Genomic DNA, 104,070 nt, shown 5'->3' with positions numbered 1-104,070 from the left:
GTGATTAAATGCTAAGTGATTTGGATAAAGGACTGAATCAAGGACCCAAGCCAGAATCTGATGACCTCAGAAAATCCAGCGATGTTATTCTTGTTCTATTTTCTCTGTTCACTTCTTTATGAAATTCCTTGGTCATTCTGAAAGAGGCTGTGTATCACATCCCAAAAGTATTTTTCTTATAAAGCAATTTTCCCTAATAAGAGAAAGAGAGAGCAACCAGGTAATTTAGTTTTAAATTGAGATTACAGATTCAGAGTTGTTGTTGTTTTTTTAAATCAAAGACTAAAGGACTAAATTATGCCTTTTCGTAACTGCAGTGAATTGGAAGTTATCCCAGTTCACTCTGAGGTTTCATTTCATTAGCACCTGGACACAGCTTCATTTGTAACACCCTGTTCCGCTTTCAATGGAATATAAACAACTTTTCCTGAATTGCACATATTTAAGCACAAAGGAAGATCATTCTTTCCTTCTCTCTTGTGTGGAATTACTTTTTCCTAGAAACCATAAGTTCAGGAACATAACAGTGGTTCGTTTTTCTCCAAGAATTCAGTCTTGAATGTATTCCTCACCTGAGAAAGCTATTCCCTAATTTTATCTACTGACTTTTTTTTTTCTTTATTGACAAAGCTCTCCATCAAACCTAGTCCAAGCTTCTGGATAAACACTCAGTGAATTGGAATACAAACGTGAAGTGAGCCCTAAAAAACTCAGCCATTGAGACAGTCTTCTTAAAATGCTGGGCCTCAACAGCACATCCGGGCAGAGCTCTGCCAGGGAAAGCAAGTCCTGCTGCCAAGAAAAGCAAGGAGAGACCACAAATTGCTACCAAGCCACTCCAAAATGTTCTTTCCAACAGCCCTATCTTTCCAACAGCCCTGACAAGATAAACTTCCCCAAGCCCTAGGGATCCAAAGTATTTCACTTGAAATTTTCACAGGATACTAAAGAAGGAGAAAAAATAAGGCAGGAGTAAAGATATGTGTCTTACTTCTTTGGCTCATCCATTGGCTGTCAGCTTTCTTCTTTTAACTCATCTGATATCATTTAAGAACAACATGCAGTTGTGTCAATGCAATGAGACTCAAGGTCTTTATTCATGTCCAGGTTAGGACAATACAAAAGCCCAAATTCAGGTCAGGCACGGTGGCTCACGCCTGTAATCCTAGCACTTTGGGAGGCCAAGGCAGGCAGATTGCCTGAGCTCAGGAGTTCAAGACCAGCCTAGCCAACACAGTGAAAACCCGTCTCTACTAAAATACAAAAAAAAAAAAAAAAATAGCTGGGGCCGGGAGCAGTGGCTCATGCCTATAATCCCAGCACTTTAGGAGGCTAAGGTGGGTAGATCACCTAAGGTCGGTAGTTCGCGACCAACCTGACCATGGAGAAATCCCATCTCTAACCCCGTGTTTCATCTTATGTATTTTCCAAACTCGCTCCTTATAGTATCTTCCTTTCTTCCTGTCCATCATGCCAATGACTTGATTGAAGTTCTAACTACCTGTGAATGAAAAGTTAACAGTCCCACTTGAATTGCCCCTTCCTCTTAATTCCTTTTGGAGTTTACATAAGAAAATACAGAGTGAGTTGACTACTCAGTCACTCATGAAAAGTCCATTTAGTGTATAAACCTGATCACTCCCAAGGAAAGTAAGTCTTGTTTAAATCATATAGATTTTACTTAAAGTTTGTGTACCATATGATTAAATTTATGTGATACGTAAAATTTAAATAAAATCTGTATGAGTAGGGAAAATGCTTATATACATACAGAGATGCTCCTCAGCTTACTATGGGGTTCCATCCCAATAAACTCATCATAATTTGAAAACATCATAAGTCAATAATGCACTTAACATACTTAACCTACTTAACATCATAGCTTAGCCTCGCCTTCCTTAAATGTGCTCAGAGCACTTACATTAGCCTACAGTTGGACAAAATCATCTAACAGCCTATTTCATAACAAACTATTAAATAGGTATCTCATGTACTTTATTGAACACAGTACTGAAAGTGAAAAACAATGGTTGTATTGGCACTTGAAGTACGATTGTGCTAAATGCATATTGTTTTCCTACTATCATAAAGTCAAAAAGTCTTAAGTCAAGCCATTGTAAGCCAGGGAGCATCTGTATATGTATATGTGTGTTGCATCTGTATATGTATATGTGTGTATGTGCGTGTATATATATGCATGTATATATGAATATATGTATATATACATATAGTATATATACACATATATATTATATATGTATATTTTATATATATATAGTCAATGCCTTCCAACCAAAGACCACTGGAAACATACCTGTAATTGAACAAGTGGGATTTTTTGCTCCTTGCAATGAGGTAGGATGCACATCATGGCCAACTATGGGATGTCTCATCAAGAGTGTGTTAGAAAGGAGTTACAGGATTTGAGTTTCTATTAAGTGATCTTAGGTTTCAAAGTGGGGCTTTGTTCTGGATTGGATGGGAGTAATTCTATAATTGGCCATGTAATAAATCTTATCTAAAAGGAAAAAAGACTATAAAGAGGCTACCACTGTAATTGATGAAGCAGCAGCAGTCACTCATACTAATTAGCAGAGGGGGATATTTAGCACCTTTGTAGTTTGCATAGTCACCTGGCTTTTGTCTGTTATTACAGAAGTTATGAAGTGGTCTTGTTTGGGTCTTGATCCATCAAAGTTGCAGAATAATTCTGACGATGTTGGCATTCTGTGAAAGTATTTATCTTCAACAAGAGAGCATCACAGTCTCATTGGGAGTGCCAGATCAACTCCTGGGCACCAAAGCCCAGCTGGTATAATGTCAGATGTCAGGGGCTACATGGATACATAAAAAACACAAAGCAATCATCACAAAAGAAATCAGAACCAAAGTACTCTGGATGAAGCAGGAGCCTTCTCTGGTGCTCCCTGAAGGTGTCCTCAGTCGACAGCCACTTTTTCAGCATTAGTATTCCATAACTTGTGACTGCTTTGTTCCGTGTCAACTTAGGGAAACTGAAACTAGGTTGCAGAATTCCCTTCCCTGTATGGTTCCAGGTTAGTGAGCACAAGAGAAATTGACATGAGATTTGGAAAGGAGAGTGAAGCAATGCCTACTTTCATGCTTTGGGAGTTGTTTAAGCACATAAGACTCTGTGGCAGCTCACACACAATGTCACTATCTGTCAGCTCACCTTGTTGGGGTGAGAAAGCACCCAGGCCCACAGCTCTTCCAATGCCTGCTGAAAATCCTCCTCTGGCTTCCCTGAGTCCTGGACTGGGTGAGTGTGCAGCTATGAGCAAAGGGCACCTGCTTCTACTACAAGTCACTCACATCATGGAGACTGGAGGCAGCAAGAGACAAACACAGGTTTCCATTTGTCCTTGCTTTGCTGACTTCACATCCAGCTTTCCTTCCTGACCACTGGTGTGGTTGATTTTAGATCCAACACCAGAAACAAAGGCAACAGTCTTGCACAGACTTCTCCATCAGTGGTCACAATTTTGTGTGGTTATCATAATCTCTTATTCTATAGGACTGTTAAAAGTTCTGATTCTCTGAAAAGCCCCTGACTTATATATGCTCAAGATTTCTAGCTTTGGAGTTCTATGCTAGGAGGCAAGGGCTATGTTACAAAAAGAGATGGACAACATTCTGATAGCAGCCAGATATGGCCAAGGGACAAGCTTGGATCTGATCCTCTTTGCCTGCCTCAAAGTCTTAGGTGAGTGTGATCGAGTGTTCATAGCCCACAAGAGCAGTGCTAGGGTAGGAAGATCTAGGGGTGGTGGCAAATGGCCATGGAGCTATTAACCAAGCAGCCTGGGATGTCATTACCAAAATTTCAGGCCAGATTCAGCTTCTGAGGGGGCCAGAGTCATAGCTAAGGTGATGTACATGTGAACCAAATCTGAGTAGTAAGACAAGAAGAGAAAATAACACAAGTAGTAAAGAGAGCATTAAAAAGAAGTAGAGAACATGATATTCCAGGTGGAGGGTCAGGACACAGTCAGGAGACGGAGGGTGTAGGCACGTATGTGTGGAGCACCTACCGAGGCAGTTGTGGAGCTGTGCCTAGCTGAAGAGCGCTGACCCTACCGGGTATAGCATGTATTATGTTCATTGTTTTACACAACATCTCACTTAATTGTCACAGCTACCACAATAAAATCTCAAGATTTTATTATGCCAACTTACCTGATAAGGAAACTGAGGTAGAGAGGCTAAGTACTTGCCCAAGATCACTTTAGAAAAGAAGTTAAAAGACAGGAATTTGTATTCAGATCTATCTCTTTGATCCAAGTTCCATTACACCTTTTAAGATCCAAGCTTTCTAGGCTTAAAGAAAAACCTTTGAGTGACCTGATAAATATTTATAGAATCAAATCCTCCAGCCTCCGTCAAGGCTTCGGTTGATGACAACCTCGGGTTAAGCTGCTCACCAATTCCTGACCCACTGACACTGTGAGAGAATAAACACTTACCATTTAAGCCACTAAGTGTTGGGTAATTTGTACTCAATCATTGATAACTAACACATCCCTCTTTGATTAAGCCAGGAGGATGGGCACAGAGGGTTGAATGAAAGGAGGAGGATGTGACTTACGGAAAGCCCCAGGAAAGGCTGACAAAAAGAGAAGTAGAAGAAATTTTCTTGTGGCTCAAGACCCAGACATGGGGGGAGACAGGTTGGGAAACAAATAAAATCCTCACCTCCTGTCTTGGGCTAAAGTCCTTGAGCTTTCTGAGATAGATTAAGGGAACAGGGGAGTTCCTGTTTGGGTCTACAGAAGGCAAATGTCTCCCAGAAAGCTCTGTAACAAGCCTGGGCTCTCATATGTCATGTGGTATGGAAAAGACCAAGAAGTTCCCCCAATCCCCCAAAGGAGGAAGAGGAGGTTGCAGAGAGTCTGGCTGGGCAGTTGCCAGAGGTCATCACTGTGGCCATGAGGCTGAGTGACCCAGACAAGGGTCAAACAGGAGTCAGTCTGCAAGAAGGAGGGCTGGGCCCCATGAAATAGAGAACATAGCACAAGTTACACTAATTACAGACTCTAGCATTAAATGTCAGCAACAAAAAGACTCACCACACACACCCAAGAACCAGCAGGAACTTGGGGGTCCCCACTCTTATCCCAATGCTTGAAGGAAGGTAAGCCTCCAAAGCACCAGCCTAGTGAAAACTGGTGAGGAGAGCAGGGGAGAAAGGATAAAAAAGTAAGTCACCCCAAAAAGAGGGTCACTGCCAAAATTACTTAAGGTGTCTGACTAGACTGAATTCATGTTCTTTCCTTCACTATCCGGTGGGAGGTGAGAGTGAGGCTTGAGAGAAAAATCACATAAGTTACAGACAACAGTGAAGCTACAGTTTCTTGGCATATCTAAACTTAGTGTGAGTTAATATGTGACTCCAATTCATATGCTATAAAAGCATTCCATGAAGATTTATGGAGGTTCAAAGCAGGACTTTGTGCTGGATCTAGAAGACAAGAAGCAGAGGCAATCCTAAAAATCATCGAATCTCTGGTGTTTCTGTTTGTGCCTTATCGTAGGGTACCCATGTCCCTCCTCCCCTGGCCCATGACCCACTGAGCTCTAAGAGTTGGTATTAAAAAGATGATATTGACTTTGTCAAACACACTATTTGGGAATGATAGCCCTTGGCACTATTTTAAAGGGCTGTCACCAAGTCATCAGCCCTGATACATGTCGCTCTGAGAAACAGCATGCAGAAATAAGAGCATAGCACATTTGTTTTGTAGTTCAGAAGCCAACCCTTGTTTTATTAAAATGTGTACAAGAGATGGGGAAGGAAAAGGACCAGAGTGTACTGCGGCCATGTACACAAAGGCATGCACCACATCCCAGTTCTGCTGCCCTGGGCTGTCCCACGGGCAGCTCTCTAGAACTTGAGAGCCTCAAAAGGGGTCTCATGAAGCCCAGATCTTCCCTGGTCAAGCTGATGGCATTCGTGACACTGAAAGGTGGGGAAGGCCACCAGGCCAGTGGAGTGGAGAGGTTTTGTATATGGTCTTCTTTGAAGAAACTTACTTCTTGCAAGCCCTGGCATCTTCCAATTGACTGTCCTAGTAGTGGAGGCGGCATCAGCCTACCAGCAATGGAGGTCTACTCACCCTTCACTGAGTTTTGTCCCTGAAGTCAGAAACCCTGGCACAGCCAAGTTCACAGACAAAATCACACTTCAGGCCCACACTGCTTCACGCAATGACACATGTATAGATGGATATGCAGAAACACTTCTCAAGGAGTGCATGAGCCTGGTTCATTTCATGTTTCTTTCAATCCAGTCTTTAAAAGGCAGCACCTTGGTGAAGGCAGTGGAGAGCCGGTGGCTGCATGTTTTATCATAGCTCCAGCTGACCAGTCCCATCAGATGCCAGCGTGGCTCAGGAGATGCTCGTCCCGGGAAGGACACAGCTGCGATGCCTCCTGTCTCTGCAGTGCAGATATCAGAAGGGGCAGTGGGGTCCTGGCTGGCACAGAACATGTTATCAGTGACACTCACTGGGATGCCATGGTCCTCATGCTGCTCCTCACACAACAGTGAGTCCACCACACTGACCACCCCAGAGCGCAGTGTGTCGTTCTTGAAGCCAGGGCTCCTCACATCTGCCAGGACATTCCAGCCAGCCACAGTGATGTGGGACTCCTGGAAGGAAGTGCTGAGATCCCGACTGGCAGCGAGGCAGACAGGCTGGACTCGGGTGCTGATACGGGCCTTGTCTAGGAGCTTCAGGATGGCGATGTCAGCATCAAGCAGGATGGGGTCATAGTTGGGATGCAGAATGATAGCAGAAATCTACAAATGCAAGGAATGGGCAGCAATGGTGAGGAGCCGCTCCACAGTGCACAAGAACAGGCAAGGCTTGGGGCTAAATTTTTGGGAGAAAATGTCTAAAAGGCAGCTACAATTATTTGGAGATACTTTACTCAAGAAATCATGGAAAACAACTGCTCTACTTTCAGGATTGCAAACCAAAGTGCTATCTACAGCCTGGAAAGTGGGATTAAGTAAGTGAAGTGGACAGTTGAGGCTGCACAGCCATCTAAGATGGGCAGCGGCCACATCACTGCAGTCAGCCACTCCATGCTGAAATGGGACCAGCATTCTAGTTTTGCCAGAAAATGAATTCCAAATCTTTATTTGAAATATCTTGATGTTAAACAATGCTTGCAAATAAATAAATGATTAAAAATATGTGTCAGTACCATCAAGGCACAAACCCTCACAAGCTAAGTTTTCAACCTCTGGTCCACTGTAAACATTTCATTTACATTCAAGTCAGCAAATAGAGCTATGCTCAGAATATTCCACAAGACTTTCCCACAAAGTCTTCCCTGATTTTCCCAGTCCTTGCTGGTCATGCCTTTTGATGGGAGCCTGTAGGAGCACACATCTTGTAAAATTTTTATGTATATGTTCTATTACCTCAATCTCCTTTGAGTATATTGCCTTGGGGCTTCTCTTGTGTCACACTGATTATGATAAATTTGTCTGTCTCTCCCACTCAACTGTGGACTTTTCAGAGAAAATAAAACGTGTTCTATTCTTTTCTGTGTCTACTTACAGTGGAAGGCCCATTGTGGGGGCTCAACAATAGATGGAGAGGTGGGTGGATAGATGGAGAGATGGATGGATGGATGGATAGATGGAGGGATGGATAGATGGATGGATGGATGGATGGATGGACAGATGGATGGATGGATAGATAGATGGAGGGAGGGAGGGATGGATGGATGGATGGATGGACAGATGGATGGATGAACAGATAGATGGATAGACAGATGGGTAGGTGAATAAAAGAGAGGGAGGAAGGAAGGGAAAGACAGACATATATTATAAATTTGTTAGGAGTGTATCTAGGTTAAAACATCTCTGTCTACCTAGGACAGTGCCCAAGTGTAATAGGTGATTAACCTTTTTTTATTCAAAAAATATTTATTGATAATCCACTTTGAGCCAGGCACTGTGCCACGCTGTGAGGGTACAATGACAAATCGCAACATTCATGGAGCTAACAGTTTCAGGCAGAGCCAGCCATTAAACAAATAATTTCACTAAGTTTTAATTTGTTACAATTTATGACATATGCTACCAGGAGAAGTACATTTTGCTCTTAGGTGATTAACTTTTGATGACCACAGTGATAGATGACTTTGCCTCTATCTTGTTTATAAAATAATCAAGGTGGAAAAAAGACTCCAGTCTTTCTAGATGCCCCCGTCTAGTATCTCAATATGAAATATTGAACACTGCTATATGCCAGGCTCCAGGCTGGCTGCTGACATGCTAAGGGGACAGGGCTTGGCATAATCACTACTCTCCCATGCTTGGAGTTTTTTAAGCCAGAGCCCCAGCTTCCAAGTACAAGCCCTCTCTTACCCGTAGGCTCTGGATGGTCTTCTCATCCCGGTCATCATCCCGGTAGAATTTCCCCAAAACAACTTTCAGGTCTGCTGTCTTGATCATGGTGACCTTCCCCAGGTCAGTAACACAGTGGGCAGCCACCACCACGGTGCGCTCATTCACCAGGGCACCACTGCAGACCAGGAACCATGCTCCCTTGTGAAGGCTGCCATCAGGCACCCCACTGGTCCTCCTATAGATGGCCGCCTGCCATGGCCAGCGCAACCCTTGGGTCTTCGGAGCAGTGACATTCTCAATTTTCCCACAGACTATGGAGAAAGTACCGGATTAGTAAGATAAACTCAGACTTTGCCATCCAAAGGAGAATGTATCACTCAACCAGAGAGCACAGATCTGGAAAGGTGAACCCTATGGGCGTGATGACCACTAAGCCAAGTAACCTGGTTTTCTTCTCCCCTTAAATATGAATCAACCCACCTTGACATGGCTAACTATAAATCTAGGGTTAAAATTGGAGGCTTTGCAGTCAAATGAAACCTGAGTTCTGATCCCAGGCACTTACTATCAATAGAACTTTGGGCAAGAGCCTCTGTCTTCTTGCCTGTAAAATGGATAGAACATTAATAATGGTCTCACAGAGCTCTTGAGGAGATTAAATGAGATGGTACATGTAAACAAACTCAAAATATCCTGACTATCCTCATAGTCATAACCACAACGAACTAAACCATACTGTTCTCCTTTCACAAAGAGGGTGGGGAAGGCAGCTTAGTAAATGCAGGCCCCTAATCCAGACACTTCCACATATTATCTCAGTATTCATCATTATAACCTTATGATGTAATTAATACCTCATTACATTTTTTATTTTTTGAAGCAGAGGCTCACTCTATCACCCAGGCTAGAGTGCAGTGGCATGATCTTGGCTCACTGCAACCTCTGCCTCCCAGGTTCAAATGATTCTCCTGCCTCAGCCTCCCAAGTAGCTGGAATTATAGGCATGTGCCACCACACCCAACTAATTTTTTTTTTTTTTTTTTTTTTTTTTTTTGTATTTTCAGTAGAGACAGGGTTTCACCATGTTGACCCGGCTGGTCTCGAGCTCCTGACCTCAAATGATCTGCCCACCTTGGCCTCCCAAAGTGCTGAGATTATAGGCATGAGCCACCGGTGCCTGGCCTAATACCTTATTGCTTAATAACAAGTACCCAATTAGTATCATTGGGTGATGAGTATAAAAATTGGGGCTTAAACAGGGTAGCCAAGATTATGTAACTTGAGGCCCTCTGGCACCTTTAACCCCTTTCCCCACTTGGTGACTTAATGACCCTTTTCTCTAAGTAAATATGACAGAATCACCCAAGAACGTATGCCCCTAAGATTTAATGAGTCAATTTCTCCTGGGTAGTAAGGTTAAGCCAAAGGAAAAAAAGCTCTAACTATGGAATTTCAGATATCACCAAACTAGAGAAAGCACTGGAGATGCTTTCCCAAATGGTAGGGTTAATGGTTTTTCTCAGGCAGCCACGAAAGATGGAGCATGCTCAAGCCCAAGAATGAGCCTTGACTCACTAGGGATGCAGGATGGTGCCCGCCCACTCCACTTCCCAGTCCTCAGACATGTCCTCCGGCTGCTGCCCAGGCGGCGGTAGAAGGGTGAGATGCACTCATACTGGAGCTGGGTGTGCAGATGTTGGTATCCCGTGGGCAGATCTCCAAAGGGAAGGGCTGGCTTCTTGGTAGGGGCGCTCTGCAGTTTCTGCTTGCTGAAGGCCGCTGAGTATAGTTGGTGTAATGGTGTCTCCCTGGGTCAGGAAACATGGGCCCAGAGAAAGGGCAGGGCGAGAGAAAGTCATTGTGGCCTCTTTAGCATTCATGCCATGTCCCATGTAGATATTTGGTTACAGAAACAGAAAAAATCTCTCTCTCTCTCTCTCTCTGTCTGTCTTTTGAGGCAGGGTCTCCCTCTGTCCCTCACTCCAAGATGGAGTGCAGTGATGCGGTCTTGGCTCATTGCAACCTCTACCTCCCGAGTTCAAGCAGTTCTTGTGTCTCAGCCTCTTGAATAGCTGGGATTACAGACATGCAACACCACACCCAGTTAATTTTTGTATTTTTTGTAGAGATGGGTTTTCATCATGTTGTCCAGGCAGATCTTGAATTCCCGGGTTCAATTCCTGGATTCAAGCAATCCACCTGCCTTGGCCTCCCAAAGTGCTGGGATTACAGGTGTGAGCTACCCTGCCCAGCCAAAAATGTCTTTCTCATTCTGTGTCTCTCTGTTTCTCTCTTTCTCTCTCTCTTGCACACACACACACACACACACACACTTCGACTCTCCCACTGAGGAAATTATCTTGTACACTTCAATCTTCATTTTATGTCTCTATGTCTATTCCTGGCATGATTCCAACTGCTTAAGATTTTAACCAAAGAGAATAATATCTGGCATAATAGCTGCTATCCAAAGGTACATTATACATGCACACACACAGAAATTAATTGCAACATTAAACAGAAAAAGGAGTTAATTTGAATGAGATAAATCTAGACTTTTTTTTCTCCAAACATTATCATAATGGGGCGATATTAGGAATTGACTTGAACTAAACTGTGTTGATACAGTAGCTTGATTTAGCAATTAGCAGGTGTAATTAGTACACCTCAGAGAATAGAACTTTCTCTCAGGGCATATTGATTGGGAGAAATATGAAGCATTGTGTATAAATGGGAAAAGGGGATATTAAATGAGCCCTGAAGTTGGAGCCATCAGAGACAACTCAGGGATTCTTGGGGAAGATGTGCACACATTCTGCAGGTTGTGTTCATTTTATATTGGCACCTAATGACTGTCACCTGAAAAGCTGAAATTCCTTTAGGAATCTATGTTTTCATCCCTGTTTAATGAATGGGCAAAGGAAGCGCAGAGAGGCAAGTGGAAGTACTCAGAGGCACGCAGTAAAGAAACTTGGTACCCAAGGCAGTGCTTAGCAGTCACAATTTCCACCCTGGTGTCCCCACCACACCAATATGATATCATCATAAGAAATCTATTTAATATACAGTGCTTGGCTCAGAGCAAATATTCCAAGCCTCTTGATTTCATTCAACAAATCTTTAGCTCATGTTTATAACGAGGTCTGTAGCTCAGGGAGCTCCTGAACTTGCAAACAAGCTCCTCCCTTGGCCATGGAAGGTATACACTGTTGTTGGGGGCTTCTGGATGAGGAGGTAGCTGCTGGAGATAGGGATACCCTCCACTTCAGCAGCCTGTCTTCCCAACAGATACTTAAAACCAAGTTTCAGCCTTGCTTTTTCCTTTACTTGAGAAACCTGGCACCTTGCCACCTAACCTCCCATTAATATTGCTTTAAAAATAGGAAGCCCAGTAGTCTTTTTGAATAGTGCAGGGGCCTGTCTACAGCATGTGTCTTTGGGAAGAACAGGTTGATCCCACTTAGTGGAGAGTCCAGCCCAGGAAAATCACACAGATCAGGAAAGAGGGCAGAATTTGAATTTCACTGCCACCGTTTCCAAGGAAATGCCTTGCCCCTGAAAGGAAAAAGACAAAAATGGAAGGAGACAGCCTGAGGAGGGGTGAGAGACTGATGGATATTCTGACTTATGAATATTTCAGGGAACTTGGCTGTGGTCAATTTCAGTCACCGGAATTCGCTGTTACTATTTCTAACAATAGGTGAGAAATCACTTTCCGATGAATTATTTGTGCAAGGTGCTTTGCTACAGCCTTTACATAAGACTCAAAGTATAGTGCATAAGGGAGCAGGCCATGAAGCCAGATACTGAATTTACATCCTGGCTTTGCCACTTCTAGCAATGTGACATTGGACAAGTTACTTAACTTCTCTGAGCTTCAGTTTACCCCTCTGTAATATAAATAATAAAATCTGTAATAAAATGGTGATAACAAAAATACTGACCTCAGAGGTTATAGTGAGGATTAAATGAACTAATGCAAGAAAATACTCAGAAGAGCAACTGACACAGAGCAAATATGCAATAAATGTTAGCTATTAGTGTTGCATATAATCCTTAAAACAATCCCCAGAGGCAGATTGCTATGATTATCCCTGCTTTTCAAAAGAAAAAACTAAGGCTCAGCAGGTTTAGGAACTTGCTGAAGAATACCCAGCACTAAAGACAGAGGCAGACTCAGGTCTTGAACCTTTGTTTGTCAATTCAATTCATTCATTCATGAATGCCTACTATGTGGCAGATACTGTTGTAGGCACTAGAACTTTCAGCATGAACAAAACAGATAATGTTCCTGTACATGTAACTTTCACATTTTGGGGAGGGTGAGGGAGACAGAAATTGGACAAATAAACCCTTAAAAAATATGTGAGACAACAGGTGGAGAGAGATGCTAAGATAAAAACAGAAACAGAGTAAAGGCTAGCGTATTCTGGCTAAAGGGGTCCACTAGACAGTCAGGGTGAAGATAGGATTGCTATCTTTAAAAGGATATTTAGGGAAGATCTCTCTCTGTTAGGCAAAAACTGAGCAGAGAACTGAAGGGAGAGAGGCATTAAACCTCACTGAGATCTTGTGGAAGCAGGTTCCAGACAGAAGGAGCCACAGTGTAAAGTTTCCAAAGCACGACCGTGCTTGAAGTGATAGAGGAAAATCAAGGAGGCCCGTGTAGCTGAGTGGGGAGAGTGAGAAGGAGAATGTAGAAGAGATGAGTAGAAAGGGGCTACTCCCTCCCCACCAGGTGGACCCCACCTTTGTCTTCCCAGGAGAAAGGCTGAGCATACCAGAGGGCTCACATCCTTCTGTGTGGCTGGTCATTTGTCTCCAGTTCCTGGGCTCCCCCAGCCTGCCTCATCTCACTGGTTACCTCCAAGCATAACTTCCTAAATTATAGCTGGCTGTGTTTAACAGAAATGTCATCTTCCTAGAAGCTGCCCTAACAAGTACATAGTAATTTCAGGAAGACTCAAGGATTCAAGTCCATTTTCTCAAAGATCATCTGAAAGTCTTGCTTTCCACCAGTCATCTACTTTCCCACGATCCAGTGAAATTTGTACATCTTCCAACAGTTGCTACCTCTTGGCTAAAGGCAGCTGGCTAATAAGCCTCCATCTAACAAGCCCTATTCTTTCATGACCAGTTAGCACTAAATGTCCCTAAGAAACCTCAAACCATCTTTGGCCAAACACAACTGTGGAAGGGGAATGGAAGTGGAAATACTCATTAGCCTTTAGGGCAGAGTGCAGGTGTTTCGACCTCACCTTGACTGAACCTGCATTGGAAGAACTCTCCTTCTCACCAGGTCTGAAATCTTTGGTTCTCGGCAGGCTAGAAATAAAAAAGACAATGCTGCACGATCCTTTTCCATATTCACTGTTCACATTATTCAGTTCAGATTCATACTTGACTCCCACTTCTGGACACCAGGTGCCCATTCCCCAGGCTCTCAGAGGCAAGACATGTCAGCCAAGCTTGAACATCTCACTTTACAAAAGAGCTTGCTGCCTTTAATCTTGATTGACAGCACCCTCTGAAGAATCTAAGAAGACCAGATGCCTCTGAAAGGCTGCCCCACCTGAGTGATTTGGGACAATGGCATCATAGAGTAGGATCATCTGTTCATGTGAATGTAATTAGCAAACTTGATCAAAATGGAATAAAATTCAGTGAAGGTTCTAAAACGTAGCCCACATGGGGAATTAGAAGGTTCTCTTTTGACACCAGACAGCAGTGTCAACCATAGATAAGTCTTGGAAAACTGATTCCTTCGTGTTCTTTCTCTGCCGTTAAGGCCCCTAACAATCACTTGAGGGCAATTCAAAGCCCAGTTTAATTTTGTTGAAGTCTCTCTTTCTTCACGAGTGAAAAGGAATCCTTCCCATCTCACTTTCCCAATCAGGCAGCCAACATTCATCTAATTAGCAACTTAGAGAACTTTGGTTGTATTAATTTGTAAGAGAAGAGTGGACAAAAATCTCCAAGGACATATGTGACACCGTTCCCATACTTAATGAAATAAAAATCAGAATTTGTGCTGGTGGGGATGAAGGTCGCTTCTGGCTAAAGTCTAAAGTGATTTATTCCTTTCACAAACCATTCCCTTTCATTCCTTTTCCCATGATTCAGGTTGTTGACAAACACCCAGAAGGCAAAGTGGAGGATTAAGACAATTATCTGGATAATCTAGGACAAGGACATGTTTTCTTCCCAGTAAACAGCCAGATCATTGTGGCCTGCCCCCAAATAGAGAGGCTGTTAACCTGAAGCAACTAGTGAATCAATTCAGTGAGAAACTATACGTCCCCACTGCCAATAGAGAAGGTTCAAACGTCTCTATTCAGTATTCCACTTTTCTGTCCAACCTACGTATTTAAGTTTACCCCTTGATTCCCAGATTGCCTCACTTTGAGTTTACCATGATGACTTCACTTCTGCCTACACCTCTTTTCTTTTCCTCTGTCTTCCATCTGGAATACCATCCCAACTCCTCTTCACATGTACAAATCCTCCCCAGCTTTCCAGACTGGCTCCAGTCCTACTGGATTCATGCAATTGTCCCTATTTCAGGATCATTGATCTCTCCTTTTGCTGAACTTACACCACTCATCTCTTCCTATAACTATCCCTTGACTGTACAAGGGTTTACTCCCTGTCTTTGTTTTTAAACATCTTAACATCTTCAGTCCTCCCCCTCCATAGGCTGGTAGGGATGATGCATCTATTTTGTTCTTTTATTTCTTGCATCAACTTAATACTGCATAGAAAGTAGATAAGTGGAGCTATGTAAATGCTTATACATTGCCTCAATTCTATACTTGGATTTTCATATATTAAACTCAGCCCTGTCATCTTTCCTAAATTGCTCTGATAACTACATTCCTCTTCTTGATCACCTCTCGAGGTGTTGTAATTAGGGAAAGCAGGTCCTCTTGAGGAAGAAAAAAAAAAAAAAAAAGAAGGAAATGTTTTTAGGATGGTTTCCAACCTCAGAGTTACATATGGTTTCAGAAGGGACTTAAGAGAGAAAGGCATTTTTCCAGGGGCTTAAAAACATGCAAAGGAGCTACCAAAAGGTCTAGCAACTTCATCAATGTCTGTAGGCTTCAGAAACAATTGTAAGTTACCTTTTATGCAGATGGGCTGTTTCCCTGACCACTCTCCATTCTGCTGGCAAGTTCTTTTCTCATTGCCACTAAGAACATAGGAGTTGTTACAAAAGAAGGACACAACGGTGCCAATTTTAGCATGGCGTCCATTGATAAGCCCAGGGCCCCCTGTTATTTTCTTGTACCCATTGACTGGGCCCCCAGGGTCTGAGCAGTTTCTTTCTTCAAGGACTAAAAGAAAGTAAAAGAAAAGGAGAATTGTTAAAAGTCTGAGTTATTCCATTTTAGAATAGAATCTTTCATGTTTCATTGAACTAAAAATACAATGATATAGGACTTGGTGCTCAAAAGTATTACTAAAAGAAATCGCATAATAGAAAATTCATATATTAGACATGTATTTCCCTTGTTTTCATAATTTATTCTTAAATTGAAAATATCTAATTCTATATAGAAATAAATTTGATGCCAAATCTGGCTCTTATATCATCTTGTCCATTTCTTTCTCAAACTGTAGGAGCTAGGCAGCCCTGAGTAAAATAAATATCTCACCTAAATTTCATTATCGGTATACAAGGATTATTGATTTTCAGTGTTGTTGTATTATCTCCCTCATTCTTTAAAGCTTGGGCAATTAAAAACTATTCCATCTCCTATTTGTATTGTACCCAGAAAGTAGAGCTGCTTAGAAATAAGAGTAGATACGTGAAGTTAATTTAGATTTCATATTTAATCTCTAGGAAAATAAGTGTGTTGAAAGTTATAGTTAAAAATACTAGAGGACAATATAATTGTAGAGATACAATAAATTTCCCTTGATCTCCAAATACAACTTTCCATGTAAGTATTGATACTCATTACAGAGCTATTTCTATTCTTTGACTCCTGTTGAATGGCTATTTAAAGTAGAAATGGCATCAGCAGCTATTCTGAGCACTAAACAGGATTTTTTAGATACATTCTGGAAATATTCTATCAGATAGGTAACATATTTCTCTCAAATAGATTATGACACTGTACTGAACATGACTTGCCTATGGAAACTGAGCTCCCAGAGAATTCAAACTTTGACTACTTGATTTGAGTACCACTTTACCAGCCTCACTACTTTCTTTTCCCTTTTCTTTTCTTTCCTTTCCATTCTTTTTTTAAAAATTTTATTTATTTATTTATTTATTTATTTATTTATTTATTTATTTATTTATTTTTTGAGACATGGTCTCACTCTGTCACCCAGGCTGGAGTGCAGTGGCACAATCTCGGCTCACTGCAACCTCCATCCCCTGGGCTCCAGTGATCCTCCCACCTCAGGCTCCTGAGTAGCTGGGACCATAGGCACACACCAGCTGATTTTTGTATTTTTAGTAGAGATGGGGTTTCACCATGTTGCCCAGGTTGGTCTTGAACTCCTAAGCTCAAGCTGTCCTTCCACCTTGGCCTCCCAAAGTGCTGGGATCACAGGTGTAAGCCACCACAACTGATCTTAGTTTCTTTTTTTAATAAATAATTTCAACTTTTATTTTAGATTCAGGGGGTACATGTGCAGAATTATTACCTGAGTATATTGCATTATGCTGAGCTTTGGGGTACAACTGATCCTGTCACACAGGCATTGATCATGATATCCAGTAGTTTTCAACCCTTGCCACCTTTTCTGTCTCCTTTTCTAGTAGACTCTCTGGTTTCCTTAAAATCATTTATTCTAAGACACAGACAGGCTCATCCCTGTAAAACAGTCTCTGTGCAATGCAATTATGCTTTTGTTTCTTTCCTTCTTTTTTTTTAATTTTATTTTCAGTTTCAGATACATGTGCAGGATGTTCAGGTGTCTTACCTAGGTAAACGAGTGCCATGGTGGTTTGCTGCACCTATCAATCCATCACCTAGGTATTAAGCCCCCCCATGTATTAGCTATTTATCCTGATGGTCTTCCTCCCCTCCTCCCCTAACCCCCCAACAGACACCAGTGTGTGTTATTCCCCTCCATGTGTCTACGTGTTCTTATCATTCAGCTCCCACTTACGAGTAAGAACATTCAGTGTTTGGTTTTCTGTTCCTGCATTAATTTGCTGAGGATAATGGCTTCTAGCTTCATCCAAGTCCCTGCAATGGATATGATCTTGTTCCTTTTTATGGCTGCATAGTATTCCATGGTGTATCATGTACCACATTTTCTTTATCCAGTCTATCATTGATGGGCATTTGGGTTGATTCCATGTCTTTGCTGTTGTGAGTAGTGATGCAATGAACATACACGTGCATGTATCTTTATAATAGAATGATTTATATTCCTTTGGGTACATACCCAGTAATGGGATTGCTGGGTCAAATGGTATTTCTGGTTCTAGGTCTTTGAGGAATCACCAAATTAGTTCAATCACCTTAAACTAATTTGCATTCCATGAGCAGTGTAAAAGTGTTCCTATTTCTCCACAGCCTTGGCAGTATCTGTTGTTTCTTGACTTTTAAATACTCGCCATTCTGACTGCTGTGAGATGGTATCTCATTGTGGTTTTTATTTACATTTCTCTAATGATCAGTAATGTTGAGCTTTTTTCAAATGTTTGTTGGCTGCATACATGTCTTTAAAGTCATAAGGAACCACAAAAGAACCCATATAGCCAAGATAATCCTAAGCAAAAAGAACAAAGCTGGAGGCATCATGCTAACTGACTTCAAATTATACTATAAGGTTACAGTAACCAAAACAGCATGGTACTGGTACAAAACCAGTACCTTTGAGAACTGTCTGTTCATGTCCTTGGCCCCCTTTTTAATGGGATTGTTTCTTTTTTCTTGTAAAGTGTTTAATTTCCTTGTAGACTCTGGATATTGGATCTTTGTCAGTTGGATAGGTTGCAAAAATTTCATCCCATTCTGTAGGTTGTGTGTTCACTCTGATGATAGTTTATTTTGCTGTGCAGAAGCTCTGTAGTTTAATTAGATTCAATTTGTCAATTTTTGGTTTTGTTTCAATTGCTTTTGACGTTTTTGTCATGAAATCTTTGTCTGTGCCTATGTTGTATGGTATTGCCTAGATTTTCTTCTAGGGTTTTTATAGCTTTGGATCTTACATTTAAGTCATTATTCCATCTTGAGTTAATTTTGTATAAAGTGTAAGGAAGGGGTCCAGGTTCAATTTTCTGCATATGCCTAGCCAGTTCTCCCAGTACCATTTATTAAACAGGGAATCATTTCCTCATTGCTTGTTTTTGTCAGGTTTGTTGAAGATCAGATGGTTGTAGATGTATGGTCTTATTTCTGAGGTCTCTGTTCTATTCCATTGGTCTATGTGTCTGCTTTTATACCAGTACCATGCTGTTTTGTTTACTGTAGCCTTGTGTGGTTTGAAGTAGGTTAGTGTGATGCCTCCAGTTTCATTCTTTTTGCTTAGGATTATCTTGACTATATGGGCTGTTTTTTGTTTCCTTATGAATTTTAAAATAGTTTTTTCTAATTCTGTGAAGAATGTCAATGGTAGTTTGATGGGAATCGCATTGAATCTATAAATTACTTTGGGCAGTATGGCCATTTTCACAATATTGATTTTTCCTATCCATGAGCATGGAATGTTTTCCCATTTGTTTGTGTCCTATCTGATTTCCTTGAGCAGTGGTTTCTAGTTCTCCTTGAAAAGATCCTTCACTTCCCTTGTTAGCTGAATTCCTAGATATTTTATTCTCTTTGTGGCAATTGTGAATGGGAGTTCATTCATGATTTGACTCTCTGCCTGTCTGCTGTTGGTGTACAGGAATGCTTATGATTTTTGTACATTGATTTTGTGTCCTGAGACTTTGCTGAAGTTGCTTATCAGCTTAAGAAGCTTTTCGGCTGAGATGATGGGGTTTTCTAGATATAGGATCATGCCATCCACAAACAAAGAAAATCTGACTTCCTCTTTTTCTGTTTGAATACACTTTATTTCTTTCTCTTGCCTGATTGCCCTGGCCCGAACTTCCAGTACTACATTGAATAGGAGTGATGAGAGAGGGCATCCTTGTCTTGAGCCAGTTTTCAATGGGAATGCTTCCAGCTTTTGCTGATTCAGTATGATATTGGCTTTGGGTTTGTCATAAATGGCTCTTATTTTGAGGTATGTTCCTTCAATGCCTAGTTTATTGAGAGTTTTTAACATGAAGGGATGTTGAATTTTATCAAGGGCATTTTCTGTGTCTATTTAGATAATCATGTGTTTTCCATCTTTAGTTCTGTTTATGTGATGAATTATGTTTATTGATTTGCACATGTTGAACCAGCCTTGCATCGTGGGGATAAAGCCAACTTGATCATGGTGGATAAGCTTTTTGATGTGCTGCTGGATTTGGTTTGCCAGTATTTTATAGAGGATTTTTGCATTGATGTTTATCAGGGATATTGGCCTGAAGTTTTGTTTTTCTTTTTGTTGCATCTCTGATAGGTTTTGTTTTCAGGATGATGCTGGCCTCATAAAATAAGTTAGGGAGAAGTCCCTCCTTTTTCCATTGTTTTGAATAGTTTCAGAAGAAATGGGACCAGATCCTCTCTGTACCTCTGGTGAAATTCGACTGTAAATCCGTCTGGTCCCGGGCTTCTTTTGGTTGATAGGCTATTAATTACTGCCTCAATTTCAGAACTAGTTATTGGTCTATTCAGGGATTCAAATTCTTCCTGGTTCAGTCCTGGGAGGGTGTATGTGTCCAGGAATTTATCCATTTATCATAGATTTTTTGGTTTCTTTGCACAGAGGTGTTTATAGCATTCTCTGATAATTGTTTGCCTTTCTGTGGGGTTAGTAGTGATATCCCCTTTATTATTTTATATTGTGTCTATTTTATTCTTTAATTAGTCTCTCCTTTCTTCTTTATTAATCTAGCTAGCTATCTATTTTATAAATTTTTTTCAAAAAACCAGCTCCTGGATTTGTTGATTTTTGGAAGGTTTTTTTGTGTCTCGATCTCCTTCAGCTCTGCTCTGATCTTGGTTATTTCTTGTCTTCTGCTAGCTTTGGAGTTTGTTTTTCTTAGTTCTCTAGTTCTTTTAGTTGTGATGCTAGGATATCAATTTGAGATCCTTGTAGTTTTTTGATGTGGGCATTTAGTGCTATAAATTTTCCTTGTAACATTGCTTTAGCTGCATCCCAGTGATTCTGGTATGTTGTCTCTTTGCTCTCATTGGTTTCAAAGAACTTCTTGATTTCTGCCTTAATTTCATTATTTACCCAGGAGTCTTTGAGGAGCAGGTTGTTCAGTTTCCGTATAATTGTATGGTTGAGTGAGTTTCTTAATCTTGAGTTCTAATTTAATTGTGCTGCAGTCTGAGAGACTGTTATGATTTCAGTTCTTTGTATTGGCTGAGAAGTGTTTTACTTTCAATTATGTGATCAATTTCAGAGTAAGTGCTATGTGGCGCCAAGAAGAATATTTATACTTTTGTTTTTAGGGGAAGAGTTCTGCAGATATCTATCAGGTCCACTTGGTCCAGAGCTGAGTTCAACTCCTGAATATCTTTGTTAATTTTCTGTCTTGACAATCTAATATTGACAATGAGGGGTTAAAGTCTCCCACTGTTTTTGTATGGGAGTCTAAGTCTCTTTTTCGGTCTCTAAGAACTTGTTTTATGAATCTGGGTGCTCCTGTATTGGGTGCATATATATTTAGGATAGTTAGCTCTTCTTGTTTAATTGAATCCTTTACAATTATATAATGCCCTGCTTTATCATTTTTGATATTGTTGGTTTAAAGTCTGTTTTGTCAGAAACTAGGATTGCAGCTCCTGCTTTTTTCTGCTTTCTATTTGCTTGGTAAATTTTTCTCCATCCCTTTATTGTGAGCCTATGTGTGTCTTTGCACGTGAGATGGGGCTCTTGAACACAGCACACCAATCGGTCTTCACTCTTTATCCAGCTTGCCATTCTGTGTCTTTTAATTGGGGCATTTAGCCTATTTACATTTAAGGTTAATATCGTTATGTGTAAATTTGATCCTGTCATCATGATGCTCACTGGTTATTTTGCAGACTTGTTTATGTAGTTCTTTCATAGTGTCATTGGTCTGTGTACTTCAGTGTGTTTTTGTAGTGGCTGGTAACAGTTTTTCCTTTCACTATTCAGTGATTCCTTCAGGAACTCTTGCAAGGCAGGTCTTGTGGTGCCAAATTCCCTCAGCATTTGCTTGTCTGAAAGATATTTTATTTCTTTTTCACTTATGAAGCTTAGTTTGGCCGGATATGAAATTCTGGGTTGGAAATTCTTTTCTTTAAGAATGTTAAATATTGGCCCCCTATCTCTTCTGGCTTGTAGGTTTCTCCTGAGATATCCAATGTTAGTCTGATGGCATTCCCTTTGTAGGTGACCTTGCCTTTCTCTCTGGCTGCCCTTAACATTTTTCCTTCATTTCAACCTTGGAAAGTCTGATGATTATGTGTCTTGGAGTTGACCTTCTCATGGAATATCTTGCTGGGGTTCTCTGGATTTCCTAAATTTGAATGTTAGCCTGTCTTTCTAGGTTGGGGAAGTTCTCCTAGATGACATCCTGAAGTATGTTTTCTAGCATGGTTCCATTCTCCCTATCTCTTTCAGCTACCCCAGTCAGTTGCAGGTTTGGTCCTTTTACATAATCCCATAGTTCTCAGAGGTTTGGTTCATTCCTTTTCTTTTCTTTTTTTTTTTTTTTTTTTTTAATCTAATCTCGTCTGCATGTCTTATTTCAGCAGGATAGTTTTCATGTTCTGAGATTCCCTCCTCCATTTTGTCTATTCAGCTACTGATACTTCTGGTTGCATTGTGAAGTTTTTGTGTTGTGTTTTTCAGCTCCATCAGGTCATTTATGTTCCTCTCTAAACTGATTATTCTGGTTAACAGCTCCTGTAGTGTTTTATCACGATTCTTACCTTCTTTGCATTAGGTTAGAACATACTCCTTTAGCTCAGCAAAGTTCATTATTACCCACCTTTTGAAGCCTACTTCTGTCAATTCATCCATCTCAGCCTCAGTACAATTCTGTGCCCTTGCTGGAGAGGTGTTGCAATCATTTGGAAGAGAAGAGACACTCTGGCTTTTTGAATTTTCAGCACTTTTATGTTGATTTTTTTTTTTTTTCATCTTCATGAGTTTATCTACCTTCAATCTTTGAGGCTGCTGACCTTTGGATGAGATTTTTATGAGGTCTTTTTTTGTCAATGTTGTTATTGCTTTCTGTTTTTCTTTTAACAGCCAGTCCCCTCTTCTGCAGGGCTGCTGCAGTTTGCTGGAGGTCCACTCCAGACTCTATTCACCTGGGTCCCTCCCACACCTGGAGAGATCACCAGTGGAGGCTACAGCAAAGCAAAGATGACTGCCTGCTCCTTCCTCCAGGAGCTCCGTTGCACAGGAGCACCAACCTGATGCTGGCTGGAACTCTCCTGTATGAGGTGTCTGGTAACCCCTGTTGGGAGGTTCCACCCAGTAAGGAGGCACGGGATCAGGGACCTGCTTAATGAAGCAATCTGGCTGCCCCTTAGCAGAGCAGGTGCACTGCACTGGGGGGAATTCCACTTGTCTGGACTACCAGCCACCTCAGAGCCAGCAAGCAGGAAAGACTAAGTCTGTTGAACAGGAGATCATGACTGCCTCCCCACAGGGGCTCTGTCCCAGGAAGATTGGGATTCTGTCCATAAATCCCTGGCTGGAGTTGCTGGAATTCCTGCAGGGAGGTGCCACCCAGTGAGGAGGGATGGATCCAGGTCCCACCTAAAGAAGGAGTCTGGCCAAAATCTGCCACAGTCACTGTACTGCACTGTGAGGAATTCTTCTCCACCCAAACCATCCAACCTTTCTGGACCAGTGGGGAAAAATGGCCAACTGAAACCGCAGTGATAGCTGCCTCCCCTCCCCCTGGGAACTTGGTCATCTTAGGCAGTCTCCAGCTTGCTGCCACTGGCCGCAACCCAAGCAGCCTCCGAGAGACTGCACAGCTCTGTGCTTGAGACCAAAGGCCCTGTTGGCACAGGCTCACAAGGGGATCTCCTGATCATGGGTTGCACAGATCCATGGCAAAATTGTGGTTTCCCTGGCAGGGTAGCACATCACTCACTGCCCCCTTTGGCTGGGGTGGGAGTTTGCTTTACTCCATGCAGCTCCTGGCTGGGCCATCACTCCACCCTGCTTTTCCTTGCTCTCCACGGGTCATGACAACCACCTAGTCAGTCTCAATAAAGGATCTGGATACCTCAGCTGAAAGTGCAGGATTCATTTGCTGTTTTCATTTTTCTCAGTGGGAGCCACAGACCAGAGCTGCTTCCAATCGGCCATCTTGGCCCCCACAATTATGCATTTGATATGCTTTCTTCCCTGTAACTGTTACAACTGCCTTCCAAGCAACTCAGTTGCTTGCCTCCAGGCAAAAAAAATTCTCCATTCAGATAACACCTCTAAAATATTTGAGAATTAAAAATAAATAACTTTCCTATGTGCAACTTGGCAAGGCTGCAACAATTAGCCAAATCACTGGTTTGTCCACTCTAAGACCATCCATAGACTATGTGGAAGCTGATCTCAATGACACTCTGTATGCCTTTGGACTATGTAATATCAGCATTTTTTCTGGCAAATGAATCCAAAACTCCCATTTTATAAAAGTGTAAAATTATAAAAAAGGGACCCCACTGAGTAAACTATTTAAAAATACTGTGATGGTATAAAAAGGGTAATGGGTTTCTTGAGCTCAAGTGAACTCAGAAAACTCCAGTGCTTATATTTTCAGAAATGCCTCCATGATGTGGGAGGAAAAGGCAGATAAAGCAGTCCATGTTGCTTCACTGATGGTGGCAGCTTCTAATAGCACAGACTCATTCATTCTGAAAATTGAGCTTAATAAGCACCCATTGGGGCCCACAGACTGAAATTGTCTCAAAAGCATAATATGTTATGCCTGAAGGTTTTATAAAATGGAATTCGTTGCAGACATAAAAATCGGGAGATTTCATTTAAAAATCTATATTATTCATTTCTAACATAATTCAGATCTGAAACTCTGGGTCTGTATTCCCATGTAGCAATAATCAACTGGAGTTGAAAAGTATCTTTGCTTAGAAGGGAGCCCTATTCTTCACAGCCCCCAAGGGCTGCCTAGTTCTAGCAGGCATGGGAATATGTAGCCAATTAGCCTATTAAAGGGCTATAATTTGTGTAATTTAAGTGGAGCTTCTCATCGATTTTGACCATTGGTAGATAGAGCTCATGGCCAAGAAAGACTGAGTGATATTTAAGACCAGTCTTGGAATACTAAGAGAAAATGAACTATACTCTAGGCACGTGTGCCTCAGCAGAGGATAAGAAATCCTTTCTATTGTTGGCTTTGACAGGTAAGCCTGATTGTTGGGTTTTTCTTCCCTTGGAAGGAAGTGCTTTCATGGTCCACTAGGCTCCCACCCCATTACTTTCCAAATGCAGGGTTCTAACGGCTCATAGCTCTACTATATTTAATGTGGGTTTAACTAGCAGAAACTTTAGAGAGTTTTTGAGCCCTTGAAAGTAAGAGAGATTTAGAACAATTTAGATCCTTTGTTTCTTTCACTAAGCAAACTTTAAAAGAAGACTTAAAGAGAAACTGAATCAGGACATACAAACACCTGTGCCCAAGGCATATAGCTATATTTCCATAATGCTTAGGTGTGTATTCTTTTATAATCTGGCATTTCTGAAATCAAAGCACATGGGATGTGTACTTTTCATGTAGTATTTCTTTCCTCACAAACCCAGAAAAGCTATATTAAATCAACGGTACAACTTTAACTTGACAAGATCTTAGTTGGAGAACTATGAGAACCATTATTTGGTTTTAAGTTATTGCTTACAGAATGTCATAAGGATAGAGCCAAGTGATGCTTCTGAGTTAGGATCCAATAGAAGGTACAATGTACTGAATGTGTGTGTCCCCCCAGTATTCATATATTGAAATCCGAATCCCCAGTATCATGGTATTAGGATGTGGGGCATTTGGGGGTAGATTAGGTCATAAGGGTGGAGACCTCATGAATGAGATTAGTGTCTTTATAAAAAAGAACCCAGAGAGCTCTCCCACCCTCCTTCTGCCACATGAGGATACAGCAAGAAGTCAGTATCTGAAGCAAGCCCTCACCAGACAACGAATCTTCTGACGCCTTGATCTTGGACTTCCCAGCCTCCAGAACTGTGAGAAATAAATGTTTGTTGTTTAAGTCACCCAGTCTATGGTATTCTGTTGTAGCAGCCCAAAATGACTAAGACAGAAGGCAAGACTGAAAATCAAGAGAAATACAGACAATAGAAACACATTTATAAAGAATACAGATAATGTTGTTATCTACCACTACTCAAAAATAACTATGCTGAATATGTTTGAGGAAATAAAATAAGATTAAGCAGAAGACTGGAAACCTTAAAAAAAAAATAAGGGAAAAACATGTAAGAAAAGTGTAAGGGCAGGAATTTAAAGCTCAGTGGATAAGTTTGATAGCAAATCAGATACCACTGAAGAGTATTAGTAAACTAAAAGATGGCTTAAAAACACTCAGAATGAAGCAAAAAAAGACAAAAAGATTTAAAACGTATGGGAAAAAATAAGGGACATAGGTGATAGAGTGAGAAGGTTAAAAAATAAATGTAATTGGCATCCAAGAAAGAGAAGGGAGAGAAAATGGAGTACAAATAATATGCAAAGAAATAAAAGCTAAAACTTTTCCCATATTGATGAAAGACATCAACCTACAGATTCACAAAGTTCAAAGCCAGATAAATATGAAGCAACCAAGGGTTGCGGGGGGGAGAAACTAGAGCATACTTTAAAATAATTACAGTTATTATCTCTGGCTTATAACATTAAAAATAAATTTTGCTTCTTTATAATTTTTTCCAAAGTTCTATAATCAGAAAATGTGACCCTAAAAGTTTGTTATTATTTTTGTTGTTTCTGGGGTTAAGTACATATCAAGCAAAACGGCTTGGATCTTCCCTGCCAAGTGTCTAAATCTAGCATTATTCAGTCTTCCACGCCTATTTTTATGTGTTCCCATAGTCTCACCACCCCATACAAATCTCTTTAATATCTTGCATAATCATAGAGTAATATAATTTTCTATGAAATTATTTAAATAAGTTTATTCACTAGACTCTAATGGAAAAAGAATGGCCGTCAGGATCAGATAGATATGAGTTCAGATAATCATTTGGTTCCCCAGTGTCCAGAGCAAGCGCATAGTAGGTGTTCAATAAATATTTGTTGGAGGGTGGAAGGGATAAAGGGTGAAATATATTCATTCTTCCACTTAATGAACTAGGGTTTGGAAAAATTACATAATCTCCCCAAGCCTTGCTCTTCTCATCTGTAAAACAGGATAACACTTACCTGGCTGGGCTAGTTTTGAGAAGTAACTGAAATAGTACAGTTTCCTTTTCCCTTACTTGCCTTTGTTCACAAAGCCCCCAACTGCCTTTAAATGCCAATTTCCCAAATACATCTTAAAGAAAACCCCACAGAGAAGTATAAAAGCCCATTGTTGGGCCTATTCAAATGTAATGCAATATTCCACTCCATTTTCTGGGATCCTGGTAATGTCTACCCACGATGGGCTTCCATACCTCATTCCAAGGTGTTGATCACACTTCTGGGTGCCAACCACGGTGTCCGTACATTGGTATCTTTTAATCCTGCACAATAAAGCCTTCAAATTTCATCCTATATCAAACAACCACTGGGTACTATTCTCTCTTATCTCTCATTTATTTTCTGTGCTTCCCAAAGCCACACTGTCTCCCATGATGCTTTTGAAGTTAATTCTAAGACTTGCCCTCCCAGTTTAGATATCTACCTGGTGGGTACATAGGCCATCTGCACCTCATCAGAGCTCCTCCCCAGGGTCAGATTTCAAAACAATCTTTTGTTTTTCCTATTCATTCTCTTTTTAGAAACCTTTGTGTCTCCCCATTGAATTGATTTATGATTCTTTCCTATTTGAGTTTTTAATGAGTGTTTCATTTATCTTCAGTGGGATGGGGTTTTTTTGGTGCAAAGCCAAATGAGAATTTAAAATATTTGCATTTCTGGCCTGAAGGAGCATCAAGATCCTGCTTTGCTAAGTGAAATATTCTGTGATTAATAATAAATAGCATATTGCCATGCTACTTTCAGGATTCATCCTGCAGACAGAAACGCACTAGGTTTAGCATGCCCTTACGTGCTATTGCATGAACAAAAAATAGGAATCAAAGGTGCATTTCTCTGGGATATTGTTTCAGATAAATATTTAAAGAAAGACCTTTCTTATTTTTGTTTTCTTTTTTCCTTTGGGCAACTGTATGAGGTGGTTCACTGCCAGGTCAGTTTACAGAAGCATATGTGATGGTTTTGGAATGGCTCTATAGTGAACACTCAAGTCTCCCAGATTCTTTTGCCAGCTCAAGGCACCCATTCCTCAACTTCTACATGAGTGCTTGCAGCTGAGAACTGGCACTTGCAACTTTTAGAGGACTGCCCTTGGGCACGGCCACCACCCTGCACTTGATATGTGTACTTCATATGAGTTGAAAAATACCTAGGAGATTTTTGTCTCCCTATGCCAACCCCAGGGTTGCCTGTAGGCAATGACTGAGGGGTATGGAAGTTTACAAGCCCAAATCATGTTTCTAGAGGTGTAACTGATACTCCACAGAGCCCATGAGATCAGGTTGAGTCTGGGAGTTCAGTTGAAAATGCTCTTGCTTGATTCCATCCCCATTCTTATCTTGTTTCCCCAACTCTGTTACTGGTTGATCCTGGGAGTGCTTCCTTTGATAAATCAGTTGGACCCAAGCACATGACTCAAGGTCTGCTTGGCAGAGAAAACTAACCTGAGACAACTCTGCTGTTTTCTTAGCCCTGGACATCAAAGTCCCTCATGCCTTCCCTCAGTCTGACTCCTGGAGGTGAATATACCACAAAAAGGCAGCTGTCTTAACCCTGGGCATCAGGCCCTGTGTGCAGCACTCCTAGGCAGTGAAAAGATCTTGGGAAGTATGATTAGGCAAGCAAGTAGAGGCCAGGTCCTCATGAGAGGACCTCCAACCTCCACAGAGACACTCACGTCGGGCTCCAGGCCAGCCGCACACAAGCCAAGATGTTTTACCTGAAAGAATTAGGTAGTCTAAGACATTAGGCTTCCCTGACTAAATAGCGTGGACCTAAAATCTGCCATGAGAGGATTCCCTCTGATGATTTGGTGCTGTCTGTGTAAAGCAAGTAACCTTTTTACAAGTCTGGGGCACAGAGGAGGCCCCAAGAATGACAGCAACTGCCTTTTTCAAGAGCCTCAATTACAGGTCTGAGAGACGGATTTTAGTGGATTCAAGGCAAGTAAAGTGACATCCTTTTCTCATCTGATTGTCATACTCAACATAAAAGTAGCTGAGATGACCAGGTCCATAAATTCTATAGGAAGTAGACAGGATGATGGTGATATCAGGGATTAACTATATCAGGACAAGGTGGAGTTATTTTCAGGAAAAGTGGTTCCTCAGTCCACACTCATGACACCGTTTTCTATGTCCTCCAGTGAAATCAATAATATTAAATGTGTGAAAAGGAAGTCCATACTCTTCATTCCTAACCTGGGAACGGATGCCCCCTCCATATCCTCTGATAAACACAAAACTCAGGAGTAGATCCTAGCTGTGGTGAGACAACAGACCTCTTCTTTAATTTATTGTTATCCACCAATGTATGCCTGTCTATAATGAACAAATGAATCTAGAATTTTAATATGATACACCAGCCTTGCATGAATATATGTCTTTTCCTTTTGCTTAAGTCTCCAAGCCATAAATTCAAATTTGGAGCTGAAAGCTACAAAAAGCCCCTAGAAGCCAAATAGTTCAAGCACTGCTTTGCCTTTCAGAAGTCCAGCATGTCACACAGAATGACGAAGTGCTATTAACTATTGATTTGATTCATTTTCTTGGATCTTCACATATTTAATGAGTGCCTCCTCTGTGCCCAGCTGAATAAGCCATTAGAAGATGTTTTTCTGTATGTTTCATTTAGAATTTTTTAATTTAAACCCTGAAATAGAAGTGATGCCAGTTCAAGCTATTCTACTAAGGTGCTTTATACTTTTCAAGGCTCTCTCCAGCTTCACTTAAACACTCACCAAAAAAAAACCAAACAAACAAACAAAAAAAAGATTTGGGGCTTTCCTTCCACTTATTCCCCAGGTCAGATTTTTACCCAGCACAATCTTTTTCAATCAAAAAAGAGAGTTAATAGTTCAACTAGTACTTGAAGGGATGTCACTGCAGGAAATTCAGCTTTACTTCTTTGGGCCAACTCAACTCATTCTGACCAGAAAAGGAGAAAGACAGAGAGAGAGTAAGAATGGGGAGAATAAATATATATAATTTTTTTCACTTGCACCAATTCTTCCTAAGTGACTAGTGCCTTTCTTAATTTTGCTTCTATAATTACATCGGAAGATAAGTTGTGAACCAATGAATACAGTAAAGGTAATCATGGGTCCTTAGATGAATTTGAATGAGATGTAGGGTCTCAGCAAACACTAACCAACCCCAGAAGTTGACTGTAGTCTAGATTGTAGCAAAGATTTCATCAGGTGCAATTAACTGAAGTGGGTTCATACCACTTAGCCTGCCGTGCTGTCTGAAAAGAAATGTCTTAATCTACAGGTAGAGTGCTGAGTTAAATGGAACCAAATTCTAATTTAAATGCTTCTGCTGAGAATAATCACCGGAGATTTGTTGGAATTGGAGCTCCCAGTTTTATCCTATTTGTGTTCTCCTTGTGGTACTAGATAGAACTGTTGATGCAGAGATCACCACTTAACCAGGGCACATTCGTGTAGTTAATGCATTGTGGACAGTTGATCAGGGCACAATTACAAGAGATGAGACAATTAGAAGAGACCCAGAGACACTTCTTTATGATAGGAGCAGCCATTTTCCAATATGCTGCACAGCAAAGTTTGAACAAACCCTTCAGAAGATACCAAATCCTCTGGGAAGTATTGTAGGCTCTCTCCACAAATACTGTAGTCTCCACTCACTCCCATGACCCTACAAAGGACTAGGCTTGCTCTGACACACAGAGAAGAGCTTGTGCATGTGCACACGTGTGTGTACGGAATATCAATTCTTAGATCTAACATTATTTTTTTAAATCAGCAATGCAGATGATTCATATTTTGAGTATCCTTCAGATAATGCAACCCTAAAATATATGTTATTCAGCATTAATCAAAGGCTTATCTAATAGTTTAGAGAAACAACCAGATGGTGATCTACCTGACTGTGGTACTTAATTTTATGTGTCAACTAGACTAGATCATGAAATGCCAGATATCTGGTTAAGCATTGTATCTGGGTGTGTCTGTGAGGGTGTTTCTGGAAGAAATTGGTGTTTGAATTGGTAGAACGAGTAAAAAAGATTGCTGTCTCCCAATGTGGGCAGGCATCAGCCAATCTGCTGAGGGCCAGAATAGAATAAAAAGGTGCAGGAAGGGATAATCTGGGTTATCTCTCTGCCTGAATGCTTGAGTGGGGCATCCATCTCTGCCCTCAGCACTCTTGGTTCTTAGACTTTCAGATGCTTACTGAAGTCTACACTATTGGATCTCCAGCCTTCAAATTACACCACTAGTTTTCCTGGTCTCCAGCTTGTAGACAGCATATCATAGCACTTCTTAGCCTCCATAATTGTGTGAGCCAATACTTTATATGTGTGTGTGCATGTGTGTGTGTGTGTGTGTGTGAATGTGTGTATATATATATACACACACACACATATATACAAATTATATTAGTCCTGTTTCTTTAGAGAACCATGACTAATACAAAGCTGTAGACCTCTATTAAGTTAGCTCCTCAAGGAAACACCTTCATGAGGTGTCTTAGGTTGGGTTCTCCCAGAAGCCGCCTGTGTGACAAGGCTTTGAGTGCAAGTAGTTCATTTAGGTGACAATCTTAGGAAGAACCAACAGTGGATTGAGGGAAATGAGGCGGGGATTATTATAAATGAGAAAGGAGATAAGACCGCATTATCAAGGAGGTTACCACAGGGCATAACTGAGTTGGAATGATGTTTAGAAACTCTGGGAGACAGTGTGGAGCATGTCTCATCATTATCCTACTCACAGAGGAAAGGATATGAGTTATAACCTACCAATTGTCATTAATCATTTGTTGAAGGATGATGAGATGAACATTAACTCTTCATACCTCCCATTTGCCCACCTATAGAAGCCTGTGCACCCTGAGAGCCAGAGGAAGTCTCAGACAGGGCAGAAGGCACATGAAAATGCAAGACAGTTGGGTTGGCATGCACAGAAATGGTGTGCATGATCAAGTCCAGCTACCTTTTTCTTTTCAGGAAAGGGAGAATGATCTACTTTTTAGAAAGATATAATATTTAAAAATTAACATTTCTATAATTTACAAAACTCTAGTGAACAACATTTCCTCAGCACCCATCCTTAGATAAGGGGAAGAAAGGAGTAGATGTTTAGAATAAAGTCAGCAATGGTTCCATCTCCAGATGAATGTGTGTTCACTTTCTTTTAATCTCCATACCATCTAATACTTTATTTTTTATTGTTCTTGTTCAGCTTCTAAATTATTTTATTCTACTTTAATTACTTATACCCTGCTTGCTTTCAGAAAGAGTTTACAGTGATTTACAAAACTATACATAAAAAAATACTTCTTTTTTTTGCAAATGTTATGTTAATGAAATATTTATGATTGCCAGATACCACCTGAGCTAAAAACCAAGCCAGGCAGGGTGCTTATTTTGTTTCTTTAATATGAGCTGAGTTTTGGAGCTATAAGATTATCTGAGAGTTCCAGGAAAGGAAACAGATCCAGAGTCAGCAAAATTGATGACTGTCATCCAACTGGTAGTAAGGGCCAGGGATGGAGAGATGTTTGTCTCAAATCTTAGCATACTCTTGCCATCCGCCCATTGTCACTTGTCACCAAAATCAAGGAAACAACTTGTGACAGAATTTTGGTTCTGTTTAGAAAAGGCATTAACTTTCTCATCAGGGCATTGTTCATCCTGGAAATCTACTTAACACGACTCTATTTAACTGTACTTAACTCTTAGAGACAGCCATCACATGGCCTCTCTTCTCTTCCTCACTTTTTCCTGTTCAGCTTATATTTGAGTTTTGTGACTCTGGACCAAACCAAATATTTTTTACTCCCGGGAAGGTCTTCACCAACCAGGAATAATGACACCAACTGGTGATGTAATCCCCACTGAAAACTCTTTTTATCCCTTTCCAGCCAATGGAATTCTTCCCCCCTGATGTTTTCTAGCCCTCTGGGGGTGTGAATGAGAAATTCTCATTCTCTCTCTATGTGAAATTATGCTTGGATTGCACACACTGTTATTTTTTCATCCGGCAGCAATTTAGAGGCTGAGGCTTACAATTAGCTATTTGATCTTAATCAGTATTGTCCTTGGGCACGGTACACTATGTCTTTCGGATACCACTTTTCCGGTGTTTGGATGGCCTATTTAATTAGACAGCTGAAACTGCCTGTGCCTAAGAGACAGGTCAACTTGGAAAATTTTTTGAAAAGTTCTGGTCATTTCATTTCTTCTTCAAAATCAACCTGACACATTCCCATTTGATAGAGTAGATGGGTAACCTTTGTAGGTGTTAGAAACTTCACTGTCCAAATACAATCTGCTTGGTAACATTAGTTTTCTTGGGGTTTCCCCAAATCTCGGAAGATTTCTGCTTCAGCTCCTTGGGGGTGGATAATAACTCTAAACTACTGGGGGAAATGTTCCCCAGTGGTATTCATAGCCAACTTCTCAAACTATAAGAAATGTTTGCTATGAAAATGGCCCAAGCTAGGCAATTCTGTTCTGTTTAGCCTTGGGGATGAAGAGAATGACCTTGCAGAAGAGTCCTCGGCTGCTAAGCACATTTGAGTCCTAGCAGATCCCACCCAGTTCATGGCATTCTGGATGCATGTAATAACTTTCATCATCACCATCACTATTACCAAAAACCTTGCTAGAAGAAGCTGTAGCTGGAAACTACATGGCATGTAACATTCTTCTAAGGACTAGGAAAGGGCTAAGATTGGAATTGTTTTATAGCTTTGTCAAAAGGAGGGGAAAATATATACTGGATAGCCCTGCCTTATTTCCCCAGTGCCTGGTACCTAGTAGACACTCAAAAATGTCTAGCTGGGTGAATCTGTAAAGTGCAATTGATCAAAGTATCTACTACATGGGAACATTGAGACAAATAAATGGACCACGTCACATAAAGCCCAGAGCCTGGCCTATATTAATGATAGACAGAATAATGACTATTGCTTTAGTACATGGATATCAACAAGAGTACCTTGCAGTTTGCAAAAGGGAAGCTTTCATTTTCTGGCACAGGAAGAGGGACATGTAGTTAATGTCCCACAAGGGGAGGGACAGGTGATAAATGTCCCACAAGGCAGATGCCTTTAAGGAAAAGTGCGGCTCCATAACCATTGCCAACAGGCTGGTGTCTGTCTTGGATCCCATAATGTCAGGGATGCTTGTTTCCAAGAGAAGTTAATTGTGCTGTGCTCTCGCTGTTTGCACCCTTCTCTTTCAACCCTCAGTAGGTAGATAGTCCATCCCAGTTCTAATGAAATAGCTCTTAACACAGAACCCAAATACAATCTGCATCTCACATTAAGTCCTATCTCAGTGACCTCATCTGCCAAAGAAAAGGCCAAAAGGGCCTTGACAAGAATCAGACAGGTGCAAGCAAAGCCTCAGCAAAGAAATGGTGGGTCTGGCCCTTTAAACACTGATGGGTGCTCTGTTCCCAACTCTTGGAGGTAGTCTTGCTGCATTATTTAGATGGCCTCACCTTAGTATTTGGCTCTAGTCTTGGTATTTGGCTAGAATGCTGTCCATGCTGAAATAATTCCTGAGTAATAAAATACACCCCTTATGTCACAATCCCCAAGCCTCTTGCCCTGCATGAGACATAGCAATGTTTTGGTCAAGAGGCCACAAGGCCCATGGAGCCCAGGAGAGTTCATACTATGATGTCACTTGGGCTAGGTAGACCCAAGCTCATCTAACACGGATTGATTTAAATGAAAAGAAAACTTTTCACCAAAATAAAAAAATAAAAAATAAAAATAAAATAAAAAAAATAAAAAAAAAAAACTACACATACACACACCTTGGTAACTATAAAAGGGCAGCTTCTACTATGTTCAGTGACAGCTTTTGTTTTTTGGATCTAAATCGAAATGGGATGGCATCCCTCTGAATATACCAAGGAGGACATTACAGATTCAGAGGATGAATAGAGGAGAGACCCAGGTAATGTGTAAGAAGACAGTGGCCTGCTAGCTAATGGTCTTTCTGGGCTCCTCCAGTCTGCAAAGGCTCTGGGCTATCAAGAGCATATGGGTAATAGCCATGGATTCCTTGGGACTGTTCTCCATAAAATTAGCCCTATGCCCTTCATACCCTCTCAAGACAGATTGCTTCTTTGTTTTTCTCCCTGCCCCTTTAACAAAATACCAAAATGTTCCTCTGAAGTCTTGACTGCTTCTTTCTTTTTCTTCTCCCTGTCCCTTTAACAAAATACTAAAATGTTAACTCTGAAGTCTTGTCTCCAAAATGACCAGCAGGGGACTGACACAGACCACACTAAATGAGTGACTAATAAAACCCCATGAGAAAAAGGGAGGCTGGCCAGATAACATGATGCTTTGAGCAACCTGCTCTGGAGTGTCCGAATCTAGTTTCTCCCCAACATTACTCTGTTTGTCATTTCTAACAGCCCCCTCCCAAGGCTGTCCAGGGTACAAAGTCTCAGCATTCAACATGCCTAATGTGGGTGTCTTTTCCTGGGATCCAGTATTTCTTTACAACAATGACACTGGCAACACCTACTTGTCTTTTTTAAAACCAGATCTTTCTTGCCTGTATGTTGGTGCAGTGGTGGCAATATTTAGTGTTTAGCAATGGCTTCGAGAGGTTTGCAAAGGAAACTCAGAAAGTCTTGGAAGAGTTTTCTTAAATCCTGGGACTTTGATAAAGTTATGTCATAATTGTCTAGATTGTAGAAACTAGTGTTGTTGCCATAATCCCTTATCCAGGGAATCCCTTACTTTCTGCCATACTTTTCAATGGCCGTAATGTGTAATCAGAAACAGTGGGATGGCTCCTATTACTCAACTCAGTGCCTTATGTGGATCATCTCATCCCCTCCCTACAAACACCCTAAGAGGAATTCGGTATTATTTTTCTGGAGATTATAAATGGGGAAACTGAGGCTCATAGGAGCTAAATGACTCGCTCAAGACCACCTGACTAGTTAATTGAAGACTCAGTGTCAAACCAAGGATTTTCTGGCCACAGATTCTAAGGTGATTCTTCACCTTGGGGTGTACCATCTCACGATGGACAAAGATGTACGTCTTCTGTGTATTAAGGATAAGAGAGGTCTTAGAACTGTGAAAAAGGAAGTAAATAATTCCATTTTTAAATGCCTCACCCTCAGAGATTTCAAAATACTTTGCAATAATTCCACCTAGGCTGCAGTATATGTATCTGTCCCTGATGGGAGAGATGATAGTTTACCCACTAGAGGTCTCAGTACATTCTCACTGGTTCGGCTTCATGTTTTCGTGAACATCCCAAAGTTCCTAATTGTTTATTCTGATGAGAAGCGCGGGTCTCCCCTTTGAAGCTAAAGCATAAAGTGTGCCTCTCAGCCTGAGCTCTTTTCTTCCCAGGCCTTGGGACAGGCCAGTGGGAACTTTCTGAGACTCCAAAACCCAAATGAATCCAGATTCACCATTTTTCTTTAATTGGTGGAGGCCGATTTGTTTTGCTCCAAGGCGCGTCAGAGCCCGCAGTGTGAGCATTGTGCCCCAAGAGTTAGCCCGTTTCATCGTCCTTCATTAGGATGCAAGGGGAAGTCCCGGCCCGTCAACTGGGCCGGGGGAACAAAGGCAACATGGAAATTAGAGCAGGACGATGAATCCCTTGCTCTCCACTTTTTCAAAACAAGATTCTGACCATTTACTCGAGGACCCATTTTGTCGTTGTGTTCCATACAAAGAAACAGGAAACTTCAGAGGGAAGAAGGGGCCCCAGTTTCCTACACGGTGGCCCAGGGAGGCTGGAGGTTGCTGACGGTGTTGGCAGGAGGCTAGCTTGGCCTCAAGGCCGAGGAGGGGGCTGTTCCCCTTGTTATGCTTCCGAGGAGGTCACCCAGGCACCAGGGAAGTTTTTCCTCCTTCGGAAGCAATCTAGGGCAGGTGAGGCCTGGGGTAGCGGACCTTGAAGACTGTCCCATCGGGGCTCTCACACCTTCTTGACTGCTGGTAGTAGGCCAAATCTAGCTGATTATTTTGTATTCTTTAACCTGTCCCACAAAAGTCTGAAGGATAAATTTCTCCCCAGACCAATGGAATTCCTTTGAAAATAAATTCATTTCCAGCTTGACAAGGATAGATCCTAGTTTCTGAAATGCAGATCCCAAGTCTTATTTTGAGGACAGGTGTTGATAATGAATGGCTCATCTTCTAAATTGCCAAAACCTTTTAGTGACCAAAGTAGCTCTCAAAATCAAAATATGTGTACCCTTTCAATGAACAGTTCAGCATCTAAGAATTTATCTTACAAAAATATTTCTACGTATGAGCAAAGAAATATATGTAAGGATATTCATTGCAGTGCTCTTCATAATAGCAAAATATTAAAAGCAATATCAAGTCCATCTTAAGGACTTGGATGAATATATAATTATATTAATACATTCAGCCATACAATGAATACTCAGCAATCATTTTTTCAAATCAGTATAACAACATGGACAGATCTCGAAAAAATATCCGTAACATGGGGACTGAAAATCAATTGAAAAATTGTATGAATACTTAATCCACTTGTGTTTAAAACAAGGTTTTTCAACCTTGGCGCTACTGATCTTTGAGCCAGATAACTGTTGTAGGGCCTGTCCTGTGCGTTGTAGGATATTTAGCAGCATCCCTGGCCTCTACCCACTAGATGCCAGCAACACACCACCTCACTTCTACAATTATCACAACCAACACTGTTTCCAGACATTGCCAAATGTCCCCTGTGGGTAGAGACGGAGAGCAAAATCACCCCGGTTGAGAACCACTGGTTTAAAATAATGGCACATAGATCACTTAGGTTTGCATACCATAGGAAAAAAAGTCTAGAAGAATAGCCACCAAGTTTCTTACAATGCTTCCACTGGGAACCAGGATTGGGCAGGAAAAAACAACGTTCTTTTTTTATTCTATACACCTCTGTACTGTTTGATTTTTTTGACATATATTTCTGCAATTAAGTAGAAAATCTACTTCTATTCCACTCCACTCACAGACATACACATACATAAGGAAAATAAAGAGAATAGTTTCTATCGGGAGATTGCACATCAGAATTCTATTTGGAAAAGAGAAACAGATGAGCTCTACCTGGGAAGGGAAGTCCTTTAAGAGGACTCGCTAATGGGACATAATGGTAATCAGAGTTCATCAGTCAAGCATCTGGAGTCTCACCAAAACATACAGCAAGTGTCGTGTCTGAGAGATTGTGAACTAAATGAGAAACATGAAATTATGGCCTCTGGTTTTGAATTTGATGGGGACCAGTGTCTTGCATTCTCTGCTTCAAATCACTCGTCTGCAAAACTGAGCATCTACCTTTCCACAAAGACTTGAAGAGATCATTAAAGCAGCACCTATGAAATGGTTTCCCCTCATCAGATGTGGCACTGCATAAATAAAAGAATTCTCATTAATATTGATTTTGGTCATTAATATTGATTTTAAAGCTTTTTTTTTTTTTTATAAAAGAGCCTAGTCTAATTTGGGCACTTAAGAGTTTGGGGAATCCCGGATGCTTGGGTTTCTTCCTAATTTCAAAATAATTCCTGCCAGAATTTTTTGAATTTGTTGGTATCCTCATGAGGAAAACAAGAAAATAAATCTTTTCGTTCTTTTTTGCTTTTCTAACTGATAGACTGCTCTGGAAAAATTGCTAACTAAGGTTTACTCAGAAATTATAACGTAAACTGCCATAGCCACTTTTTGTGATGTATCCCCCAGTGAGTTAGTTGAAACTCGTGCCAAATTTCCTAGAAGGAAAAATGAACCTGGATCTTATAGAAAACAGACAAACAAAAAACATTTAGTCCCCCCATATCAATGCCAGTAAATGACATATCAGATATCCATCAGTAACACCTTCACCTTGCTATAACTACACGGTACTAAGGGAATTACGGCTTTTGAACAATATTTTGAAAACCAGCAAGGGAGAATTTTCCTGCCCATCTATGCTGATGTTTTAAAGTAATTTGAGACAGTTTGTGAATTAAGTTATGAATCAGGTCATGGTGATATATTTTACATTCTTTTTTCATTATGTTTCTTTTTTTCTTGATAGAATAACAATGCTGAGAAATCTGTTTTGACTCACAAGCTACCAATGAATATTTTAATCATAAGTTTTGGACCAATTTATTTTTCTTTCCTAATTTGACTCAGCTTCTTAAAGGCATTTTGGCTTTATTTGGTGATATTTTACTTCTTTCCAATTCTACTCTTCTTTATCAAAGGATTGTGTAGTTCGTTCATCAAGAAATTAAGCCTTTCCTCTTTTTGTTTCCTCCTCTGAATCCAAAGAGTGAAGCTCAGGATTTGCCATTGTCAAGAAACTAGAATTGCTCTACATACAAATTCTTGAAGCCAAGAGAATGTAACATTTCTCTGGTCTGCCTCGCACACAACATGGCAGGCTCAAATGAGGCAAGAACCACAAAGTAGAACATCATTTTCTACATCTCTAGCATAGTCACACTCAAGTCAGCTGTGCCAAACCAGGGCAAGGATGCTTTTAGTAGAAATCAATGGCACACACAGGGACCCACTATTGAAACCATGGTTTCCATCTGCATTGTTTGCAAGAAAACATTAGTGAAAATTAATTCAAAACATACACAAATTTTAGAGAATACTGCCAGACCAGGCTGTTAGATGACCAACAGAACACCTGTGCATGCTAGTTAGAAGCGACTGTAGTAGACACTGTTGGTGCTCTGCCCTCGGGTCTATTTTCAGTGTTTCTGTGGGCCCTTTTCCCCTCCCCATCCTATGGTATTTTACTTCCAATGGACTGTATCTGTGACTCTCTTTCAGGGAACTACTCAGGAGCTACTGGAACCACTTTGCCCACATGCATAGAAAGCCAAGTGTGTCCACGGTTTATGTCCTCCAGTCCCCCAAGGCAGTCTGTACCCAACGACTGATTGCTGTGGGGATATGAAAGCCCAGATCCCTTGCCTTAAAGCTAGAACATTACGCTAAAGAGTAATGTACATTCCAGATCTCATGACAGGTTAACATTGGGGTTGGTATTTTGCCTGAAATCGCACCCCTACTTGGCCTCCTTCCCTTCCCAGGTCAGCTTCCCACTCCCCTATCAACTTCTCCAGGGAGCCTGTCTTTAACACTTCCCTTGTGTACACATTCTCAACTCATGATCTGCTTTGGGGAAATCTACCTAGGACACTATCTGTCCTCCTTTGCTCTCCCCCAAATTCTTGTTCTTATGCACATCTCATTCCATGCTGATGGCTTCCATCTGTGACACCTGTTTTTGGTCTGGTAGCCAAGGCCTTATATATGACATGTGTTAAAACATGACCATATAGTTTGTCATCCAATTCACGACACTTTGCCCATGAAAGAGTATGCTACTAATAATTTTGCTCAGCAAAATGTATAGACTGAGATTATCCCTGAGAAACTGGAGCTCATGGTCACCCTAAATATCTACCCCCTCATTGCAGGGCTTCAAGATGTGCAATAACTCACATTGGAGTCTGTGAATGATGCCTGGAGTATAAATCTAAAATATAGATCTTAGAATGGACAGGGATACAGACTGAGCCACAGGAAAGTTTGTTGACCTTTTTTCAGTGTTTTCAGTGTTTTTGAGCTCTGAATATTACTGGAGGCCATTGTATCTTTCTCAGAGATATTTGCAGCAAGTGATGATTGGAAATGCCAATGGACAAACCTAAGAAGTTGCAGACAACCTGACTCAGAAGCAGCTCTGCCCTTCTGAGAACCACTCACTGGGAGTGTCCACACTGTGTGCCATCTTGGACAGACCAGCCTAGACATCAAGAAAGAGTAGGCCCTGCAAGCTCTTAAAATCCTTCCATACCAAGCCCCATCTGACACCTTAACTCCCACTTAGGAAGCATACTCACGATTTTCACAGCGCTGCCCAGTATAGCCTGCCAAGCAGGCACACTTGTAAGATCCAGCCTTGTCAAGGACGCACGTGCCGTCATGGAAACAAGGGGATGAGGAGCATGCTGTAAGAGAAAAGGCATCCCTCAGTGCCACTGTGCATTGAGTTGATGTCTTCAGGCCCAGAGTCTTGACCAAAGTCTTTTAATTGCTTATTAAAGTCTTCTTGCAATGTTTTTTATTCCCTTTACTGAATTCATGTTATGATTATTTGAAAATGCCTAAAATAGATACTCATTAAATATCAAATGTTGGTGATATTATTTGATGTTTTTGAGGGCCCCAGAAGTATGCTTAACACTGCTATATTCTGAAGACCACAAGGCAATGCAAACAACAATATTAAACTGATGAAAGCAGAGCCATGCTTGTATCTCTCCCATAGGGATTTCAGTGTACGGAGACATCTTTGGGTAGCTGAAGACCATCTTTTTTCAAATAAAAGCTCAGCATCCTGGCTACAGGGGCAATACAACTGGAAGACAATCTTTATGACATTGTTGAAGGTATATTCAATAATTTCCAAACTTATATTCTGTAATCATTAGTCCCTTGAGATGTTGATATGTTTTACTGAGGGTTCTGAGCTCAAATATGTTAGAGAAATGTTGCTTACTTTCAATGCTAATTAACCAGATTTCCTTACTGCAGAACTTCTCAGTTCAATGCCCTAATATACATTGTGAGTTTCCTAAAATACATTGTGAATTTCAAGCTCATTTGACCTCAAAGCATGCATTTTACAAGGCATCCTGGGGACTATTTTTCTACAGAAAAGATTTTGAGAAACACTCATCTGTGTGTTATCCATCAATCCTACATTCATTTATCCCAATGTAGAAGTAAATTCCTTGGCTCAGTTCAACAAATCTGTATTGAGTACTTGCTCTGTGGAAGGCATGGGAGCAATACAAAGATGAACAGGACATCCTATTTACCAGATTAAAGCTACTTGAAGAAAATATAAAACAACTATGACTTGAAGTATATAGTTAGTGTATTATGAAGAAAGAAGAGGCAATGACATTCAAAAAAGGGTAAAGTTATAGCTTGTTGGAGCAAGAGAAAAGATTTAGGAGAGGAGAAATAATGTAGTAGGGACTGTGAAGGATGGATTTTGATGTGCAGGTTGCAGACAGGTGACTTTAGCCAGAGGAAATATCTTGAGAGCAAGTGAACAAAATGTTTGAAAAATGGGAAGTGGTATTATTTGACAGCATTGATAAAACGCAGGCCAGTATTGCCAAAGTTCTCCAAGGGAGGTTGAGAAGGTCATTTCAGAGGAGAAAGACATTCTCCTGACTGTCCCTCAGTCCCAGAGTCACAGACCAGCCAGTCACTGCTGCCCCTACCTGGTTTGCTGACTGTCCTAAGCCCCCACAGATGCATCTCACTTGGGACCTTGCTCAGCCTATACCTGCAGGGTGTCACCAAGGGATGAGGATTCAGCCATAGGCTGATCACACCACAGCAGCAAAGCCTCAGAACTCCCAGGCCCTGCACAGCTCCACAGGGGGCAGGCACAGAGACTGGAAAGAGCACCTGCCGAGACTTCCTGTAGGCAGCATCCTGAAAGAGTGGTAGACAGGGGAGCAGGGTCTCCTGGCCTTGCTGAACAGACAGGACTGAAGAAACACTGATTATTTAGCCACCCACCTTCTTTCCCGAGACTTTCATGTCATACCCTGTAAATAAGGAAACCTTAATGATCCGAATACTATTACAAGTTCTTTTTTAATTCAGTTTTTTTTTAAATCAAACTTCAAGCATGTGTTTATGTTGTAAAACCTGATGCAATCTGATCTCAGAATGATGAGAGTGGGGTGATGGCTTAGGATTGAGCATTTTGTTCAGTTTGGTCAAATCCTACTTCCTAATGTGATCACAGTAAGAATTACAGTCAGGCTTAGAGTTACTCATCAAGTCAATAACATTTACCATTATAGTCTTTTAATACCTATTTTATAGATGGCAAGCAGAGGGTAAGGGTATGCCTAGGGTTAGGCAGCTGTTTAGTTCTTACTATGTACCAGACTATGTTAAGCTCTCCATTTGTTCTGTCTCTCAGAGCCTCTTTAATGGAGAAGGATCTACTATTACTCCCTTATCACTATCATAATTCCTAATGATCACTATCATTAGGAAACAGAGGCCCAGAGGGGTAGAAGAACTTACCCAAGGTCACACAGCTTGATCTTTCAGAGATCTAAAGCCAATGCTCTCAACCATGAGAGGTCCCCTTGTGTAAGCTCTAGAGCCGAACAGCTTGGGTACAAATCCCTGGTTCTGCCCCTATATCTGTGTGACCTCAGACAAGTCATTCAGCCTCTCTGTGCTTTAGCCACTGCATTTGTATAAGGGAGATAATTCCTAGTTCTGGTTCTGGGTAAGCTTTTCTGAAATATACCTTGCTATTCTTTTTTCTCAGTGTGTAGGCTGTTTCTGAGAACACAGTCTGCTAAGTTTTAATAAGCCTGAGAGGAAGAAAGGAAGGGACATGGAAAGGAGGTATTTGTCTGGAGCAAGCCACAAAATGCCACATTTGTCTCATTGGCCTTTACCTGTGATCTCCTCAAAAATGGCATGGAAGCCATCGAAATTCTTCGAGCCATCAGAATGGAAGAGGACGTGGAGTGAGGATCCCGTGCTCTGGATAGGAGCTGGCCGCTCATTGCCACAGACACGTTTGATGATCTGGCCGTCGCGGTTGTCTCCATCACGAACCTCAACATAGTCATACTGGCACATGTAGTCAAACTCCAGGCTCAACATGACAAACCTGCGGGTGGACAGGGTGACAGAGGGAAGCAGATGGGTCCTGGAAGTCCTGAGACCGCTGGGCACATTCAAGGCCAGATGAGGAACAGGCCTGAGGAACAGATGGCGTCATTGGCCTGCTCTGATAGGAAAATGGTCCTCGGAGGTTGGCGAATTTCTCTTAGTGGAGAAGTATGAATTTGTGCACTGTTTGTACGTATACGCACATGCAAGTGCTTGCCCAGGTAGAGCAAGGTGCCATAATCCATGCAGAGAGTCTTTGCATGTGTTCGTCACTTTTCCAGGGCCCTTTTTCCTCCCAGTCTGCGTGGCTGGTTCCTTCCTATCCTCAGGCCTAAGCTTAAATATTCTCTCCTCAAAGAGGCTTCCCTGACCACTCTTTCCAAAGAAGATCCCTTATTTTTCTCATAATATAGACATAAATTTTAACTTCTTATATTTACCTCCTTGGCTTTTTGTGTGTGGATGTGTGGCCTGTCTTCTCCACTAGCCTGCAAGTTACTTGAAGGCAGGGAGGAACACCTGTCTCGTTCCACGGTTTTCACAGTGTCCAGCACAGTGCCTGGCCTATGGAGATGCTACAGATATTGCCAAATATATGACTGAATGGTTACGTTATTGTAATTTTATAGTTGGAGAATGAAAAAAAGCTCATATTGTTTTGCAAGACTAAATAAAGGGGAAAAAAGAACAACAACAAAAAACCTCTGCACACTCTTCTGTTTGATGGAAGAATCAGAAGGTAATTATCTTCTAGGCGACGATAATTCTCACCCAAAGAGCAGACAAAGTAGCACCAAGTCAGAATTTCAGGGGTTAAGGAAACCTGATACATCCATGCTTATCCAAAAGGGGTCTTGGGTTTGAAAACATTGAGATACACCAGATTGGAAACACAGAAGATGACATTAAGCCCCCAAGTCCAAAAGACAAGAAAAGCAGCAGCCACATCCCAGGGCAAGACAGGCAAAAGCATTTTTCCAGGATTTCCAAGGGAATACCTGAGTATCAAGTTCACAAAATGTATATCTGTATCTTCTTCTCCACACTCTGGAGAAAAAAATAGAAATAGAAAGGCTCATAACTGCTGCCTAAAATGTTGGGAGTAGGGATATTTCTGCCAACTACAGTAAAAACCCAACACACCAGCATTAGGGAACACTGGAATATAGTGACAAAGAGTATATCGATTTTAAATGTTCTAAAAGGTACTAATAACAAAGAAATCCAATAATCGAGTTTCATCAGTGTTTACTTCACAAAAGGGTTGATCACAGTGCTTTTGGGGTGTAGGTCCTGTGAATCGCACTTTGTACAGCCTGCTCTAACATCTAAGAGGACACCTGATTTCTTATCCAGATGCCACCACGCGCTCACTGTGTGTGTTAAGGAATCAGCTTCTTCTCTTGGCCTTGATATCTTTGTCCGCAGAGTAATGGAGAGGCTACTACCTGACAGAAACCACAGTTTTTCCTGAAGCTGAAGAGACATTGCAACTATATTTGCGTTCATGCATTCATTTGTTCTTTTGTTCACTTACTGAACACATATTTCTGGAGGCCAGCTCTGTCCCAGACACTGTCCTAGGTGCTGTCAGCATTGCAGTGCCCCAACTACCAACTAGACACGTGCCAGCCCTCATGGAGATTAATTCTGGGTTAGAAGATAGATAATAAGCAAGGAGACTAAAAAACAAGGTAATTTTAGAGTGCTGAGTGCTGCGAATCAAATTAACCAGGTAAGCGCATGAAAAGTGACTAAGGTCTTAAGTTTCTGACACAATGTGGTCAAAGAAGCCCCCTCTGAGGATGTGCTAGCTGGGCAGAGGTTTAAATGATGCAGTAGAGCCAGCCATGTGAAGGTCATGGGGGCAGAGTGGTCCAGGCAGGGGAATCTGTAAGTGCAAAGGCCCTGGGGCAATGATGAGGTTAGCATGTTCGAGGAACTGGAAGAAAGCCAGGGATGCTGCAAGGTGGTGAATGAAGGGGAGAGTGATAGGATCCGAGGCCAGCGAGGGGAGCCTGCAACCGACCTTGTGTGGTAAGGAAACTAGCTTTTATTCCAAGTCTATAGGAAGCCACTGAAAGGTTTCAACAAGGGGATAATGCAGATTTTAAAGGCTCCCTGCAGCCACTCTGCAGAGAGGAGATGGCAGAGCTGGCAGGAGTGGAAGCCAGGAAGCCAGTTAGGAGGGCATGACAGAATCCCAGTGGGAGATGGGCGTGGCTTGAAGCAGAATGGTGACAGTGGTGACAGAGAGCTGTGGATGGACTATTTTTCAAGTAAGAAAATAGATTTTGTGGTGGTCTGGTGGTAGGTGAAGGAAAAGGGGCATCGGGCACACCTTCTGGGCTTTGGGGCTGAACATTGTGTCTATACTTCCAAGTGTTTCCATCATTATTACTATCCCTGGCCAGGTGCTCCAGACTTAACTTGAGGAAAACAAATCCACACATTTCCATGCCTCCCTAAGGCCCTTTCCTGGGCAGCTAATATGCTTCTCAATCCTCCACAGTTTTGCTATTTTAGAATTTCCTTTTGCATCTTGGATTTTGGAGAAGCTCCTGAGAGGCCCAGAGGGGACCATTGGTCTTGGTTCCTGAGCTGCTGAAATATTAACATGCAGCATTTAACACCTACCTTTGTCATCCCTGCAGACTCAGCCTTGAGCCCACTGGGCAGAACAGTGTGGTTCATCGCTTGTTCCTTGAGCCAGCCTTCCTCTAGGAATTAATGAGACTCATTCCCAACCCCAGGTCCTCAGGGAGTAGAAACACAATCTGACAAGCTCTAGTTTTGAAGAGGAAGATTGAGAAGGGGACCTGTTTTGCTGGATTTTTCTAATTCAGGGTACCATGTTGCCCCTCCTGGAGGACAGAGAGACATTCAAGAAGCCAGGTAGCATGTGGTAACCTCTGTGTCCATTTATCCACCCAGAAAATACTTAGTGAAAGCCTGTGCCCTAGGGGATCAGGGATTTTAAATCCATTCACTGTCACCACAGGGTTAAAATGAGAAGAGCTAAGTGGACAATGACCCTAGCCATTCTAAGGGTGAGTGAGGAAAAGGGGAGGTGTTTTTCAGGAGAGAGAAGATACGCTGGAGTCAGAAAGCAGTTCTTTTGGCATTTATTCGTGCGACAAGTGTTTATCATGCAACTATAGTGTGCCATGAACTGTTCCAGCACGATGATGCAGTCATGAACAGCTCTCACCAAACAGGTCCCTTGTGTAGCATTTATCAATAGTTACAATAAAACAGGGTCTATACTTTGGACTATGGCATAAACAACATTTGCAAGGGCCCTAAAGCTCCATAAAAAGAAATGACTCGTCTTCCACACAGGTGAGAGAATTAGTTTATTTGTTGTGGGATGTTTGCTTTTTTCTGAAAGCTCCAATTAAAGGAGCTGTGACAAGCATCAACCCCAATCTAAAGTATAATTCTTTGAAAGTTAGGCCTGTGCCTTTTATTTCTTTACATCCCTCCCATAGGAACCAGCCCGGTCCTGAGTAAGTAGGAAACACTGTTGAAGATTTGTGGATGGGTAGATTGCTCTCAGTATTTTGCTTTGTTGGTGTTATCCTTGGGTCAAAATCATCTGAGCCCTACACTTCTAAGGCAGTGATGACAAGCATTTAGTTGGCTGTAGTTTCAGCCAGGCCTTATCCCAGAGAATCACAGAGTGGTAAAGAGAAAGGCTCCAACATATATAAAGGCTCCAGAGGATTCCAGTGACCAAGAGCCTTCTATCCCATTGCTGTGTCCTTAAAACCTCAGACTCCTTAGTTCTGACCCCAGCTCCTTACCTTAGTTGGATGATAAACCCAGGTTTAGTATGAATGGTCCATTCGCAGTGAGCATTTAGGGGATAGCTTTCCAACAAAATCTGACCCTTTGGGGCTCGCAGAACCTGGCCGCAACCTAAGAAAAGAAGAAAAGATTGGGACATAAAAATGGAGGTCAATAGGAAAGAGACTGGAGAAGGTCTCAAAGAGACTTTGAGCTCATGTCAGACCCCTGAGAACAGGATGAATAAGGAAAAGGAAGAAGGAAATTAATATTTCTCAAGCAGCTGGCAACGTGCCAGGCAATTTACATAGATTAATTCATTTAATCCACCCAACAGCTTTGGGAAGGGAAGCGGTGTCCTCACAATTTTCCAGCTGGGAAAACAGATAGATCAGAGAGTTAAATAAATAACTTGTCTAGCCACTAAGTGACAGAGCAAAGACTCAAACCTAGCTGTGTTTGAATGTAAAGTTTAAGCCACCCTATCATCCTTCCTCTCGAGGCCTGACAAATACCAGCCTGCTGCCCCTACCTTAAAAGGCTCAGAAAGTAGACCCTCCCCATAGCTCTACTCTCTTCCCTCCACCATCCAGGCAGGAAATCAAGGCACTAATTTATTCTATGAGCAGTCATGTAATAAATGCCTCTTTAAAGCATGACAGTGGAAAGGAGAGATGATTTCCAACCAGTTGGACTGGATTGATGATTTTCTCATTTTTTTCTTGCTCCCAACTCCTTTCGTTCAAATAAACTCCTATCAAGATCACCAATAAAACTAAATGTATCAAAAAGGGGCTCCTGGTTAAAGCAGAAGGAGGGGCCCAAAACCCTCCACCCCAACCCTTACCTAGTCTGCTGAGTTACCTCCAAGGAATCCCTAAGATTTGAAAACCACTGTACTGAATAGTCTTTAAATTAGATCATGTTTTCTAGTGTTAAGATAAGCACAGGTATAGCAGATGCACTGTATTTTTGTAACCAAAAGTTTGGGGAAAATGTCTTGAAGTGGCTCTACGGAAAAATTATTTGGATAATGAAATAAATGATATTCTCTACCTGGGGGTGGCACACTATGATCCTTGGGCCAAATATAGCCCACTGCCTGCTTTTGTAAGTAAAGTTTTATTGGAACACAGTGACACCCATTCATTTATGTATTGCCTATGGCTGTTTTTGGACTATCATGGCAGAGTTAAATAATTATAGCAAGAGACAGTAGGCCCCATAAAATGAAAATACTTACTATCCAGCTCTTTACATAAAAAGTTTACCTTCCCTATTTCTATACAGAAATCCAGATTGCCTTCTTAAACTCTGGATACATAGTTATATTCAATAACTCCCCAAAAGTATAAGATTTCATAACTGAAAATAAAAATATTATCAGTGGATACTGCACCATGGCAAGATCACAGTAGTAACATTTCTAGTGTTAGGAAAAGAGCCCAAACTCCACTTTTGACAAAGCTATGAGGTCTGAGGCTTCTTACTTTTGTGAAAACTACTGCCAGGTCATACAATCTATCTCTTCACTAAGATCTTTATTGCTGCTGCCCTGTGCCAATGATGGGAAGCATCATCCACTAGTTTCCACTTGGGGCTTCTGTCTAGTCCCAGCCTCCATCATCTGTCTCTTTGTAATCTCATCTCCTCCTTGATCTCCTGGTGATACGGTCTGGCTGTGTCCCCACCCAAATCTCACCTTTGTAGTTCCCATAATCCCCACATGTCATAGAAGGGACTTGGTGGGAGGTAACTGAATCATGTGAGTGGTTACTCTCATGTTGTTCCCTAAACTCAGATGCCAGGAAGTTAGAAGACTGTAAATCGTTGTCCTAATGGTAAAGCAGTGGTTAAGAACAGAGACTGCAGAATCTGACTGGCTTAGTTTGAAACTCAGCTTTATTTTCCCTAGCTGTGCAGCCTTGGGCAAGTTACTTCCTCTATCAGAACCTCAGTCAACTTGAATCAAATGTGAATAAAAGTGGTAGCGACTGTATACGGTTTTGTAAGGCTTAAATCAAATTGTGCATGGCAAACTCAGGAAAATGAGTAAATGTTAGCTGTCTGTATTGAGTGGCAGAGCAGAGATTTGACCTTGGATCTGTGTAGCATCAATGCTGAGTCTTTGCTGGTATGTTAAACTGTCTTTGGGGCATTCTGACCCAGTTCTCTCCCACTCCATTTTGAAACGGCAGAATTTTTCCACCCCTGAGAGAGATACATGGAATCTTTGCCCGCTCCCTTTTTATAATGCACGTTCCTTCTTCCTGCACACCTCACACTCCTCATCGCCCCCATCTACCCATCTGCTGCTGGGCTACGGAAGCGATATGTGGGGTGTGAGAGACAACAAAACAGGCCTTCCTGCACAGCCCCCGCCCTCAGGGATGGGCAGCTTCCCAGCCTGCAAGGTGTTAAATCCCAGCTCCCTCAGCAAACCTCCTGCTGGGGATCCCAAATTAGAACCAGCAGCAAATGCTGCCAGCCTGCTCCCAGTTTCTTCTCTCCATATGGAAGCTGGAAGCAGACAGCTGTGCCTCAGGCCCCTCCCCAAATCCAAGGGAAGGCAGCGCTCATCTCCATTTAGGCTTCCTTGGCACATCCATTTGGGCTTTGGCCAGCTCCAGGGTCTCTTGCAGTCTCTAGAGGGCTCAGTTCCCATCCTCAACCAGGTGTCCGATCCCTGGCCATGTGAAATGCTGGACCACCTGTTCCTGTAGGCTCAGGGGCTGTCCTTCAGAAGTAGCCAGGATTCTAAACACATGCAACATCTCCATTCTTCTTAATGAGGTTCCTTTTCACTCTGAAGGGGAGGGCAGAGTTGGCCCCAAGATGGGGAACAACTTCCAAACAACCAGAGACAAAGGGGCCACTTCTTGGAAATGTGCTTGGAAGAAGGAATATTAGGGAAACAGCAAGAGGAGGAGGGAGCTGCACTCCCCCCCCCACATCAAGGAACGCCTTAAATTCCCTCTCCACTCTTGCCTCTACTTGGAGAGCTGGTGAGCCTGGGTCCAGGGGCAGCCTGACTACACCTCTCTGTCCAGGGCAGAACAGTGAACACAGCTGAGTGTCCCTGCCAAGGAAGTATCACTGGCCAACCTAGCAGGTGGTCCTGAGTCTGAAAGACCAGAGCAGGCAAAGAGCCTGGAAGATGTGCTCAGATTCCTTAACAATGTCTTACTGCAGGAGAAGAGGGGTATAGGTGTGTGCGTGTGTGTATGTGTGTTTGTGTGTATGTAGTGATATCTGTCAGTGAAGCTGGACTGTGCCCTGAGCTCTCAAATTCTGGCATCGTCGCCAATCTTCCCCCATGACTACATTCCCAAACAGAAGGGGCAGTTGGATAGACCCTGCTTCTACAGAACTGAAAGGAAATCTTTATTAATTTCTAGACCAGTAAGACAGCTGGAAAAGGCTCTCAACAAAAATGAACACCCTTAGCCTCATTCAAAAGTCTCTTATCTTCAGCATTTGGTGCAGGGAAGGAGATTGCGGGAGAGACACACACACTTCTAAGAAGTGGTTGGGTTTTGTTTTTCTTTACCGTTTCCTCTTAGAAAGAAAAGGAGGACTTAAAAAAAAATTCAGAGAGAGGCATTTGCATTTTCTCTCCTCCTTCAAAGATGACACAGTCTGTGATGCCAGCCAGGGTCCAAATCTTAGTTCGACCACTTTCTAGTTGTGTGACTCTAAAAAAGGCCACTGTATTTTCTGAGCCAAGGTCTCTCATTTGGAAATGAGAATATTTGTACCTACAACAATGTGTTTTTCTCACTCGTCTTGGGGATTAAATGAGATATTGTATGTAAAGCACTTAGCACAGCACCTGGTACATAAAAATGCTCAATAAGTGGCAACAAATACTGTTATTTTTCTAGAGTCTTGTCTGGATCTGAGGCACTGACTGTTTTGGTCCAGGAATCACAGGGGACAGCTCAGGTTCTGACCCACTGCTCCAGGGATCATGAGAGCCTCATCTCATCATTGACTAGAATCCTAAACTCATCAGGCTTAGCATCCCAGACAGTGATAGCAGAGCCAAAGCTTGGATGATGAAGACCCCAAGGGCCTCCCACATCAAGAGACGGTTTCGTGGAGAGGATAAAAGAAGGGGCCCTGGGGCTGGCTTCTGAATTTGCATCTTGGCTCTGCCACTTACAAGCTGTATGACAGCAGAAAAGTTATTTATCCCTCTGTGCCTGAGTGTCCTCGTCTGTCACATTGCTGTGACAAGGGTTGCAATGGGGATTAAATGAGTCAGCACAGGAAGGTACTCCAAACAATGCCTGGTTCATAGTAAGTACTAAGTGTTGGCTTTTATCAGGGGCTCAGGTGTTCATCAGGAACAATGACAGGTCCTCAGCTCAGCCTGTGAGTTGACCTGTAACCCCAATACACCTGACTCTATGATGACTGTTTATTGAGTTGTCTGCCTGCCCCATGACACAGTTCCACAAGAGCAGGGATATCATCTGTCCTGTTTACACCTATACGTCCATCAAGTCAGTGCTCAATTACCATAGCTACTAACTGAATGAATGGTTAGACCAAAAAACCAATTCAAAATTATTCCTGTCCAAACAAACCATTTTTAAAGCCCCTCCCCACCACCCTGTGTCCAATGACCTGTCCATTCAGTTGAGAAAATGATTGTCCAGAAAGAATAGCATTTTCCAGTTGGTTTCTTTTTTATTGTTTGTTCAGTGCTAGGGTTTCCATTTTGTTCTTTTAAATACTTTCCAAATCTCTCCTGAATTTCTTTTTCTTTTTATTGTTATTTTACTTTAAATTTCAGGATACATGTGCAGAATGTGCAGGTTTGTTACATAGGAATACGTGTGCCATGGTGGTTTGCTGCATCTGTCTACCCATCATCTAGGTTTTAAGCCCTGCATGCATTAGATATTTGTCCTGATGTTCTCCCTCCCCTCACTCCCCACCCCCGGACAGGCCCTGGTGTGTGTTGTTTCCTTCCCTGTGTCCATGTATTCTCATCGTTGAGCTCCCACTTATTGTGACAACATGTGGTGTTTGGTTTTCTGTTCGTGTGTTAGTTTGCTGAGGGTGATGCCTTCCAGCTTCATCCAGGTCCCTGCAAAGGACATGATCTCATTCCTTTTTATGGCTACATAGTATTCCATGATGTATTATATATCTCATTTTCTTTATCAAATCTGTCACTGATAGGCATTTGGGTTGGTTTCATATCTTTTCGATTGTACATAGTGCTGCAATAAACATACATGTGCATATGTCTCTATAGTAGAAAGATTCATATTCCTTTGGGTATATACCCAATAAAGGAACTGCTGGGTCAAATGGTATTTCTGGTTCTAGATCCTTGAGGAATCACCATGCTGTCTTCCACAATGGCGGAACTAATTTACATTCCCACCAACAGTTTAAAAGCTTTCCTATTTCTCCACAGCCTCACCAGTATCTATTGTTTCTTGACTTTTTAACAACCGCCATTCTGACTGGCATGAGATAGTATCTCATTGTGTTTCTAATTTGCATTTCTCTAATAATAGTGATGTTAAGCTTTTTTTATATGTTTATTGGCTGCATAAATATCTTCTTGTTTTGTTTATTTGTCTATTTGTTTGTTTGTTTGTTTTGAGAAGAGTCTTGCTCCCTTGCTCAGGCTGGAGTGCAGTGGCATGACCTTGGCTCACTGCAACCTCTACCTCCCGGGTTCAAACGATTTTCCTGCCTCAGCCTCCCAAGTAGATGGGAGTACAGATGCACACCACCACGCCTAGCTAATTTCTGTATTTTTAGTAGAGATGGGGTTTCACCATGTTGGTCAGGCTGGTGACAAACTCCTGATCTCACGTGATCTACCACCTCAGCCTCCCAAAGTGCTGGTATTACAGGCATGAGCCACCTTGCCTGGCCATAAATGTTTTCTTTTGAGAAGTGCCTGTTCATATCTTTTGTCCACTTTTTGATGGGTTTTTTTCTTGTAAATTTGTTTAAGTTCCTTGTAGATTCTGGATATCAGACCTTTGTCAGATGGGTAGATTACAAAAATGTTCTCCCATTCTGTAGGTTGCCTGTTTGTTCTGATGATAGTTTCTTTTGCTGTGCAGACGCTTTTTAGTCTAATTAGGTTCCATTTGTCAATTTTAGCTTATGTTGCAATTGCTTTTGGCATTTTCGTCATAAAGTCTTTGCCCATGCCTATGTCCTGAATGGTGTTGCCTATGTTTTCTTCTAGGGTTTTTATAGTTTTGGGCTTTACATTTAAGCCTTTAATCCATCTTGAGTTAATTTTTAAGGTGTAAGGAAGGGGTCCAGTTTCAGTTTTCTGCATATGGCTGGCCAGTTTTCCCAGAACCATTTATTAAACAGGGAATTCTTTCCTCATTGCTTGTTTTTGTCAGGTCTGTTGAAGATCAGATGATTGTAGATGTGTGGTGTTCTTTCTGAGGTCTCTGTTCTGTTCCATTGGTCTATATGTCTGTTTTGGCACCAGCACCATGCTGTTTTGATTACTGTAGCCTTGTAGTATAGTTTGAAGTCAGGTAGCTTGATGCCTCCAGCTTTATTCTTTTTGCTTAGGATTGTTTTGGCTATACGGGTTCTTTTTTGGTTCTATATGGCATTTAAAGTATTTTTTTTTTCTAAATCTGTAAAAAACATAAATGATAGCTTGACGGGAATAGCATTGGATCTATAAATTACTTTGGGCAGTATGGCCATTTTCACAATATTGATTCTTCCTATCCATGAAGATGGAATGTTTTTCCATGTGTTTGTGTCCTCTCTTATTTCCTTGAGTAGTGGTTTGTAGTTCTCCTTGAAGAGGTCCTTTACATCCCTTGTTATCTGTATTCCTAGGTGTTTTGTTCTCTTTGTAGCAATTGTGAATGGGAGTTCATTCATTATTTGGCTCTCTGCTTGTCTATTGTTGGTGTATAGGAATGTTTGTGATTTTTGCTCATTGATTTTGTGAATTTTTCATGTCTTCATCCATTATATTCATCTTTTCTTGTCAATCTTTTAGTGCATTATTTTAAAGTTATATAAAAGTTTCTTGTTTGAAAATTTCCATTTCATCATCCATGCTCTATTTCTTTTGACTGGGTGTTCTCTTAAATGTAGATCTTATTTTCTTGCTTCTTCACAAAAGGAGATCTATTGTTTCCTTTGATTGGAAATGCCCTTTCCTCTATTACGTTGGCAGGAGAACTGATGAGGGATAAATCAGTTCAACACAATCAAGGGTTAAGCTGATTTGGGGCAGGACTGAAGCTATAACCTCACCAGAAGAGCCTTGAAATTCAAACTCCATAAACTTAAGGAAATCTGTCTTTGATTTTCATCTCCTCCTTCCCCTAGCTTCCTGCACTCCCATGACTACAAGACTGGGAAGCTGTGAGCCCATGAGACTGTGAGACTTTGAGACCACAGGCTTATGAAGCTGTAAGGTGACGACATCCCAAGATCTCCTGCTTCGTAGCCTCGTTCCAGCCTCTGCTTGCACAGCTAAATTCCATTTAAGAAAATACTTGGTGGAGAGGATTATCTTTGCCTTGGTGTCTCCTCTAGATTTAAGTTCAAGCAGTCAGCCCACAGATTCAAAAGTTTTCCTGGCCCTCCTCCTCCTCTGTTAGGCCCCTTCCTGCACTTGCCGTGCCCCCAACCTCAGCAGCTGCCTTCACGTATGAAGCATCCCGAATCTCTTGCTCATCCTGGAAGAACTCATCCCTCTGGAGTTTAAATTCTTTTCGATTTCATATTCACAGACATATTATGGCTTTAAAGAAAATTGTTATTTTCTTTGGTTTAATCTAGTGATTTCTTACTGTTCAAGCAGGAGGGAAGGTCTTTCACATCCTTCTATACCTTCATCAGAAGCTGAGCTATGATTGATGAGTTCTTTAATAACATAAAATCCTCTACAAAGATTTAAACATTAATTCTCTGGGGTCAAAGAGCTTCAGTACATAAAATATAAAATACTATTTGCCATACAATACTTTGTCTAGTGAAGACTACCTCCTTGTGTCCAGTGTGTATTCTTTACCCTTAAAGACTTCTCTTTTATTATCTTTCTTCTCTGGCCCTTTATGGATTTCTTCCCCTGCCCCCTAAAACAACAACTAACAAACAGAGCTCATTTCATGGCTCTGGATTATAAGAACAGCATCCACCAGTTATTGAGCACTTACTATATACCAGACTCTATCCACCATTTATCGAGCACTTACTATATATCAGACTCCATATTAAGGGATTTATAGACAGTTCTTCACTTAAACTTCACAAAAACTCTGAGGGCCACTATGAGAGTCCCAATTTTGTAAATGAGGAAACTGAGATTCACAAAGATTGGGTAACTTTGCCCAAAGCCAGGAAAGGAATACAGATTAAATCCAAGCCCAGGCTGCTAACTGCCACCTAATACCATCCCCAGTTTGAATCAACCTGGGCATTGTTCTTCTTCTGGGAGCATCAAGACACAAAAGGCTGGAGCGAGATGAAGCAGTTTTCAGTGACACCACCCTAGGGGATTCCACAACTCCCCTGGAGGGCAGCCCCAAAAGTCAGTAACACACAGCTTTGTAAGCCTTTTCCCCACTCCCCTTAAGTTTGCTCTTAATCATTCCTGCTTATGGCTCAGGAATCAGCCTGCACAAATCCTCTTCCTCTCTGATAACTCTTGCCCTACAAACATTTTTGGGCATGGCTTATGGCCAGTTCCTCTGTTTCTCTGCCTCTGTCCAAAATATGACTAAGAAGATAAATGTATTAAGGACCTATAATCTCTCCCCATAAATCCTCTCATCTGGGTTGCTTTCGTATCCTCCTCAGATGCCCAGTATCCTTCAAGGACTGAAAGGCTGGGATCACTGCCATGCCAGCTAGAAGTGTGGCATTCTGGGTCACTCTTGGGCCCTCCTGCTGCTCATCTTTTTTGATGGCCAAGGAACTCAGCCTAGGGCCAAGCTAAACCAACACCAGTCTGGTGGTCAGCAGTAGAAGTCAGCAGAGTGGTTCCATTTCAGAACTCAACTTTTGAGTTTAAGAAACCCTAAGAGGAAGCCTTGGTTTCGACTTTGGATATCAGCACCTCTAATAGCCAGCACCCAAATCGCAGTTCCTAAATACAATTTCCCACTATAAGAAACCAGGATGCATGGAGAAATGGCTGGTTTCAAGACCTGGCATAGAAAATCAAGGTGAACTTAAAACATTTGAGGGTGAGGGGTAGAATGCAAGTAAGTGCTCAAGGAGCAATGAGGTGTAGCCAGCTTAAAGGGCCAAATCTGAAACAATCTAAGCATCAAAAGAAAAAATATGATAACACTAAGAAACAGAAAAAAATTAAAATTCATGAGTCTCATAGTGCAGAAAAAGAGAGACAGCCAGATGTTGGAGAATGATAAAAAGTGGCGAATCCTGGAAAGGAGCATGTGGATGTATGCTATTTCAACTCTCTGTAGAACTGAAATTTTTACATTAAAAAGTAGAGAAAGGTAAAAAGAACAGCTCTTTTTTTTAAATGGCATCAAGTGCCACTAGCTCCTAGTCTGGATATTCTGAGATTACCAAACCAATCTTTCCTGGACAGAAAGATGTGAATGAGTTCTCTCCTGGGCTCAATAGCCTCAGGTCGTTTGCCCATCCTCCTGGATAATACAACCTGTCAATGGTTATGCATGAATCAATTGCATAATGAATTTTAAGGTCATCATTAGTTAGGTTAGTAACACAAACATTGTCAAGGACAGTGAGCATATAAAGGTGCTACTGCATCTGTTCAGTGCCAGATGCTCTCTAATTCGCATATAAAACAGCTCTGATACTTCTGGCACTTGTCCGCCACTCCTCCCTCCTTCTAAGGCTCTGTATAGTACTCAGGAAAAACAAAAAAAAATGCCCAGGCTCTTCAGAGACACTCAGAAGGAAGCGCCTTCAGGATAACGTTGTCTGAAAGGATCACTTGGGCGCCATCTAGTGGGAAAATGCTTACACTGCCATGGGGCTCCAGCGCTATGTCCCAGCCATACACAGGCCACCCTTAACATACGCGGGCGGCATAGTGCTCAGCACCAGGCGGGCATTCAACAAAGAGTGGAATGAATTACTTCTTCCTATGAATTCCCTGCATGTATGTTTAGTGCCACTATGAGGTGAGTGTGATAAGAAACTAATAACATCATATTGATGTTTTCTTATGGTCAAGCACCGTTTCCACAGATGGATTGTAAACTCATTGCAGAATCATTGTATTCCCTGGTGCCTAGCCCAGTGCTCCATAAGAAATGCTCCATCAGTGCTCATGGTGGTGGTAACATACACTGTGTGGAATGAGGCTTTCAGAACAAGCAAAATGGAATTGAACAAGCACCACTGAACCAACACAGGATCGGATAGGAATCTGACCATTAGTTTGTTTTTTAAATTGCATAGCATTGACCACACTCCATTTGTTTTTAACTTTAAAAAAAAATCTCCTCTCTAAACCAAAAGCTCTAAGATGTCAGAGACCATGTCCGTCTGGCTTATCATTGTACATCCAGTACCTGGATGCATCCATTCAAGAAATATCTTTTGACTGGATGGGTAGATTAATGAAGGAAGGTGTGAGCTCTCTGTTCTACCTGCCTAGGTGATAGACTAGTTGCTCTGAGCCAGTTCTACTGTCCTTGAGAAAGCCTGGACCCTCACATGGACACGATCACCAGTCCAACCAGTGAGGCTCCATAAAAAGCCTCTCACACCAAGGCGCAACCCAAGACTCGAACAGTAGGTGCTATTTAAAAAGACACATGCTCAGGATTTCTGAATATTAATATTTTCTGTTTCATAACATTTGGGTAACTACTATCTTTGTTTTGTTACCATTTGCTTTATTGACCTCGTGCATGCAAATATTCTTTCCCTCCTGTCCCCTGTACCCTGAACAAACCCCCTTACTCACATGGAGTGACTGGAGTATTGTTTAGAAATATTTATCCACCCTGCTTCCTTGAGGATGGCATAAACTTCCCTACTTCACTCATTGGTAACTTAGCCATGTGACTCCTTTTGGCCAGTGGAATATGGGTGAGTGTGATGTGCACAGAGGCCTTATGTGCACCTGTGTGTTTGGCTTCGCCTCTTGTGCTTCTGCGACCCACCCTGAGAAGGGCATCCTCTTATGGCTGCTTTCCCTTCTGCCTGAGCCCTGCAGCCTGGAACACAACCAACCCAGACCAGCCCAGTTGAAATCAGTGGAACCCCTGCCAACTCACAGACCCAGACCCATAAGAAAGAAAAACAAACATTTGTCCTTTGAGATTGTTAGTTACCCAGAAAAAAAAAAAAAAAAAAAAAAAAAAAAAAAAAAAAACACTTTAACACCACCACCCATGAAAGTTTCAACTTAGAAACTCTCCGACCATAATACCCCTCCCACCTACATGTTCCATTACTTTATTACCACCAAGCCTGCTTTTCCACTTAAGACTTCCTGTCCCTGTTCCCCCTCTACCAGGTTCTTTCTGGTTTCATGTCCTTCTCAATTGGGATCCTTGGTCAGTCACGTCTCAGCTTATTCTTGGATCAACAAAACAACTGGTTTTATTCCCTTCTGCTACTGCACTTCTGGAAAGTATCAGTCAATGTCCTAACTGACTGCATCATCTCCCTAAGAACTCTGGCTTCAACTAGGTCCTCCGTCTTGCTTGCACATGCTTTAAGCTTAACACCAGCTGGTGCCTTTTCTTGTTCCTCAGGTGGCTGCCCCAAACCTTTGGTACTTTCAAGCCCCAGCCTCTCTTCTACTCATTCTCAGCAGAGATTTCACTCCCTACTTCTCAGAGAAAACAGGGAAACTCACCAGCGGGAGGCAGGCTAGGACCGTGGTTAAGAACAAGAATAAGGGGTCTGGAATCATCCTGGGCTTTACCCTAAGTGTATGGCCTCAGGCAAGTTTCTTCACAGCTCTGAGCCTCAGTTTCATTATCTATAAAGTGGGAGTATGTATTTTCATAGGGTATTTTCATAGGGTACAGATAAAACAAGACATGGCACACAAAGTCCTCAGCACACTTCCTACCACATAATTACGAACAAACCAGATATGCTACCTATAAATAATTCTTTCCCTCCTGGCTCAGTCTAGGACAGAAAAGGAAACTCCCTCTCCTTTAACTCTCACTTTTGTTCTTGATCTCACAGGAAGTTCTTCTCCTTCAGCATAACATGGTCTTACCTTCTTCAGTTATTCTTACTCTAATATCTTCAGTCTCTCCTACTGACATGTTACTCACATTAGCTTAAAACCTGTTTCACCCTTTCCCATCTTTTTTTTTTTTTTTTTTTGAGAGACAGAGATGAGGTCTTGCTCTGTTGCTCAGGCTGGAATGCAGTAGTGCAATCATAGCTCACTGCGGTTTCAAAATCCTTGGCTGCAGAAGTGATTCTCCCTCCTCAGTCTCTTGAGTAGCTAGCACTACAGGCATGCACCACCATGCCTGGCTGATATTTTTTTAATATTGTACAGAGACAGAATCTTTTATTGTTGATCAGTCTGGCCTCGAACTCTTATCCTCAAGTAACCTGACTGCCTCATCCTCCCAAAGTGTTGGGATTACAGGTATGAACCACTGCACCTTTCCCATGCAATTAAGATGGCCTTTCCCATCTTAATTGGTATTTTTCCACAGCAGTTTATTTACTTGTATAAACTATCACCTTAATTCTCCCCTTCCTTGCTTGATTAAGCTTATTTAAAAGTTGTCTGTATTCTTTACGTCCATTTTTCACCCTTCAAATCTTGACTTTTTTTTTTTTTTTTTTTTTTTTTTTTGAAACTGTCTCACTCTGCCCAGGCTAGAGTGCAGTGGCATGGCTAATTTTTGTATTGTTTGCAGAGATGGGTTTTCGCCATGTTGCTCAGGCTGGTCTTGAACTTCTGGGCTCAAGTGATCCACCTGCCTTGGCCTCCCAAAGTGCTGGGCTTTCAGGCATGAGCCACTGTGCCCCACCAAATCTTTATATGAAGCTGCTATTGCTCAGGTCACCAATCACATGCTAGCCATCAAATACAAAAACCTCTTTACTGCCTTCATCCTATGTGACCTTTCTGCCTTATTTTGAAACACTGCCCCCAGCTTCCAGAACCCTACTCCTTCCTGGTTCTCCTGCCATCTCTCTATCTTTTCCCATCTCCTTCCTGGTTTTCTCTTCCTTTCTTTTGACATCTGTTGCTATTTCCTCTGCCCATGGTGCTCTGTTCACCTCATACTTCCATCTATAACAGCCATATGCATTTCTCAAGTCTACAAAATTATCTCGAGCTCCAGACACCTATTTCCTACTGTTTGCAGGGTCTCCTATAGGTGTCCAAATTCCAACTTGTCTCAGGTTGAACTCACCTTCTTTCCCCCACCAAACCTCTTCCCTTTTATTATTCATGTAACAGCATCAACTTCTAGAGAGTTGATCAAACTAAGAATTTGAAAGGTAAACTCTTGAGGTTCCTCACCCCTACCTTCAGTGAGTCTTGAGTCCTGTCACTTCTTCCTTTAAGCTCTTCTAATTCTAGTCTCCCTTCTTCATCCCCTGAACCACTGCAACTGCACTCCTAATGGCTACCTTTGGATATGGTCTTCCTCCACTCTATTGGAGTTATGCTACAAGATTTATCTGTCAAATGGTACTCCCCTGATTAAACCATCCATCATCTCAGAACCATGTCTAAGCTCTGAGCCCTGGCACACTATGCCCTTCACAGTCAGAGCTTGCCACCCCAAGACCATCACCTTGCTCTGATCACACCTCATGTCACATGCTTCCTTGAACACACCTTGCATTTTCACACCCTGACCATACTATCCCTCTGCCTGAAATATCTTCCTGTTCTGCCAACATATGAGCAAATGCATAGCTCAACCTTCATCTCCTGGAAAGTCTGAAACTTTCCCTCCCTCTCCCTGTCATCAACTGTTCTCTTAGCTAGTTCTCAGAGCACTTGGTTCATCCCCTACTTCACCACTCTTCCTTGGCTCCCCACTGCACTTGGAATAGCATCTAAATTCCTTACCTAGCTTACCTACATACAAGGCTGTATTAGTCTGTTCCCACACTACTAATAAAGACATACCTGAGACCAGGTAATTTGTAAAGGGAAAAGAGGTTTAATGAACTCACAATTCCACATGCTGGGAAGGCCTCGCAATCACGGCGGAAGGCAAAGGAGAAGCAAAGGCGCATCTTACATGGCAGCAGGCAAGAGAGCTTATGCAGGGGAACTCCTGTTTATAAAACCATCAGGTCTCGTGAAACTTATTCACTACCATGAGAACAGTATGGAGGAAACCACTCCTATGATTCAATTATCTCCACCTGGCTCCACCTTTGACACATGGGGATTATTACAATTCAATGTGAGATTTGGGTGGGGACACAGCCAAACCATATCAAAGGCCATGTGTGATCACACTGGTGCCTACCACTCCAACCCCAACAAATCCCCCTTTCCCTCTCATGTGCACAGAGAAAGAGCAATCTTCCATATGATCCAAAGCAGGGAAGAACCCCAAGTGATCCTATATAATCCAAAGGTCAATGTGAAGTCTAAAGCTGTGCACTACAGCTTTAATTATGACTATCCCAAACTATTATTGAAAGTAGTTTTGTCAGGCATGGTGGCATGTGCCTCTAGTCCCCACTATTTGAGAGGTTGAAACAGGAGGATTGCTTGAGTCCAGGAATTTGAGGCCAGCCTGGGCAATACAGAAGGACCCCATCTCAGAAGAAAGGAAAAGAAACGAAAGGAAGAAGAGTAGTCTTCTTTCTGAATCACCTAACAATTCAGTAATTAAGGAGCATATAGGATAATAGTGATGTATTTATTGCATTAATTGAGCTTTTACTATTGTCAGAGAACTAGGTGCTTCACATACATTATCTCATTTAATCCTCAAATCAACCTTATGAGGTAGGTAGCCTTATTCTCCTTTTTTATAAAAGGACACTGATATTAGCAAGATTAGATGACTTGTCCAAGGTCATACTGGCAGCAATAGACAAAAACATTATTTAAACCCAGGTCTGTTTCATTCGAGAGCTTGTATTCTGCTCATTATGTGATACAGTCTCCATAGAACAGCTGCCAAAGAAGACCAGAGTTAAATATTGTGGCTGACCTACCTGGAACATAATCTGCCAGGTACTGAATTAAATTTACAAGAAACCATCTAAAATGACATCGAAGTTTTAGACCTGCAACCGAGACCAACACTTAAAAAGTATCTGTATTATGGATAACTGAACTCCGCAGTTCACCTGGAAGTGCCAACAAGCCCCTTCTCCTGGTATAGTTGAATTTCTCAGCTGCAGACCATATACTCATCCTTAGCCACAGAGTCTTGAAACTGAGGGTATTTCAGTACAGATTATATCGGTCAAAGATACCAACCACACTCGATCCTCCATCTCTGTAAACTGGAAATATCATTCATAGGAGAAAATTAGACTGTAAGACCATTCTAACTACTTCTGATTCAAGGAGGAGGCATATGGAATAAGTTAGTGAAATAAAAGCAATTTGTACATTGCTTGAGATACAGACTCTCAGAGGGACATTTATCAATCAGGGCACTGTGGAGGGGAATCCTGGACTGAACGAGAGATTAGATTTCCACTCCATTTTCAAAGAATTGTTGAAACTCACAGAACTCTAATAAAAACTAAGTAATTCTCTCACATCAAGCAGATGCCAGAAAGAATCTCTTTCCCTGAACAAAAGGCATGCTAGCAATTTGCTGTGGGTTCCAGGAATTTAATTCAGGATTCAAGAAATTTACCAACAGAAATTCATATGTACAGTGCACTACAGACAACATTTCTGAAGACTTAGTCACTGTTCGCTGACCAAGGCTACCATGCAATTGCTTCTGGAATGCATAGAGCAGAAAGCCTTGGCCTCGCTTAGAAAGAGGAGACTGAAGAGTAGACATAAACCTCCTGTGGCCAAGAATTCAAACAAATGTTCACAATCCACACCTTGCAGATGGAAACCCATCTTTGTTTTTATAGTTTTACCTAGAAAGCCCTCTGGCTGCAGGCTTTCCAAAACTCAGATTCCAAGGAGATAAATCTTGGTCCATTGTAAGCTAAGACTTTAAGACAGTGTGCACTAGAGATAGAGCTAGGTCAAGGTCTACTTACGCATGCAGTCTCCTCCATACCAGCCTGCTCGGCACTCGGCACAGTAGAACCCCTTCACATAGAAGTCATCCAGCGTACCCCCCCATGAGCCATTTCGGCAGCTCTTGCAGTTTTCGAAGATGGTACAACCTGAAACATTCCCAAGAAGAGAAGTGTTAGGCCAAAGCACTTGCGGGCTCTAATCAGCTGCATGGGAGCACAACTGCACCTTCTCAGGGTCCTGTCTCAACTAAGAGTATCTGGGCCTAGAAAGGTGTCAGAGCCCGGAGGAAGAACCTCTCATCTCAAGGAAACTGCTAGAGGTCCCAGAATTCAGACTGGAGAGTTTAGAAGGGGGGGTCTCAACGAGTATCCCAGGTAGTGGCTGGTGTTTTAAAGTAACACGAAACTGCCTGCAGGAAAAGGAAGAATCTATCAATATAGAGTCTTTTGTATAAATGTGTTACATGTTTATTGTGGAAGTTTTAGAAAATTTAGACCAGCAAAAAGAATTAAATAAAAAATATCTAAAACCCCATCACCCAAACTATTGCTAACAGTCTTTCTCTGCCTATATACACATATATTTTTTAAATTAGACTTATGACTTATGGTACATTGTTTTTGTAACTTACTTTTGAATTTCATAATAGATAGTAAATATCTTCCTGTGCTATTAAATACTCTTCTATGTCATATACTTCTGTGATGAAAGTATGCCATTGGAAACAACTCTCCTGTCTAACAACAGGCTCACCCCGGAATGTGTCCGGCTCCCCGCAACCAGCAGGCCACACCAGAGGCGTTTGCGTGATTCTGCAACAAGGACTAGTTTAGAAACGTGGTCTCTTGAGGGAGTCGGAGGTCGTGAGAGAAAGTACAAATGATTCAATCCCACTTAGCAAAACAGAGAACTAAGTTCTGGCTCTGCCATTGTGCAGCTGTGTGTCCTTCGGCAAATTGGTTAAGCTTTCTGTGACTCAGTGTCCTCATTTGTCCAATTGGGTGTTATGATTTGGATCTGTGTCCACACCCAACACTCATGTTGAAATATAATCCCCAATGTTGGAGGTGGGGCCTGGTGGGAGGTGATTGGATCATGGGAGTGTGTGTTTTTCTTCTTTTTTTAGACGGAGTCTCGCTCTGTCACCCATGCTGGAGTGCAGTGGTGCAATCTCAGCTCACTGCAACCTCCACCTCCCAGCTTCAAGTGATTCTCCTGCCTCAGCCCCCCGAGTAGCTGGAACTACAGGTGTGTGCCACCACACCCAGCTAATTTCTGTATTTTTAGTAAAGATGGGGTTTCATCATTTTGGCCAGGATGGTCTCGATCTCTTGACCTCATGATCCGCCCACACTGGCATCCCAAAGTACTGAGATTACAGGCGTGAGCCACCGCACCTGGCCCATGGGAGTGGCTTTCTCATGAATGGTTTAGCACTATCCCCTTGGTACTGTCCTTGCGATAGTGAGCGAGTTCTCTTGAGATCTGGTTGTTTAAAAGTGTGTGGCACCTCCCCCTTCTCTTGTGCTACTTTCACTCATGCTTTACCTTCCTCAATGAGTAAAAGCTCCCTGAGGCCTCCCCAGAAACAGATGCCACCATCCTTTCTGTACAGCCTACAGAACCGTAAGCCAATTAAACTTCTTTTCTTATCAATTATCCAGTCTCAGGTATTTCTTTACAGAAATGTGAGAATGGCCTAACCCTGGGATTAGACATCGTATCTACCTCTTCAGACTGTTTTAATTTTTAATTAAATTATCACAAGTAAAGTGCCTGCACATAGTATCTATAATACAAAATATGAACTCTTATCCCTGCCACTGCATACAGCATGCTCAATTTTTACAGCCTATTATCTGTTTTCCTATAATAGACTTAAGTCAAGGACTGTATCTTGTCCAACATTGTATCCACAGCACCACAGAGTGGCTTGCACATAGTAAGTGTTCAATAAATATTATTTGAGTGAATGAAGGAAGGAAGGAAGAAGGAATGGCTAATCCAAGCTTCTGAATTTCTTAAGATAAACAGCATTTCCTCGAGCTGATAGTATGCTTCTTTGCTTTCAGCTGAAATTAGGTTTTCCTTGGGCTGTAGTGTATGTACGTGTGGTTACTGTAGGAGAGAGACACATAGCTCTCTCTTTCCACACTATCCTGATTTTGCTTCCCTTCTTCCAGTGTCCCCTTCTATCAGAGAAGATGAGTTGCTAATACAGCTGGCCCTCTGTATTCACAGGTTTGACATGCATGGATTCAACCAACCATGGCTAAAAAATACAGTACTCACAGGATGCAGAGCCCTGGAGTTCCACAGGGCCAACTGAGGGACTTGAGCATCTGTGGATGTTGGTGTCTGCAGGGGTTGTGGAAACAGTCCCTCGTGGATATTGAGATATGACTGTATGATTTGTCAAATTCCAGTAGTCATGTGACCCAAAACTGGGTCCCTGCAGGGTCACTGTGCCTTCCAAAGACTATCTTTACTTACATGCCAATTCCCCCTCTTTAACTCCCTATCTCATCACTGCTGAGGAGGCAAATGGACTGAGTCTGCCCCCAGTAGCTGTCTTAGTCTGTTCTCACACTGCTAATAAAGACACACCTGCGACTGGTTAATTTATAAAGGAAAGAGGTTTAATTGACACACAGTTCCACATGGCTGGGGAGGCCTCACAATCATGGTGGAAGGCAAATGAGGAGCAAAGTCATGTCTTACATGGTGGCAGGCAAGAGAGCATGTGCAGGGGAACTGCCACTTATAAAACCATCAGATCTCGTGAAACGTATTCACTATCATGAGAACAGCATGGGAAAGACCTGCCCCCATGATTCAATTACCTCCCACCAGATCCCTTCCACAACCTGTGGGGATTATTACAATTCAAGATGAGATTTGGGTGGGGACACAGAGCCAAATCCTATCAGCAGCCCTGGCCAACTCTCTTTCTTAGCATAGTCACATCAGAGTGCTTAGATATAAGCCACAGACACCAGCCTGGTGATTAAGATGAACAAGGCTATACTAAAAAGACACTAAATACAGAAATAATAAATACCCAGGGTGATGGATACCCTAAATACTCTGACTTGATTGTTACACATTCTATGCAAGTAACAAGATATCACATGTACCCCATAAACGTGTACAAATATTATATATCAATTAAAAAGGAAAAAAAGACATTAGATAGTTCACAAAGTTGCTAGAAGGGCCAGGGGACCAAATGCAGAGCTATACAACCTAGAACTACAGGAAACCACACTGGCCCAGTGAGGACCCTGGTGCTACCAGATGCTACTAGAAGTCACCATTGACATCCCTGCCATTGGTGCCCCTCGACCCTGATCCTGCTGCTCCACTGCCACCAGCAGAGAGAAGATCATTATCTATCATAATGATAGAAATGCAAACTGAAACTATCCACAATCCCACCTATGAGACTGGCAAACATGCAAAATGACACATCGTGTTGCAAGGCTTAGGGAAAACAGTACTCTCACACACTGCTGGAAAAAATGTCAAATGTATGGAGAAAACATGGCAAAGCAAGGCTGGGAAGCGACGTATGTGCCCCCCTTTGACTCAGCAATCCCTCTTCTAGGAATCTACCTCTAAAATACACTGCAAAACTACTAAGTGATGTATGCCTAAAGGTAGTCATTGTAGTACTGTAAACAGCAAAAGGATGGAAACAACCCAAATGTTCATAAACTATGGTAATCCACACATGGTTGCAGTTACATGCAACCATATAAACAAATGAAGAACATGGTTTCATACTAACATAGAGTGACCTCCAGCATATATTGTTAAGAGATAAAAGCAAGGCCAGGCTCCAGGGCTCATCCCTGTAATCCCAGAACTTAGGGAGGCTGAGGCAGGCAGATCGCTTGAGCACAGGAGTTCGAGACAAGTCTGGGCAACATGGGGAAACTCCATCGCTATAAAAAATACAAAAATTACTCAGGCGTGGTGGCACTTGCCTGTAGTCTCAGCTACTCAGGAGGCTGAGGTAGGAGGATTACCTGAGCCTGGGAGGCAGAGGCTGCAGTGAGCCATGATTGAGCTACTACACTCCAGCCTGGGTAACAGAGTGAAACACTGTCTCAAAAAATAGTAAAAGAAAAAATCAAGATGGTTAGCAATGCTTATGATATGCGATCTTTTGTGTAGGAAGAGGAAAAATATATATGTATATATACATCTGCTTGTGTTTTCAAATATGGAAAACACATAAAAACAACAAACCTATTTGTATATCAAATAGGTGACATCACAAAACAGAGAAAGGAACTATATCAATTGATTTTAACATGTAATATTTTGACTGTACATATCAAGTGGGAGATATTGAAAGATCAATAATCACCACAAAGAAGTAACTGCTAGAAGGTCTCATTTCATCCAAAGACACATTCATATCACTGGAACCATTTCCCAAGTGTCCAGCTCAGAAACCAGAGCATCAGACTTGACTCTGTTCTTGCCTTCCCTCTCCTATCCTACCCAATAGATCCCAATGTGTGGTCAGTTCCACTCTCAGATCCCAAATCCCTCTACCTCTCTCCATCCATAGAGCTTGTACCTTTATTGAGGTCCCCATTATTTCTTTCCTGCCTCTAGTCATGCTTGTCCTTTTCCCATACCACAGCTAAAGAGAAAAATCTGCTTTCCCTTCTTTACTAAAAGATTTCCAGTGTTACCAAAATATCTTCAGTATATAGCCTAAACTCTGAAGCACAGTTTGCAAAGCACTTCAGGATCTGGCTCCTGTTCCTCCCTTCAGATTGCTCTCTCTTAATCTTTTCTCATTCATTCATTCCCTCTCCCTCTCCCTCTCCCTCTCCCTCCCTCTCTCCATTTATCCAGGTCTCTCATCACATACACATTTCTCCTGCCAGACTGTTACTTGCATCTCCCAAAACCCCATGCTTCCTCTTGCCACAGGACCTTGGCACATGTTATCCTCTGTGGCTTGACTTCTCCTCCCGAGCCCCCTCACCTCGTTTAGTCTGCTTCTCCCATCAGCATGCTCACCACCTTCTCTAGTAAGTCTTCACTGACTTTCCTCCCACCTGCCCCCATTCCCATCCATGTTGCCATAGTCCCCCATGCTTCTCTATCATAGCATTTACTACACTGTATGGTAGCTGCCTGTTCTCCATATCCCCCCAGGCTATAAGCTCTGGGAATGCCGGAGTGTGTCTTTTGTTTTATCATTGTATTCCTAGTATCTGACTTGGTACATAAAGCTGCTCAGTCAGCTTGTTAAATGAATGAGTGAATGAATTCAAAGTTGTACAAGTTTAACACTGAAAAGAGTACTGACTCCTTTTATTGCTGTGCCTTTAGTTAGAATAGGCTGAATTGTGTCACTTTTCATAATCATGGCACCACAGCCTCCTGACGGCTGCCTGCTAGAATTCAGGCGTTCAGTCTGTTCCTGTTCATTGCCTCCAACAACGTGAAGGCAACCTGAAGTCTCCCATTCCACACTCACCTGGGTGGATCAGGCAGGAGTCACACTCATTCTCCTCATTCCTGCAGCAAGGGATGGTATAACCCACAACTTCCTTCTTTCCGGGGCAGACGCACTCAATCTGATCATATTCACAACACTCCCGACACATGATATTCCACTCGGCTCCAGGACAGGCTTCATTAATGACTGTGTACTCTGAAATGGAAAACCAGCAGGTGAGGCTAGGGCCTGGCAGGGAGTGGTAAGACTCTTAAGTACTCTACTGCTAAGAGGCAACTTTGCCCTATGAATGCATTGCCCTGCCTGAATGAGAAAGAAGATCCACGTGAATTCTTCCCAGGCCAATGTCTCCAAAATAGGGAGACCTACCCCAAGGAATATTTGAAACCACCCATGGGAGCATAGATGAAATTTGTTTTAACTGCTCTTCATTTTTATTTTTATCTTTAAAAAATGAAATCAAGTTTCATCATTATATAATCTAGGTGGATTGACAATAGAACTTAAAGTATATAATTTATAAACCAGCACACATCTCTTAGGTGTCTATGCTCATTTATATTTTTGTTAGAATACATCAGGCCGCTGTTTATGACTACACAGGTTGTGCACTGCACAGATCCATAGGCAGCCATTAAACTGCATGACTACACACTGCAGCCCAGGAATGTGGGCCATCAGAAAATTTGGAGACCAGTCTCCACACCAGGTCATTCAAGTGCAAGGCCGATTGCCCAGTAGAGACTATGTCATGTCTTCCAAACTCGGCCCCTCAATTTTTCAGTGTACTATTTTCATAGTACCTCCAAAGCGAAAACCAACAGAAAAGACAAAAAGTACCTTAATTAGTATGTTTGGGAGAATTTCACTGTTTTACAATGGTGAACTCATTAGCCCAACTTCATTCAGGCGCCAAGTGCAACTGAGTGTTCTTTCCCATAAGAAAAAAAAAAAAAAAATCCCTTTCTGTGCAGGATTTTTTCCTTCTCATTTTCTTTTTTTATATATACCTTCAATAAAAACAAAAACCATCTGGCAAAACCTATAAGAGGAATCAGTCAGAGGCTGCCCGAAAAAAGTCAGGCTAAGAAACAGACCTTCTAGTTTTGATTTCCTCTTCATTTTCCCCACTCTCCATTTCTAAAAATTTTGCACAAAGATGACAATTACAGCTGAAATAAATCAGATATTTGAGGAAGTGAATCTGGACAAGATCCCCACAAACCCTTCCCAAGAAACTCCAGGCAGGGATCACCAGCATGCTTCGCAGGCCCACATAAATGAACTCTAGCATCTGCAGTGGCTTCTAAACCCTTGAATTTCATAGTTTCCTCCCTAAATTAGGAAGTGTGACACAGGGTTGGCCACTCTCAATTTTCCAAGTAGAGCCATTTAAAGAAAGTGTCATCATCTACTCTTAGCCTCAGGTCATAAGAACATGCCAATATCATAGAAGGCAGCCACTTGCACAATGTGGGACAGTTATTTAAATGGAATAAATTTAGTTTTATGAAAATTTGACTTTTTAAATCATTTTTCCACAAACATTAGTGGACCAGAAAAGATCCTCACATTGGTGTTTGGGAATGAATGGCTACATCATCACAGCATAATCACCACTGAGATTTGTTTCCACCACTACTGTCTGAGCCCCTTCAGGGGGACCACCATGACTTACTTAGCTGTGCTTCCCATGTCTCTGATGATTTGCTGACAAAGTGAATGACTTCTAAAATCTGGATAAGAATTTAATGGTTAAAAGCACGAAACAGCAGAAGGAAACACAGGAGTAAATCTCCATCCATGATCTTGGATTTGGCTATGGATTCTTAGATATGACACCAAAAGCAGGAGCAACAAAATAAAAATGAATTTGACTTTATCGAAATTAAAAATGTTTGTGCGGCAAAGGACATTATCAAATAAGTGAAAAGACCACCCATAAAATGGGAGAAAATATCAGAAAATATTTCTGATAAAGGCTTGATATCCAGGACATATTTCTAAAACTCGTACAACTCAACCATAAAAAAGACAAACAACATAGTTTTTTAAATGAGCAAATGACTTGAATAGACATTTCTCCAAAGAAGCTATATAAACGGCCAAAAAGCACATGCAAAGATGTTTAACATCACAAGTCATTTGGGAAATGCAAATCAAAATCACAATGAGCTACCACTTACTAGGGTGGCTATGATCCAAACCAAGGGAAAAAATGGAAAACAAGTGTTGGCAAAGAGGCAGAGAAATTGGAACCCTTGTACATTGCTGATAGAAATGTGAAATGGTGCAGCCCCTGTGGAAAACAGTTTGGCAGTTCCTCTAAAAGCTAAACAGAATTGCCCAGCAATTACACTTCTAGGTATAGATCTAAAAAATTGAAAACAGAGACTCAGAGATGCTTGTATGCCAATGTTCATTCACAATGGCCGAAAGGTGGAAATAACCCAATTTTCCATCAAGAGATGAATGGATAAACGAAATGAAGCATATGGGCCGAACACAGTGGCTCACACCTGTAATCCCAACACTTTGGGAGGCCAAGGCAAGCAGATCACTTGAGGCCAGGAGTTCGAGACCAGCCTAGCCAACATGGTGAAACCTCAACTCAACTGAATATACAAAAAATTAGCCGGGAGCGGTGGTGCACACCTGTAATCCCAGCTACTTAGGAGGCGGAGGCACGAGAATCGCTTGAACCCAGGGGGCAGAGGTTGCAGTGAGCCAAGACGGTGTCACTGGACACCAGCCTGGAGGACAGACCAAGACTTTTGTCTCAAAGTAATAATAATAATCTAAAAAATAAAAAATGAGGTATGTGCATGCAATGGACTATTATTCAGCTGTGAAAAGGAAGGAAGAGCTGCTATGTGCTACAATGTAGATGAACCTTGAAATCATGCCAAGCAAAAGAAGCCAAACACAAAAGGACAAATATTGTCTGACTCTACTTCAATGCAGTATCTACAATAGGCAAATTCATAGAGACAGAAAGTAGACTAAAGGTTACCAGGAGCTAGGGGAAAGCTGAATGGAGAGTTGTTGCCTAATGGTTACAGAGTTTCTGTTTGCGGTGGTGAACTAGATAGAGGTGATCGTTGCACAGTCACAGGAATCTAATTAATGCCACAGAATTACACACTTAAAATGGCTAAAATGGCACATTTTCTTAGCCTTCTCTATCCTTCCATTCCTCCTCTGATTATCTGCACTCTGCTTAACCCCTTAGCTCTCTCTCCCCTCATTGTACATTTATATCTTCCTATAGGTAAAATGTTTTTGTGTGTCCATAAACCCTAAGACCATGTTGACCACTCTGAATTTTCAATAAATGGTGACTGATCAACTATAACATGTCACTCTACTGATGTTTATTACTGCACTACATTATAACATTCAACTTCTTTTCTTCTTTCTCATTGCAAGTAAAATATCTAAAAGTTCTCACTCAATACAGCTTTCTTTTATATATATATAGCTTCTTTTTAACATAGAAAAAAAAATCATATTTTCAAAGGCTGAGAGAATGAAGGGAAGTCATCCAGTTAGAAAGAATAGCACACCCAAAGGCCATGGGATGAAAATAAACACAGGCCATATGCACAGGACAAAAACTAAGCTTGCTTGAAAGAAGCAAAGATTATGAATCCTGCACGAGTTCTTTTTTAGATCACAAGCTCCTACCTGTGCCAAGTTTTCCTAGTGGAATGTGTATTATTAATAATATGCTGTAGTGTGTTAAATCCATGTGGTATAGCCCGTTATTCAAATTATTCAAATTTTGGTATTTGTGATACCAAAAAAGGGCACATTTTATGCTATCTATAGATATTACCACAATGTTTTAATTGTGAAAAGTAGGGGAGGGAGACTGAGAGAAAACAAATCGGTTAGAGGCTCAAACATGGGAGTCGACAGACCTGGGTTTGGAATCTCCCTCTGCTACTTGCCTTGGCAAAGTTACGTTACTCTCTCAGCCTCAGTTTAGTATCCAGTAAAATGAGTACATTTTCTCCAATTTAGGCCTGTTGAAAATACTAGACAAAATAATGCCTATAAACAGCTTAGCACAGCACCCAGTATGTACTAAGCATTCAGAAACTAACAGCTTAAAAAGAAAAAAAGAAAAACAATAGAGAATGCCCATTATTTCTCAAGGAGATTGTTTTTTATACATGTCAGATCAATTTCTTGCTTAAAATGGTCACCTTGCTTCCCACTGCTTTTTGGAATAACCCTCAAATCCTCTGTCACGGCCCACAAGGCCTTTGAGGTCTATGGTCTCCCAACTCCGTCAAGCTTTTACTGGCCACTGTTTCCCACCTTCTCTCCATTTCTCAAAACCACCAAGCTCTGGCCCACCTTGGGACCCCATATTTGGTTCTCCCCAGGCCTCTGTCTCAGGCCTTCACGTTAATGACGTGTGTTCAGAGAGGTCCTCCCTGGCATTCCCCTCTGAAATGCACACCCCTTCCATCCCATCCGTGGTTATTTCTGTCTCAGTATCCTCAGTATCCTGGTCCTTACCACAGTTTAGAATCGTTTGCTGTTCTCATTTACCTGCCGAGTGTCTGCCTCCCTTTCATGCCCATAAGCTAACAGGAGCCACATCAAACTTGTTCACCACTGCCAGGACAGGGCTGGTTGGCACACAGAGGCGCTGAACAAGTATCTGTTGAATGAATTCAGCCTGAACTCAAGAGCTAACCTTTCTTCAGCAGTCAAATATTTCCATCCAGTGGGTTCAGCTTGGAGCCATGAGCCAGGAGAGCTGGCTTTGCCTCTAATTTGTTGATACCAGAGCTGGGTGCCTTTCCTCCCACAGTGAGGTATCTAGACATGAAGGTCCAGGTGGCCTGCCTTGGGTCCATATTTCTGGACTCCAGCCCCCACCCTGTACAGATATATGTTTGTTCCACTCTCTGAACAGTGAATATGCCCATGGGATGTGGCTCATGCCTCACACCCCCTCCCTCTATTCACCCTGCGGCAAGCACTACATTCTTCTAGGTTTTCTAAGAATTTTGTAAATACTAATAACTCAAGGGGGTACACCAACAGGGTAAATAATTTGCAACTTTTATAAGATTCTGTACATCAACACGGAAGGCTATTTAAGGTTTGTTCCACTCCCCGTTTGCCCCTAAGCAGCAGACTCGTCACCTCCGGCCTGTCACATACCAGGGGCCTCCCTTTTACCCAGGAATTAATTCCCTAAAATACCTTCACTGGCATTTCTCTTTACTCCAATGAGCAAGCCCACCTCAGCCCTCTTTACTCCATTACTCTTTATTTCATAGATAAGATCCATTTCTCTTTACTCCAATGAGCAAGCCCACCTCAGCCCTCTTGACTTCATGATTATTTACTTTATAGGTAAGATCCATCTCAGGCTAAGGGAATGACCCCAGGGAATCCTGGCAGAAGGGATTTCACAGATGTGACTAATTTAAGGATTTTGAGATGGGAAGCATATGTTGTAATATCCAGGTGGAACCAATGTAGTCACAAGGACCCCTGTAAGAGGGAGACAGGAGGGTCAGAGTCAGAAAGGAAGTCTGCTGACAGAAATGGAGGTTAGAGTGATGTGCTTTGAAGATGGACTGTAGGACCACAATCCAAAGAGGCAGGCAGCCTCTAGAAGTCTGAAAAGGCAAAGAAACAGATTCTCCTGCAGAACATCTGGAAGGAAAGCAACCCTGCCAACCCTTTGATTTTAGCCTTGTAAGATTCATTTTCGACTTCTGACCTTCACGACTGGAAGGTAATGCATGTGTACTGTTTTAAGGCCCTAAAGTTGTGGTAATTTGTTGCAGTATCTGCAGGGGACTAACATACCGGGACTTCCTGAAAGAAAGGTTAGCCCACAGCAAGTCTTTGAACCACTCTGTTCCTCATTTTCCCCACTGAGCACAATGCCTAGAGCAAGGGTGAATGATGAATTCATTCTTTCATTCTACAAGTATTTATTGAGTGTTGACTACGTCCTAGGCAAGAGATGGGGCGCTGGAATGCAATAAGAAAAAAATGGACACCATCACTAGCCTGATGGTGCTCACAGTTCAATAGAGAAGACATTGGTCAAATGACCCCACACATACATAATCATAAACCATGATAAGGAAAACTTAGAATGCTAGAAGAATGAATGAGTGGTCATGAAGGTGCATTAGCACCAAATCTACAGACCTCATAGGGTTAGCGAGGTTTAAATAAAATTACAGAAAGAAATCCATCTACAGCTCTGCATCACTTAACGACAGGGATATGTTCTGTGAAATGTGTCATTAAGCAATTTCATCGTTGTGTGAACATCAGAGTGTATTTAACACAAATCTAAGTGGTATAGCCTACTACACACCTATACACAGGCTACAAACCTGTATAGCATGTTACTGTACTGAATACTATAGGCAATTGTAACACAATGGTGAGTACTGGTGTATCTAAACATATCTAAACAGAAAAAATATGGTATAAAAGATTTTAAAAAATGGAACAGCTATATAGGGCACTTACCATGAACAGAGCTTACAGGACTAGAAATTGCTCTGGGTGAGTCAGTGAGTGAATGGTGAGTAAATGTCATAGGCCTTCACTGTACACTACTGTAGACTTTATAAACACCATACACTTAGCCTACACTCAATTTATCAAAAATATTTGCTTCAGTAATAAATTAACCTTAGTTTTCTGTAACTTTTTAATTTTATAAACTTTTTTTTTTTTTTTTTTTTTTTGAGACGGAGTCTCGCTCTGTCGCCCAGGCTGGAGTGCAGTGGCACAATCTCAGCTCACTGCAACCTCCGTTTCCCAAACTCAAGCGATCCCCCCACTTCAGCCTCCCAAGTAGCTGGAACTGCAGGCAGGCGCCACCAGGCCCGGCTAATTTTTGTATTATTTTTGTAGAGACAGGGTTTCATCATGTGGCCCAGACTGGTTTTGAACTGCCGGGCTCAAGCAATTCACCTGCTTTGGCCTCCCAAAGTGTTGAGATTACAGGTGTGAGCCACTGCACCCAGCCAATAAACTTTTTAGTGTTCACTTTTTGAGTCTTTTACAACAACTTAAAACATAAACACAAGTACAGTTGTACAAAAATATTTTCTTTATATTTTTATTCTATATGCTTTTTTCCTCTTTTTAATTTTTTTTATTTTATTTATTTATTTATTTTTTTACTTTTTAAACTTATTTGTTGAAAACTAAGACACAAACATACATATTAGCCTAGGCCTACACAGGATCAGGATCACTGCTTCCACATATGAGTAAGAACATGCAATATTTGTGGTTCTGTGCTTGCTTATTTCACCTAACATGATAACCTCCAGTTCTATCCATGTCGCTGCAAATAACAGGATTTCATTCTTTTGCATAAATAAATAATACTCCCTTATATATAGGTACCACATTTTCTTTCAGCAATCATCCACCAATGGGTACTTAGGTTGATTCCATATCTTGTCTATAATGAATAGTGCTGCAATAAACATAAGAGTAGGGATGTCTCTTTGAGATATTGATTTCCTTTCTTCTGGATATATTCCCAGTAGTGGAACTGCTGGATCACATGGTAGTTCTATTTTTAGTTTGCTGAGAAACCTCCATACAGTTTTCCATAATGGCTGCACTAATATACATTCCCACCAACACTGTACCAGGGTCCCTCTTTCTCTGTATCTTCACCAGCATGTTATTGCCTGTCTTTCTGATAAAAGCCATTTTAACTGGGTTGAGGTGGTATCTCACTGTGGTTTTGATTTGATTTATCTGCAGTTTTTCATATGCCTGTTGACCATTTGTATGTCTACTTTTGAGAAAAGTCTATTCAGATCTTTTGCCCATTTTTAAATTTAATTAATTAATTAATTTTTAAGTTCTGGGGTACATGAGCAAGATGTGCAGGTTTGGTACATAGGTAAACATGTGCCATGATGGTTTGCTGCACCTACCAACCCATCACCCAGGTATTAAGCCTGGCATGCATTAGCTCTTTTTCCTAATGCTCTCCCCCAACCCACCTTCCTCTGACAGGCCCCAGTGTGGGTTATTCCCCTCCCTGTGTCCATGTGTTCTCATTTTTCAGCTCCTAATTATAAGTGAGAACATGTGGTGTTTGGTTTTCTGTCCCTGTCTTAGTTTGCGGAGGATAATGGCTTCCGGTTTCATCCATGTCCCTGCAAAGGACATGATCTCATTCCTTGTTATGGCTGCATAGTATTCCGTGGTGTATATGTACCACATTTTCTTTGTCCAGTCTGTCATTGATGGTTTTGCCCATTTTTAAATCAGATTTTTTTTTCTTTTTTGCTATTGAGTTGTTTTAGCACATTGTATCTTCTGCTTATTAATCCCTTGTCAGATGGATAGCTTGCAAATATTTTCTCTCATTCTGTGGTTGTCTCTTCACTTTGTTGATTGTTTCCCTTGCTGTGTGTAAGCCTTCTGGCTCAATGTATTAATAATCCCATTTGTCCATTTTTGCTTTCATTACCATGCTTTTGAGGTTTTACCTGAAAAATCTTTGCCCAGATCAATGTCCTGGAGCATTTCCCCAATGTTTTCTTTTAGTAGCTTCATAGTTTCATATTGGATTTAGTCTTTAATTCATTCTGATTTGATTTTGTATGTAAGAAATAAGGGTCAAGTTTCATTCTTCTGCATATAGATATCCTGTTTTCCTGGCACGATTTATTGAAGAGACTGTTCTTTCCCCCATTGTATGTTCTTGGTACCTTTGTCAAAACTGAGGTGGCTATAAGAAATGTGGATTTGTATCCGGGTTCTCTATTATGTTTCACCAATCTATGTGTCTATTAGTATATAAGTACCACACTGGTTTGGTTACTACAGCTTTGTAGTGTACTTTGAGGTCATGTAGTGTGATATCTCCAGCTTTCTTTTTTTTTTTTCTTTCTCATGATTGCTTTAACTATTCAGAATCATTTGTTATTCCATATCAACTCTAGGATTGCTTTTTTCTATTTCTGTGAAGAATGTAATTGGTATTTTGATTAAGGGTTGCACCAAATCTATAAATTACTTTGAGTAGTATTGTCATTTTAATGGAATTAATTCTCCCAATCCATAAGCATGCAATATCTTTCCATTTTCTGGTGACCTCTTTAATTTCTTTCATCAGTGTTTTATAGTTTTTCTTGTATAGCTCTTTCACTGCTCTGGTTAAATTGACTCCTAGGTATTTTATATTCTTTATAGCTATCGTAAGTAGGTTGCTTTCTTGATTTCTTTCTCAGATTATGTTGCTGTATATAAACACTACTGATTCTTATAGGTTGATTTGTATTTTATGACTTTACTTAATTCATTTATCAGTTCTAACAGTTTTTTGGTACAGTCTTTTGATTTTTTTTTAAACATAAGATTATTTGGTCTGCAAGCAAGGCTAATTTGACATCTTCCTTTCCAAATTGGATGTCCTTGATTTCTTTCTCTTGTCTAATTGCTCTGGCCAAGACTCCCAGTATTATAATGAATAATAAAAGTGGTGGAAGTGGGCGTCCTTGCCTTATTCCCAATCTTAGAGGGAAACCTTTCCAATTTTTCCCCATTAAATACGATATTGGCTGTTGGTTTGTCACATATGGCCTTTATTATTTTGGAGTATGTTCTTTCTATGTCTAATTTTTTCAGGGTTTTCATCATGAAGGGATGTTGAATTTTATCAAACGCTTTTTCAGCATCTATTGAAATGATCATATGGTTTTTGTTCTTGGTTTTTTTGATGCATGTATCATGTCTGTTTATTTGCATATTATTTGAATCATCCTTGCATCCTTGGGGTGAATCACGGTGAATGATCCTTTTAATGTGTTGTTGAATTCAGTTTGCTAGCATTTTGTTGAAGATATTTGCATCTGTGCTCATTAGTGATATTTGCTTCTAGTTATCTTTTTTGCTGTTCTATCCTCATCTGGTTTTGATAATAGGGCAATGCTAGCCTCATAGAATGAATTTGGAAATATTCCTTCTTCAATTTTTTTGGTAGAGTTTAAGGAAAATTGGTATTAATTCTTCTTTAAATGTTTGGTAGAATTCAGCAGTGAAGCCATCAGGTCCTAGGCTTCTCTTTGATGGGAGACTTTTTATTACAGCTTCAACCTTGTTACTCATTACCAGTTTGTTGGGGTTTTCTATTTATTCCTGGTTCAATCTTGGTAGGTCGCAAGTGTCCTGGAATTTATCCATTTCTTCTAGGTTTTCCAATTTGTTGGATTATAGTTGTTCGTAATAGTCTCTAATAATTCTCTGTGTGTCTGTGGTCTTGGTTATGTCTTTTCTCATTTCTAATTTTATTTAATTGGGATTCCTCTTTTTTTAATTTTAGCTAAAGGTCTGTTGATTTTATCTTTTCAAAAAACCAACTTTTTGTTTCATTGAATCTTCTTAATTTTTTGGTCTCAATTTAGTTTATTTCTGCTATAATCTTTATATTTCTTTCCTTCTACTTAATTTCGGATATTTTTGTTGTTCTAGTTCCCTGAGGTGCATTGTTAGGTTTTTTGAAGTCCTTCCACTTTTTTGGTGTAGGTGTTTATTGCTCCAAACTTCCCTCTTACTTTTGCTGTATCCCATAGGTTTTGGTATGTTGTATTTCCATTATCATTTGTTCGAAGAATTTTTTTATTATACTTTATGTTCTAGAGCACATGTGCACAATGTGGAGGTTTGTTACATATGTATACATGTGCCATGTTGCTGTGCTGCACCCATTAACTTGTCATTTACATTAAGTATATCTCCTAATGCTATCCCTCCCCCCTCCCCGCACCCCACAACAGGCCCCAGTGTGTGATGTTCCCCTTCCTGTGTCCAAGTGATCTCATTGTTCAATTCCCACCTATGAGTGAGAACATGCAGTGTTTGGTTTTCTGTTCTTAACAATAGTTTGCTGAGAATGATGGTTTCCAGCTCCATCCATTTCCCTACAAAGGACAGGAACTCATCCTTTTTTATGGCTGCATAGTATTCCATGGTGTATATGTGCCACATTTTCTTCATACAGTCTATCATTGATGGACATTTGGGTTGGTTCCAAGTCTTTACTATTGTGAATAGTGCCACAATAAACATACGTGTGCATGTGTCTTTATAGCAGCATGATTTATAATCCTTTGGGTATATACCCAGTAATGGGATGGCTGGGTCAAATGGTATTTCTAGTTCTAGATCCTTGAGGAATCACCACACTGTCTTCCACAATGGTTGAACTAGTTTACAGTCCCACCAACAGTGTAAAAGTGTTCCTATTTCTCCACATCTTCTCCAACACCTGTTGTTTCCTGACTTTTTAATGATTGCCATTCTAACTGGTGTGAAATGGTATCTCATTGTGCTTTTGATTTGAATTTCTCTGATGGCTAGTGATGATGAGCATTTTTTTCATGTGTCTGTTGGCTGCATAAATGTCTTCTTTTGCGAAGTGTCTGTTCATATCCTTTGCCCACTTTTTGATGGGGGTTGTTTCTTTCTGTAAATTTGTTTGAGTTCTGCTGTTAGTCTGATGGGCTTCCCTTTGTAGGTAACCCGACCTTTCTCTCTGGCTGCCCTTAACATTTTTTCCTTCATTTCAACTTTGGTGAATCTGACAGTTATGTGTCTTGGAGTTGCTCTTCTCGAGGAGTATCTTTGTGGTGTTCTCTGTATTTCCTGAATTTGAATGTTGGCCTGCCTTGCTAGGTTGGGGAAGTTCTCCTGGATAATATCCTGCAGAGTGTTTTCCAACTTGGTTCCACTCTCCCCGTCACTTTCAGGTACACCAATCAGACGTAGATTTGGTCTTTTCACATAATCCCATATTTCTTGGAGGCTTTGTTCATTTCTTTTTACTCTTTTTTCTCTAAACTTCTCTTCTCACTTCATTTCATTCATTTGATCTTCAATCTCTGATAATCTTTCTTCCAGTTGATCAAGTCGGTTACTGAAGCTTGTGAATTTGTCATGTAGTTCTCATGTCATGGTTTTCATCTCTATCAGGTCGTTTATGGACTTCTCTGCATTGGTTATTCTAGTTATCCATTCATCAAATCTCTTTTCAAGGTTTTTTAGTTTCTTTGTGCTGGGTTCATAGTTCTTCCTTAAGCTCTGAGAAGTTTGATGGACTGAAGCCTTCTTCTTTCAACTCGTCAAAGTCATTCTCCATCCAGCTTTGTTCCATTGCTGGCGAGGAGCTGCATTCCTTTGGAGGGGGAGAGGTACTCTGATTTTTTGAATTTTGAGCTTTTCTGCACTGCTTTTTCCCCATCTTTGTGGTTTTATCTACCTTTGGTCTTTGATGATGGTGATATACAGATAGGGTTTTGGTGTGGATGTCCTTTCTGTTTGTTAGTTTTCCTTCTAACAGTCAGGATTCTCAGCTGCAGGTCTGTTGGAGTTTGCTTGAGGTCCACTCCAGTTAGGCTACTCCCAGTTAGGCTCTCTCAGTTAGGCTACTCGGGGGTCAGGGACCCACTTGAGCAGGCAGTCTGTCCGTTCTCAGATCTCAACCTCTGTGCTGGGAAAATCACCACTCTATTCAAAGTTGTCAGATGGGGACATTTACATCTGCAGAGGTTTCTGCTGCTTTTTGTTTAGCTATGCCCTGTCCCCAGAGGTGGAGTCTACAGAAGCAGGCAGGCCTCCTTGAGCTGGGCTCCACCCAGTTCGAGCTTCCCGGAAGCTTCGTTTACCTACTGAAGCCTCAGCAATGGTGGGCGCCACTCCCCCAGCCTCACTGCCACCTTGCAGTTATATCTCTGACTGCTGTGCTAGCAATGAGGGAGACTCTGTGGGCGTGGGACTCTCTGAGCCAGGTGTGGGATATAATCTCCTGGTGTGCCATTTGCTAAGACCCTTGGAAAAGTGCAGTATTAGGGTGGGAGTGACCTGATTTTCCAGGTGTTGCATGTCATGGTTTCCCTTGGCTAGGAAAAGGAATTCCCTTCCCCCTTGTGCTTCCTGGGTGAGGTGATGCCTCACCCTGCTTTGGCTCTTGTTCCTTGGGCTGCACCCACTGTCCTGCACTGACTGTCCGACACACCTCAGTGAGATGAACCTGGTACCTCAGTTGGAAATGCAGAAATCAACCATCTTCTGTGTCACTCACGCTGGGAGCTGGAGGCTGGAGCTGTTCCTATTCTGGTTGAAGAAATTTTTATATTTCTTTCTTAATTTCTTTATTGACCTATTGGTCATTCATGGGCACACTGTTTAATTTCCATGTATTTATGTATTTTCCAAGGTTCCTCTTGTTATTTATTTCTAGTTTTATTCCACTATAGTCAGAAAAGATAACTGACATAATTTTGACTGTTTTGAATTTGTTAAGAGTTGCTTTAATGTCTAAGATATGGTCTGTTCTGGAAACTATTTCATGTTCTGATGAAAATAATGTGCATTCTGTAGCAACTGGGTAAAATCTGCTGGGTAAACGTCAGTTGGGTTCATTTAGTCTACTGTGTAGTTTAACTCCAATGTTTCTTTGTTTTTTGATTGAATGATCTGCTCACTACAGGGAGTGGGGTGTTGAAGTACCCTACTGTTATTGTATTGCAGTCTCTCTCTCCCTTTAGATATATTAATGTTTTCTTTATACACTTGGGTGCTCTACTGTTGGGTGCATACATTGTTGGGTGCATAGATATTTATAATTGTTATATCCTCTTGCTGAATTGATTTCTTCATATTATATAGTGACCTTCTTTGTCTGTTTTCACAGTATTTAACAGGCATGCTATTTCTATCTGATAGAAGAAGTATGCTACTTCTATCTGATAGAAGTATAACTACTCTTGCTCTTTTTTGGTTTCTACTTGCATAGAATTTCTTTTTCCATCCCTTCACATTCATTCTGTATCTGTATAAGTGAGGTGGGTTTCTTGTAGGCAGCATATAATTGAGCTTTGTTTCTTATCCTTTCAGTCATTCTATGTCTTTTAATTTTGGAGAATTCAGCTCATGTAAATTTAGAGTTGTTATTGATAAATAAGGACTTACTATTGCCATTTTGTGGCTTGTTCTCTGTTTGTCATGTAACTCATCTCTTCCTTTGTCCTTTTTTACTGTCTTCCTTTGTGGTTAAGGGTTATTCTTGGGTGGTATGTTTGAATTCATTGCTTTTTATTTTTAGTGTATCTATTATAGTCTTTTTCATTGAGTTACCATGAGGTTTACAAAAATATCTTATAGATATAACAAATTATTTGGCTTGTTCTCTGTTTGTCATGTAACTCATCTCTTCCTTTGTCCTTTTTTACTGTCTTCCTTTGTGGTTAAGGGTTATTCTTGGGTGGTATGTTTGAATTCATTGCTTTTTATTTTTAGTGTATCTATTATAGTCTTTTTCATTGAGTTACCATGAGGTTTACAAAAATATCTTATAGATGTAACAAATTATTTAAACAGATGACAACTTACCTTATATCACTAAAAAAAAACAGGAACAAGGAAAGAAAACAGCCTTTAAAAAATTCTACAATTTAATTCTATCCCTCCCAAATTTTGACTTTTTGTTGTCTCGATTTACATATTTTTACAGTGCCTATTTCTTAACAAGTTGCTGTACTATTATTGTTTTTGACAGATTTGTCTTTTAGGTGTTATACTAGAGTTATGAGTGAATGACTCACCACAATTTTAATATTAGAGTATTCTAGGGTTAACTGTGTATTTAATTTTACCAGTGGGTTTTATACCTTCAAAATTTTTTTTTTTTTTTTTTTTTTTGCAAGTTAGTGTTTTTTTTTTTTCTTCTTTCAGATTAAAGAACTCCCCTTAGCATTTCTTGTAAGATGGGTCTGGTGGTGGTAATTCTCTCAACTTTTGTTTATCTCAGAAAGACTTTATCTCTCTTTCATATTCAAAGGGTAGATTTGCTGGATGCCATATTCTTGGGTGACAGGGTTTGTTTGTTTGTTTTCAGCACTTTGAATATGTTTCCCTCCTCCCCCATGACCTGAGTGGTTTCCATTCAGAAGTCTGTTGTCAGACAAATTGGAGCTCCCTTTATATGTTATTTGCTTCTTTTCTCTTACTGGTTTCAGGGTCCCCTCTTTGTCCTTGACTTTTAAGAGTTTGATTGGCATATGCCTTAGGGTAGTCTTATTTGGGTTAAACCTGTTTGCTGTTCTTTGACCTTCCTGCATGTGGATATTTATATCTTTCTTAAGTTTGGAAAGGTTTTTGTTATTATTTTTTTGGATAAGCTTTCTACTCCTTGCTCTTGCTCAACTCTCTCTTGGATACCAATAATTCTTAGATTTATTCTTTTGAAGTAATTTTCTATATTGTACAAATAATCTTTGTTCCTTTTCTTTCTTTTTTCTCCTCTATTTTCAAATAGCCTGACTTTTTTTTCCTTTTTTTTTTTTTTTTTTTTTTTTAACAGAGTTTTGCTCTTGTTGCCTAGGCTGGAGTGCAATGGTGCAACCTCGGCTCACCGCAACCTTCACCTCCCAGGTTCAAGCGATTCTCCTGCCTCAGCCTTTCCAAGTAGCTGGGATTATAGGCATGCACCACCAAGCCCAGCTAATTTTGTATTTTTATTAGAGATGGAGTTTCTCCATGTGAGTTAGGCTGGTCTTGAACTCCCGACCTCAGGTGATCTGCCCACCTCGGCCTCCCAAAGCACTGGGATTACAGGTGTAAGCCACCATGCCCGGCCTCAAATAGCCCAACTTCAAACTCACTGATTCTTTCCTCTGTACCATTCTGCTGTTGAAAGTTCCAAATAAATTTTTCAGTTCAGCAGATGTATTTCTCAGTTCCAAGATTTCTGTTTGGTTTCTTTGTTATTATTTAATCTCTTTGTGAAATTTTTCTGATAAATTTCTGAATTAATATTCTGTGTTATCTTAGAAATCACTGAGATTCTCTAAAACTGCTATTTTAAATTACTGGTCAGAGCCCACATATTGCCATCTCATTAGGGTCAGTCACTGTTCCTTGTTTTGTCTGTTTAGGGAAGTCATGGTTCCCTGTTTGCTGTTGTTTTTCGTGGATGCACATCTTTGTTTTTGCATTGAAGGATTATTTATTTTAGTCTTCTCTGTATGCCTTATTTTTTATTGGGTATGTTTGCTTAGAGATTCTTTGTAATTTACCTATTGAAATTTTTTTTTTTTCCTTACTGCTGAGTTGCTGCTTCTTTTTGGGCAGTAGATGGTGTCTTAAGCCCAGATTTGCCTTGGCTCTAGTAAACAAACAGAACACTGCCAGTTCCAAATTGGGGAATTCCCAAAAGGAATACCCCAATAGTTTTGAAAGGCTGACTAGGAGTTCATGCCTGGGGAACTTGTAGATGTACCTCTTGCAGCATAGTGCCACTGAATCACCACTCTGATTTGGTGTTTCTTTTGGCTGAGTTGAAGAGCAGAGTTTCCAGGGCTGTGGATGGTAGTCCTTTCTCTGGCTTATCTCTGGCTGTTGCCAGGGATATTTTTCCCTTCAGGTACTTACAATGCTTCCTGTGCACTTTGAGGCAGGAAACGATCTCTTGTCAAAGAACCCAAGGTGGTGGGGAAGCTGGTTATCCACCTCAATATCAGTTTTTCCAGTGTAGAAACCATGAGTCCGAAGAAAATTTTCAACATGCCTCGTGCTGGGAAGACTGTGGAGAGGGACATTATCGATAAAGAAGTTCAATTCTCTTACCATCTGCTCGGAGTTTTTTGCAATTCTCTGTAGCCCTTGAAACTCAGTTATCCTCATATTTGAGTTCTGGGACTTTGCTGCTGAAAATCTCAGTGCTATATACTTATTTTTGGTTTCGTGTCAGGAGAGTGAAGCTAGCTTGCTTCTATGCCACCATTTTGGAAACAGGAACCTCCATTATAATCTTTTTTTTTTTTTTTTAACTTTTATTCAGGTTCAGGGGTACATGCGCAGCTTTTTTATGTAGGTAAACTATGTATCATGTGGGTTTGATGTACAGATTATTTAATCACCCAGGTAATAAGCATAGTACCTAAGGGATATTTTTTTATGCTCATTCTCCTCCCACCCTCCATCTGCAAGTAGGCCCCAGTGTCCTTTGTTTCCTTGTTTGTATCCACATGTACTCAGTGTTTAACTCCCACTTATAAGTGAGAACATGCAGTGTTTGGTTTTCTGTTCTTGTGTTAGTTGACTTAGGATAGTGGCCTCTAGCTCCATCCACGTGGTTGTGAAGGACATTATATAATTTTTTATGGCTGTGTAGTATTCCATAGTGTATATGTACCACATTTTCTTTATCCAGTATACCATTGATGGGCATTTAGGTTGACTCCACGTCTTTGCTATTATGAATAGTGCCCTCTATTATAAACTTACGAGAACACCATCATATATGCAGTCTGTCATTGACCAAAATGTCATTAAATAGCACATGACTATATTTGCAAAAATAAAACCAGTTCCCAGCAATATGGAGGTGATGGTTTGGATGATTTTGTAACTTTGCTCCTTCCCTTCTGGTTTGATAAATCCACTATCCCTCTTTCTCTCCCAGCTTGAGCAGAGACAGAAAAGTACCCCAAAAAATGAATGTGTAAGAAATAGATACATGAAATATATTTTGAGAAATTTTCAAGTTAACCAGCTAAAGACATTTTAAAATGCAATAAATAGACAACATCTTGTTGCTTGCATTTTTTTTCCTCCATTTATCAGAATTACATTTGTGGGAAGGTCACATTGGCCATTTGACTTCAGCTGTACGAATTTCAGGGAATTTCAATGTGGCGCTAAGGGCCAGTTCCCAAACGAGCATTTAGAGCAATATCAACAGCAATAGAAATTATTGCATGTTTTCTTATATGTATGATAAAGCAATTTAACATTATTTTAGCTAAAATGTTTTTAAATTCTTAATACAATTTAATCTTCAAAATGATCTAGTTAAGTTGCTAATAAATTTTATTTTAAATTAAAATTATTTAACCCAACTCCTTCACTTTACCAGTGAAGAAAAGGGTGAAGTAGGGAAGAGTTGGTCTTATTTATTGAAACAAAGAGAAATACCAAATAATCTTTTTTTAGAGAATTAATTCTGGGAGAAAAGACAGGTCCACAGAATTCCAGGGGTAGGGAGGGGGCAGTGAACAAGCCTGCTACTTAGGGGGAAAGAGCTGGCCAACTTGTAGTTTTACCAGCTACTGGAATTGAGCAAACTTTATTTTGCTTTTCACATTTAAACGCAAAGCCTTATGAAAGCTGCAAATAAATTTTACCTTGTCAGTGCTTCCCAATGAATAAGCACAAAGAAAACACAAAGAACTCATAGACTCCACACTGGGATAAACCAAGGCACTGAGAAAGCAAGCATATGCCCATGATCACACAGCAAAATCAAGCTTAGGGAGTTCTGGGTGCTACACGCATTCATTCATCACTAGCTCTTCCATTGGATAAAATACTTTTTTCTTTATGAAACACTTAAGCCTTCATTTTTAGAGCAATTTTAGGTTCACAGCAAAATCGAGAGGAAGGTATAGAAATTCCCCATACTCTTTCTCCCCCAATTGCACAGCCTCCCCATTATCAACATCCCCACTAGAGTTGTGCATTTGTTACAACTGATGAACCTACATGGACTTATCATTATCACTGGAGCCCACAGTTTACATTAGGGTTCACTCTTGGTCTTGTACATTCTATGGGTTTGGACAAATGTATAATGCCACATACTCACCATTAGAGTATCCTACAGAGCAGTTTTACTGCCCTAAGAATTCTCTGTGCTCTGCCTAATCATCCCTGCACAACCCTCCCCGCACCCCCCCCAAAAAAACAGTACACTTTTTATTTCCCCCCAAAAAAAGAGTTCTTTGTGAAAATCTTTGGAAAATGAAGGAAAGTCTAAATAAGCAAATTAAAGGTATTCAAAATAATGTCAACATTTTGATGTCTATCCTTCAAGTCATGTTTTCAATGGGCATATATATCCACATGTAGGTATTAATAAATGTATAAACACAGAGTCTTATTACCTCTCAAAATTGTTTTATTTTATAAGCTGCTTTTTTTTCTTGCATCATGAACATTTTCTCTTGGCATTGAATAATCTTTACAAGAAATTTTAAATTGCTGCATAATTATTCTATGTGTGCAAGTGCTCCCCTGATCCTCTCTCTAAAATCAGGGTAAAAAAATTTAACAGAGTTGCAAAGCATTTTGGCATCGTAAGTCCAAACACTTCTCTCAACTTCCATGGCTATGGGCAGCCATACTGGTATCTCCTATCTAAAGTGGGAAGTCCAGTTATATTAATCCAGCCCTATTTCTTCCAGAATTCACTTTGGCAAATGTAAGACATTTAACCTCTTGGTCCTGTTTTATCAATGAGAATAGCAAGTCAATGAAAACAATGCTGACCAATTGGCACAGGTTCAGCTTTCATATATTTGGTGAACAAATGAATGAATGAGTGAGTGAAAGAAAGCTGTCATCATCATCATCATCATCATCATCATCTTGCACAGCCCCTCACCAGGCTGACAAAATGTGCTTTACAACTATCCAATACTGGTCTGTTTCTACTGCTGACAAATGGAAAAGCATGTAATCCCTCAAACAGCAGGGGCTTAACTGTGCAGAAGGACAGGAGCAGCAAATGTGCCCCTCAGGCATAGTCTGCAAGTGCAATGTCTTCAACATTATATTTTAAGAAAATATGTTGCCATGATGGCTGTTAAGGTCAACCTGAAAAGACTCTGAGGATTCTGTATGAACATAAAGGTCAGGCTGTTCCAGACCGGATAGAAACATCACATGTCAGACTAAAGGTCCTGGCCAAGACCACCCCAGAAGGTGGCAAAGAAAGACACTTTTGTCATGTGCCTGCTCCTCTTCCTTGATGTGAAAACCTACCTTTGAGTCCACCAAAAACCCCACAGCTCTCCCTTCTAACCACATTTAATTAAAATTTCTACTGGGGTTTTATTTTTACCGTCTGCATTCTATAAACCTTCTGAGACCAGAGGGAGAGAAAAGGACATAGGAATCAGAGAGAGATACAGCTAGGCAGCTTGGGCTCCTCACCCATCCCTACTCACTGCCCCCTCATCTTGTGCTGTCTGAATCTCTGGTATTATGTCTAAACAGCACACAACATTCCTAACCACTGGAGGATCTGACCACTGGCTCCATGGGGCTGATGACACCGACAAGGCCAGGCAGGAACCATAAGACTGTGAGTCAGAGGGTTGCTTGCTGGGGCTCTTGGTGATTCTATCCCTCTCCTGAGCTTCTGACAGCCAACCAGTCACCAAGTGACCCTCGGTCCATCCTGGTTGCATCTCAACCTAGGTGACCTCAGTCTTCTCCTTCCTTCTCACAGCTGCTCCTGTTAACAGCATATTGACAGCTGGAGAGTCAAGGCCTTCATCACCCCCTGTTTGGGTACCAGGAGTGATAAAACTTTCAATAGATTTGCTAGAAATCTGATTTTTGATCATGTACCCTGGGGAGAGGTAAAAGAGTGAAAATGAATGTGTTGCTTTCTTTCCTTTCTCACCCTTTATTAAGCACAGTACCTCACACTGAGGCTTTTCATTCATCCTCCTCTACTTCCAGCACCCACTAAGAATATATATGAGCCCTTGACACATACCAGCTCATTACATTCTCATAACCACCCTTTGAAGTAGGTTATTTTCTTCATTTAGTAGATAAGGAAAGAGGGTAAATAAATTGCCCCAGGTAACACAGCTTTCAGGTGAAAAGAAAGATCAGAACTCAGCTTTTTAGGGACAAAGCCTTGCTCTTTTCAACACAATACATTGGTTCTTGAGAGTTCATGCCTCTGACTTTACAGATGAAGAAAGCAGCATTGGTGAGTAGAAACATCTAGGAATGAGGCTGCCCAAATTTGAATCCCAGCTCTACCAGTTCCTAGGTGGCCTTGAGAGAGTCACTAAACTTCCTAGTTTTCTCGTCTGTGAAATGTGGGTAATAATAGTACTTCTTCATGGTTGTGATGAGTATACAAAACCTAATAAAAGGAAAATGGTTAGGCCAGGCAGGGTGGTTCATGCCTGTAACCCAAGCATTTTTGGGAGACTGAAGCTGGAGGATCTCTTGAGCCCAGGAGTTTGACACCAGCCTGGACAGCATAGCGAGACCCTGTCTTTAAAAATATAAAAATTAGCTGGGCATAGTCCCACGTGCCTGTAGTCCCAATTACTCAGGAGGCTGAGGTGAAAGAATTGCATGTGCCTGGGAGGTCAAGGCTGCAATGAGTTGTGATCACACCACTGCACTCCAGCCTGGGTGACAGAGTGAGACCCTGTCTAAAAAAAAAATTAAAAATAAAAAAGGAAAGTGGCTAGCAGGGTGCTCAGTAAGCACTCAGTGTTACTATCATATTTAAGATCAACAATCATACTCTGAGTCATATCAGTAGTCTATTCAGAACAGAACTCTGCTTCCAATGGTGACACCAAAGGAAAGTTTAGGGGAGATATTATTATACTCTGAAATCACTGAAAATGGTTGATGAATAACCTGTTTCAGATAATAATAGCAAACACCTTCACAGCACTTTCTATATACCAGACACAGTTCTAGGTTGTTCATCTATATCATCTCATTTAATCATTACAACAACCCTATAGCATAGGGACAATTAACACTTCTGTCTTATAGATGAGAAAACTGAGGTTCAGAGGGGTTACATACTCACAAGTAGTAAGTAGCAGAGACAGAATTCAAATCCAAGTAGGCTGTTTCCAGAGTCAGACAGCATTAACCATCATGCTGGTCTGGCTCTCGGGTATGTCATTCATCATTCTGAATGGCAACAACAGCAATAAACTTACATGGAGAGCTTGCTCTGAGCCAGACACCATACTGAGTGCTTTCCGTGTGTTTCTCTGTGTTCTTTCATTTAGTCCTAACAATTGCATTACTATCTTGCATTTTATATATAAAGAAATCAAGGCACAGAAAGATTAAGTACCTTAATCAAGGTTACACAGTAAGTGGCGGAGCTGGGACTCAGTCTGTGTGCATCAGAAGCCCATGTTCTCATTTACAACACACTCTCCAGACCACCTGTATTGAAACTACCTGCGATGCTTGTTGAAAAGTCCTATTTCTGGACCACAGACCAGACCTCTTCCCTGAGAATCTCTGGAGGTGGGAGCTAAGTCTCTACCTTTCAAATAGGCATATTCCTTTAAGAATCACAGCCCTATGATGCTGCTTTTACTATTTCCAGGAGAATGTGTTACCAAGAAAGGCACCTTCCCTCCAGTCCATGTAAAGATGGACTTATCTAAAGATGAAGGATAATAACCCTGACTTCTTAGTGGCCTTGAAAGGGATTCTGACCTTCTGGGCTATACTCTGGACCCACATCCATGGAATCTGCCCCTCCTTTATGCTGCTGGACAACCATGGACAAGACAGCTTGCCACAGCATTTCCCCAAAGCTTCAAGAGGATAGAGGCACAGGGATGAGATTGTTGATGTCACTGAAGTTGAAAAAACACAATGAGCATACAGGACTTTTGAAGAAAAAAATGCATATTTATCAGACATTACTCTTATTCTCTGCAGAATAGAAAAAGACACAGATGGCAAGGGAGCGAAGGAGGCGAGATGTAATGTCTCCTCCAGGGGCCCACACATACATGGCCTTTTCAAGCAGTCTGTTCAGGTTTATATCATGGCATTCTGGGCTCCACCCACTTGCTTTTGCCTTTCCTGGTCCCTTTTCTCTAATCCCTCTTCCATTTATCTTGCCCCCTGCTGCTTTACTTTAAAAACAGAAATTCTACATCCATATCCAAAGGGAACAAAACCCAAACTCTAGGAGTTTGGAGGAGCCCCCAGTTGCCATTATCCTCAACAACTGTGGTGCTCGAAAACGTTGAAGGACAGCTGCTTCTGGATTATTTCAAATGTTGGAATACGAGCTGAATAGGTCTTATTTTTATTAGCACTGGTTACCGAAAAAAATAATTGAATAATGCATCTAAAAATACTTGGCAGCCAGGTGTGATGGCTCATGCCTGTAATCCTAGAGCTTTGGGAGGCTGAGGCGGGGAATGGCTTGAGGTCAGGAGTTTGAGACCAGCCTGGGCAACATAGCAAACCCAACCCCCAACACACCCCCGCCCCCAGTTTCTACAAAAAATTTAAAAATTAACTGGGCACAATGGTATACATCTGTGGTCCCAGCTACTTAGGAGGCTGAGGTGGGAGGATCACTTGAGCCCAGGAGGTCAAGGCTGCAGTGAACCATGATTGTGCCACTGCGCTTCAGCCTGGGTGACAGAGCAAGATCCAGTCTCAAAAACAGATAAATAAAACTTGGCAATACAATTCAGCAAATATTATATCAATCAAAGCACTAGAATGACTACATTAAAAACAATGAAATATAAGCTACAGCCTAAAAATCCAATCTCGTTTTCCCAAGACCTAAGAATTTTACAACCTATCCCACCTGTTCCCAGTCTTGCACACTTTAAAATCTTTCTGAGTCAGAGTGCATTAGGACTCCAGCAGGGGTCTTGATCTGCCATGGTTTACCTCTTTGCCAAAAGCTTCCAGAATTACTGTTACTGTCCTCCTATCCAGATTCCCCTATGCAAAGCCAAAGCCAGATTTTCTGTCTACCAAAGGCAGCTGGCCAACAACAGATGTCAAGTGTAGAAAAACGTTGAGCCAGGGTGATGCATTTGTAATGGTATGTCCAATGGGTCCCGAAGTCCTGAGCTGACAGCAGCTTTAGGCAGGCTAGTCCTTATTATAGTTACCTCCCCCAGCTCTGCAAGCTAGAACAAGATCAAAGGAAACTTCTTTTTGCCTGAGGATTCCTGGCTGGCTCTAAACTTGAATTATAACAGGTGGATGGTCATGAGCAATGTCTCATCTGCAGACTTTTAAGGGGGCCTCAGTGTTTGGGGTGGAACATCATTAGCCCAGAACCACCTGTTCTATAAGATATTATCCCTCACGTGCCTACAAGAACCTGCCACCAGCCCTATTTCCAACACAAAGAAATGAAGCCATGGCATATGAAAGGCATTTCTCCTCAGGCTGGAAGGTGGATGCATATTAAAACCAAGGAGAGAGAGCAAGTGTCAACAGATAGATGTATGACAAGTCTTTTGGGATTCTTTTTTTCTCTCTCTCTGACAGTCACAGATGCGTAGAATGGGACTTTGGCCTGAAAAAGGGAGCCTCAAGAGGATCATGTAAGTTTCATCAAACTATAGATGAAAACACCTGGTATCATTCCTTCTCAATTCCTTGTGAAACTTGTGTAAGTGGGAACAGTATGAGAAGGAAGGGGAAAGAGTATGTGACAACTTTAATTTCTCAAGTTTTCCCATTTTGCCAGGCACTACGCTAAGTATGCTAAATGGATTATCTCATTTAATACCTGCGGTCAACCTATGATATAGACACAATTATCCTCAGTCTGCAGATTGGAAGGTGATAGGGTCAGTGAGGGGAAGTAACTTGCTGAATAAAACTAGCCATAAATGACAGAGCCAGGATTCAAACCCTGATCAGTGTTTCAAACCACAATGCTTTATACCCCATGCATGTGCACATACATACATACACACACAGAAACATGCACCTCTTATGCCTACTTTTATTCTTCTGCGTGCATGCACATGTAAACGTATATCCATTCCAAGAAATATGTATCAAAAATGAATTGGATATATATTCAGTGGGGGCTGAGAAGATCATAGCTTCCCAAAATCCACCTAGGTAAGATGCCCTTTAAAGGAGCAGCTGGTTTCATTCCTCATCCATTGTCACTGCAGTCATCCTGTCTGAAACAAGTCCGGGCAGAGAGAGAAGGCACACAATGCTAGGGCCAAGGGAAAAACTGTGTTGCGTGACAACAAGAACAATATTTAGCAAAGGCAGGAATAAAGAAGGTCCCACAAACAACAAACAAGGGGTCAACAAACAGCTCAAACCCATATGCTGTCTCTGTGGGATACAGCCCCAGTGTAAACAGACAGACCACTTTCAGGTTGTGCAAATCAGGGTCACAGTGACTGGGCTCTACCAGAACTGGCAAACACAAGAGTAATTTTGACCACAAATTGGACCACAATTCTTACTTTACATTGTAGTCAAATGTTTGGTAGTCAATGATGATCTGATAAAATATCAATCAGGTAGAAACAGTGACAAAGCAGGGGGCAGCTCAAACAAATAATCGCAAGGGACTGAAGAAGACTCTGGGGGAGGGGACGGGAAAAAAGAGGCGGTGGAGGGGAGTGATTAAACCCTAGATTCAATGTCCCAGGGATTAGAATGATGCTCAAATATTCTCTGTAGACTGATGATAATTGTATCTGACATGATACATCTAGCTGGGAAGTCAAGTCACAGCTCTTCTCACTCCCCCAGACTGCCACATCATCAGGCGTGCTAATAAATGAGATTCACACCTCAGTTTGCCAAGTGATCCCAGACCACTCATATTACTACAAGCACCTGGAGTACAGGAAATGAGTTTTCTCCACAGCCCAAATCGATTAGTGCTGGCGAGAACCTTTCTTATAGGAACATGGATGTGCCATCATCTCCATGGCCCTTTCAATATCTCAGCAAATGTTAAGTGATGAGGACATCAGACTTCCTACCCATACCTCAGCAAAAGTCTGAAGAGAGGCCCATGATTCTTAGACTTTCAAAGCCCCTTCTTACCCTTTCCTCTGTAATGGTGAGATATTCTTCCACATTTTATGCCTTATGGGCAAGAGATCAGAGTTTTCCAAACTATTTCATGAAGTACTAATTCCGCTGGATGGCATAAGGTAAAAAGACAAAAAGAGGCTCTGTGGCCAAACAACTTTGTGAAATGTTTCATTGTAAAAATGAATTACAGCTTTCTTTACTGCAGGACTCTGCAGAGTCTACAATCTTCAAATCCCCCAGACTTATTTCATCATAACATCCTGGATTCTGTTTACTTTTGCTGACTATCTCCCAGGATTAGCATTTCCTGAAACCCACTTTGGGAAATGCCAAGTTGAACCATAAGTTCTCTCAGTAGATTGCAAGTGCCTTCAGAAAAAGGACTTTGTTCTATTCATCTTGATATACCCAACACCTATAACCATGCCTGGCACCTGATAGGGGCTTGATAAGGATTACTGAATAAACACATGAATATGGACATGGGAGCATGTGTGATTCCCAGCGTCAAGGCTATTTGCGACAAAGACTGATGTTAGAATCTTCTCTTGCTGTGACTTTTCAGAGTCTATTGTATAGAAAGAGGAATCCACTGGGTCCATTAGTGAATATTTTTGTTGACTGCAATTTGTATCTCATTTCCATGAGGGCTTGAGATACTTACCCATTGCGTTCTACCAGTGGATTGGCCAGAGAATCAGGCTTGCCCAAAAGGGAGGCTGAACACCATTGAGAAGCAGGCAGTTAACCCCCTGGGAGGCAAAAAGCCAGAACAAAAAGTGTTGTAAAAAGGATTTTTTACCACCAGCCATGTCCTCCCTTCTGCCTTGTATCCAAGTAAGCAAAGGTAGGTTGAAAATTATAGGAGTCGATGATACCAGGTAGAAGCTAAGCCCAGGCACCTTGTCCTAGGACATTTCAGGTGTTCTCCATCATTCTCGTTAACTTCTAAGGAGGGATCCCATGGTGGATGCAAAAGTCTAAAGGGAAGCCCATGTTTCTTAGACTTTCAAATTCCCTTCTTACTCTTTCCTCTTTAATGGTGAGATATTATTCCATGTCTTATGCCTTACAGACGAGAGATCAGAGTTTTCCAAACTGTATTCCATGGAGCACTAATTCTGCTGTATAGTATAAGGAAAAAAGACAAAATGAGGCTCTGTGGTCAAACAACTTGAGGTGATCAGAGAATTAACTGATCACCTCAAGTTGTTTGACCACAGAGCCTCTTTTTGTCTTTTTCCCTTATACCATCCAGTGGAATTATAAAGTAAATAGAAGTGCAACTGGATTTGAAAAACATTGACGCTTTAGTTTCTTGGAATCATCAAACAATTCATTTGATTTCAAGCAAACCAACCCAACATCCCCTCTCCATCCAGTGGTTTTTCATTAAGCCAGCTGGAATTTTTTTCAACCCACCATAAATTCAGTGTGTGAGGACAATTGCTGTGTCTCCCCTGAGCTACAGTTAGCTAAATGTGTTCCTCACTCTGTTCTGGCAGCAACAGCCTGGTTTTCCAATCAAGTCAACTGACCAGACTTCTACTTACAGGGATGCTTGCTGCCAAACCACTAATTCAACCCTCTGAGACAGCCAGAACTTCAGAGAAGGCGATGATAAAGATGCCCAGACTGCAAAAATAAAGGCATTTATCCAACACCAGGGACAGAAGAGTGACAGAAATAGTCTTCATAGCTGCTCAGCCAAGGGGGCCACTTCCTTAAATAACTGATATAAGATCCAGGACATTGGTATCTGGTAGATAGTAGATCCTCATTCAAAGTTGAGATTAATTGGTTAAAACCCATCTTAGGATTAGAGTAAAAGGGATTGAGTCTCCATCCCCTGCAATATTCATCAACTATTTTTGCCAAAAAAGAAGGGAGAAAAGTGCTCCCCCTTATTCATTCCAGGGCTGCTCCTCCCATCCCATGGCTTAAGAGTTACACAGAACACATCCATAAAGGAGCAGACGTACACAATGTCAGGGCCACGCTGGAAATAAATGGTCTCATTCGCAATTCCATTCCTCTGCAAACAGACACATGATTTGGATGATAAAAATTTACCATGGGACAAAGAAACTCTCACCTCTCATATCTACTGAGAGCAAGGTACATGACACCGTGGACAACTATCCCAGAAACTGGTTGGACTTTCGGTCTACCTGGCACCCCTGTTTCCCCTGGCTCCTCTTGGGTTCCATGTGGTGCTACTGGGGCTGCTGATGCCTCTGTTTTTTCCTGCATCCACTCCACCTCCACAGAGGTGAGCACATGACTTGATGCAGGCCAATCTGGGCACTTGGGATGTTCCAGGGATAATCAGACTCCTTTACTAACACCATGACTTTTTATCATTTGGCCAAAATACAGCCAGCAGATCTGCCACCGTTGGACCTACTGCTTACTGTAGTTGTGTTGTGTCGTATTTCAGGGCATGCCTTATGGAGTCAGACTGGATTCAAAAACACGGATATCCAGTTATATGACCCGGGCAGGTACTGAAACCCTTTGCCTAAGCTCCTTTGTATGTGAAGTGGGGCAAACAACAATAGTACTTACCTCCTAGGTTTGTGGTGAGGACTAAGTAAATATATAAAAAGCATATAGGGGAGTGCCTAGTGTTTACCACAAACTCAATAAATCATTTGGATAGCCAAACTTGGGATTCATTTCCTTAGGTATGCTAGGATGGAAGCCTCTTCAAAGGTGTTTCCACCATTGATGATTCTATCATCAAGGGTAAAGATGCCCTGATGTGCAACCCCTACTTACTCCACTCTCAACCCACATGAGCTCTTAGTCTGTCTCACAGACAATTACAACCAAGAAAAAGGGGTAGAGTTGAGTAGGGGTAGCAGTCACACTGATTCAGAGAGGAATATCTCCAGCCAACTCCAATTCTCTGCCTTCCTTGAGTGGTTCTGTTTATAGGTATGAGATCTGGTGTGTCCTGAATTTTTTACTACTTTCTCTTCATTTTAATCTAAAGCTCTCGCCCAGGTGTTGAGATGACTGACAAACAGAATTCCTTAAACATAGACCAGGCTTGGAATCTGATAGAGTTTCTGCCACTGATCTGGTAGCTTTCAGTTTTCCAGCTGGCCTCTGGGTTCTCTGTCCTGGAATTCAGGAACTGGAAAATGTAAACATTGCATTTCCCTCGTCTTTAAAATAAGAGGGGAGGGAGGCTGGGCTCTTGTTACTTTCAAATATCCACAAAGTGAGGATGACAGCTCCTCCCCCATGAGGGGGGAATAGGGCACAACCTTCCCTCATTTATCATGGAAATGACGCTTTTCTCAATTTACTTACACCCCAAATCAACTGCAGCTTCTACAGCTGATCTCAGGGGAGGCAGGTAGAGAAGTTTTCTTTTGCATCAGGATTGGCCACCCCAGTGGGGCAGATGGAAATAATTTTCAGACTTAAGACCTGTCATTAGGTCCCAGGCACCATTATCTTGGCCATTTCTGTCTAGCCAGTATAACCCAGACGTGGATAAGATTAAGTCAAACTCATGGTCTATGCCAGTGGCATTCTAAAGCCCTCCCCAAGACTTCTGCATATTCCTGAGGGACTTACACACTCTAGGTCACCTCTGCTTCTGGGCTCCTATGTCTAAGGTACTTTGTTCACAGGTAATTGACCCAGATATAACACCCAGCCCTGTGTTCAGTTTCCACTGAAAGCTCATGTTCAAGGGCATTTATGAAAGTAAAACATTTTACCAATGAGTTAGAGGTCACAGAGATAGGTAAGATTATGTTCCATGAAATATACAGATTAAAATATGTTAGACACCGATAAAGTCTGATGTACCAGATGCTCTGAGAAATCCTGTTGGCCAATTAGTCCTCAGCAGCTTAACTCCCTTGTTTCCCTCCATTCACCGTCCAGCCTTTCACCTTCTCCCTCTCATTCCCCCTTCCTGTCCCATCCCTCTCAGAAATGGGAGGTCAGAACTTCAAATGCTAGTAGGGATTAGCAGGTATCAAACATATGGGTTGAGAAGTGGGGTGTCAGACCCTAGAGAGGATCCGGCCTAACTCAAGACATTCAGGTTCAAAACACTCTGAAGCACTTGTGTCCTACTAAATACCTTCTGCAGGTCTTTTGGCTCCAAAGGCTGCCAGTTTGTGGTCTATCAGCATAGTCTCCCTCTTTGCCACAGCCAGCCAAGACACAGCAACAATGCCACTAAAACAGGAGCTAGCAAGGGCTCTCTCTCCCCTGCTTCATGTGCGTCCTGAAACCTTAACAAAGTTACATGTCCGTCAGCATAATCAGTCCATATGCTGGACGTGTGAATGTAAGTCCTCCAGGTAACGGGAGAACTTGGGTTCAGAAACTAGACAGCCTGAGCTCACCCTGGGCTCAACTAATCTGCTAGTGTAGTCGTTTATTTTTTTATTGTGGAAAAATACATATAACAAAAAATTACCTTTCAAATAGTTTTTTTGTTTGGTTGGTTGGCTGGGTTTTTTGTTTGTTTGTTTGTTTGAGACAGAGTCTCACTCTGTTGCCCAGGCTGGAGAGCAGTGGTACAATCTTGGCTCACTGCAAGCTCCACCTCCCGGGTTCATGCCATTCTCCTGCCTCAGCCTCCCGCGTAGCTGGGACTACAAGTGCCCACCACCACGCCCAGCTAATTTTTTGTATTTTTAGTAGAGACAGGGTTTCACACTGTGTCAGCCAGGATGGTCTTGATCTCCTGACCTCACCCACCCGCCTTGGCCTCCCAAAGTGCTGGGATTACAGGCATGAGCCACCACGCTCGGCCTCAAATCGTTTTTAAGTGCATGGTTCAGTGGCATAAGTACCTTCATACTATTGTGCAACCATCACCACCATCTGTCTCCAGAACTTTTCACTATTCCACATTGAAACTCTGTACCCACTAAATAATAACTCCCATTCCACCTTCTCCTGGCCCCCGGCAATTACCATCCCACTTTCTGTCTACATGAATTTGACTATTCTAAGTACCTCACGTAAGTGGAATCACAGAACATTTGTCTTTTTGTGTCTGGCTTCTTTCACTTAGCATAAGGTCTTAAAGTTCATCTGTGTTATAGCATGTATCAGAATATCCTTTATTTTTAAGGCGGAATAATATTCCATTGTAGGTGTAAACTACAATCCTGTTTACCAATGGACATTTGGGTGGTTTCCACCTTTTGGCTATTGGGAATAATGCTGCTATGAACGTTGATGTAAAAATATCTAATCAAGTCCCTGCTTTCAATTCTTTTGTGTATATACCCAGAAATTGAATTGCTAGATCAAATGGTAATTCTATGTTCAATTTTTGGGGGAACCATGCCTGTGTATCCTTAAACCTCTGTGTATCATAGAACCTCTCTGAACCTCATCTGTAAGACAGGGATAATAATAGCAATGCCATTTCAGGGTGGTCTGAGAATTAATGCACATAAAGCCTTTGGCTCAAAGACTGGACACATTCATAAATGTTCACTAAGTGTTTGCTTGATGTTTAATCTCTTCATCTTCTGAATTGAGGGACTCATACTAAAATAATCTCTAAAGTCACTCTCAGCTCCTAAACTCCATGATCCCATCATTAAATTATTTTCCTCTTGGGGATGCCAGGAGCTCTCAGAGTATATATTAGGGGAACACCCTCTTCATGATCCCCACAAAAATCCACCCCTGCCAAGAAGGCCCAATTTTCCTAGCTTTCTCCTGGGAATTTGCCAACACATCCCAGTGTAATCTAACATCTAATTTTTCTTGACACGCCTCCGTTGCTTTCTTTCCACGTTTCCTTTCTTAGCTGGCTTTGCCTGCCCACTGAATATCTGCACTTCAAATTATCTTCCCTGGTTGCATTTATGTTCATTCCCCACAAGTTAGTGTCTTTTGGAAGCAACACTTATGAAGTTCTCCAGATTAAGTTTTCATTCCCAAGAGTCCCATATTTTAAATGAGGTTTTCCTCTTCGGCAGAATCACACTGGCAGAGCTACTGCAATTTGGTGAAGTCAGTGGAGTTGGGCTTCTCCCCCGCTTCTGTTTATGTTGGGTTATCACTTGGCCTCGTGTTTGGATTCTCATCCTCCCAACATGTGTCACATGCCGGTGAGCAACAACGCTCTCCCGTACCATCCCCATGGATGTTTACAATTCAGCAAATACTCTTTTTAGAAAAGTTAATTAGAGGAAATATGCTTCCAAGTTTTTCTTGACTGGGGCCAGATTCAGCATCCCAGCAAGGAGTGGCCGCCCTTCACTGCTTGAAGAAATATTTTCCTTCTCCACGCGATTCCTCTGTCTTCCCTCGAAATGTGAGTAAAACATTCAACAACTAAAATATCCTCGCTAAATACATGAAGCTGCGCTCTGGTTCAGGCAGCAGTTTAGCCACCAACAAACTGTGCATCCTCCCTGAAGCTTTTTCACAGCCAAAGGTAAAAGAGGTTCTCAGGTCAGAAATAAATGGATTTTTCAGATTCTGGGCTAGGAAAAAGAGGCAGCTCAGGTGTTTTTATTTTTATTTTTTTTAAAACTTTTATGACTTTGAAGAGCCTCACCTGCCACGTAATAAAAAAAGGAAGCAGGGGAACACTGATGTAACCCTGAGGAATCGAATCCACTGAGCCCTGGCACTCTGAGAAGAACCAGGTCCTTTGGAGCTGGTCCACCGACACCATGCCCAAAGGCGAAGATGAAGTAGGGAGGTGCCTTAATGCAAAGTCACCCACTTACCCTTGGTGTAAGGATTGCCAGCCCTTATGAAGGGCTCCTTCTTCCTTTATTATTGTCTTTGGGCTGCTCCAGACACCATGGAGGCAAAATTCAAATGAAACACTCACCATCTTTATTGTAAATCATTAAGCAACATCCTACCTGGGCAGGCAGGCTCTAGGTAGATGGAAAGTTTGACCAAAATGAAGGGCAGGGGGGTTTGTGTATCTCAGTTTTTTTGCTGATCATGAAGGGATGTGCCCATGGCTGAGTTTCCCTTCTATACAGGCTATTGCATTTAGCATCCTCCCCATCCCACCTGGCCTGTTTCATTCTCAGGAACTTGCCAGCTACTTGCGGCGGCAGAGCACCCAGCTCTCAGGTAGAGTTCAGGTGACAGGTAACCAGCACAGAAGGGAAGCAGTGAAGCCTCACACATAGCTTGCCCCTATTCAGAGCTGCCCCATTTAGTCATATCTGTACATCTCAGCCTGCCCTCACCTCATGAGGTCTCACCTTACCCCTGGGCTACAGAAGGACAGATGTTCCTATGACGTTCCCACTTCTCTGCCTACCAGCAAGCGGGCTGTTATAAGACAAGCCTGCCATTCCCTCGCTTCTGCCCTTAGCTGGATCTCCATGTCATGTACCAGCCTCATTTGTCCCCAGAAGCCCATTTGACCTGGGGATTATGGCTTAGAAAATGACATATGAAAACCAAAGAAGCCAGAGCTCCTTCAAAACAAACCCTGTGCATCCCCAGAAACAATCTGCACTTTTAACCTTGGCTTTTTTCTTCTTTCTCACTCTCATCAGAAAGGGAGTGTGTCTACATATGCTGAGTGAGTCAATCTCCTGTGCTTGGATATGCTCTGAAGGGGTATGGCTGTAGGATTTCGTGAAGCAACATTCACCAGAACACCAAGCAAGCCCTGCTTGCTTGCTTGATTGCTTTTCTTTCTTTCCTTTCTTTTCTTTCTTTCTCTCTCTCTCTCCCCCCTTCCTTCCTTCCTTCATTCTCTCTCTTTCCTTTTCTTTTTTTCTTTTTTGTTTTCTTTCCCTCTCTTCCTTCTTTCCTGCTCACCTCTGAGGGAGCCCTTTCCAAGGGAAACTTAGCTTTTGCAAGTCAGAGCGGGCAACTCAGAATTGATTCCCTAAGGCAATTTGGTACTTTTAAAATGATAAAAAGAGCAAATAAAATAGGAGCTGGTCCGCTTTCCTGAGACAGTTCAGGCCCACGATTTGGGATGACAAAACACGTCACAGTCTCAGGGAGGGCCACAGGAGCTCCAGCACCATCAGCCAAGTCCCCAAGATTATCACTGGAAAAGCACCCCCTTCCAACCCCCCCACCCCAAACACACACACACCACACCTCCTGAGACTCCCAGTCCTGCACCCAGGCAGACCCCAGGAGGAAAATGCTCCCTCCTAGGGTGTCCCGGACGCTACTCACAGTACCTCTTGGCAAGGACGAGATGAGAAGGAGCTGAAGAAAAGTGAGCCCCAACTGCGTCCAGCAACCCAGCTCCATCCTTGCCGCGGCTGGTGCCCGAGCGTCTGCTGAGGAGGGAGAGGAGGGACCTAGGGACGCCGGGGGCAGGCGGCTTTTACAGGGACCTCCCCGAGCCCCAGCTGAGCGGGAGCTCGGGTTTCAGCTCGCCAGGCTCTCCCATCTTCATCTGAGGGGAACCACCTTCAGCCAGAGCGACGTCAGCCCAAACCTCTCCTCTCTGCTGCCTTAACCCTTGCGGGGCCCCGGGAGGTGTGGCCATTCCTGAAGCCCGGGGACGGCGGCTGCGAAGGAAGGTGCGGAGCAGGGAGGCCAGTCCAGGTCCAGGTGGGCTCCCAGTGTTGGATGCTGGGAGGAGGGGCCGCAGGACCCTGGGTGGGAGCTAAGGTACACAGGGCTGCGGGGCGCTCAGGTGAGGCCGGGAGGTCTTCCTACGCGAGGCTGAGACGGGAGCTGGCTGTGCCCGCTCTGACTGCACACGGGGAGCCTGATTAAAAGCCTGGCCTAAAGAGAAGGAGGAGTTGGTGATGGGAGGAGAAAGGGAGCCTTCCTCCACTCCGCACTCAACACCCCTCATTTATCTCCTTTCCTCTCCGTTTGCTCCAGGTGATCACAGTTTGGAAAGCTTATCTATAGGCTACTGGAAAAAGTTTTCCTCTTCCTGTGATCCATGGTGAATTCAGCAACATGAACAGCCCCTGCACACACGCCAGGCAGGGATGGAGAAGAACACATAAGAACCCTCACTGCCTCCACCGAGAGGGCTCAGCTTAGGTACAAGATAGCAAGTGACATCTCGAAGTGAGGAAGAAGGATGTTTTATAAGATAATAGGTTACATTTTTTATAAACTCCGTGCCAGGTACCTTACATGTACTCAACTATTCGTCACAATAAACCTAGCCTCTGTATTTTCCAATTAGAGAAATGGAACCATTGAGGATTCAATAACTCATCCAAGGCCACACAGTTAGTGAGGGGCAGAGCCAGAGTTTGAACCCAGGCAGCTTAGGTCCACAGGCTGTAGTCTTAGCCACTAGGCTATCGAGCTTCTTAGGATGCTACATATGCAGAATTATATTTCACCATTTGAAATGGCTTGGCTGTGTCCCCACCCAAACCTCATCTTGACTTGTGGTTCCCATTATCCCCACGTGTCATGGGAAGGACC

General features: G+C 41.7%; 1 protein-coding gene across 2 annotated transcripts; it reads right to left on the bottom strand.

Moving 5' to 3' along the window:
• Window positions 1-5,750: 5,750 nt before the first annotated feature.
• On the bottom strand, window positions 5,751-103,330 carry PAMR1 (peptidase domain containing associated with muscle regeneration 1). Of its 2 annotated transcripts, XM_037999516.2 has the most exons (12): window positions 102,849-103,330; window positions 69,028-69,204; window positions 63,539-63,667; window positions 47,380-47,494; window positions 43,354-43,571; window positions 40,750-40,857; window positions 25,584-25,634; window positions 15,508-15,720; window positions 13,645-13,711; window positions 9,962-10,194; window positions 8,405-8,697; window positions 5,751-6,820 (listed from the first exon to the last, which is right to left on the bottom strand). In XM_037999516.2, the coding sequence occupies exons 1-12, from the start codon at window positions 102,919-102,921 to the stop codon at window positions 6,284-6,286; spliced, it is 2,214 nt and encodes a 737-aa protein (XP_037855444.1). In that variant the 5' UTR covers window positions 102,922-103,330; the 3' UTR covers window positions 5,751-6,283. The 2 variants fall into 2 exon arrangements, with proteins under 2 accessions (XP_037855444.1, XP_037855445.1); XM_037999517.2 differs by lacking the exon at window positions 25,584-25,634 and having other exon boundaries at window positions 102,849-103,327.
• Window positions 103,331-104,070: the final 740 nt, after the last annotated feature.

Source organism: Chlorocebus sabaeus, chromosome 1 (genome assembly GCF_047675955.1).
Source record: "Chlorocebus sabaeus isolate Y175 chromosome 1, mChlSab1.0.hap1, whole genome shotgun sequence".
Classification (NCBI taxonomy): Eukaryota; Metazoa; Chordata; class Mammalia; order Primates; family Cercopithecidae; genus Chlorocebus; species Chlorocebus sabaeus.
Note: the sequence above shows the minus strand (reverse complement) of the source record. Positions and strands in the feature narration are given on the sequence as shown.

What these genes read in the sequence shown, in the direction of transcription:
- PAMR1 (XM_037999516.2), bottom strand. Translation starts at nt 102,921, where the DNA reads ATGGAGCTGGGTTGCTGGACGCAGTTGGGGCTCACTTTTCTTCAGCTC. An exon ending in CATTTTTGAGGAGATCACAG is followed by an intron (nt 40,858 to 43,353) that starts GTAAAGGCCAAT and finishes TTTCTCTTACAG; the next exon opens with CATGCTCCTCATCCCCTTGT. An exon ending in CCAATGCAGGTTCAGTCAAG is followed by an intron (nt 10,195 to 13,644) that starts GTGAGGTCGAAA and finishes TTCCTGACCCAG; the next exon opens with GGAGACACCATTACACCAAC.